The 140,382-nt window shown below is 34.8% G+C and overlaps 16 protein-coding genes, 2 long non-coding RNA genes and 1 other non-coding gene across 49 annotated transcripts in view; 14 read left to right on the top strand and 5 right to left on the bottom strand.

Annotated features, from left to right (window-relative positions):
• LOC112294031 (uncharacterized) overlaps nt 1-1,375 on the bottom strand; it is a 3,248-nt gene extending 1,873 nt beyond the window's left edge. The window contains exons 1-2 of one of the 2 annotated variants that reach the window (XM_024544123.3): nt 599-1,375; nt 1-46 (exon numbers count right to left, since the gene is read on the bottom strand). The exon at nt 1-46 is cut by the window's left edge and continues 1,082 nt beyond it. Coding sequence is in view for 1 of the 2 variants with exons in the window: in XM_024544122.3 (XP_024399890.1) it covers nt 1-46; nt 258-405 (194 nt within the window). In the remaining variant the exon portion in view is untranslated. Of the gene's footprint in view, nt 47-257; nt 542-598 lie in introns of those variants that run through there. The other variant, XM_024544122.3, reaches the window with a different exon arrangement.
• Nucleotides 1,376-7,721: 6,346 nt separating this feature from the next.
• Nucleotides 7,722-12,569, top strand: LOC112294370 (uncharacterized). Of its 2 annotated transcripts, none has more exons than XM_024544703.3 (7): nt 7,722-7,822; nt 9,040-9,275; nt 10,479-10,518; nt 10,881-10,976; nt 11,218-11,420; nt 11,624-11,734; nt 11,923-12,569. In XM_024544703.3, exons 2-7 carry the CDS (start codon nt 9,073-9,075, stop codon nt 12,308-12,310), a joined length of 1,041 nt encoding a protein of 346 aa, XP_024400471.1. In that variant the 5' UTR covers nt 7,722-7,822; nt 9,040-9,072; the 3' UTR covers nt 12,311-12,569. The 2 variants fall into 2 exon arrangements, with proteins under 2 accessions (XP_024400471.1, XP_024400468.1); XM_024544700.3 differs by having other exon boundaries at nt 11,203-11,420.
• Nucleotides 12,570-13,717: 1,148 nt separating this feature from the next.
• Nucleotides 13,718-16,873, top strand: LOC112294369 (uncharacterized). 3 transcript variants are annotated; one of them, XM_024544699.3, is made up of 4 exons: nt 13,718-14,575; nt 14,673-15,383; nt 15,622-15,919; nt 16,141-16,873. In XM_024544699.3, exons 2-4 carry the CDS (start codon nt 14,730-14,732, stop codon nt 16,353-16,355), a joined length of 1,167 nt encoding a protein of 388 aa, XP_024400467.1. In that variant the 5' UTR covers nt 13,718-14,575; nt 14,673-14,729; the 3' UTR covers nt 16,356-16,873. The 3 variants fall into 3 exon arrangements, with proteins under 3 accessions (XP_024400467.1, XP_024400466.1, XP_073396077.1); XM_024544698.3 differs by having other exon boundaries at nt 15,574-15,919; XM_073539976.2 differs by lacking the exon at nt 13,718-14,575 and having other exon boundaries at nt 14,648-15,383; nt 15,574-15,919.
• Nucleotides 16,874-17,456: 583 nt separating this feature from the next.
• LOC112294372 (embryogenesis-like protein) lies at nt 17,457-18,880 on the top strand. The gene is made up of 2 exons (XM_024544706.3): nt 17,457-17,592; nt 17,849-18,880. Exon 2 carries the CDS (start codon nt 17,924-17,926, stop codon nt 18,437-18,439), a length of 516 nt encoding a protein of 171 aa, XP_024400474.1. The 5' UTR covers nt 17,457-17,592; nt 17,849-17,923; the 3' UTR covers nt 18,440-18,880.
• A 2,435-nt stretch (nt 18,881-21,315) lies between these two features.
• On the top strand, nt 21,316-23,971 carry LOC112294371 (acireductone dioxygenase 3). Of its 7 annotated transcripts, none has more exons than XM_024544704.3 (6): nt 21,316-21,653; nt 22,357-22,465; nt 22,709-22,918; nt 23,114-23,238; nt 23,380-23,450; nt 23,637-23,971. In XM_024544704.3, exons 1-6 carry the CDS (start codon nt 21,642-21,644, stop codon nt 23,719-23,721), a joined length of 612 nt encoding a protein of 203 aa, XP_024400472.1. In that variant the 5' UTR covers nt 21,316-21,641; the 3' UTR covers nt 23,722-23,971. The 7 variants fall into 7 exon arrangements, with proteins under 7 accessions (XP_024400472.1, XP_024400473.1, XP_090099984.1 ...); XM_024544705.3 differs by having other exon boundaries at nt 21,329-21,653; nt 22,363-22,465; XM_090243858.1 differs by lacking the exon at nt 21,316-21,653 and adding an exon at nt 21,751-21,771 and having other exon boundaries at nt 22,363-22,465.
• A 153-nt stretch (nt 23,972-24,124) lies between these two features.
• On the top strand, nt 24,125-26,598 carry LOC149987570 (uncharacterized). The gene is made up of 2 exons (XM_090243857.1): nt 24,125-25,926; nt 26,064-26,598. The coding sequence occupies exon 1, from the start codon at nt 24,643-24,645 to the stop codon at nt 25,855-25,857; it is 1,215 nt and encodes a 404-aa protein (XP_090099983.1). The 5' UTR covers nt 24,125-24,642; the 3' UTR covers nt 25,858-25,926; nt 26,064-26,598.
• Nucleotides 26,599-26,896: 298 nt separating this feature from the next.
• On the bottom strand, nt 26,897-32,498 carry LOC112294367 (protein root UVB sensitive 3). 8 transcript variants are annotated; one of them, XR_016498006.1, is made up of 16 exons: nt 32,166-32,470; nt 31,725-31,896; nt 31,449-31,506; nt 30,712-30,771; nt 30,511-30,549; nt 30,223-30,285; nt 30,010-30,066; nt 29,782-29,845; nt 29,519-29,602; nt 29,285-29,367; nt 28,859-28,988; nt 28,511-28,603; nt 28,108-28,255; nt 27,899-27,969; nt 27,544-27,737; nt 26,897-27,163 (listed from the first exon to the last, which is right to left on the bottom strand). XR_016498006.1 is itself a non-coding variant. In XM_024544693.3 (16 exons), exons 2-16 carry the CDS (start codon nt 31,832-31,834, stop codon nt 27,074-27,076), a joined length of 1,314 nt encoding a protein of 437 aa, XP_024400461.1. In that variant the 5' UTR covers nt 31,835-31,893; nt 32,166-32,498; the 3' UTR covers nt 26,897-27,073. The 8 variants fall into 8 exon arrangements, 6 of the variants coding, with proteins under 6 accessions (XP_024400461.1, XP_024400460.1, XP_024400462.1 ...); XM_024544693.3 differs by having other exon boundaries at nt 27,929-27,969; nt 31,725-31,893; nt 32,166-32,498; XM_024544692.3 differs by having other exon boundaries at nt 27,929-27,969.
• Nucleotides 32,499-32,537: 39 nt separating this feature from the next.
• On the top strand, nt 32,538-32,678 carry LOC112294914 (U4 spliceosomal RNA). The gene has a single exon (XR_002973484.1). It is a non-coding gene; the product is annotated as a U4 spliceosomal RNA (small nuclear RNA).
• Nucleotides 32,679-33,806: 1,128 nt separating this feature from the next.
• LOC112294087 (uncharacterized) lies at nt 33,807-36,933 on the top strand. Of its 3 annotated transcripts, none has more exons than XM_024544236.3 (5): nt 33,807-34,153; nt 34,617-34,703; nt 35,136-35,660; nt 35,995-36,177; nt 36,307-36,933. In XM_024544236.3, the coding sequence occupies exons 1-5, from the start codon at nt 34,037-34,039 to the stop codon at nt 36,622-36,624; spliced, it is 1,230 nt and encodes a 409-aa protein (XP_024400004.1). In that variant the 5' UTR covers nt 33,807-34,036; the 3' UTR covers nt 36,625-36,933. The 3 variants fall into 3 exon arrangements, with proteins under 3 accessions (XP_024400004.1, XP_073396074.1, XP_073396076.1); XM_073539973.1 differs by having other exon boundaries at nt 33,824-34,153; nt 36,310-36,933; XM_073539975.2 differs by having other exon boundaries at nt 33,824-34,153; nt 36,284-36,933.
• Nucleotides 36,934-38,465: 1,532 nt separating this feature from the next.
• Nucleotides 38,466-40,857, bottom strand: LOC112294130 (ADP-glucose phosphorylase). Its single transcript, XM_024544321.3, has 4 exons — nt 40,139-40,857; nt 39,736-39,801; nt 39,234-39,542; nt 38,466-39,101 (listed from the first exon to the last, which is right to left on the bottom strand). Exons 1-4 carry the CDS (start codon nt 40,535-40,537, stop codon nt 38,838-38,840), a joined length of 1,038 nt encoding a protein of 345 aa, XP_024400089.1. The 5' UTR covers nt 40,538-40,857; the 3' UTR covers nt 38,466-38,837.
• A 2,932-nt stretch (nt 40,858-43,789) lies between these two features.
• Nucleotides 43,790-44,701, top strand: LOC112294244 (uncharacterized). Of its 2 annotated transcripts, none has more exons than XR_002973277.3 (2): nt 43,790-44,029; nt 44,418-44,701. It is a non-coding gene; the product is annotated as an uncharacterized LOC112294244 (long non-coding RNA). The 2 variants fall into 2 exon arrangements; XR_016498004.1 differs by having other exon boundaries at nt 43,790-44,246.
• A 33,367-nt stretch (nt 44,702-78,068) lies between these two features.
• LOC112294880 (mitotic spindle checkpoint protein MAD1) lies at nt 78,069-86,709 on the top strand. 7 transcript variants are annotated; one of them, XM_024545842.3, is made up of 19 exons: nt 78,069-78,420; nt 79,368-79,468; nt 79,796-80,112; nt 80,446-80,545; nt 80,707-80,867; nt 81,184-81,381; nt 81,582-81,674; nt 81,829-81,957; nt 82,201-82,448; nt 82,689-82,860; nt 83,170-83,319; nt 83,537-83,740; nt 84,218-84,284; nt 84,448-84,559; nt 84,787-84,856; nt 85,006-85,137; nt 85,316-85,354; nt 85,754-85,864; nt 86,450-86,709. In XM_024545842.3, the coding sequence occupies exons 2-18, from the start codon at nt 79,420-79,422 to the stop codon at nt 85,841-85,843; spliced, it is 2,331 nt and encodes a 776-aa protein (XP_024401610.1). In that variant the 5' UTR covers nt 78,069-78,420; nt 79,368-79,419; the 3' UTR covers nt 85,844-85,864; nt 86,450-86,709. The 7 variants fall into 7 exon arrangements, with proteins under 7 accessions (XP_024401610.1, XP_024401608.1, XP_090099982.1 ...); XM_090243856.1 differs by having other exon boundaries at nt 78,073-78,420; nt 80,434-80,545; XM_024545840.3 differs by lacking the exon at nt 86,450-86,709 and having other exon boundaries at nt 85,754-86,118.
• LOC149987569 (uncharacterized) lies at nt 85,978-87,924 on the bottom strand. The gene is made up of 4 exons (XR_016498003.1): nt 87,784-87,924; nt 87,458-87,547; nt 86,806-87,264; nt 85,978-86,423 (listed from the first exon to the last, which is right to left on the bottom strand). It is a non-coding gene; the product is annotated as an uncharacterized LOC149987569 (long non-coding RNA).
• LOC112294511 (uncharacterized) lies at nt 87,911-89,697 on the top strand. Of its 3 annotated transcripts, none has more exons than XM_024545014.3 (2): nt 87,911-88,072; nt 88,864-89,697. In XM_024545014.3, the coding sequence occupies exon 2, from the start codon at nt 88,962-88,964 to the stop codon at nt 89,535-89,537; it is 576 nt and encodes a 191-aa protein (XP_024400782.1). In that variant the 5' UTR covers nt 87,911-88,072; nt 88,864-88,961; the 3' UTR covers nt 89,538-89,697. The 3 variants fall into 3 exon arrangements, with proteins under 3 accessions (XP_024400782.1, XP_024400783.1, XP_073396373.1); XM_024545015.3 differs by having other exon boundaries at nt 87,911-88,077; XM_073540272.2 differs by lacking the exon at nt 87,911-88,072 and adding an exon at nt 88,445-88,749.
• A 10,558-nt stretch (nt 89,698-100,255) lies between these two features.
• Nucleotides 100,256-107,432, top strand: LOC112294509 (putative inactive ATP-dependent zinc metalloprotease FTSHI 2, chloroplastic). The gene is made up of 15 exons (XM_024545011.3): nt 100,256-100,794; nt 100,966-101,075; nt 101,448-102,641; nt 102,767-102,884; nt 103,078-103,251; nt 103,406-103,578; nt 104,007-104,108; nt 104,357-104,521; nt 104,731-104,871; nt 105,041-105,199; nt 105,540-105,625; nt 105,929-106,007; nt 106,239-106,370; nt 106,693-106,749; nt 106,862-107,432. The coding sequence occupies exons 1-15, from the start codon at nt 100,659-100,661 to the stop codon at nt 107,066-107,068; spliced, it is 3,033 nt and encodes a 1,010-aa protein (XP_024400779.1). The 5' UTR covers nt 100,256-100,658; the 3' UTR covers nt 107,069-107,432.
• A 419-nt stretch (nt 107,433-107,851) lies between these two features.
• On the top strand, nt 107,852-109,205 carry LOC112294510 (uncharacterized). 3 transcript variants are annotated; one of them, XM_073539980.2, is made up of 2 exons: nt 107,852-107,961; nt 108,326-109,205. In XM_073539980.2, exon 2 carries the CDS (start codon nt 108,393-108,395, stop codon nt 109,047-109,049), a length of 657 nt encoding a protein of 218 aa, XP_073396081.1. In that variant the 5' UTR covers nt 107,852-107,961; nt 108,326-108,392; the 3' UTR covers nt 109,050-109,205. The 3 variants fall into 3 exon arrangements, with proteins under 3 accessions (XP_073396081.1, XP_024400780.1, XP_024400781.1); XM_024545012.3 differs by lacking the exon at nt 107,852-107,961 and adding an exon at nt 108,057-108,190; XM_024545013.3 differs by lacking the exon at nt 107,852-107,961 and adding an exon at nt 108,057-108,247.
• A 3,078-nt stretch (nt 109,206-112,283) lies between these two features.
• LOC149987568 (uncharacterized) lies at nt 112,284-114,098 on the top strand. The gene has a single exon (XM_090243851.1). The coding sequence runs from the start codon at nt 112,422-112,424 to the stop codon at nt 113,808-113,810; it is 1,389 nt and encodes a 462-aa protein (XP_090099977.1). The 5' UTR covers nt 112,284-112,421; the 3' UTR covers nt 113,811-114,098.
• A 217-nt stretch (nt 114,099-114,315) lies between these two features.
• On the bottom strand, nt 114,316-116,080 carry LOC112294513 (uncharacterized). Its single transcript, XM_024545016.3, has 3 exons — nt 115,680-116,080; nt 115,236-115,393; nt 114,316-114,707 (listed from the first exon to the last, which is right to left on the bottom strand). The coding sequence occupies exons 1-3, from the start codon at nt 115,804-115,806 to the stop codon at nt 114,600-114,602; spliced, it is 393 nt and encodes a 130-aa protein (XP_024400784.1). The 5' UTR covers nt 115,807-116,080; the 3' UTR covers nt 114,316-114,599.
• A 6,729-nt stretch (nt 116,081-122,809) lies between these two features.
• On the top strand, nt 122,810-125,256 carry LOC112294853 (malate dehydrogenase [NADP] 1, chloroplastic). The gene has a single exon (XM_024545778.3). The coding sequence runs from the start codon at nt 123,384-123,386 to the stop codon at nt 124,761-124,763; it is 1,380 nt and encodes a 459-aa protein (XP_024401546.1). The 5' UTR covers nt 122,810-123,383; the 3' UTR covers nt 124,764-125,256.
• Nucleotides 125,257-140,382: the final 15,126 nt, after the last annotated feature.

Here is a 140,382-nt window from a genome sequence, read left to right as displayed (position 1 = left end):
AGGTATAGCGGTCCCTCTTCTCCCGTGGTTGGCCAATCTTCTGCGGCTGCATAGTGCATAACCACACGGTCAGTCGAGAATATCCGCCAGGGGTGACAATTATAATGCTAACAACGAAACCTTACTACTGTAACGAGTCAGTTTTATGACCCTTTTGCTAGCTCTCTCGATGTGGACAAGTTTGCCGACCAACGTTAGAAGACAATCACGGCGTTAGAAAGTACCCCCCCCCCCCCATTGGACAGCTAAAACAGTACCCATGAGTACACAAGTGATCCTCCCCTCTGCTTCGCGATGAGTAGCACGCACAATGGCCGCCTGATCTACACCAGCAAACCATACCCATTCGACGTTGCTACCAAAGTGGAATCTCTGAAGCGGAAGGAAAGTTGGCAGGTATAGCATAATCGGATATCAATCACCGTTCACCGCCAAAACTCTCTGAGGCTATTTCGAACCCACTTCGAAAAGGTGTATATCAGGAGCTCAAAACGTACACCAGTTGCTCCTGCAACATCTCTTCTCAAGCCCTTTACCAACAAACACTTCCCGAGTGCACGATTACACAGACATCGAGTGGGGTCTGTCTTGCCCATACCTGCGAACAACTGCTTCAAGATTCTTCCCTCCGTTGACTATGGCAATGCACCATGGAATGGAAATCCTCGGGCTTATGATCGTTGAGCACCCACATCTTAACCTTGCTACCCTGTCAATACCACCGCCTCATGAAGAGATCGCCATTCCTCGTACATCTAGCAGTGAGATCTTGAACCCTCCTAGTGTAGAATTCAATGAGTATCCTCCCGAAACTCAAATGACCAAAAACTGCAACTATTCATGTGACATCCCTTGCATCCGCTTCAGCTTCAACCCCATGAGAGAATTCTTCGCGTTAATCTCTACCTCTAAACTTCACCCCCAACACCTACATTCACCAACCCAGTACCTCAAAAAGAGAGAAAAGAAGACAATTAATTCCTTAATGAAACGCCGACGAATGCGCGGTGTGCGGTTATGGCCCGAAGTACTGCTACAGTCTCATGCAATCCATTGCTTTTGACAAAGCTGTGCGTACAATCTCAAGAGAAGTGAGAAGCGAGCTAGACTTTCTTGCGACACCTTCTCACACAATCGGCAGTCCTCGCGACTCATGTCCTGGTTAGCAATTGCCTACACTCATGCCGTGTTCGCCGCCCACGCCCCCGTCCCTTGCGTTCCCCACCAGCTGTTTCTCAAAGAGATAATCCCACGTTCTTGTCATTCTGGCACGAAACCGGCCTCGGAATGCTTCACACCAGAGAGCATTGCCTGGTTTAGAAACCGATCACCACACACTTAAAAAAATTCTGCGCATCGTTGCATGGAATTCTTCCCGAACCATTCTCCCCAATCCAGTCCCCCAGGCTTCACCTAACAATTCTTTGGGGACGTTGAAAACCTCGACCAAAGTCATGGAATCGTTCGCCTTTCCACTTTTTGCAACGAGGTCTGTTCGTCGTAAGCGAAGCGAATCATGTTTCCAGTATGCTCGCTGCCAGCTTCGTGTCCTCTCTATGTGCAAGAGCCAGTTGGGTACAATTTCCGTGGAGGAATTCTGGAGCAACTCGGAGGACCCAACAAAGATTCGCCATAATGGTAATTGGGTTTTTTTATGGGGAGACTTCGATCTTTTGGGTTTCCACGCTGGCCGAAGGCGGATCCCGTAAATCTCCGGAGGGCCGAAGGGCTTGGCGGAGTGGGAGGTCGAGGAGGAGGGGCCAAAGGCCATCGAACCTGAGAATAGTGTGTAGAACCTTTTCCCGTGGGGGCGGGTCCAAGGGACAAAGCGAACCAAAATTGGCCCATCTGGGGCAGAGTTTCTAAAGGAGCAGAGTTTCTCAAAGGCCCCAACCTCACATCCAAGCTTCGCTTGGGTTAAGCCAACGCTTTCACGCTTACACGTTTCCTTCCACGTTCCTATCGTGGTTCCAAAGTTCCCATTTGTCCACTTGGCATTCTCTCACTGGCTGAATTTCAATCAACCCCTCCCCCACCCCAGAATAGATGCCATGACAGGTTTTGCAGTTGGTGCGGTTGCGGGACACGTCGAGTCTAGGGGAACGCTGGGCACGCCTATTTCCCAGTCCCGCGCTCTCATCCACACTGAATTGCCAGTAGATGGCGTCATTTACTTACGTAAATATCCACGTCGGCAACCCCGAATATTCCTTTCGAACGTGGGTGAATAGTGCGGAGATTCTCGCGGATATTGTCAGAGGGGAGAAACTTCTTCGTGGTTTCTGATTAGATGCTCTTTGTCCTCTCTCAAACGGGCTCGTATTATTCGTATTTTTGAGATGTATGAAAATTTTAAATGTTGGATGTTAAACTTTGCGTGAAACTAAACGTGATACAAATGTGGATTTTTTTGCATGATTTCGTCAAATAACAAAGGTTGGATTGGTCACAATTACGTAAAGTTGAGGAAGTTACTTACAAAAATAAATAACTATATAATTTTTTTGTAGTGTCAAATTTTAGCTAAACATGTGTGTATTGAACATAAGAATGCTTCATCTAAATTATTTATAATCTCTTGCTTTCTAAACACACCTTACTCCAAAATCATCTCATGCAAATTATATGTTATCAATATTCTAAATTTTATATATATATATATATATATATATATATATAAACATTAATTAATGTGCAGCTTGATAAAGCGGATTTAAACTTTTGACCAATGCAAAGTCCTTTTTACATTGGGTATTTCTTCTCATTCCTTTTTATCAAACAGTTGAAGTATGTTCTTTTGAAGCGTACACAATGAATGAAACGATTTTCACAAAAATGAATGGAATTTTATTTATCAAAAGCAATGTTTATATATATATATATATATATATATAATTATTTATTTTATCCAGTTTAAAAAATCATAGTAATGATTATTATTATTATTATTATTATCATCAGCACTATAAACCTTTAAAAAAATTAATTACTCACCCAATTTTGTGGTTGAATAATAATCAAAAGTCTACATTTGAAACAAGTCCAATATTTTTATATTTGTGTCTAAGGTAGGTTCATGTTAGAACAAAAACATGATTTTTACAAGCATCTTTGATGCCATTAACACTAATATCATCTTTGCAAACTATCATTGATTACCACAATTACAAACTTTGTTGTTGTAGTTATTGCCTACCATTAATTACAATAACTACCCATGCTGCAAATAATATAGCCAAGAATTACACAAACGTATTTGTTATTGAAGTGAGAAGTGTTTATTAGTGTGTTTTGTATCCATCTAATGATCAATAATCCATTCTCTTTGGAAGGATGATTTGTGTTGGATACAAATTATTGATGTACAAGACAACTGAATAAAGTTTCGATGGTATGGGTTGTGTCACAATTTGGCTAATTTCAAATAGTTTTTCTTGTCTCTACTGGAACACTTGGATGTTGAACATCCTTTTGTTTTGATAGCTTAAACTTCTTTTTGGAACTTCCAATTGCAAAAATGTAGCATTTTAGTAACAACGGAGCTAAATGTTGTGGTTTATATATTGTGGAATGCTTTGTTGGTCCTAGTTACATAAAATATTACTAAAATCTTACATGTTTACAAGGATTGTTATCTTAGTTGTGGTATATTGACATCTGAAAGGATTTTCAAATCATAAGTTAAGAAATGTGATATGCATTAACAGAGGGTCAAAAGCTTTTGTTTGTTAGATTAATTGACTACAAAGGAATACAGGAAAAACTTATAAAATTGTAGCTGTCATATTTTATAATTAAAGGTATTTTACAAAGTTTATCATAATTTTCTAAAACAAAAGGCGGCATCTGGAAATAGAAAGAGAATTGATTGTGTTGTTAAATTATATATATATATATATATATATATATTTATATATATTGTTAGTTAGTTAGTTAGTTAGCTGGGTAATTTTTATTGTGATGTTTTATTTTATCCTTTTCAATTATATACAGTTCAAACAATGTAATGCAGTGTGATAAAAGTAAAACTTATTTAATGAACCAGTGAATTCACGTGTGTGGATTGCATAATGATATCTCAGTAATTGACAATTTATACTTAGTTTCATAATTTCTTAATGTAACTCAAAATCATAATTTGATTTCTGCTTGAAAAGTTTTATTTACACATCCTTGTCAAGGAAACACTCGAAACATACTTGCTACGAACCATGAATTAATTCTGTTATTAAAAGTTTTGGTACTAAGGAAATTATGTAAATGCATAACTAAACATATGCCATCATTTTAGACAAATATTTCCACAATCTTGCATACATTGATGTGTGATAAATTGAAGGGTGGTCGTGGAATATCAAATAACCTTGAATGAATGTACAATAGATTTATTTTGTGACAATAACTAGATTACATAGAATATTGGACATCAGGAAATTTAAAAGATTGTTGGTTGTCCACAATCAATTCGGTAAACATGTTTTTATTCTTGTATTTACTTAAATAGAAAACCAGCAACATAAACTAAGATTTGGTCAAAGTTTGTCTAAAGAATCAAAGTGCCCAATATATATATATGTATATATATATTTGTTTGGACAAGTACTTGTGGACAGTGCGTTTTTTATAAGTTGTGTTTTAAGTAAATTTAATAGTCCGAAGTAAGATAATTGTGCAACTAGCAGCATCTTGAAATTAATGCTTTTGGCCAAGTGATGTCAATCTAAACAGATTTATTATGTGTATCAAGTCTTGCTGTTCCTTTTAAATTATTATATGTTATTAGAGTTGTTTGAGTATTCATTTATCAAATAAAAATGATTTGGTAGCTTCTGCATATATAGCTGGCCTAGTTGTTTTAGTTGAGCAGATAATTATTCATTTTTAGTGATTGTTTTATTCTTGAGTATACAATATACAATTATTAAGTTGTTATGAGTTACTTTGATATTTTCAAATAATGCTAAATTAAGTATAGTAATTATAAATTGATGTGACCAATGGTGAGATAAAACATCAAATTATTATTATTGGTTTAAAAGAAATAATATTTTATCACATGAAACACTAAACCTCAACAAAACCCAGTACCAATAATTTTTTTTATTTATGATATAAATCATCCTTAAAATGTATTGGAAGCTGTTTTTTAAAATAATGATACATTCTTTTTAGGGGAAAACATTTATAACATGATTAATAATAGTAGAAGTCTTATTATTGTAAAGCACAAATTATGTCTTTCTTAAATTTATATTCAATAAGCTTTTATTTGGTATAATATTTTTAGAAGAATGTTAAATAGACTCATGTTTTTACTAAATAATCCCACCCTTGATGTAAGATATGTTAATCATAATGAATGTAGTTGGTTTTTATTGGGTGCAGATCCAATAAAGGAGAAATGAATCTAGAGGTCATTTTTTTATTCATATTTAAATTTTATTCATTTTTCTTCTCATGTTGGTTATGATGAGTGGGTTGATCTAGTAAAAACCTGGGTCTATTTAACCATCCCTTATTTTTTGATATATAATCTTAATATCTACAACTTGAATAATTTTGGACTGAGGAAGATCGCATTTGTACATAAAAAATTCAGTGAAACGAGGAACTGTGAGAAAATGTTCTTTTAAAGAGTAAGGCTGGAGCACGGCGACAATCACCGTGCGCTGGGTACGGTGTTAGGCTCGCATACTGGATGAGGAATTCAAGGATGAAGAACGACCATGAAAAATTTAAACGGTAAAGTTCATCCAACGACGGAATCGAAGAATTCAGTGTGTGTGTGGAGGTACCGCTTCGGCGCAGTGACGTCAGCGGCATTGTTGTGCACCAAAATCCCCGCAATCTGGCTCGTCACGGATGCGGCTCAGCCCACCTTCGCCGCTCCTAGGAATCTCTCGAAAATGGTAACATATTTCAGGAATCGTGAAAATGAAGAAGAAAAATCTCGAGCAAGTTCAGCAACCTTCTTCTTCAGGGACGATGCGTCAGCTGATCCCGAATCTGTGCACGTAAGTTTCGCGTGATTCGTAGCAGGGGCGTGTTGTAGCATTGCTACGTGCAGAATTGCTTTTGGTCCAAGTTGAGTTCATCACACAGACGCTGCTGTGAGTGGCCCGATGTTGCATTTCATCGCTGTCCTTGGTCGCCTGGGCTAAAACGCCGATGTGGTCGTCGTCGCCGTGTGATTGCCTTGCTCCTGGCCTTCCGTTGCTTCTGTGAATTTAGTCACAGAGATGGTGGTATGTCTCCATCGAGTTACAACCCGAGTTGAAATCTCGTCGGATTCACAGTTCGTGCATTGTGCATCCACCGCTCAGTCGTCAATGTCGACTCTGCAGCTCTACAAGCAGTCGTGTATGAGGTGACATGAAGGGCTTCCTGTTATTAGGATCAGGGTCGTAAGAAGTATTGTTTTTTTATGTTCGAGGTTGTGACATTCTCAAGCAGTTATATGCTTCTTGATCTGCTGGTGTTGAAACTGCGGCAGCGGTCGTGATAATACTTGGAAGAGGATTGAAGTCAGGGTTTGGGATTGAATGTCGTTTGGAAGACGTATGTTCTCACCGTGCCGATATCAAGAATTTTTTGAGAAGAGAAGTTTTCAGCCGTTGAGGCAGCTCTAGAAATGGAGTCCGATGTTTTTGAGGTGCACTCTTCTGTCAATTGAATGTCATCATTGTGCATGCTGTAAATGCTTCCACGGCGTTGTTCTATGGTATGGTTTGTAGAAGCGTCACTCTTCTTTTGTAAGTAAACATGACAATTGTTGCTCGTTCATGTTTTATTGTACATTGTCAGATCTTACATTCCTGAGATTGATGAGCTGAAGACTCTTTCTCCCACAATCACTATGGCTTCACTTGAAGCTTGGAGGTGCATTGCCCTTTGAGACTGGAACGATCAATGGTAGCTTTCGAACTGGACATTATCATCTGAGTGTATGGGCAGTAATCCTCAGAATAAACCGCGTTTTACCAACATTTTGTGTTGATATTCTAAGTTACTTAGCTTCGGGCAGTAAAGGACAAGCACCTGGGGATTTCTCAAACATACAGCCAGCCCTGAAATGCTCAGATTCAGTCAAGAAGTTCATGTTGCAAGCTTCCTGTTTCAAATCAAACCAAACTAAACCATCATGCAACGTCATTAAACATTCTTCAAAGCTGGCCGAAGAGTGAGGCAAACGTCACAACATCGTTGCATCTGACCCGTTCATGGACATTGGACTCGAGACAAAAAAAATAGCATCACACCAAAAGCATCTTAGATAACAGAACCAAGGTCAAACTCAAAACCGCAAACTCATTCTTATCCAGGTTTTGAATCCACAGGTGTCTGCAACGTGACGCCACGTCCACGGCAAACTGGTATGCAACAATCAACATGAAAAGCATTTCAATTCCGCCCTCGAAAAAAACTGGCTCCTCACATTCTGCAATCACACTCTAGTTGTCTGAAATAGGACAGTTTGAGGGGGAGAAAATACCCAAAAATATTCGGAGAAATTATAAAAAAAAATCTTCTCAAAGCTTTCGAGGTGGGGCCTCACTGTGCACCCTCTGTTCATCCATAGAGACGTTGGAAAAGGATGAAAATTTCCCCACGACTAATTCACCGTCCGATGAGAGGGAGTGAACGGGTGCGATCCGATAGTCGGTTTCTTGGTGTCAAGCTTCAATCCCGTGTTCTAGCTGTGGCATTGCCATAGTTGTTGTTCTCCATGGCTCCGGCGGCTTGAAACGGAGCTCGGATCCCTTCCCAATCCAGCTGGTGCTTCGCCACCGGCACGCCAAGACCGTTGCGTAGCCCCTCTACGGTACGTCTCGAATGGCCTTCCTTGTATGAACAATTACATCGGTTCCAAATTTTGTTGCAAGCCGTGCTCCTGTGACGGATATCATATCTCTTGGTGTGCTTTTCGAGGAGTAGGGTTTCGTATCCTGATTGATTTGCGTGCAGAGAGTGGCTCGTGTTTGGTGTGGTACCCGTTTGTTGAAAATGACGCTTCGGTTTGTCTGATGTTGCGTAAGCTGGCGGATGGTGGAAGGTGGGACATGTGGTTGTTGTGTGAGGGTGAAGGGGTTCGAAAGCTATGGAGCGTCTTTGTTAATTCCACGGGTTTTTCGTGGTTAATAGATCATTAGAGAATTGTGTGGCTGGTTTGAAGTGGTTTGTTGGTCCTTGATGTTCTTGCTTGTTGTTGCTTCAATGCCAATCGCTGTTTTGAGGGTTTCGGTTGACCTAGTTCTTGAGTGGCTTGGATTTTATGCGTGTGGTTGTAGGAACGTCATAGAAGCCGCATCTTTACCACGCCATTACGTATCAATCGCTTGGTAGGGCTTGTTTTGTCTTATAATATATGCTGGTTTCTGTCTGCCCTACGAGTTTGGCATACCACCAGAACTTCTGGCCGGAGGTCTTCGGGTCCTTTTTTCGTTCATGTATTGTTGTATTCCTTCCAAGTTTGTCTGCACTCAAGCAATCTTCAGTCTGGTTGAAGTTGTGTGTATCATGTTACTTACAACCGAGGTTTTTCTACGATTCCTTGGTTTTTGATTTTGGTTAGCTGTTTTAGAATTTCGGAAGGTTTTATGACCAACGAGAAGTGCCAATTAGCCCTTGGTGTATGTCACATTCCTGCAGTTCCGCTTTCAAATCTGATTACTGCTAGACTCTATACAGTTGAAGCTGGTCTAGGATATTTTCCCGTTGCTTAGGGTTCCAAACCATTGTTTTCTGTGTTACTTAAGGAGCAATCTGTGTTACATTTGAGATGCCATATTAATACATTCTTCTAGTATCGTTTCCTTAGGACGTATGGGTCTTTTTCATGCTCAATGAATCTGTCTATCAGGCTTTGTTTTTTTAGGCTTAGAGATCACGATTACATCACTCGTCTATCTAAACTTCAGAAGCTGAGTTAGTTGGAGTATCGAAGTTTGTTTACAAGTCCATGTTGAGAATAGTGCTGGGTTTCGAATGTGTTCTCATGCGCTGTCCTTTGATCTAATCTTTTGGTTTTTGTTTTTGCAGTTTCTGACGCGATATTCCCCTTCTCTGTGAAAAATGTCTCGGTATGATGATCGTTACAGAGGGAGTCACAGGCGTGACGATAGAGGTGGAGGTGGAGGCGGAGGGGGTTATCGTGGCGGTGGTGGGAGGGGTGGGGATGCTGTGCCCGATGCTGGGGCTACTCGTTTATATGTCGGCCGTCTTTCTACTCGTACTAGAGGTCGAGATTTGGAAGACCTTTTCGCGAAGTATGGGAGGTATGACTGTTTTCTTCTGAACCGCTTGTTATCAGGAATAGGCGAATGGGTTGGATTTGCGTCGAAGCACCTGTAGGTGTTTAAAGTGCTGATTGGCAATTAATAGTCCTCAGTTGGATCTAAGGTGATGCATAGAGTGTTTGAACGAAGAATTTTCTTTTTGTCCTTTTCTCCCTTCTTCCTTTCTTTCCCTTTTCTTCTCTCCCCGCTTACTTTATTGCTCCTTAGGCAACATGAGCGATGAGAATTGCGATACGATTTACTGTCATCTGTTGTAGACGCATCCATCACTTGTTTCCATTGGGATTTTTGTCACCACTTTCAATAAGTTTCTTTATTACCTTGTTGTGCAATCGTATTTACGTCGCTACTACGGTCGTTATCATGGAGAATGCTTTCTCTGATAAGTAATTATTAAAAAAATTCCTTAGCTAGTGGTAAGATCCTATGTGTTTGTTAGACTTTTCATTTGATATTCAAGGTTAGAACCCTCTGTGGTTGGTTGAGGGTTTTGAGGCGATTGGTAAATGCGATTGAGTAACTCAGGGAGCAGATAATCCTACTTAACTTTGAGAATTTAGTCTGAAAAGCTAATGCTGCGTCTGATTTTGCTGTACCATGTTTTATACCTCATGGAAGAGTTTTTTCGTGTATTGGTTACCTTGAAATTAGAGGAAAGAAACTGCAGTGGGTAGTGTTGTTTAAGACGTGATTGCAATTGAGGTGATGACTGGAATGACTGAACTTGTATTACATGCATATTGCAAACATTTCAGTGAATTTGAATTAGATAGTCATGGCTTGTAGAGGTGACTAGTTCTGCTTTGCACTTGCACGTTACATGGCACTTTTGATCACTGCAAGAATCAGACAGCCTCGACAATCAAGGAAAGGTATTGAAATGGGCAGGGCTAAGCCATAATCACTTGCATGATGTTGTTGAAGGTTGGTGGGCTCTCTCACGGCCTGGAGGTCTTTGGTGAGGGGGTCTTTGGTGGCACTGGTGGCTTAACCTCGCGAAGGTAGTTGGGGAGACAGACAGGCGCATCGTAGGCGTGCTTCCTTGTATGTATGAGTGGCCGTATTTACACGTACATTCATGGAGTGACCTGGGGTGGAAGTAAAGTGCTGTGTGATTCGTCTGATTTCGTACAATGCTCTTGACGTGGTGCGATGCTCTTTTTTTGGCGGCCCTTTCCACAGAGTTCGCGACGTGGATGTGAAGCACGACTTTGCCTTTGTTGTGAGTGTTCTTCTTGAAACGTATTCTACTTTACATGATTTTATTATTCTCCCTTCAGTTCTTTGCTGATCTAAGATAACTCCTGGATATGAGAATGTCAGTGTATCTTAGTGCCCCCAGCGCACTAATTGCTTTTTACTTCTCATTGCTTTCGGAAATGAATTTTCTGTCGCAGATAGTATGTAGATCGTAATCCACTTGGAATGGTGATTTATGGTATTAGCAGTGTGCTTTTTTCTGTTTTGACTGAATATCACTACTTCAATGTGCCGTGCTAGTTCTGGTCTATGTTGGTTTCAGTTTTGTGTGTAGTGCTGGTTTCTATTTAAGGCTGCTCAATTCTCTGGTGTTCACTTTTTCAGGAATTTGCTGATGCTCGAGATGCGGATGATGCAAGACATTATGTGAACGGAAAAGACTTCGATGGCAACAGGCTCATTGTAGAGTTCGCGAGGAGGGTGAGCACAACCGTAGGAGCTGGAGAAATGGCCTTTTACAGTGACCAGTCCCTGTTCTGCATGGAGTCTAATTTTTTTGTTCGTTTCGTTGTCTCAATGGTTTTTCGCGGAATTTTATTGTCTGATGTTGTCCTGAGATGGTTTGAACTTCGTGAAATCTATCTGAGCCTGTTATATTGTACCTATATTTTCAATGAAACTGAGCATGCCACTCATGTTCATGTAGCGGATGATGGATCAGGGACCCCGTGGTGCCCCAGGTGGTGCTCGAGAATACCTCGGCAGAGGTCCACCTCCTGGCACTGGCCGTTGTTATAATTGTGGCAACGATGGCCATTGGGCAAGAGATTGCAAAGCTGGTGATTGGAGGGACAAGTGTTATCGATGCGGACAGCGGGGGCACATTGAGCGCAACTGCCGCAACAGCCCCAGGCCAACTAGCAGGTTTGAGTGCATTGCTGCGACTGTTGATGTATCTCCACTATGAATCTTCTCTTGTGAGTGTGAATGACTTGCTCGGGAGGTTCATAGTGAGCAGTAGCTTACTTGGCCCAATTCTCATGGATATTCTTGACTTTGGCTTCTTATGAACCTGGTTGGTAATATTTGTCATTTATACAATTTCTGAATTTATGGTTTTGATGCAGTCCTTCTCTTTCCCGCTCTCGCTCTCCTAGAGGACAAAAGAGATCCTCCCGTAAAAGCGTTTCTCGCAGTCGCAGTCGCAGTCACAGCCGCAGCCGCAGCCGCAGCTACAGGTGCACTTCCAAGCTCATATTTTAGCTGAAGTCAATGTGCGAAATAACAATCAACCTGCACCTTCACATTCTCAATGAGTTACTTTTCACAAATGATTTTGAAATCAAGGGAACTGAATTTAGTCGTTTTCACTTACTTTTTATTTTTATTTTTATTTTTATTTTTATTTTATTTTTATTTTTTACAGCCGTTCACCTCCCAGAAGAGGTCGCAGCCCAGTCAAGGGTGATCGGAGTCCTGCAAAGGACGACCGGAGTCCCATGAAGGACGATCGTAGCCCCGCCAAGAGTGACCGTAAGAAATCAGCCCGCAGTAAAAGCAGGAGCCTTACACCTCTGCCGAAGGATGAAAAACGTAGTCTTTCTCCTAGCCCTGTTCCCAATGGCAGAAGTCTGAGCAGAAGCCCGGGTCCTCGTAGCCCAAGTCCAGAGGCTCACCGTGGGGAGCAGAGTCCTCCGCCTCGGGAGAAGAGGCGTAGTATCAGTCCCAGCCCAGATCAGGATATGGACAAGGATAGCCCTGCGAAGGATCTTTCACCCCCACCTCGGAGAAGTCTGACACCCGAGGAAGAGTAATTTCTGTCTCTGTAGTTATTCTAGAGAAACATGATCATGGAGATAGAAGACATGCATGGAAAGAAAGGACAAGGTTTGCACAACGTGGAGTAGTGTGGTAGTAGTTAGTATTTTTTGTACTTACCTGCATTATGGACTTTGGGGTTAAGATGTTCTACTTTACTCGTCACATCCACCGTGGCATGTCAACGAAAGACTATACATTCTGGAACCAAATGTATTGTTTCAGTGATTTATTATATTTGTAGTTATCATCGGATTGCCATCTCCTGTCAAATGAGTGTCTTCTGGCGTCGTCAGTTTTGTTAGCAATGTGTAAAAGCTTTCGTCTCCTTAGTTAGATTGGATTGCTGAGTGTACATTTACTCGGAACAGTCGCTGTACTATTGTAGAATGGAATGGTCAATTTGCAAACTTAAACTCTTTCTTATTGTTACACAAATTATCGGTCCTAGGATTTGTGTACTTGGCTAAACTTAGCGTGTTAGTTAATTATCTGAAGACTCTGCAGAAGTTCTACAAAGTTTATGACTTTAGCTCTAATTTGAGTGGACAGGTGCGTTAAGCCTGTTGTGCTGAGACACGAACCTGGTGTGTTTTCTCTTGAATCACAAATGAAGGAGCTGAAACGGTGAAAAGTGAGGGTGATGAGCCTGGTTGCTCACTTGAAAGTGTGCCTCAAGCCTGAAGCAAATCTCTTTCCTCGGTAAGTTAACGTGAGGAGTGGAACTGTAGAATCTAGTCATTGTTTGTGTGAGAATTTCTGTTTGAAGCAGAAAATTACTTGGAGAGGAGTGAAGACTGGCCCTTCAATATTGTCCCGTACAAGAGATGGGGCAAGACTAGTGTTATCAGACAATGGTAATGTCACGGAAAAACATATCGAAAAACACCTCCTTCTAGTGAATATCTACTGAAATTTTCATTTCAAGAGTACTTTCAAAATAGCTGATGACAAAGAAACATTTGCAGTTATTGTTTCCTCTTTCGTTCAATTATGGAATTTAATCATTTGCTTTGTTATTCCTTGTCCAGAATATACAAACTTAGGATACCTCTTAGCTTCCAGATATTCACATTACTGCATTTTATAAAGACAATGGTGATTCTTCTTCACCTATCTGGCGGAGGACGATGACCCTTAATTAAGTCATGGTATGTGGTGAGTGAAGAGTAAAGATGAACCTAGCACATGTCAAAGAAAAAAAGAATAAAAGGGAGCAAAGATGGGCCCAGTGTGAGGAGAGCTGACTGACGCTTTGCTGCTTAATCAGACAGGATGTCAGATGCTACAGTCTTGTGCTTATCCTAGCTTTGAGGAGCATTGGCGTTTGTAACGAATTGTTCGCCTGAGCTGGAAGTCATTGCCATTGCATCGGTGGCAAATATGTAGCTTATTATCGGTCATGCTGTGAAGGATACAGCGGCTGCACAAGACCTTGACCTGCTACGTCTTCTCTTGCCGGAGTTGAATTGACGCTGAGCTCCCGTGGTTAGGGAGTGCACAATAATGTTGCTGAATAGTGAGACGTCACGAAGCTTTCGACTTGAGAGGGGTATTTGTGTTTTATATTGCACTTCTTACCAGATTTTATTTGTAGTTGGCAATTTGGGGTGCTCTTCCAAGATAGGGTTAGGGTTTGGATGTAGAATTGGAAGGTTGTATGATCCAAGACAATGCTGGAGTAGAATACGCTTGGTTTTAAATCAGACACACACCTGAGAAAGATCATACTTGTGTTAGATAGCTGGGAAAATTATGTGCAAATACAATTACAAGGGTATGTGAACTTTAGCCGACTCAGTGAGGTCAAATCCGCTGAGTTGTGATGGTGCTTTGAGATTGTGATGTGCGAATCTTTTATAATTTTGGTAAGTGCAGGGTAGAGCTACCAGCATTTGGGTTTAGAGGAGAATATATAGGTTTTGCGAGGTTTGGTCGTCGTGATGGGGGACTATGCAGAAGAGCGAGGTGGCGACTACATTGTGGTGGACGAGTTGACCGAGAATTCTCAGCTTTTGAGTGGGGGTTCAAAGTCTGCTGTAGAGGGCTATTTCTCGTCGTTTCCGGGTAGTATCAAGTACCTGGTGTGGAATGAGTTTTGTGAGCGATTCTCTTTCTATGGCATTAAAACGATCCTTGCGCTGTACCTGGTACAGCATCTTCGGCTGAGTGAGAATTAGTCCACAGAGCTTGTGCACCTCTTCATTGTCGCCTGCTACGCCACCCCGCTCCTGGGTGCCTTCGTCAGCGATTGCTACTGGGTACACTCTTCACATTCTCTTTCATTTATGATGAATTTCTTCAGACGAGATCATAGCTCATTCGTATAGCAGCTAAGAGTTCATTCAACCTGTTCAGGGAAAGTATTGCACTGTGATCTACTTATCAATTCTGTACTGCATCGGAAACTGGCTGATGGCAACCTCCGCATTGGCCAAGGCCGACCCCAGCACTGTGAGCGCTATATTTTGGTCCACCGCAGGTGCCTTGGGGTTGATTGCATTTGGTACAGGTGGAATAAAACCCTGCGTGGCGGCCTTTGGTGGCGACCAAATTCAGTATTCTCTACCAGCCGGCCCAACAAAGGAGCGTCTCCATCGCCAATTCTTCTTCATGTATTACTTTGCAGTGAACGCGGGGTCAGTACTCTCCACCATCCTGACCCCAATTCTCCGGTCAGATTTCTCCTACGCTATTGCCTTCGCTGTCCCTGCTGGTCTCATGATGTGTGCCTTGCTTATCTTCTGGTTGGGACGGAAGACATACGTGGACCGTCCTCCCGAAGGCAATGTCTTTGCCGAGGTGGGTGGGGTTGTTGTGGACGCCGTCAAGCTTCGCAGGAGCACGGGAGGAGGCAGCCATTGGCTAGACAGTGCCAAAGCCAAGCATGACCCAGCCGTTGTGGAGGATGTGAAGGGGCTCATGCGTGTGTTGGCATTGCTCCTGCCAACCCCCCTCTTCTGGTCTCTCTTTGATCAACAGTCCTCCAAGTGGGTCTTTCAAGCTAGCGCTATGGACGGCCGCGTTCCATGGCTGTTCAACATCACCATCCAGCCTGATCAGATGCAGGTTCATAAATTCATAAAAATTGAAACCACTTTCCTGTATAAAGTAATTGTCATCAGTCGTGATTGATTTTCTTGCACGAAGTTGGTGCGATAGAATGAAAGGAAAAAAGAAAAAGAAAAAAGTGCTTTCTGTTGGAATGTAGATTGCATTCGCATCTTATTGGTTAGATTGGTTTTGTGTAAACATGCAGGCTCTCAACCCTGTTCTCATCCTGGTGATGATTCCCCTGTTCGACCAGATCATCTACCCATCTCTGGAGTATTACCGCTACTCGCTGCGGGCTGTTCCAAGAATGGTCATTGGCATGGTGTTGAGTGCGATTGCATTCTTGTTCTCTGGGCTGTTGCAGGTTGCAATCGACAATTATGCATCGTTGGGAGAATCCTTGTCAATTTTGTGGCAGATTCCTCAGTATGTGGTGATCACAGCTGGGGAGATTATGTTAAGCATCACTGGCTTGGAATTTGCTTACTCCCAAGCCCCGGATTCCATGAAAGCTGTCGTCCAATCTGCATGGCTCTTCACTGTCTCTGCAGGTAAACTGTCCTAAAGCTCCTATTGAATTCATTGCAAATAAACTTTAGCCAAGGTTGATGTCTCACGTCATACAACTTAGTACTAATTCGGAGCTCAGGGAACTCAGAAGTAACTTAGATTTTTCCTGTCCTGGTAATTTGTACGAGTTCTTCCTAAACCTTCTCATCGTTACTTCATTGTTCAAGTTGAGGACTGTTTTTTTCCTCTGTCGATGGTGCAGGAAACCTTGTGACTGTGGCTCTAGTGGCTATTATTGGCAACAGCCTCTCAAAAGCCAATGAATTCTTCTTCTTCGCGGCTGGCTGTGTAGTAGCCATGCTGCTCCTTCTGTGGGCTGGGTCACAGTTTGTCTACAAGCAGCGAAGGAACTTCCGAGCGCCCGTAGACGAGACACTGCTAGTGCATGCTGCAGATGACCGTGTCTACGTCGGATGAAGCAACTCTATCATGAGGAAAGCATGGTTTAAAAAAAAAAAAAAAAAAAAAAAAAAAAAAACCGTTTCAGCAACTTTTCTTAAAAAATCATTTTGTGTGTTGGCAAATATCATGCTGCAGCTTAAGCTCAATGTTAAGCTGGAGGCAATCCTGCTGAATCCACCTTTGTTTATTATCTTCGGTAAATTGAATGAGAGCCACTATTCTCCAGGTTCAATCTACAAGCTATTAGGTACGCAACGGGGAGTTCCATCTGCTGGCAGGTTACTAGGCCATGGACTGGGTGTGCTCTTCCTACCACCCTTCAATCGTTTGATTGATTTAGAACTTCTGGAAATCTGTAAATTGCCGACTTCTACTGTGAATATAAATATACTAGTTGGGTACTCTAAAAGTGGCAGATACCACGCAGATACCACACAGACTGGTCCAACTTTAGTGTTATCATTCTGGTGTTACTACCATTTTTTTTTATTTTTATCTTATAAAAATTCTTCAATAAAATTGTGTTTCAAGAATTTCGTGACTTAACTGTTTCTGCTTCTTCAAGTTATTGCTGTTATGAAACGTTCGAGCAAGTCAACTAGGGACTAATTCTACTTCAATCAAGAAGTGATTTTAATTAATCATATCCTTCATCTGTGAAAGAGGGAAACGGTCTATCTCACCACTTTGTCCATGGTAAGTGCTTACAGTTAGTGTTTTTCTAAATTTGTTAAACAGCTGTAATCACAACATCAGTCCAATGAAACCTACCCCACAAACATATGCACATGTTTTCTCTACCAAAAACGAAGAGCGTTCGTCATGTTTTTTTCTACTGAAATTGGATCAGAAGGGAGCAACTCATCTTCCACTGCTGGAAATTTGTCGGGTTCACACTAGCAAAGAATTGATTACAAGGAATAAATTGATTCTTCGATTTTAACAACGGGACCTCCCTTGCTACCATGTCAGCGTCCTTTTTACTCGCCAAACGACGCAGTGAAGTTGACACAGACGTAGAGACAGGACCCAATTTCCAGCCAGAACTGTCGTCGTCTAGATTGGGACCATGCGTTTAGGGTATGTGGCACAACGAGTCACTCTCATACAGTTTTCTCTGCAACACGGGTTGTGTACGCAAAGCCTTTGCTAGCTCTTCGAATCATCGTTCTAGAATTTCCTTGCAGCGGTTCGCAGTTGTTTTGGATCGTTCGTAAATTGTAGGCGCTTTTCGTCACATCGGTTTGCACGGGTGAGAACGAAATTTTTCGTCATGAAAGTATCATTTTCTTTATTTTTTTTCCACTTGAAAGGTTGGAGCAATGTTCAATCTAGAGCTTCTGATTTCGGAGAGGGTTGTAAAGATTTCTATAGGTCGTGTTTTGGGTTTAACAAGTGCAAATTCAGATGTTTCTGCTTTCAATACAACGAATTGTCTTACTTCACTCGTTTTTTGGGAAATATAATACCGAAATGGTGACTCTTGAAATTCTTTTTTGAGCTTGCAGGGGAAAGTGACATCAGAATTGGCACTGTAATATCGGTGGGCAGCAAAGTTTTTGCTTAGGGTTTAGGAATCGAGCATGGCTCCGACTCGGCTTCTCCTTTCACTAGCTAGGAGTCAGGGTTTAGGTAGGGTTAGAGAAACTAGACCAATTTTCGTTTCATCATTTTTTTCATGGGCAAATCAGGGGGCATTACGAAAGCATCATGAGTGTAGTAGTGCTGGTTCGAATGGCTGCTCAAAATCTGAAGGTTTGCTGTCGTCATTCTACTTGCGTCACATTCCGCACAGATTGCCATCACGGAGCTTCGCGTCTGCTCCGCTGAAGCAGGAGGAAATTAATGAGATCATTGATGATATCAACTCCAAGTTTGCTGATGCACGGGAAGAGATTGAGCTGGCCTCTGAGTCCAAAGAAACTGTGTACTTCAACGAGGAAGCCGAGACAGCAAAGAAGGCAGTAAACGAGGTGCTTGGTATGTTCAATAGTTTGCTTGCTCGGCTGCCAGAGTCAGAACGCGGAGCTTTGCAGCGGTCCATGGGCATGAAAATGGAGCAGCTCAAGGCTGAAGTTGCCCAGCTCGATGAGCATTAAGTACCCAGTGTTGACATTTTCATCCTGGTGGTTGTAATTTGGAGTCTAAGAGGAATAAACACGACATGGCACTTCATGGCAGGGCATGAGGATTAGATAGATTGAGGGGTTCCTGGGTTTCAGTAACAATAGAGTCCAATTTTAAGTATTCACAGGCTCAAGTTTAGATGCTGACCCACGTGACGTCTCAAGACAAGTGTTGAGGACAATTCGAAGGGGGATCTGGAAATGCAGGCATGGTTTATCATCTATGCTGTGGTCTTCATCAAAATCGAAATTGAAATGTGTGCCTTCAGTTTTTGGGAAAACATTTATATTCCAATTCAGTTTTTTGGGTCAAGTGGCTCTCCGTCACAATTTCAGTTTCTTCCCACTCGCAGGTTCAGTCTTTGTACACCTGTGGGAGGATTCAATATAATTGACATTGCAGCATGTTTGATATATTCTAGTTGCGTTAGCATTGATGGTCCAGGTTGCTTGTAGTGAAGTCCACCTTGGCAACTTGCCTACTAGTCAGCAACGATCTACGGCTGTGGTGGCACAATGCTCTGAAATGGATGCATGAGTTGTTCATTAATTGGTCTGGATGCTATGGTAATAATTCAAGATCACGTGCTTGCTCTCCTGTTTGGTCTCCATCCAGTCTTCTTTCCATCTTTAGAAGTTGTGTGGGGGGCTGGTTAGGGCCACCATGTATCCAACTAGGTGTTCTAGGCGTAAAAGTGTGCAGGATTGCTGGGATGCTATCAATTCTACACCCCGAATTTTTTTGTGGAGTACCAGGGTCGATTTCAGAGTATGGTGTGAGTTTTGCTCTTTCTTTGTTTCACAAGGTCTTACTACGCATCTCGATTCTTTTCATTGATTTTACTGAAGTAATGGATTCATTGATCTACTGATACTGCACTTCTCACATCTTTTAATTAGCCAGCGTCAGTAAAAGCTTTGACTCTGGTGTTACTGTAACTTGTTAAGTTCGTTGTCTCGATTATTGCTCGGACTCGACTATTAGCTGATTTAACTATTAACGTCTATTAGTTGATCTAATCCATCAAATGCAACGCCTGGCCAAGTCCTTTTGCTTGTCATTGGCGAGTTCCCGTAGGACGTGAGGATGCGACTTTTGCTCATACTTTGACAATTGAGTGCTGTTCTTGAATTAAGAATCTTGCTTCTAAAAGAGACGTTTGAGTTGACTTCAGTTTTAAATTTCTTAGCTACAAATTTATGAAAAGCAAATTGTGATGCCCATTGCTGTGGGATACCTTGCTAATAGACCCTGTACATGAGAATCTTGAAAGTAAGAATAGTTGTTTGCAATAAATCCTTGAACATTGATCCAGATTGAGATGGCATGGCAGATCAGTCTGCTATCGAATTTCAGGCTCTGATTCAACGACAGTTTTGTCAAAATTTGGAAACAAAACATTGATCTGTTGAGATTCGATAAGCACAAAGAAGTTTTTAGGCATGATTGATTTTTTTCACGTCAACAGACGTAGCAGACGAAATTCGGATCATCTTCAGCTTTGACTCGATATGCCCTTAACCACCAACAAATATCGTTGTGTGTTGATTGTTGTCTACCTGCCGATCTTCAATGCCACTTTCGAGCATCGGTTGAAGGCGTAGTGTTGTGGGTAGATTTCAGATAGTGCAGCAGGATTGTAGGTGCACTGAAAGTCGGGGCTGCAGGTGCAATCTCACGATTGTACACAACGGAAACAATCGAAACCAATTAGGAATCAGGTTCTAGAAATCACGAACCGACTTGACAAGCGCTCAGTTACAATGATTTTCAATGCCACATTTGAGCATCGGTCGAGCTCCCAGTTGTGTCATCGATTCGGGTGATTCGGAGCTCGAAGTAGACGGATAATACTAGCATCCTCCATCTGATCTCGTCGTAGCTGAGACTTGAATTCTGTTCTATCTAACTAATATCTGCTTTTATTACTCAACTGATTAATCTATCTGTTGTCAATTGCTTGCTGCGTAAACTATCATCGATGATCATAGCCATTGTGAAAGTATCTTCTGGGCGACTTATGAGTCTTCTGAGCATTGTGTAAAAGTGGATCAGAGCTCAGAAAGAACACAGGAGATGCTGCGACAACTCTAGCTGAGGAAACATTAAGCCTTGTGTTCCAAAGTCAAGCTTTTCCATTCTTTGCTTCGCTTTTAACAAAACTGCTACTGCTCAAGTTATGAATCTCTGAAAACGCTGTTAAGTCTGTAGGCTCACCCACTTCATGTTTTGTTAGTATTGCTGCATACATTCCTCATGCGGACAAGCTCCGGTTTTAAGGGAGTTCAACATGGGTCTTCTTTATTATGTGCACATCAATCTGAGGAAAGATCCAACCTTGGAAGGGCTCGCATGGTCCGACTTTCACATTCTCTTCAGTTTTAGTGAGTTCCGTGGGAAAGGTATTGTTTTGACTCCCTTTTTCAGAGTACGTTTGAATGTACTTTATACTTATATATGCAAATATCAACCATGATTTCTTTCAAGATCAATTATTTAAACTATTTTCTGATTAACATGCCAACAAAATAAAACCCAAAAATTTTAAAATACTAAACCTCTACTTTTCCAATGTACACAAAACCATACTATCACAACAACTCCACTTTCCTTTCACATAGTCATGCTACCCCAATTTGGAAAATTCATGCTCATTCAAGCATCATTCAACCCAACAAACAACGTAAAACAAGAAAAGGCACTTTTCATCACCTCGTGAAACAGCGAAATGTACAGAAACAGTGATGAATGCTTCTGTTTTCAGCCACTTATCGAACGTAATATTCGAGGAATCTTCGGGCGAGGATGCCGGCGTGGGATGCGAAGGAGAGGCGGCTGCTCAGGTCGCCGAAATCCATGAATTTGTGGGTCCTTCGGTACACGAAGAGATCTCTCGACACGGATTTACGTTGCACTGCTCGTCTGTCGACAGCTCAAGATCGTAATCGCACCCAGGATCCTCGTTTTCTTCTTTGTTTAAGATTAGAACAAACCACCTGTACCGCCGTCCTGAATCTCATAGTCCGTTGACATCGAGTGGTTGAGTTGTTGGAGTAGGGAGGACAGCGGGAGCCAGGCCGACAGCGTTCAGGTTGTTGAGCTCTCCGGAAGCTCGGGTGCTAAGAGGGCAGTCGATTTCTCACATTGGGGAGGAGCTTTGACGGGGTTCGCGCCATGGGTTTGGAGGTTTGTTTCTCCGCGACAGAGCTGAGGTGTTCGTGCGTGATTGTAGTGTGATTGCGGTTGTGGGTGTTGCAGTGCAGTGGTTTTGGCTCTTGTGGTGGTTCTGTGATGAGATTACTCGGTTGAGATTCCTAGACCTTGGAGTGCTGCAGTTATTGCTAACCCTAAGGCTCTCTGTTGGGAAGAATTTTTTTTGGGCTCGTCAACGTAAAATCTGGCAACTTAGAGTTTTGGTTAGTTGATGACTTAGAGACGTGGGGGAGGAATTTCATGTCATAGTGCTTGTAACAATAGGTGGATGGCTTTTAACATCTTCTGCTGTAATATTTGTGGTACGATGCAGTGCCATATTATCTCTCACTTGTCTACAGAGATTTTATAATTGTCGTTGTAATTTTTCTTCTTTAAGTTTCTATGTTTCTTTTGAATCGTGACGATCAAATCTGACGCCTGCTTATCAATTTTGAGTCTCTCCAAAAGGATCGATTCTGGTGCTTACGATAAGCTATAAACGTTTGGTGTGCGTGTGAGTGCAACTCTTTCGTCTATGAGTCACATTTGTGTACTCGGATATGAGCTAGGGTTTTTCTTTAGCTACCAGTTCCTCTTATTGAGTCTTACAGATTTGACTGATGTTAAAGTCATTAAAGTCAGGATGGCATAGAATGGTATAAGGTGTTCACGAAGAGGAAATTGGTTTCTTTAGGTGCAGAGACCGCTCATGGAGGCTTGGTACATGGATGATTCAGCGGAAGACCAACGAATGCCTCACCATCGCAACCCACCTGAGTATGTTTCTTTGAAAAAGCTTGCAGGTACCTTAACGACAGACTTTACTTCATTGAAGTACACGCCAATTCATAGTGTTGTAATGTCTTTTTTCTATTTGAAGGAAGATGAACATCACAATCAATTGTAAGTGTGTGAATAGTTGTCTTTACTGCCTTTACACCAAGAAATTCGGCCACACCTTATAGAGCTTGGTTGGAATGCTATGTACTCAACTTCTTACTTAACACTCGTCAGAATGTTTTGATTTGTTTTTTTTATTTTTACAGAGCTTGGTATTTTACATTGGGTTCTTGATGCTGATAATTATGAAACGGATCCTGACCTGAAACACATCCGGAAAGAAAGAGGGTATAGTTATGAGGATTTTGTGGATGTGTCTCCTGAAGCGTTACCCAATTATGAGACGAAAATAAAAAACTTCTATGAGGAGCACATTCATACGGATGAAGAGATCCGTTATTGCCTGGATGGCAGTGGTGAGTGCTTTAGGATCGTTACTTTGCTACCTTATTTGCTCGATATGCCCTCCGTTTTAATGTTTCAATAAAACCGGGTTAGTCTTCTCTTGTAATAGAATGAATTTTCGAAGAATCGGGCATTCTGTATTACTCTAATCTGCACCAATGGCTGACGTTGTAAATTGGACACTTATACCTGAAGTTATTTTACAGGCTACTTTGATGTTCGCGACCCAGAAGACCGTTGGATTCGAATATGGGTGCATAAAGGAGACATGATTGTGTTGCCCGCAGGATGTTACCATCGGTTCTCTCTGGACGCGAACAATTATCTCAAGGTTTATGCATTTATCTGTTCGGGGTTTTATTCCTTCTAAATTGTCACGTTAGGCATTACTGAATTCTCATCATTTGATGCTGAACTTGCTCAGCTCGGTCGAGGCTCTGAAACCTCTCTCGAATTGTTGCATTTGTTGCAGGCAATGAGGCTGTTTGTAGGTGAACCAATCTGGACCCCATATAACCGACCTCAAGATGAGCATCCCGTTAGGTGAGTTTTCTAGTCCAAGATGGAGCTCTAATCACACGCCAAATTCGTAATTACTAGCTGAACTACATCCTGACCCTAGCATGCAACTCAATATTAAGCAGAACTTTTGCAGTTTCGTGTAGGTGGTGCAGTTCTCTGCCGCCGTCATTCTATGATTATTGATTTTTTTCTGTGTATCTACCTCAGGAAGGAATATATCAATCTCTTTCTCAAGCCTCATCTCGACAAATCAGACCTGTCATTGGCAACACAAAACGCGGAAACTGTCTAAAGATGAAGTTGTTCAGTACGCTTTCTAACAGAGAATCTCAACGGTGCCTTTTCGCATAAACTTCTATCCTGATACGGGAATCCCACAGAGGCGATTCATTACGTACATGTTATGAAGAGGGTGTTTTCAGTTGAATTGTAGATACTCAATACTTTTGAAACCCAATACTTCGGGTTTTGGCTACATACACATCTCATTGTAATCGAACTTGTGCAAGTGGAGCTTAATAGGAAAGTGGTGCTTTTGATCATACTTTTGAGTATCTGTATGTATTCAACTTATCTTCTTTACGAATGTAGAGGAAACCTGTTGTGTCGTTTAACTTTTCTTTATAGCGTGCATATTCCTTTATCATAGCGCGAGACTAATCGCTTTAACTATGTTGGTTACTAACAATTGTCAGGGATGGACGGCAGTATGTTGGGAGTATAGTTAAAATTAGAATACTGTCGATGAGGCAAGATACAAAACTCACACCTTGCTGGAGAGATGTGGGACGGTGGAACTATTGGATTCTTCCTCTTTTTGTTCCTTTCAAATCTAACGTCACTGGTACTCGCTGAAGAGAGGAAGTGACAAATCCAACGCATGCTATCAAACTTCGCTTCGTGTGGCTCCTACTCATTCTACTCCTGTGAACGACTGGTTAATGCGCATCTGTGTTACTTCTCGATTCGCCTTTCCTTTTGACTCATCTGAAGCGTCACTTTCACCTGCTGTTCAATATTGTTTTAGGGGAATTGTAGATAAAGAACAAGCTTAACATTTCGGACTGCATCCATTGATTACACTTTCAATGGTACGAGGTATATCACGCGTTCAGAACCTGTTCGTAACATTTCATCTGAAGCTATTTCTTCAGAAGGGACACACTATGGAACGAGACATCAGAGTAGAGCATTGCTAACGGCTTTGAGAAGAATGCGGCATTATCTGTCTGCTACACGCATGACAGTGCCGAGGCTAACGACACCGCAATCCCATGGCTTTGTCCTGAATTATGCGCAACAACTTCAGGCCCTTGAGCCTCGCGCTGGAGCTGGGACCGAAATTCCGCGTGCTATCATTCGTACACCCATGTACAAAGCTAACGACTCTTCTGATAACTACCTAATGGAATACATCTCTCCATCCCACATGCTCCAGCGCAAGTTGGCTGAAGGGAGATCAAGGCAAGCGAGCCAGATTTTCATGATGCCGCCGAAAAGCATGAATATCAGACATCGAACACCCAACTTACCCAAATTCAGCAAGCAAGAAGCAGGCTCAAGGGAATTTGACCCATCATCGAGAAATTCTCTCACGGCATCTTCGGCGAACGGTTCAGCTCGACCGAAATCTGCATTGACGTCGAAGCCCTTTGCGAAGGACCATCACCGAGAGGTGCTTGTCACAAGGTCTCCTGAAAAGAGACACAATCCAACGAAGTTCGGCGAGTGTCCGCTAACATCATTCTCTGAAAAATTGCAACCGTTAGCAAAACAGACGCATCACCATTCGCAAGACTCTAAAGATACTAGGATAAATAAGTTTGAAATATCGACACCAGATCAGGACAGGCCCCAAAGCTCTGAAGATCTTTCAGAAAGAGATTCACAGAGAAAGGTTCAGCTGCACAAACTGCCGGCAGACGAGAACCAGAAGGCATCGGATTTGAAGTTCATAAGCAAGCTCTGGCATCAAGAATGCAAATGCTCAGTGACAATTCAACAGAGGATGTCATACCTTTTGAATTCCAAATACAGGGAAGCGTTCGAAGAAGGTCGCATGTACACTGTCGAGGAGTGTAAGCACAATGATTTCAAGGCCGAAGTGGCACGGATTTTGAAGAAACTGGACAGAGCAGGGGCGCCACAGTTGCCGACTTTGCATGTGAAATACGAGCTCGCGGTTGCGTGCGTGGACGAGGTGTTCGGCAAAGGGATGGGAGAAGAGTACATGAGGTTGGAGCATTACTTCATGCAACCAAGCTTTGTAAAACCCCTGCAATCCAGCAATGTGATAACGGATGCAAACAGCGTGAAGGAAATTATTGAGCGTGTACAGCAACAGTACAAAGACGTGCAGACCATCACTGGGTTTATGCTGGATCAGCTCAGCTTGTTTGAGTTGCGTGAGGATTTGGACTCATTTTGATGCCGTCTCCACTCCTCCGGTTGGGTGCTTCACGAACGCAGCAAGCTCTGGCGTAATTCTTACAAATCCGTAAGACCCAATTCACCACCTTTACTTAGACCTTCCTCTAATCTTCTCAACGTGGCTACTTCATGCAAATTATGCCAACATTGCATGCACTTTTCGTGAAATGTGCCTTACTAAGTTTGATCCACCCAAACTGCCAGTTCTTGCGACGTCCTATTAAGACGAAGCTCCTACTTCAACTCCGAAATCTGTTACTATTGGGTAATGAAGACAAGAGAGAGAAAGGCGTCTGTAGTTCTTCTGAAGCAGGATGGCACAGCAATATGAGGAAGACACAATTATGTACCTTGAACCGGAAGCAGAACCCCAGAGCCATGAGGCTCTTCGATAAAAGCCGTACTTAACCCAGAATCGGGAGCGATTGAAACTCAAACCCATGAAGAGAAAGCCAGAGAGAAACATTGGGACATGTTGCCAAACGAACAGGTAATGATACATACATTATAGAAGTACAAGGTTATAAAAGTCGTCTGGAAATATGTGACAGAAATACCAATTTAATGATAAACAAATACTTTTCGAACTAACTCCGGACAGTAGTCCATTGTAAACTTGAATTTCCAACGTATTGACGAACTGTTAGGCAAACCTTTTTTGTTATACGAAACCGTTGGTGTTTCTTTCACACAGTTTATACCCACATATCAAAATGAGCTATGGAAGGTTGACACCCACAGATACAATATTAGAGGGTTCTACTAGTTGGAATGAATGTCATAGTTAGGATAGTTAAGGATTAATCTCAACTCGGCACAAACCGATTAAGAATGCGCTTGACAGTATGTGAGCAAGGGGAGATGGCTAGTACTAAAGTTGAACTGAATGGCATTAATGATCGTGATCATGATTCATGCCCTGCTGGGTTGAACATATAATATGCTTTGAAATTGATAGATTCTCATTCACCTCACGCATCTGTGATTTATCTGTACTTCTTGAGAGAATGGACAACATGCAAATAAGAAACACAATGTGTGTACAACTAGAACTTCATAACTGCTCCACCTCAGAAACTTCACAAATTACTGGAGTGTGGTTGCAATGTCAGAAATGAGAAAACCTGCACGTTTTCTTCTAAATGGAAAAGAGGATGTCTGCTAACTCCATGTCCTGTTAGCGAGGATACCATTAGGTGCAGCTCTGTGGACAGTTACTCCTGCTTCTGCCCGGTGATCCATTCTGCCCGCCATTCACCTGTTTCCACCAGAATACGGTCTGTAGCCCAACCTGACTTTCCAAGCTGCCAAACAAGAGCTTTTTCTAATTAATGTCGCATATAATACAGGAGAGTCAGAGCGAAAATCATGGTTGCTTGAATCCCTGGTGAAGAAGGCAACATCAAGCATTTTAAATACACTTTAAGGGAGCTCTTAAGCTGCTAAAAAGTCTGTTGATGAGGTTAGGTGCTTTCTTAATAGATTTTTTTAGCAGTCTATGGCAATTCGAATTCGCCTTGCGATGCACATTTGGCGCTGCCACATCCTCATTCAGGTTCTATATTGCTTTTCATCTAGAAATTCCATCAAATCCCTGCGCGGCTCTGAACCCAGCCAATGTTGAAATTTAGCAATCGGAGTCCTATGGAAGACACTGGACTCTGAGGAAGATAAATTAGCTTACAGAGTCCAGGAATGCAGTGTAGTTATTCTTCATCCACGAGATAGCTAGTTCCTCCGATTGATCGGCTGGTGATCGCAATTGAAGATCGGCTAGACAAAGGGCGTGCACATAGCCGTGCAGGAAATCCTGTGGAGTTGCCAGTTTGTGCAGAACAACGTGGACAATTGCACCTTTTGGAACCATCAGGTATGGATCTGCTATCACAGGAACATGCACGTCTTCAGATAAGGAAGAGTTTCACTATCCGACCTGCGTGCAACATACATCTCACCACACGACAAAGACGTACAGTCCCTCGATCCATGAGCTAACCAACACAAGGGTTAATATCTTTCGCCATTTCCTTGAAACATACTGTTCTGCAGGTGTCACTCAATAACTTAACCTCTTGAATACCGCTCCACCAATGATAGAAAACTTTTCCAGCTGCAAAAGTCCAACCATTGAACGACTTAGGTCCAAATGACAAAATGAAGAATTGCATGGGACCACGGTTTCAAAACCAGTGTTAACCATACAGACAGAAGGTTAGGAAGCAGTCTTGGGTATGAGTTCGCCACAAACCCATCATCCAACTTCAGAGAGGAGATTTGAACACCAAAACGTATGGATTTTGGCAACCAAGCATCTCCAGCACGTTGTTTCTGCCACGGAAGCCTAGGAATTCGTGGAAGCAGATGTTCTTGGTCTGCAACTTCTCTAGGAGTTGGAACTGCACATTTAGACACCAACCCAATGCATGAATTGGAGGTGGCAAAGGAAGTGCATGCACTTGCAGTTCAAGAGACATTCAAGTAGAATTTCACAAACTTGCGAGTTCCCCCTCTACAACAAGAGAAGACGTGAGCATTAAATTAGTGCATGACTGCTTAAGAGGTCTTATGTTGACTACGATTTGATTCTTGAAAGTTTCTCAAACATAAGAAGAGCAAATATTACGGGGATTGTGTTGGAACATATCAAATACCTTTTCTGCCTTCCTTGAAAGCGCTCAAAACAATAGAAGTTCTTTCAGCGTTTAAGCTGGTCAGACAAAGGGACCGAACTGCCCTGTAATTTGCTGATCATTTCATTACCACCCAAAATTGACTTCAAGGTGTTAAAAAACATCAAGAGATGTAGAAATAAAACCATCGTCATCACACTTTCATATATGTAAGGAACCATATGAAGTAGGGATGCAAGGATTAAAAAAAAAGCTTAGATCATTCGAATGATAAATCACTACAAACAAAAACTCCTAATCTAGTGTTACAAGTTGTAGCACTGGGACTTAGTTGCATGGTTGCAATAAAGCCTTTACAAAGAAACTCACCATACATATGGAAAGCCGTCAGGAGGAGAAAGGAAACCCAAAGGGCAACCACATTTTCTGCTGTCAATCGTGCTAAGACCATGCCTAGTAGCATTCCAACCATGGTTGCAGCAGTTTCCTGGCTACCCTCCTGCAAAAGAATCGAATATTATAACCTGAGCCAGTAGCACAATATCATTAAGATAGCTGGTATTATACTCCTTCCTGACTCTCCCAATCATGCAACGACAATTGGGTATTCTTTAAGTGAATGTCCTAGGTCCTAGCGTTGACTTCATAACAAACACTAGATCGTAACAACTAAAACAGAATATCGCATGTTAATTGATAAAAATTTAGAAAAGCTATCATATGCTAACCTCTAACATGAATAGGTAAACAAGAACGTTTCACACGAATAAAGATTGTAAGTTACTAAAGAAGTACCTTGGCAGAAACATCTGCGGCATTCTTCCGAAGGGCGAAGTGCTGTGTCAAGGCAGCCCGTGTTGCTCCACTTGCAACGCCCGCTGCATTGGCATTTCCAGTTCTGCAATTTCAGAGCTAGGTTTCATGCAACCTACTCATGAATAAAAGCTCGTAACATTCATGAAGAAGCTCAAAAGAATGCCCCTAAAGCGCGCTTAAAATCACATTATGTTAGGGGTTTGGTAATCTTACTAACAGATCTGGCCATACTACCAATGCACAATATCGTCACGAAGGCACCAGGAAAGAGTGGAGAAACAAGGTCCATCAACATCCCTGCACATAAGAGTTGAGTTAGCTGTAAGGTGGAAATGCTAGATGAATCCTCATGGGAGGTTGCCGGTTTCTGTTACGAGCAGGTCCATTCCAGAATATGATAAACCATGGTAGGCCACAACAAGAAAGACACGGCAGTGAATAAAAAAACATATAAACCAAAGAAGGACTAAATTTACCGACATCATTCAGCAAATCTGCTGTTAGGCGCCATTGCTTGGCACTACTGTCCAAGTTCGATCCCTGCACGTGCAAACCATCGTCCAATATTCGATAAAGCTTGGTACTTCGACTACAAGAAAACTATCAGTGCGATAACGACTGTTTACTTGATTAAAATGCCATAAGACATCAATTGTGAAGCATACGCCAATGTTCAGTTCTTAATTTTTCAAGTTGCAGCGTACTTGATGAAGTGTGAACAGAATACTCCCCAACATGCCAGTGAAATCCCGCATAAACCACTGTCAGAGTCACAGAAAAAAAAACAGAAGGGATCATTTTTCACATTTTCTATCATCAATCACTTTAAAAAAATCCAAAGAATAATTTATTACATATTGAAATCACAGAGTATTGAAAACAATGCACTATTAGCACAAGGTAAGATCACAGCTCACCAGGAAAGTGGCACCCACTACCGTGGCAGTTGTTTCACCTACTCCAATACCGCCCAAGAGTGCCTGTTGTGCATATCATAAAATCAAACTCTTGCTCATGTATATGTACTCCAAGTTCATGTAGAACTATCATCACATGTAACTTGCCTAGCATTGAGCCTAAGGTACAGACGCGAGCATTTTAATGAAGATTCCTACTCTAGATTCTGAATGCGGGACTTAGGCTTACATTTCGAAGGAGAAGGGCTAATTTGAAATCTTAATTCATATATGGTATTCATGTCTTACTTGCGTGGAAAGCATGCTGCGGATGTACGTAGACAAGCCCTGTGGTTCAAATACAGAGCAGATTGATGAGGAGGTGCCGGAATCTCGAAAACTGAAATTTCCAAAGCTATCACCGTGTACAAATACCAAATCTTCGAATAAATGCAGTTTGACATGATTTCACTGCACTCTCCGCGTCTGTGTGGGTTTTGTAAAGAGAACCTGCAAGGTGTCCCATGTTTGAAATGGAAGGTAGTCTGGTGTCACACTGTTAGGATATCCCTGCACCCATGCACTCATGAAGTTGAGGAAACTTGCAACACAACGCTAACAGGGCAGAAAACTCAAAGCGATGCAAACCACTGTTCATGAAAGAACTTATCGTAGTTTAGTGTTATTTGCGAGGACATCCTTTCCATATCCGGCAGTAAGACCAAACTGTGACAAATTTGCGATAGGCAGTAGAAAAAGAAGACCTCAAAATGATCCAAATTAAGTGATAAACTAAGTGCCTAAACTTCATGAGCTACAATGACATGTGAATTTCACAAGGTACATGTGATGAAGAGAAGAAGAGCAGGGTGGCATGTGGAATCAATGCAGTATTTGAGAACACGTAGTTCTTAAAATCACCACAGAGAACGACTTAATTTAGTAGCTACTTCTCAAAGCACTCTATCGGTTCTACTCAAATTAAGTCCAATGGACGTTTAGCCCGCTCTACAGTCATGCATGTGAGACTTTTGAGGACCAGGAAACAAGAATAGAAAATCTATAGCCTCATAAAAGAGTCAAGCTCACACCACGCACGAGGTTCTTCCACGGTCTCTGTGATTCCAGCTGATTTCAAAAGAAGTTGCCTTAAAATTTTATTATTTTTGAGCTTGAAAACCCCATAACTTGCATTTATTTTAAAAAATTTGCTCTCGCTACTACTTAAAAAACACTAGTACACTTGCCTCGGGAAGGAATGCAGACAAAATATTATTCCAGACAGCTCGAGAATGACCTCCTTCCCTGCACATCTTAATACAAATGTATCGTCGACATGAAACGCTTAAATTGAAATCGAGCCGTGAAACCAACGACAGGGATTCATCACTGATCAGCAGTGACATAATGCGTGCACAGAAAAGCTCTAAATTTCTGAAACTCCTCCAAAAAAATAACAGAACTAAAAAGTCACATAAAAAAAAAAACGAAAGCTGCTGCAAAGCGTTGAGCAGAGCGCATACCGTCGCAGGGAGAACGTTGTAGGATCACCAGAGTCCTTCAACAGAATCGCCGTGCGCACCGGGATCGCACGGGCTGTGCTAAATTCCTGAAACAAATGTGATTCCGCCATATCGAAAGGGGAGCTTCACTTGCCAATTGCTATTACTACACGTCTCGATTACCGCATTCCTGCTGGAGAGGGATAAACTAGGGTAAGAAAATCCGGAACAAGAACACACCCAACAATGGAGGAATTGCGTAACCTACTCCTACAGCGACAACAACATACTCTCAAACATGGCCCCAAGCTACAACCATTCTTCTATCTCTTCCAGTACGCATCAAAAAGAAATCTCCCCGCACTCAACTCACTCTCGCGCTTCGCTCCATGAGAGACAGACTACAACACCTTGCAGAATCGATCAAAAAAATCCAACACGGAGTGATATCTTATGCCATACCTTTAGAACTAGTACGACTGAACCATGCATGAAGTCAGAACTTGCATTCGCCAATTTACACGCACTACTCGTCGACTAAAACTTGCATCGATAGACGTAACATGCTCCAAACTACACGAGCAGCAAACCAAATGGTGATGTGATAGGGTTCATAACCCTCGAGGAGCTCTGTTCACAGCCCCCTCCATCGTTACTCCATCGGTTGTCTAACTTACAGAACAAGCGAAGAGACAGAGCAAGAGCGCATGGCACAACCAAGAGGATTCCAAATGCCGAAAGAAACTTTAGAAAACTAAACATTTATCCCATAGCGTTTGTGCGCTCGGAGTGAACTCTATGGTATATAGCCCAAACGCCTGGTCTCCTCTGTTCATCTTTGCGCTTGGGGCAATGACGCAGTTAGTGAGGTAAAACCGAGACGCGTCAATTGCTGGTTGAAAACTATTTCCAACCCCCCTGCGGTGCTCGCAAGAGCGCCCCAGAATTTCTGAAAGGTTGGCCCTAGGCTCCAACCTCCAATACTAATTTCAGAACCGGAAGATGTGACACCCATGATCAGGTCCAGGTATTGGCAGGTATTGATGTAGGCAGAATAAATATTTGTATTCCCTTCATGTAGTTCGGATCTCTTGAGATACAATGGTGCGACCCACGTCGTATTGAGAAAATGATGTGTATGTGTATACTTGCAAAAACAACAGACACATGAAAGTAATTGAATAAACCATAGGTTAAATGTATATATATAGATATATATATATATATATATATATGTGTGTGTGTGTGTGTGTGTGTGTATTATCACTTCCTAAAATTAACCTATACAAAGAAAGTTTAAATAAATTTTTATAACATGAACAATCGAATACTTTGATTAGCCTCAATGAATTATTTGTTCTATTCTTGATGTTTCCTTCTTGTTCCTTGTTATGTTTTACATGTATGCTATAATTTTAAAGTACATTTGAAAGTATACATGGTGTGCACTATTATTGTTTTTGTTTCTACTATGTCCTATTTGTAACATTTTTATAAATAAATATTAAATGATTTCTTCATATGCAAATATTCAACATTCAAGGAAAAATCATTCCAATTTGTGCATGTAAAATGATTTATATTTTTTTCTTTTTTCTTATTCTTTAAAACATACTTCAACGTAAGAACAGTATATTTTAGAAATAATTACCACTCGATAGAAAAGAAATCACTGACTAATATTATTGTTTTAAATGACTTGAAATCCATTGGTACATGCTCTGAGTACCAAAGGTATCATTTAAAAAAAAAATGAATCCTAGGTGGCAAAGCAACAAACATCTTTTTTAACTTGCCAATTCTTTTACATACGTTAGATTAATAGAGTAAAAAATATCTATATATATATATATATATACGTACTGTCTCCTAAGCTCATGTTTTGCAGCGTGTGCATCCTTTAAAAAATACCTCAAAATAGTACAAAAGAGAGAAGAAGAAAAGAAAAAGAAAAGAAAAGGTGGGAAACCATGTCTTTCAAACTTTTTGAAGGGGTGGTGAAGGTGTGCAGAGTGGACGAAGGAGAGCGGAGGAGAACGAAGAAGGACGCGGATGAACGAAAGCGGAACCTCGGAGAGCAGGAGCGGAGAAGGAAGAGTGAGAGAACGGGGGAGGGGCAGGGTTTTCGAAGTTTGAAGCTGGGATTTGCACGCAGGAGGCACAGGCATGATCATTCGTGTCGTGCTTGAATGCCAGCCAAAGCAGACAGATGAGCGGAGAAACGCAATGCGGGGGGCAGTTTGCAGCGAGATTGAATACTAGAGTTGGGTGTCTGTAGAGAGGATTGAAGTAAGCGTCGTTTTGGAGCAGGTGGGAGCGCTGACAAGGTCGTCATGGCATCATTTCGTGGACCGGGGGCGATGGCCGGGAGCAGTGGGGTATCGCCCGAGGTCGACCCCGCATTGTACCGCAACTTGGTGGAGATGATTCCTCTGATGGAGACTTTTATGGTGCGCTTCTTGTCTGCACGTTGACGACCTTCGTGTTCCTTGACCGCATTGGGAGGTGAACTTTGTTGGGAGAGCAGAATGTGCAGTTGGGTTTGGATAGGTCTGTTATGGGAAGCAGGCTTTGCAGACCTCCTCTTGGGCGACATTTGGAAACTTCATAGCTTTGGCATTGTGTTGGACTAGATGACTTGGAATGGCTAGTGTGTGTCGAGGGAATGGGCTCGTGTCAATATGTGAGGAACGCATATTGCCAAAAATTCTGTCGCCGTGACAGTTTGAAATTTCCTCACGGAAGGGTTGGGGGAATGTCATGAGAATGGTTCTCATATCTGTATTCTTGAGCGTATTGACTACACTTTTTGTCAATCGAAATTTCAAGTTCTTTGCAGGGTGGGGGGGGGGGTGTTTAATTTCTCTGACCTGTGATCTGCAATTACTTCGAGAATTTTTCATGTGTGCTCAGGAGCAGCAGGGATCTCGGACTAGCATGTTTGGCCGTCAGGCTTCTATGATCTACACACCTGCACCTCTCCCTAAATATCTGTACAAGGTCTTCACCCTTTCATTGCCTTGTTTAATGCAAATTTACGCACGTGGTTGATAAAAGTAGCCACTATTGCCATTGCTTGGCTGCAGTTAGCAGTTGCGTCTTCACTTGGTTTTCGTTGTTATAACTGGATGCTGAATCTCATGTCCAAACATTCGATGAAACGGGCCTCAATGTGACGTAGGGGATTTTCGTTTTTTGAGTAGGAATAATGATCCGAGTTTTTATAGATCAACACTTGGTTTTTATGGAACTTCTGATTATCTGACAGTAAAGATATCTCATATGCTTGAAGGGTTTTCCCGGTGAACAAGATTTGGGATTCACTGATACAGTAGGCTGCATCAAATTATAATTGTATGTTAGTATACTTTAGAGAGTGTGCTTCTTTTACAACCATTGGTTCTGACAACGTTCGTTGTTGTTTTGGCTTAGTCTTATGAGAATCCCTTGAAATCAAAAAGGGTGCCCATGTCCCCAAAGCTTGAACCGAGTCATGAAGATTCTAAAGAGGAGTGTACATGGGAGGAAAGCGAGAACATTCTTCGGCGCATTGATAGGGACCCGGCTCAAGAAGACTTCAACCAGGACTCACGCCATTTACTCGAAGAAATTGAGGAATTGAAGCAGAAGTTATGGGAAAAGGACTGCCTATTGGAGACACTTGGCCAGCTCTCCAATCAGACCCTATGTTCACAGGGTTCTCAGACTGATGCCGTGAACCAGACATCAAGTTCGCAATTTAAGAGTACAGAAGGTAATGGCTTACAGGAAGCACTATTTGAATGTAATAGTAAGCCAGGAAAGCACGCATCTCATGGAAATGGTGCAGTTCAGAGCAAAGATGAGAAGCATGAGGACATGAAGCTCTTGCAAGCCCAAATCGATCAGCTACGTCAGAAGTTGGTTGAAAAAGATAGCTATATCCAATCAGCTCAACTAGAACTACGTGAACATCAGGTGCGTGACTGCTCTCCTCTCCATATTTTTTGGGTAATGTAGTATTCTTCTATAAATAGAGCAAGAGCTTTTTCATGAACCTGACTGTCAGACCTGGGTTTGTAGCAGCTTTTCTTTGTTGCGTATATAGTAGACATATGGAAGGTGGGCTGTATCACCGTATTGCCCTTTCACAATGCCTGTAGATTATAAAAAACATACAGTGGTGCTACTAGTACGCAAGGAAGTAGTGATTTCAGGATCGAAGGCAGTACAAGTCTCGCATGTAACGAATGGATGAGTTACTCTTTTCATCGTGCTCCACTTCATTTAACAAGGGATGACCGATGTGCAGCAAGGGCTTGGAGAGTTGAATTTACTATTGGAGCAAGCAGAGCGTGGTATAGTGAAAAGGAGCCACAAAGCAAGTAGCATGGAAGCAGAATTGACTACCTTGCGTTGCCAGGTTTTGACTTTACGCTATCAACTTGATGCGGTTGAAGCTGCTGGACTCGTTGATGCCAGCCAGTCAGAACAGGTACATTCGTTGTGGTTTAACGCGAACGTTGGCACATTTAATTTTAATAGGGAGTCTTCCTGCATGTTCGTGCATGTGTGAAGTAATATGTGGGTTCTGTTGATAGATTGTGTTCATGTGCCTTCACAGCAGTTAAACACAGCCCGGGAAGGTCCACCGCACCGGGTGGATATGGTTTCCTCTATCTCATCAGAAGCACGTCAAAAGACAACGTTTCTGGTCTCCACGCCAGCCCCGAATGGCGAAGAACAGGTGAGCAGCGGGTCAGAAGGGTCCAAGGAAGAGAAAGAGGAGCTAGAGCTAGCGAGACGTAAATACCTGGCAGCTATCATGGCTGCACGCCAAATGCCTCTTAAAGAGTCTCTTGCAATGGTTGCTGAGTGTCGAAATCAACTGAATACCTTCCTGAAAGACATTCCTACACTTCACTGTTTGGGTGCTGAATAATATGGGATTGTGCACTTAGGATTGCCGTTGGTTACTAGTGTCGATTGTGTCATTCATCTGTCTTATCCACGGATCATCCGTGTACTTAGCTGACCTGCTTGTTCCAGATTATTCAGCACATAGAATTTGAGATTCTAGGCTTTGTGCTATCTATGTTTTCTCATCTCAGTTGATTAGCGGTAACACTCATTATTTCTGATCACAGGTAGTGGTTTGGTAATTTCAAGTCTTGGTCAGTTACCTTTCTGTAAAGTATCAAGTATATAGATGACAAACGATCCAATAAACATTCTGGTGGTATTGGCGTTATGATTGACTATTGAGTAATGAGGATCCATGTATGCGTGTGTTTACTGACACCCTTAATTTCCTTCTTTGAATGTTGGACTTTCTTTGAAATGCAACTGGATGATAGAATTATAAGCCACCCAGAACGAGTCCATTCATGTCATATTTCTGTATGCTAATTTTGACACATAACAAATAACAACAGTGATTATTTTGTTTCATTTCATTTTAATGTAAATATCATTAAAGTGTTAAGTGGTTTAATTTTTTTTTACTATCGTTATTATTATTATTACGATCCTTTCCAGTAGGCCACAAAAATTCAAATTCATAAGATTTGATGCTCTTAGAAGAACTATGTCATCATTTTGGTCAATCTGTAATTTTCCACTTATCTTTTAAAATTTAAGAACTCTATGCTTATAATTTTGTGTTATGAATCTTGAAATATAAATTGATGTAATACAGAAAGTATTCCTACTATCTCTATTATCTTTTGTATGAAACAAGGTAGTTGTTGATAGTCAGTTGTTTTATACTTATAGTTTTTTTCTTTTTCTTAGGTATTGATTAGTGCTTTCATTTGTTTTTGTATATGCATTATGTCATCCTTACTTTTGTTGTTTTACAAATAACAATGATAAACAATTAAAAGTAATAAACAATACAAATTTAGTTTCAATTTTAAATTAGATAATCTAGAATAAATTTAGAGTTATATCTTATTTTTTGGATGTAAAAAATTGGCATATGATACAAAGTCTTCAAAAAGTATAATATTGTAAAATCGCAAACCATACAATTGCATTTTTTTAATTCTTTATATTATTACTATTTTGTAAAATTTCATTTTGGAAACATTGATAACGTAATGAAAAAAATACCTATATTGCAGAAATGTTGCAATATGAACCTTCAGATTAGTGTATCATTTCTCTTTGAAAATTTCTGTTGTAAAAATTTATCATCATTTTAACTTTTTCTGAAATTACTAATAACTTTTTATAAATCAAATTTTAAACGTTTGCTCATAAAATGCTGTTATTTATATTCCATTATTCACAAAATCAAAACAGAAATCTATCATTAAATTACTTAAGCCCAAGTCATCTACCACAAGATATGATATTGAATGTTATTCTAAATGTATCTTAAATGGTTTGCTATGACAATTTTTATGAATTATTATTATTATTGAAATGAGTTAGTTGAATTATATATATATATATATATATATATATATATGTATTCTGGCCAAATGTGAAAACATACCAATCATTTATTACAAAACATCTCAAACCAAGAATATATTAAAATATTGAAAAAACATGTATGTGTTTCACATTCATTAACAAATGCTTTAAATTGAAAAATTAAGTATATAAATATATATATATATATATATATATACATTTGCATGCTAATATATCAACACCAACTCAGAAAAAAAGCACCTCCATCAAATTCGGCAACTGTATCGTATCAAATGGACAAACCTACTTGATAATAATAAACAGCCAAATGAATTTAAAAACCACGATAAATAAAGAAAATATTAAAAAAGAGGAATGGTGTAATGAATCTTGCATGCACAACAATTGTTCGAAGTGAGGTTTGAGAAGTTCGCCATGTCCGTCGAATCAAAAACAAAGACTTCAAAACTAAACCCTAAACCCTAACCCTAAACCCCCAATCCTAAACCCATTGACCATGCAATCGATCCCAGTAATACCCAGTTTCCGGGTGCCATTAAATGTGCCCTCAACGACAATGCAGAAGCGATTATTCGGATCAACATCGCAGTCTGTGCCTCTGTTGCTAGCAATACCCACATAAATATATGCATAAATATACACAAATATACACAAATACACAAACACAGAGGGAGAGATGGAGTTAACAAATGAGCAGGAAGGGAGGGATGTTCACGATGAGCCCACGTTACAGTTGCGGAGGAACTCGGCGGCTTTCTCCGGAGCAACAGGATTGATGTAGCATCCGCTGCCCATCTCGAATCCGCCGAGAGTGGTCAAATGCGGGGCTATGTCCAGGTACCAGTGATAATGTGCCAGGTTGAAATTCCCCTCCCCCAGCGGACTCGTCTGCAGCGTGTAATTGTATGGTGGGTACCTGAATGCCTGGTCTATCTTTTGCAGCGTCAGCTTCAGCATCCTCGCCATGGCTTGAATCTGTGGCATCAACACACCCCACATCTCTCTCTCAACGGCAATCCATACAATGCCCACTTACTTCGAGAAAGGTTGAAAGAATCTGGATCTCATTGAGCTGCAGAGTAATGCGTTGATGACATTGTGGGTTACCTCATCTTCGTTGATGGTTTCGTAGTTTGAGGCGTGGCGTTTGGGCAACAACCAAATCTCGTATGGGTACATGGGCGCGTATGGAGCGATGGTGACGAAGTGCTCGTTCTCGTCAATGAGGCGGCTCCGTTGTAGTTGGGTATCGTGTTTCACAACGTCGCATAAGATGCACCGCTTGTGCTTGTTGTAGTAGTCTTGAGAGCCGTCGAGTTCACACATTCTGTTGTGGGCTATGACTGGCAACGCGATCAATTGGCTGTGGGAATGGGTCATTGATGCTCCAGCTCTGTTGCCCCTGTTCTTAAACACCTGTCAATTTGCATCCCATCGCGATTTTGCCGTGTCAATGGTCGTCCTGCTCTGGGTGATAAGCAAGCATTTGAGCACGACCACAACCCTGTGAAGCGCTACAAGATTGTCCTAGATTGGGCAACAGATGCCGGGGCTTGTAAATCAAGAGGCCAAACAATTAGAAATGAAGAGCGACAACCAGCGTAAATACCTGACAAAATTTGAATCGTGAATCACTTTGAAAGAAGTTTATTCGTGCTTGATACGCTTTTAACACCTGCAACAACACAATTTCACTTCAATATTGCACAGCCACCTTCAACAACAGGGCAGTGTCGACGCTTGAAGAGACCTGGCGATCTGCTACACCATTCGCTTCACTCTAGGTACTCATTGCTGTGAAGCCTTTCTCACACCCGATCATCGTGCACGTCTCATTCAAGCGGGTTCTGCTGCTGGCGTGATCGGTACGCTTGCAATTCCAAGCAATTAAACTGACCTCAACACAATTGAAAAATTGCCCAGTACTGAAATTACGAGCATATCGCTCGAAAAACAGAAGAATCAAGGAGAAGAGGAAGAGTTTGGGAGCATGAAGCTTCTCGACAAAGTACCTCAGCTATGTGAGAAGCTGGAAGCTCTGGAAGAGTCAGTTGATGGTTGGGAGTTTCAATAATAACTTCGTGGCTGCCGAAACCGGGCAGGCGGCACGCGCCATAAACTGTTCCCTCCCCCTCTAATTTCAACTCACCGTCGTCCATGGACACAGCTGGATACTTATTCTTAATGACGCGGACTCGCCAGTCGGGTGCATCGTCTTGGTCACCGTCTCGAATTGCAAATGTCTCGTGCCCATTTACGTGTTCAAATCCATGACAAAAGGCACACGGGCCGACACTAGCTCCGTCTCTGCTCTGGCTGTCCGATCTGCTGAAATCCGTCGGCCGCTTCCCACGTTTGTCAGAGATTGTAATCCAGCTCTGCCGGAGTTGGTCCTTTCGAAGTTCAGCCATCTCCACCAAACAATTCCCCTCTGGAAACAGGAAAAAAAAAAAAAAAAAAAAAAAAAAAGGCTTCGAGAAAAACCCCACCCTAAATTGTCAAAATGTGCTCAAATCTTACGGACTCGAATCTCTGCAACAGTGACTTGGTTATGAAACACCTCATCAAATGCCTCTACGTCCGTGAAGTAAGAGATCCTGGCAAACGCCCTCCTAACCCTCAACGCTTTCCCATTTTGCATGCACCCCCAAACCAGAAGGTCAGGTCATACAATCGCATGACAAATTTGCTGCTACACTTCTCCTGAACACTTCTGCGAAGCGACGGATTCACTGAAATCCCCACTTACAAACTCAGCTACCCAAATTCACCAAGCCCACTTCCCTATACCAAAATCCTAGACCCCCCACAAAATCCATCGCTTGTCGTATCGTATCATGTCGCGAACGGACCTTTTCCATGCCGCACTTTCTCCAGAAATAACTCGAAAATATGTCTATTGTAGACTAGATCCTATGAAGGTGGAGGAATGATGTATTTTAATACAGGTGTTCACCTTTGTCACCACCTGAGTATAGCATGATTGTTATTTGTGATTGATGTTACATTGCTTAATTCATTGTGGTAGTAGAGCTAGGCCGTTTGAGAAACAAAAAATCAAGACTTTGCTAAAATAGTTTGTATTGCATTGTTACACTATCATAAGTGTTGTGTTGTGACTAAATTGATTGAATTTTCTTACAAGTTGAGTGGAATTGTTGTCCTTGTTCATGTAGGGGAAGGTGATGAACATCTATGAAAAAATATGTGTTTGCAAGAAACCATGCTCTATGGACCTATGAGTTACAAACATGAGTCAATGACTATATAGAATATGCTTAAAAAGAAAGATTTCTAAGACTTAGTTGAATAATTACCAAATCAAGTTTCTTCACATGAATTGGCAAGAATAACAAGTAGTTAACAACCAAATTGTTTTCCAAAATCTATAAGTAGATTGGAAAATAGTAAAAAAATGTTAAGATAATAATTTAGCTTTTATTGATTCTTTGACCATGTTTTTTGGTTAAAACATATTAAGATTATTTTTTGATTGAAAACATGATTCACATCTTAGACCCTTGTAAGATTTAGAAGTTCTTGAATGGATTATTATGAGTAAATACTATTTCAATTACAAGAATAAAACTTAATAAATAAAAATATCTTCAAATGACCAAGCAACAAGATGTATCTATCTTTATACAACATGCACATGTCATGACTTCTAATCTACAAAAAAGGCCAAATATTATTAAAGAATTTATACAATTAACTCAAATAGATATATTATATAAAGATTTAAAATTTTGAAAGTTAAAAGATCAAAAAACAAAAGTAGTAAATTCTAAAATTTGAATTATAATCATATTTATGTAAATCTAAGAATTATAGACCGTTTTTTAATATAATATTTAATATGTTTACTAAGTTATATAATCAAATCATATTTAATAGAACAATAATTATTATAATTCTTGGTTCTATAATATATTATTTAATTATAGGTTTATACTTATTAAATAAAAATATAATAATTTTAAAGTTTATAATCTATTTATAGATTTTTCTATCATTATAGTTTATAATATCAAAAGTAATAATAATAATAATAATAATAATTAATATAATTCAATAAAATTGTCAAATAACAAATAATTCCTTCTACAAGTGAGTATTTGTTTTTCTTACTTTTAGATAAGATCAATGTTTAATATAAAAAAGAATATACTTGTTTATTTATAATTATTTATTTATTCTTACTTATCAATACTTAAATAATGTAATTTGACTTATTTTAAATATCACCAAAAATATAATATTTTAAACCATATAAATTTTATGTAATAAATGATTCTTATTTTTAAGATATATATATATATATATATATATATATAGTAAAAATCTAAGATTAATAGATTATGTTATTCATTAGAATTGCACAAATATTTTGATTCTTTCATATTGTGATAAAGAAGTAGGAACCAAAAATAGATTTCTCTCTCTCTCCCTCTCTCTCTCTCTCTCTCCATATATATATATATATATATATATATATAATATTCTTTCATATGATTCATCACTTCAAATAAAATAATTTCTAATGACCAATAAAGATTTTGAAAATTGATTCTATTCCATAGTGCAAAATTAACTGCATATATTTTTCTAATAGTTAATTTATTTTTGTTGACCTTCATTAATTAACTAGGTAAATATTCTACATAAGTTTCAAAAACAAAAATACTCTTAGATAAATAAAAATATTAGTACTAATTTATCATATTCCTAAATATGACTTTACATTACAAAGTTATCATTTCTTGCTATAAATTTTATTTTGATATTAAGTAATTTTATATAGACTATGTTTGAAAAATAACAATCTAATATAGTTTATAGAAAAAAATTATTAGATTTATTATCCATTTATTCTCTCTCTCTCACTTTCTTTCTTGCTTTCTTTCTTTCTTTCTTTCTTTTTCTCTTTCTTTCTCTCTCTCTCTATATATATAATTTAAAATTTTATTTTACACATCTATAAATAGTTGTATAATTATTTTCATATACAACATTGATTTATGGTTATTTGTGATGTAATTTTTATCCACCACATTGTATGGAATATGCGTATTAGAAATTCTAATGAGAAGATATAAAACATATTTTTTATTTTATAAATAAGATTTTTGGCTTATTTTTTAAAAACTTAAAATATATATTTTTTTTAAAATGAAAAAAAAGGTGTAAAAGATGACAATAACAATAAAAATAACACACACACACACACACACACATATATATATATATATATATATATATATATACATGCTTATTCATTAGTTTTTGAAATCATATATCCATATTAAAACTATAAATAAATAAGTAAAATCTATAAATATAAAATGCTCATATCTATATCCCCATGGTGTCCCACTGTCAAGTCCTTAAAAAATTTAAATCTCGTTCTAGAAAATGGTTTATAATTACTAAAAATAACTAGTATTGATGTTATTTGATAAAGTTTATCATATTTGTGATTTTAAGTTTGATTTTCCCCAACAATTGTGTAAAGCCAACAATGTGAGCTGGGACAAAATTGACTTGGCAAACATGAGTTATCCGACGTTTTCCAACGTTCTCGAACAGGATCCCAACGACACAGGACAATGGGACACCATGGGGTTTGAAAGATGGGGTCGGAAATAGGCGCAACCGAATATAGAAGGATGAGGGATAAACTACATCCATCATCCTGTAAACCCATCCACTAAGTCCTCATTCATTGGAGGCATATTCCAGAGTACAGTCCTCCAGAGGCACCAGTCCTGTGATGTGGAGCCCAGTGGAACTTGCAGAGGGCCTTTGAGTCTCGAGGGGATTGAATTAGGGTTCGTCAATGGTGCAGGGGTTTGGGGTGGCCGGAGCAGCTTTGTTGCACTGCGCGGTGTTCATAGGCGGAGGTAAATTTTTCTGTGGGAGCTCTACGTCGGGGGAGAGAGAGATCCACCAATACGGAATTTTGATTCGTTGTACGGTGCACAGTGGTTGCTGCATCAGGGGATGCGTTAGGATATGTATTAGGTTTTGAGGGGCTTGCGTATTGCGTTGGGTGGCTTTCGGTGTTCCCACGCGTATCATTATTGTTGAGATACCTCACTTCTCCTTTCAGTCTTCAATGTGGGATAGCCTTAAACCATTTCTTTTGTGCCGCTCTGTATCGTGTATAAGTTAATTTGCCTTATAGGTGTCTTGTCGGATTGTAGTGTCAAGCCCCCGTGTTTTGATGAGCATGAGCGTTGTGTGGGAGGTGATTACATGTCTGCACAACTGATCCGTTTCCTGTGCCAGAGAGAGGGTCCAGTTTGACTTGAATGGAAGTCGCGAAGTGCTTTTTGGTGGAGAGCACTTGAGCCGCGCGAAGTTTTGTTGAATTCTTCAACGCCTGGTGCATGTGTATTTGGAAAGCGGCGCTGTGCAAGTCGTGGTGGATCATTTGCGGACAATGTGAACGATGAGATGTAATTTTCTTAAAACCTTATTGAGAAATGGCAACCTTACTTGTCATACTTGCCTTGGTGGCAGATTGTTGAACTTCAATTTAAGAGCCTCTTTTGGTATTCTCTACGACAAAAGTTCTCAAAAGTGACTTGTGTACTTTGTTATGCTCACTTTGGTTGGTTTGTGGTAATACCCTTGATATTGTTGTATGATAATTTAGTCCTTGTTCAGAATATTGCTGCGACTAGGCTTAGTGTAGTTCTAGGAACGAGAGTGCTTGAGTGAAGCGTTTGTTTTATCGTGTAAACTTTTAGGGCAGTTCTAGGATTTATTCTCATGAGAATTTTATGCTATATCTTCGTAGTGGTGGTTGCGAGCCTTTCTGCTCTACGTTGGCGGGGTTTGAGAGCGTGCGTTAGTTGGAGGGAATTTTGTTTTGCTGTGATGTTGGCCGTTGTGAGATGTTGTATCTCACTTATTTTCTTGCTGGTATTCCCGAGGTTTCTAATGAGTGCAATCCAATCGTTTGGCTGAGTTGGTGACCAATCACTCTTTGGTGCTAATTTTGCAATTGAGATTTGCTGGAAAGATTGTAATGTGTACAATCACACTATCCCTTGCTTGTGGCACATGTTGCCCTATTGTAACAATGCAATGATTTTATGTCTCCATGAGAAAAGACCATGGGAGATTGGTATTGGTAAGGTGAAAGATTGCCTTGATGGAAGTTTCAAAAAAGAATTTTCTAAAGTTATCTTTATGAGATTTTCAACAAGGATGTTTGTTAATTACATGAAAGATATAGTTTGATTGGATGCTTTTTGGAACTTGAGTGGGTTTTTCTTTTCAATTAAGAAGGTGGGTGCCTTTAATTCACTTTGTGTTAGGATGGCCAATACTATGCATATTATTTGTATATTATTGTTGATAGATTATTTGAGTTGTATATAAAAGTTTGTTAGGTAGATTTTTTTAGATACAAGTCATTTTAGATTAGGGATTTTGATTTGAGATTATTAATTTTTACATTAAAGTTGTAGATTGAAATGAAATTATCATAATATACATAGAAATTAAATGATGGTTTTAGGATTATTTAAGATTGTTGGTTTAGTTTTAGAATTATAAATTCATTTTGTAGGATGGAAATTTGTATAGTTTATGAAAAGATTTGTATAAGTGATGAAATTTATTCATTGATTGTTTTAAAACAAAAGGTGCACTTAGAGTGCCAAAATCTTAATTATTAGGAGAAGATTAATTTAAAGAGATTCAAGACAAAGAAAAAAAAAGTTTTAGAAGAAAAAATATAATTTGGTATAAAAATCTTAGTATAAATTGCAATGTTAGAAAGCATTTTCTTGAACATCATTTTTCCATCCTTTTGGAGGCATCAATTTAGCATCATTAATCAATTAGAGAAATTTGGAATGTATAAGAATCAAATATAATATGTGGATGAAGCATAATATGAAGATTGGATATGTATGAAACTATTACATGTAGCCAATCAAAGTCTATCAACATCATATTTTTTATTTCATGAAATAGCTTTTGTAACATTCTCTAATTTTTTTTTTACATTACTCTAGTAAATCAAATTATGGTTTTGAATTGAAAACTATAGTAATTTATTAATCAATCTAAGTTTTTAAACCCACTTCTTTAGCAAAAAAAATTGTTTAGGAAAAAATACTATATATATATATATATATATATATATAAATAAATTTATGTCAAATAGACATAGGCTTTTATTAAATTCACCCACCAATCAAGAAAAAAAAACTGACTTCTACATTTATTTCTTTATTATTAGATCCAAAACCAATGAAAATCAACCACATTCATCATAATTACCATATTCTTTATCATAAGTAGATTGATTTAATAAAAACCTTGGTCTATTTAACATTCCTACACACACACACACACACACACACATATATATATATATATATATATATATATATATATATATTTCCTAGAGGAAATCCATGCCATTGGATACAAAAAAGTTTGAAAATAAAATGTAGGAACTTATTATCTTATGCCATGCAAATCTACAAAATTAGTTCTAAGATCACTTACAAATTGATCAATCTATAAAGGTACAAACCCTCAAGTGCAACATAGTATCAAGAAGTCTTAAAAGTGAAGATTTCAATTCTTAGAAGATTGTGAATCAATAAAAAATAAAAAAATAAAAAAAATCAAATTCAAATTTTTTAATGGTGTTTTTTATCAAAAAATTAAAAAATGTACATAATTTTTACAAATCTATTGAACCATACTGAAATTTTTCTCTTTAGAAAATTAATGTGGCATTTAGTGTCAATTTTTTTACTTGGGGCTTCAATGTGTTAAGAATCAAAATCCAAATAATTTATTCCATATAGTGTTGTTGATGAAAAAGATTTTTTTTGTACTTTTAATTTTTTTTTATCTATTTATCTATTTTAACTTCTTTTATGTATTTATTTTAAAACTTTAATAAATCAAAAATTTTAAATTTATTCAAAAACTCTATATTTCATTTTTTAATTTATATACCATTTCCTCAAACTAAAAATTTAATTACATTTACACATACATAAACAAACTAGGTTTACTTGTTTTTTTGTTTGTTTTGTTTTTTTTTTGTTTGTTTTTGTTTGTTTTTTTTTTTTCATAACTGAACCAAGATTATTGAATTATAAATTAATTTTTTTAAATCAATTGAATTTTCTAAAATATATTCAATAAAGATATTTCCTTGAGGCATCAAATTTTGAACATATCAACAAAAAATGAGGTCATGTGTAACATCGAATTTCTTAAAAACCATATGTGTAAAATTATACCAATTCATTTATAAATATACATCTATCTATAAAAGAACAATAAATGATACAAAATTATTAATTATTAGAAATTTATTAGATGAATTGTTTTAATATAAATGTGTACTATTGACTACAAAAAAATTGTAAAATCTTAATTTGTGGTTGGTTAGTCAAAAATTGACCACTTTTAAAAATATATAAGAAAAAGAATATATTTATTAGAATAAAACAATTAATGTTTCTTCATTTTAATTTACAAACATATTTTTTATTTGTAAACCATTATTTATAACAACAACTTCATTAGCAGTTGGAAAATTGTAATATCTTTTGTCAACATCTTTACTAAAGTGAAGATGAATGTGTATATCATCACTGCTTTTTCTTCTTTCTCTTGCTTTAGATAATATTTCATGAGCTTGTCAACAAAGTGGAAAAAATACATGATATTTTCTTGAACATTCTTGAAGTTTTCACATTGTTTGAACTGACAAATTTTTATTACATGCCATCCTTGCTTCATGTACAATATTGGAATCATAAATGTAAAGTTACATAAAACTTGTTTCTATATCTTATTCTATAAAAAGAATATCCATTTGATGCCAAAGCTCTCTATGTATGTAAAAGCTATATAGACCATATGCTTATAATATAATATTATCAATTTTTGCACCAAGAAATGTAAATAAATGTGTACAATTATATTGTCAAATAATATTCCAAAACTCCTTGGTTTATTCATCTTGTCCGTCAAGTAGTTGTCTAATTAATAATAGGAGATTTTCAAGAAGTGGAAGCTCAATCTTTCTATGAAAACAACATGTACCATATAACATGTGGATTTAATTTTGTTGATGGTATGGTTTGCTCATCTACCCAATGGAGTACCTTCCAAAATCAAGTTATATCTTCAATGTCTTTACTACTTGATTTCAATCCATTATTAATAATTTACATGCATACTGAAATTTTTTATCAAAAATCCAAATCATGTATATATGTATTCTTTTATAATTTAAATTATCTTAATTATTTATTGAAAAAAATATACGTATTATTAATTATATTTAATTTATGGAATATTAAAATATTTTGAGTAATTAATACTATGATTAACTATTTTACATTTTTTTATTCTTAGAAAAGCCTATTGTGAATTTGATGATTAAAATATCATACTTCATTTTAATTAAAAATATTACTCTTGAAGTACTGTTTTTTAATTAATAATATTGAACTACAAATTACTCATAAAAGAACCAAATTAATAATATAAAATTTGCAACATTTATGTAAAATCAAAATATTATTTGCAATTTCACTATTTATACAATTGAATACATAAATAAATACAATGGTCAATTTTTTTGATCTTTGTTAATCATGTAATTGTAGTACAAAATCAAAAATTATTTTGTATATGTATATGTATATACATAAAATCATAAATTTATATCTTCTTCATTTTTAATAACTTGAAAAATGTGCACAAATGAATTTGTGGTTATGAAAATACACTCACCTATACATTTATATTATAAAAGTAAAATAAAATCAGAATATTATTTAAAATTTTCTTTTAATTATTTTATTTTAAAATTTTTATTCAAAAAAATATGAATGTTTGGATTTTATTAATAGAAGATCCACCTTATATAAATTATTTAAAAATTCTAAATCTAATTATAATTATAAGACAAATCAATCAGATACATCTAAATTACATTAAATACTTGTATTTTGGTTTGTGATTTACATGATATAGGTACGCATAAAAAATAGAAAAAAACATAAATCATAAAATATAAAAAAAAATCCATTATATCTTTAAAACTTGTAGTCATAAAATTATGACTAGATTTTTATTTATTTTTAAAATTATTTAATTTGAAACTATTGATAACATTCAAAAATAATTAAAATGTTCTTGCACTTAAACAAATAATGTATATTGATAATTTACAATACTCAATGATTTGATATGAAAAATTAAATGATGATAATCATTTTAACAACTATAGAATCTACCAAATATAATGTAATATATAGAATTTGATTTTTTTTTATTTAAATAGAAAAAAAATTTATCAAATTTTTGTGACAAAAGTTCTTTGTTTGGTAAATTTTTGTCTAAAAGAATGAATAAGAAACTAACAAATACCAAATGTTGTGTTTTTTTTGAATTTTTTTATTTTATTATTTCTAATTTGTAACTTATGAAATCTACAATCATTGTTGTAGTCCACTGCATTAAAGAATTAATTCAAATCAATTCATGCCACAACCATCCTGATGTTGATGACAAAAGCTCTATCTTGCTTTGCCTTTGCAATGGATCAATGTTGTTCTTGAAAAATTGCATGTAATCTTAATGTCTTTGCCACTTTCTCTTCATTCCTTGTGTCCTCAAAGCTCAAAGGCAAAAGAAAGTTGTTTAATTGGGGTGATGCTTCAATGATGCATGATAGTTGCAATGCCTTTCCTTAGTTGTATAATAATACAATACAACCATTATGTTCTGTCAATTTATCTTGCAGGAGATATTGCCTCCTACGGCATTGATCTAGAATAATTCCATGAATTCTCTCTCATTTAAGGTAGCAGATTATGGATTTTCAGTAGCTCGATATGAAAAAAATAAAATAGTACAAAAATTTTCAAAAAATAAAAATATTTAGCAAAAGTAACTCACTTATGGATGGGAGAAGAAAGAGTAACTGATAATTAATTGATAATCTTGGTTCAATTCAATATTATCATACTTCAAGGTATATCAAGTATTCACAATCCTTCTTCAATTCAATTATGTCTTAAAAAGAAGATAACTTTGAAGTAAATCTAACAACTAAAATTCAAAATAAAAAAAAATAAATTGATATATCAATGAAGATGTCATTAGATACTGCCAAAGTTATTTATATATTTATATCAATGCAACAATCTACAAATGCCACTAAGCTTCATTTATATTCCTCTCTTCTAGATAACTATCATAATAATTATCATATAATTTTATTATAGTATCTTGTTAGAGGTGGAGGCCATTTTATCCCTAATTATATACAAGGTTTTTTCAATTATCATCTTCATATATTCTTCTTTGTTGATTAAGATGATACATCTTGTGTTTTTCATTGTGCCAGTTACTTAATTCTTATTGCTATTGCTATTCGAAGAATTATTCCATATAATACATTAGTTTCTTATATAAAATATTATTGTTATAAATATAAATATATACTCTAATAAATACTTATATGATTAAATAGAAGTAGATAAAAATAGGTTAATTTCATAATACCTTTTAGATAAGCTTCCTAAAAACTTCATAGATGCTACTTTGATTTACATGTGTTTGTAGTTGATTGATAGGTTAATGAAGAAATTCTTCCTTTACATGTAGCAATTAAAGATCATAATAGTATAGTAATAATTAATGTAATAAGATCTTCCTTCAATCTAGTTATTTTAGGATTATCTTGATTAAAAAAATATAATCCTTAGATAGATTGGATTTCTTATAATCTTAATTTTTTTGATAGTTTAATCCAAAATCCCAGTAGTCAAATAAAAATACATAGTTCTAGTATATCCAAATCCTTATTGGTAGGTACAAGAACTTTTATACATGTCGCAAAAAAAGGATTATCTTTTGTTTTATATGCCACACCTATTTCTAATGGCAAGAAGACATCAAGTAGTATTTTTAGCCAATATCAAGACTTTTAGGACGTTTTTGAAAAAAAAAATACAGATATTCTTCTAGAGCATCATCTTTATAATTATTCCATTGATCTTCAAAAAGGAGCTCCACTACCACTTGGACCAATCTATAGCCTATCACTAAATGAGTTGGTTGCACTTAAAGCATATATTGATTAGAACTTAGCTAAGAATTTCATACGTCATTCTAAATCTTTAATCGAGGCTGCAATCTTATTTGTGAAGAAAATAGATAGATCTTTGTAGATATATATAGACTATTAAGGACTCAACAAGATTACCATTAAGAATAGATATCTTCTATCTTTGATTTTAAAACTTTTTGATTAATTTAATCAAACAAAGATCTATATAAAAATAGATCTACGAAGAGTATATAATTTGATATGTATTAAAAAAAGAAATGAATGAAAAATTATATTTTAAACTAGATATGGATATTATCAATATAATATCATGTCTTTTGGACTTACAAATATACTTTCTTTTTTTTAACATTTAATAAAATATTTTTTATGCATTTCTTCATAATTTTGTCATCTATAATTTAGATGACATCTTAATCTGTTCTAAGAACATATAAGAGGATGAAATTCATGTTCATTGTGTCTTACAAAAACTTAGAGATGCAAGATTATATACTAGGTTTAAAAAAAATGTGTATTCTATATTACTTAAGTTGACTTCTTAGAATACATTTTTTCTAATGAAGGATTAAAGATGGATCTGAAAAAAGTCCAGACTATCATAGATTAGAAGATTTCAAAAACAGTATGAGACATGCAATGTTATTTGGACTTTGCCAATTACTATCAAATCTTCATTAAGATTTTTTTTCAAGTTGCAGCTTTACTTACAAGTTTGATTTGTAAAGACAAACTTAAATGGAATAAAGAAGCTAAAACATCATTTCATACTTTAAAGAAAGAATTTACTTTTGCACCAACCTCATATTGTGTTAATTCTTGTAAGACATTTTTATGGAAACATATGTATTAGACTTTGCCTTGGGTGTGGTATTATCACAAATAAGAGTACATGACAAACTATATCTAATAGCTTTTTATTTGAGAATTTTTTTAGCAGCCAAGATTAATTATAAAATACATGACAAAGAGCTCCTTGCAACTGTGGATTCATTTCAAGAATGGCATCATTGTTTAGAAGATGCCTCAAGTTTAGTCAATATATATACAAACCACAAGAACCTTCATTATTTCATGTCGGAACATATTTTGAATCATTGCCAAGTTTATTAAAGCATGTTTTTATCAGATTTAACTTCAAGATTATTTATTGATCTAAAAAAAATAAGGTTTAACAGATGCCTTTTTTAGAAATTCTTATCTTGGACTTAAACAAAGAAATAAATATTTTAATCAACAAAGAACAATTTTCTTGAAGCTAAAATATTTTCACCTTTGAGCAATAAAATCAATAATTACCATTGATTCAAGGTTTGTCTAGCAAATTCAATCAAGTATGTCATTTATTCTTCTCATCCATGATATCAAGAATAATTCTTTTAAGTTTCTTGATACTTCTAAGTTTGAATTTAAGAACAACCTACTCAATTTTAAAGAACGATTATATATTCTAGAAGATGAGGCACAATTACGTGTTCTTCAAACCCATCATGATTTTCTAGTAGTGAGGCATTTTTAATACAACAAGACTTTAGAGCTAATATCAAGAGATTTTTTGTGGCCTCAAATATTAAAGGTAGTCAAAGACTTTGAGCAATCATGTGATATTTGTTCAAGATCCAAAATTCCTTACTATTGACCTTATGAACTTCTTCAGTCATTATGTATTCCAAAACAACCATGGTCTTTTATTTCTATGGATTTTATCATGAATCTTCTTGTCTCAGATTCATATGATTCTAAATTTGTGATAGTAGATCATTTTAATAAGATCGTATATTTTATACCATGTATAAAATTTATTAAATGAGAAGAAATGGCTAAGCTTTTTCTTAACAACATCTATCACTATCATAGATTGCCTAAAGATATTATATTGGGTAGAAAGACTCAATTTATATTAAGATTTTGGAGAATCATTTTTAAGATTTTAAAGATGGATATAATCCTGTCTTTGGCTTTTCATTTTCAAATTGATGGGTAAAAAAAATGAGTGAATTAAGTTTTGGAGTAGTACTTGCGGTGTATCATCAATTATTATGAAGATGATTGGACAAATATTTTAGCATTAGGAGAGTTTGTATACAATAATTTGATACATTCTTCCACTTAACAAACTCCTTTCTTTGCTAGCTATGGTTATCATCCATAACTTGATACTTTTGACTTTTCAAAAGTTAATAATCTTATTGTAGAAGATTTAGCAAATTGTTTATTTGATCTTCATGTAGTAATGAAGGCGCAATTAAAGGGATTTCAAGAACAACAAAAAACTATTACAGATGCCTATTGCAAGGAATAACCAAAATTCAACTTAATTAAGAAGATATAATTAGTTTGTCACAATATTAAGACTACTTGACCTTATGATAAGTTAGATTATTGTAAGCTTAGATATATATATATATATTTGTTAATGAACAAGTCAATCTTGTTGCTTATCAATTATATCTACTAGAGTCTATGAAGATCTACATTGTATTTCACATGTCTTTTCTTGAATCATATAAGATAGTGAATATGTGAGGATGATGACAAAAGTTATATCTTCCCTTAGGAATAGTTAATAATCAAGCATTTGAGATGGAAGAAGTCTTTAATTCAAGGCGGCGTTGAAATAGGTTAGAAAAGCTGGTTCATTGGTATAGATCTGATATTAATAAAAGTCCATAGAAACTTGTATAGAATCTTGCAAATGTAATAAAGAGAGTTGAAGCTTTTCATTGACGACATTCATCAAAATCAAAATAATAAAATGCAAATCTTTGCTATAAAAGAAACAAGTTCAAAGAAAGATAACATTCTATCTTTTTTCATTTTTTTTTAGCTTTTGTGTATTTGTGACGTTTAATAGATGAAGAATCAATAACTTGCAGATTCAACTCAAGAACTTTTATTTGGTTACTTATCAAACAAGACATTGCAATTGATACAACCTTTTAGATAACATAATCAAGTTAAATATCTTCAAGAATGACATCTACTTCCTTGAATAATTGGCAAGATACAATGTATTGGAATCACAACCTTGAAAGTGATTTTTGATGTTTGGTGATTTTATTAGAGGTAGAAACAACTTCTGACGATATTTTAAATGTTTTATTTGAAGATAGTTACAAAAGCCTCAACAATGATCAAATATTATAGGTGGTCTTTTTATCTTAGCATGGATGACTATCAATGGGTGAGAAGACCTATCAACCATCTTTGAAGAGAACAAAGATCAGAGTATATGATAAATATAATTTGTTACATCTTAAATTTCATCAATATATGATAACAGCTCTTTGTAGAACTTATTCTTGGAAAGGAGGATAATATCATAGATTTACATACGCATTTTAATAATATATATATATATTTTAATAATATATATATATTAATAATATATATATATTAATAACATATATATATATATATATATATGATTAAATAGAATTAGGTTAAAGTAGGTTAATTTCATAACATCTTCTAGAAAAGCTTCATAGATGCTGCTCTGTCTTTATATATATTTGTAGTTGATTGATAAATTAGAAATTTAATGAATAAGTTAATTATATATTAATAGCTTATGAAACAAGCTAATTATGTGGTGCACACATAGAAAACTTGTCTTGTAAGTTAAAATACATGTCTTATAAAATCAACATATTTTGGAGGTTTAAAAGGATGTGGCCACATAGTTTTTAGTTAAGAATATGTATAGAGGCAAGAGTGAAGCCTTTTTTATTCTTGTCTATACTTTTTTAGTCCTTATTCTTCTTTCAAGACTTTCTAGTCTTTTTGGTTTTTACAGTAGCCATTCTAGTTTAATATTACATTATCATTCATTGTCTTTTTAGTTCTTTTTAGTAATACAAGAATATATTAAGGATTTTTTTTTTCTTTAAGAATCATGTCATTGATAATTATTTATTAAATATTGACCTTACATTAAGAATTATAATTCTTGGTGTTATTTTTATATACATAATATATTATGTAAAATTGATTTTATTATTAAATAATAATATTTTAAATATGATTTAGACCTATAAAAATATATGATTTAAATAAAATTATAAGTATAGATAAATGTTTTAATTACAAAAAGAATTACTAAAATTAAAAATAAGATTGTAATGATAATAATAAAATAATCTATTATAATAGAAAAGGTTGATAAAGAGCTTGAAGTTCTTCAAACCATAAAAAGTAATTCTAAACTTAAAAATGACAATAATCAAATTATAATTGAAGATAAAATTGAATAAGTAAAGAATATATTTATAAATAATTTTAATTCAACTTTAAATTAAGAATATTGAATATGTGTCAAAGATATATATCTTTCTAAGACCACGGTTGTTTTGGAATAGATAATGACTGAAAAAGTCCATAACGTCAATAGCAAGGAGTTTTGGATCTTGAACAAATATCACATGATTGTTCAAAGTCTTTGACTACCTTTAACATTTGAAGCCACAAAAAATCTCTTGATATTAGCTCTAAAGTCTTATTGTATTAAAAATGCCTCACTACTTGTCACGGACATACTTATGTAAACTAGTAATTACATATATAAATAGGTGGAAGTAAGTAAAAGTAGGCAAAAGTAAATTAATTCTATAGTATTGAATATGGAGGCTTCCTAGAAGCTTCATAGATACTGCTTTGACTTCATAGGTGTCTTTAATTGATTTTTTGGATTAGAAACGTGGTCAACAAATTGGCCATGTGCCACACATGTTGTTAGCTTGAAGACCAAGCTAACTATGTGGCCCACACGTAGTAAAACTTGCCTTGTAAGTCAAGGCATGTGTCTTAAAAAGTCAACACATATTGGAGGTCCTATAGAATGTTGCCATGTAGCCCTTAATTAGATAGTATATATAGAGACAAGAGTGAAGTCTTCTTCACTCTTGTCAACTCCTCTCTTGCTTCCAGTCTAGTTTCAAGGATCTCTAGTTTTCTTGTCTCCTAGTAATAGCCATTCCAGTTTCTCTTTCAATACACATAGTTGTATATTTATATTTTGTTATCTTTTTTTGAATAAAGGCTCACTTGTCTGAATTGCTTTTTCATAGAGTTCTTGTCCTTGACAGATTGACAAGAATACACCTACAATATCAGAGCTTTGTCTAATCTTGATTAAGAGTGGATTACCCTTTTTTCTTGATAAGATATTAGCATATTAGAAGTTATGAATTACCCTCTTCTAAACTGATATTGTCCTTAATATTTTCTTTGTTTTCAAATCCTCTCTTCTATTTGTCTTAAGCAATATTAGACATCTTCTCTTTTCTAAGTGTTATCATGGCAGAACTTATTGAAATGAAGAGTGTAATGGCACAAATGCAAGAACAACTGAGGAAGTTAATGCTTGCGATACATCAACTAAATTTACCACCACTAAGAGCAACAAGATTGGCAGGAAGTGAAGATATAGAAATGGTTGGAGCTACTTCAACGTCTGCACCAAACCATGTCCTTTCTCTTATGGTGGACCATCCTTCCAGTATTAGAGAACCAAGAATTACCCTATCTGAGAAGTATGATGGCATTAGATCCAAGTTTTGAAGATTTATCAATCAAGTGCAAGTTGTGATTGAACTTCAACTCAAAAGCTATCCAACTTCAGAATCGCAAGTTAGATTCATTGGTACGCTTCTTTCAAGTTCAATACTATTGTGGTTTTCATCTTTTCTTGAATGACGAGATCCAATCTCCAATAATCTAGAGACTTTTTTGGTAGAGTTTTGATCCATGTATGGAGAATATGATGCAATTCGTGTTACAACCAATAAGATCTATATTTTACGACAAGGCAATCAATCAGGAACGTTGTACGCTTCATAATTTTGACCACTTGTAACTGATATCAAGTGGGATGATACTGCACTTATTAGCCAATTTCTCTACGGATTACAATATGAGGTAAAAAAATTAATGCTCAACTTACCTGATCCTCAAACATTGAGTCAAGCAATTGATTTTGCTGTAAAGTGTGATAATCACCTTTTTGAATTTCGATCTGAGAACCGTACAAGTGGACCTCAACATTATTATAATTCAATGGCAACACCAACATCTCTTCAACACATACATTTGGAAGTAGAGGATATGCAAATTGATGCAGTACGTTTCAAACCTCTTACTGAGCAAGAAAAGACTCATCGTCATCAAGAAGGATTATGTTTATATTGTAGAGAACCAAAGTACACTGCTCAACATTGTCTAAAGAAACGACAGAATCAAAAAATGAGGAGTATGGCTGTCAAAGAAGATAATATGTCAGAAAACGAGTTTGTCCAGCTATAATAGGGACCGTGCGGTTGAAACCTTGCACAACATCTAGTAAAGGTCTTATTTTTTCCTCAGAGCCATCTCCTTGTTTTATATTAAATATTATTTTAGGACCTAAATATTACAAAGCCTCTACCTTGTTACATTCAAGAGCCTCGGCATGTTTCTTAGATGAAGAATTTACTAAAAGACATAGCATATCTTTAGTAAAGAAAACTAAACCTATTCATGTAGAAGTCATAGATGGTCGTCCATTGTCTTTTGGAGATATTACTCACAAATTCCTTCCTATACAAGTAATAATCAATGATCATAATAGCTTTGTAATATTTAATATCATTAGATCTCCCTCTAATCTAGTCATTTTAGGTTTATCGTTGTTAGAAAAATACAACCCTCAAATAGATTGGATTTCTTGAACTCTTACTTTCTTTAAAAGTATAATTAACAGTATAGTTAATCAAATAGAGAGTCATAAGTCCAGTTCAATTAAACTCGTATTTATAAATGCAAAAGCTTTCTTGCATGCTGCTATGAAAGAATCACCATATATTATTTATGCTACACTTGTTTCTACTGGTAGAAAGACTTCAAGTGGCATTCAAAGCCAATATCAAGAATTTCAAGATGTATTCGAAAAAAAGAATGCGGATACATTTTCGAAACATCGTCCCTATGATTGTTCAATTGACCTTCAAGAAAGAACACAACCACCATTCGGACCAATCTATAGTTTATCACAAAATGAGTTGACTGAACTCAAGGAGTATATTCAAGAAAATCTAGCCAAGAATTTCATACGCCATTCTAAATCTCTGGCAGGAGCTCCAATTCTATTTGTGAAGAAAAAAGATGGATCATTGCGGATGTGTGTTGATTATCGAGGACTCAATAAGATTACTATTAAGAACATATATCCACTATCTTTAATATCTAGAATTATTAATTAGCTGAATCAAGCTAAGATCTATACCAAAATAGATCTCCGGGGAGCATACAATCTAGTACGCATCAAAGAAGGAGATGAATAGAAGACTGCGTTTCGAACTAGGTATGGACATTTTGAATACAACGTCATGCCTTTTAGACTTACAAATGTACAAACAGCTTTTTAACATCTAATGAATGATGTTTTTTGAGAGTTTTTGGACGATTTTGTGAACTGTTATCTAAACGACATCTTGATCTATTCTAAGAATCTAGAAGAACATGAACTTCATGTTCGTCATGTATTATAAAAATTAAGAGATGTAGGACTCTATGCCAAGATAGAAAAGTGTGTATTTTACACTACTCAAGTCGATTTCTTAGATTACATCATTTCAAATGATGGACTTATGATGGATCCTAGGAAAATTCAAACTATTATAGATTAGAAGATTCAAAAATGGTAAGAGATGTCCAATGTTTTTTGGAATTTGCCAAATACTATCGAATCTTCATGAAGGACTTCTCTCAAGTTATAGCTCCACTTACACGTTTGACTTGTAAAGACAAACTCCAATGGAACCAAGAAGCGAAAGTTGCTTTTGAATCTTTGAAGACAGCATTTGTTTTTGCACCAATCTTGTATCGTGTTGATTTTTCCAAAGTATTCTTTATGGAAACAGATGCATCAGACTTTGCTCTAGATGCGGTTTTATCACAAATGGGAACAGATGAAAAACTTCATCTAGTAGCCTTTCATTCAAGAAAATTCTCAGCAATAGAAATCAATTATGAGATCTATGACAAAGAACTTCTTACAATTGTGGATTCTTTTCAAGAATGGCATCATTACCTGGAAGGCGCTTCTAGTCTAATCACCATGTATACGGGTCATAAGAACCTTGAGTATTTTATGTCAACATGCATATTAAATCATTGTCAAGCTCGTTGGAGCATGTCTTTATCAAGATTTAAGTTCATCATCACATTTCGGCCAGGAAAACAACAAAGTTTGTTTGATGCCTTGTCTAAGCGTTCTTATCTTGCACCAAAAGAAGGAGATGCAGCTTTTGAGTAACAAAGAATGGTTCTCTTGAAGCTGGAGCAATTTCATCTTTGAGCAATAAAATCAGCATTGACTGTTGATTTAACTTTTTTTAAGCAAGTCTAATTAAGTATGTCTTCAGACCCTCCATTTCATAATATCAAGAATAATTCTTCTAAATCTTAAGATCCCTTTTAATTTGAATTCAAGAACAACCTACTCTATTTTGAAGGACGCATATATGTTCCAAAAAGAGAAGTACGTTTACGTATTCTTCAAGCTCGTCACGACTTCTGAGCAACAGGACATTTTGGATATAATAAGACTTTGGAGCTGATATCTAGAAATTTTTGGTTGCCTCAAATGTGAAAGGTAGTCAAAGCTTTTGTACAATCATGTGATGTTTGCTCAAGATCAAAAACTCCTCATCATTGACCTTTTGGACTTCATCAGCCAATACCCATTCCAGAACAACCTTGGTCTTTTGTTTCTATGGACTTCATGACGGATCTTCCAATCTCAGGTTCTTATGACTCTATATTCGTGATAGTAGATTGTTTTACCAAGATGGCACATTTTATACTATGTATAAAATCTATCACAGGTGAAGAAACAGCTAAGCTCTTTGTTGACAATATCTATCGCTATCATGGATTACTCAAGGATATTATATCGGATAGGAAAACTCAATTTGTATCAAGATTTTGGTAGACTCTCTTGAAGATTCAAAAAGTAGATATAAAACTATCTTCCACATTCCATCCTCAAACTAATGGACAAACAGAGCGTGTTAATCAAGTTTCGGAGCAATATTTAAGATGTACCATTAACTACCAATAAGATGATTGGACAACTCTTTTGCCATTAGCAGAGTTTGCTTACAATAACACGGTACATTCTTCTACAAAAAAAATACCTTTCTTTACTAATTATGGTTATCATCCATGACTTGATACTTTTAACTTTTCAATAGTTGGTAATCCTGCAGCGAAAGATTTGGCAATTCATTTATAAGAGCTACATGCAACGATGAAGGCGTCGTTAAAAGAGGCTCAAAAATAACAAAATGTTAATGGAGATGTCTATCGAAAGGACAACCACCATTCCTCTTAGGTGATAAGGTATGGCTACTTTGTCTCAATATCAAGACCACTCGTCCTTGTGACAAGTTGGACTATCGAAGGCTTAGACCATTTTCTATTTCTACACACATCAATCTAGTTGCATATTGTTTATATCTACTGGAACCAATGAAAATCCATCCAGTATTCCACGTATCTCTTCTTGAACCATACAAGACAGTGGACATACCAAGACGACAACAAGCTCCACCTATTCCTATAGAAGTGGATAATAATGAAGAGTTTGAAGTAGAAGAAGTCTTAGATTCAAGGTGGCGCCAAAATAAATTAGAATATCTTGTCCATTGGTGCGGATATGATAGTAGTGAATGTACATGGGAGCCAATAAAGAATCTTACAAATGCAGCAAAGGCGGTGGAGGCTTTTCATCGACGACATCCATCAAAATCAAGATGAAAACCTTCTTTATAAAAGAAACAACATCTAGACAAGATAACATTCTATTTTCAATCCTTGTTCGTAGCTTCTTTGTAGTTGTGACGCTCAGAAGACGGAGAACCAACAACCAGCAGATTTCACTCAAGAACCTTCATTTGTTGACTGGTCAGACGAGACATTACAATTGTCACAACCTTCAAGACAATACAATCGAGATGAAGATCTTCAAGAACGACATATTCTTCCTTGAATAGCTGGCGAGATACAACACGTTTGGTATCACGATTTGGGAAGGGACTCCCGATGTTTGGTGATTTTGCTTGAGATAGGAACAACTCATGATGGTGTTCCAAATGTTCTATTTGAAGGAAGTTATGAAGGCCTCAACAATGATCAAATAACTGGGTGGTCTTCTCGCCCTAGTATGGAAGCTTCCAATCATGTTCAAAGAGAATAAAGATTAGAGTATGTGGTGAATATAATTCGTCACATCATAGATTTTTTCAACATATGATGATGGCTCCTCATAGAACTCGTCTCGAGAAGAAGGGATAATGTCATGGACATACTTATGTAAGCTAGTAATTACATATACAAATAGGTGGAAGTAAGTAAAATTAGACAAAAATAAGTTAATTCAATAGTATTTAATATGGAAAATTCTTAGAAGCTTCATAGATACTGCTTTGACTTCATAGGTGTCTTTAATTGACTTTTTGGATTAGAAACGTTGTCAACAAGTTGGCCATGTACCACACATGTTATTAGCTTGAAGATCAAGCTAACTATGTGGCCCACACATAGTAAAACTTACCTTGTAAGTCAAGGCATGTGTCCTACAAAGTCAACACATATTGGAGGTTCTATAGAATGGCGCCACATAGCCTCTAATTAGATAGTATATATAGAGACAAGAGTGAAGCCTTCTTCACTCTTGTCAACTCCTTTTTTGCTTCAAGTCTAGTTTCAAGGATCTTTAGTTTTCTTGTCTTTTGGCAATAGCCATTTCAGTTTCTCTTTCAATATACATTTTTGTATATTTATATTTTGTTACCTTTCTTTGAGTGAAGGCTCACTTTTCGGAATTACTTTTTATCGAGTTCTTGTCATTGACACTACTAGAAAATCATGATGGGTTTGAAGAACACGTAATTATGCCTCATCTTCTAGAATATATAATCGTCTCTTAAAATTGAGTAGGTTGTTCTTAAATTCAAACTTGGAAGTATCAAGAAACTTAAATGAATTATTCTTGATATCATGGATGAGAAGAATAAATGACATACTTGATTGAATTTGCTAGACAAACCTTGAATCAATGGTAAGTATTGATTTTATTGCTCAAAGGTGAAAATATTTTAGCTTCAAGAAAATTGTTCTTTGTTGATTAAAAGATGTATTTTTTTTATTTAGGTCTAAGATAAGAATGTCTAAAAAAAGCATCTGATAAACCTTATTTTTTTTAGATCAATAAATAATCTTGAAGTTAAATCTGATAAAAACATGCTTTAATAAACTTGGCAATGATTCAAAACATGTTCCAACATGAAATAATGAAGTTTCTTGTGGTTTATATATATATTGACTAAACTTGAGGCATCTTCTAAATAATGATGCCATTCTTGAATTGAATCTACAATTATATGGAGTTCTTTATCATGGATGTTATGATTAATATCGGTTGCTAAAAAATTTTTCAAATTAAAAGCTACATAATATAATTTGTCTTTTGCTCTTATTTGTGATAATACTACATATAGGATAAAGTCTAATGCATTTATTTCCATAAAAATTGTCTTAGAGAAGTCAATACAATATTAGATTGGTGCAAAAGTAAATTCCATTTTTAAATTATGAAATGAAGTTTTGACTTCTTTATTCCACTCAAGTTTTTCATTATAAGTTAAAGGTATAAATGAAGCTGCAACTTGAAAAAAAATCTTAATGAAGATTTGATAGTAATTGGTAAAGTCCAAAAAGCATTGCATATCTCTTACTATTTTTAAAATCTTCTAATCTATGATAGTCTAGACCTTCTTCAGATCCATCTTTAGTCCTTCATTGGAAAAGATGTATTCTAAAAAATCAATTTGAATAGTGAGGAATACACATTTTTTTTGTTTTAACTTGGCATATAATCTTGCATCTCTAAGTTTTTGTAATATAGAATGAATATGAACTTCATATTTTTTTGTATTTTTAGAGTAGATTAAGATGTCATTAAAATCATAGATAATAAAATCATCAATAAACTCACATTTTTTAGATGCTGAAAAATAACTTGTATATTTGTGAGTCCAAAAGATATGATATTATATTCAAAATGTCCATATCTGGTTCAAAATTCAGTTTTCTATTCATCTTTTTTTTTTTTTTAATGCCTATCAGATTATATGATCTTTGTGGATCTATTTTTATATAGATCTTTGCTTGATTCAGTTAATCAAAAAGTTTTGAAATCAAAGATAGAAGATATCTATTCTTGATAGTGATCTTATTAAATCCTTGATAATCCACATACATCTATAGAGATCCATCTTTTTTCTTTATAAATAAGATACAAGCCTCGGCTAAAGATTTAGAATGGCATATAAAATTCTTAGCGAGGTTTTTATCAATATACTCCTTGAGTGCAATCAACTCGTTTAGTGGTGAACTATAGATTGGTCCAAGTGGTGGTTGAGCCCCTTTGTAAAGATCAATGGAACAATCATAAGGACGATGCTCTGGAAGAATATCTGCATTTGTTTTTTTCAAAAACATCCTTAAAATCTTGATATTAGCTAAGAATACTACTTGACATTTTTTTACCATTAGAAATGAATGTGACATATAAATCAAAAGATAATCCTTTTTTTGCAGTATACATAAAAGTTCTTGAACCTACCAATAAGGATTTGGATATATTAGACTTATATATTTTTTTCTTTATTAATAAGATTTTAGAGTAAACTATTAAAAAAATTAAGATTTTGAAAAATCCAATCTATCAAAGTATTATACTTTTCTAATCAAGCAAGTCTTTTAGTAATCAAATTAGATGAAAATCTTATTATATTAAATATTACTATGCTATTATGTGCTTTAATTGCTACATCAAAAAGAATAGTCTTATTCATAACATCCCTAAAAGATAGCAAATAACCATCTACGATTTCTACATGTACAAATTTAGTTTTTTTGACTAATGATATCTTTGATTTTTTGAAAAAATCTTTATCTATAAAATAGATTGAGGCTCTTGAATCTAACAAAGCTAAAACTTTGTAGTTTTTTGGTCTTAAATAAACTTCTATTCTAAAACAAGGTGAGTGATCTAATAAAAAAATAGAATCTTTAGTAAAAGTTTTGTAAGATTTTAGCCGCACGATCCTTATTTTAGTTGGAGAAACTTATTTTTTGATAGCTTGTCTTCTTTGGCAACCATGCTTTTTATTTTGTGATTGCATTATTTCTTAAGATAATGTTGAGTAGTGTGTTTAGCTTTTCTTTAATATAAGCATAAGCCTTTTTGATGTCATTGAATCTTTTTCTACTCTGTGAAGGATTTAAATTGTAACATATCAATTTGCATTGGTTTTGGTCTTGATTAATAAGTTTTTGAAAACTTGGAAGCTATCAAAATTATTTGATTTGTTCCTCTTGTGCTAAATCTTTATTCTTGACATCTTTCAAAAAATCAATTGTCATATGCAATGGCTTGAGCAATAATTTTTTTCAAAGATTGTATTTTTGGTATTATGAATAACAAATCTTTGATACTATACTTCAACCCACATCAAAATTGATTGATAAGGGCTTTATCATTCTAATCCACATCATGAACAAGGTTTTGGAATTTAGTAGCATATTTGGTAGCTGACCGTGATTCTTGTCATAAAGATAAGAGTTTGATCTATGCTACTTTTTCTTGATCACTTTCTCCAAATGTGACCATAAACACTTCTAAGAATGAATTCAAATCATAAAAAAGTTGTAAATCTTTTTCTATTAAAGGTGCAAATCAAGAGAGAATACTTCTTGATAGAAGTGCATGTATGAATCCGACTTGAGTAAATCCATTGAGGTATTGAAAAGGATGCAACCTTAGATAGAGCTTGATTTATTGTAAAAATCCTTGAAATTTTAATCTTGTTCCATCAAACTTCTCAAGCATATTAATCCTTATCTCTATCATACTTATAGAAGCAAAACTTTCTAGATTTGGTGGTAAAGTCAATCTACTTGCTTCTTTTAATTACACAACTTCTTGTCGCAGACTGTGAACTTCTTTCATAGGCTTAAGCATAGTACCTCCATGATTTACATTAGAATCACATGAGATTTTTATTCTTACAATGTTGACAAGTTCATGAAGATCTATAAAAGTTATATATTTATTTTTACTTTTACTAAGAGTAGCATCTATAATCTTTCCTTCTATAGACAATTCAAATAAATTCAAAAATTTAAATTAAAGGAGGATAATCTACAACCTCTAATAAATTTTCTATAAAGAAGGATAATCTACTCTTCTTAAAGAAAAGATCAATATTAAAAAATAAGATTTTTTCATTCAAAGGTAGATAGTCCTTAATCTTCAAAATATAACAATAGAAGTGAGATAATCCAATGACTTCTAAAATAAGATAGAAACAATAAGTTAGCACTCTTGTCAAATTATCAAGGATATAAATCTCAAAGAAAGAAAATCCTCAATACACTCTTGTATCATTGAAGAAAACTAGAAAGTCACTGTAAAGGTGATATAATATTAAACTATAATGGCTATTGTCAAAATTAAGAAGATTAGAATGTCTTGAAACAAGACTAATGACTGGAATGGCATTGACAAGAATGAAGAAGGCTTCACTCTTGCCTCCATATATATATTCTTAATTAGGAGTTATGTGGCAATGTCCTATAGAACCTCCAAAATATGTTGACTTTGCAAGACACATATCTTAACTTACAATGGAAGTATTATATATATGCACCACATAATTAGCTTATTCCACAAGCTATAAATACATGGTTAATTTGTTGACCAAGTTTCTAACCTATCTATCAACTACATACATATGTAAAGTCAAAGAAGCATCTATGAAGGTTCTAGGAAGCTTTTCTAGAAGGTCTTATGAAATTAACTTATTTTTATCTTTTTTTACCTACTCCTACCTAATCATATAGGTATTTTTCTAGAGTACCTATATATATTCATGATAATATGACACAAAAAAAGATATTAATCATGTTCTAAAATTTGATAATTTATATTTTAATTTATAGAAATATAGATTAATAATAGTTTACAAGGCTTAAAAATTATGGTTCATAGTAAGTGGTGAAGAATACTTATTAGTAGAACGACTAATAGTTGAAATTGCTATAAAAACTCCAACTTTACCTGCCATAGGAGTAAGAAGTATAAGCACATGGGTAGACAAGGATACCTTGTTTTTTTTACCATAATCAACAATTGATTAAAAAAAAATATTGTTTCACATATACAATCTTGTATATCAATAAATTGAGCACAATAAGAACTAATAAAAAATATTTGAATCATATAATATAATTATTAAGATATATTTTTAAAAAAACTATATACTTTAAAAATAAAAGAAGGTGATAGTGTTATAAAATACACACACACACACATATATATATATATATATATATATATATATATATATATATATATATAATTTAGAACACACATAGAAAAATTATTCATAGCAAGATTAATAATTCTAGATGATGAAGTAATTTTTACTTTAATGAGAAGTTGTCTTTAAGTTATAGATTCTTCATTAACTTCTTAAGAAGGCAGCTTGAGATTACATTAGCATTCTTGATTATAGATTTTATCTAAGAAGAATCATTCATAAAAAATATAAATTTAATATCTAATAATAATTTAGCTCTATATATAGGTAAGAAAATTTAGAATAAAACTAAAAAATCTTATTTTAATAAGAATTTTGAAAGGAATTTTGAAAAAAAAATTACTTATAAGAACAATTTTTTATAAACAAAAAGTATTTTTTTACAAGAAACTTGATCACTTGATTAAAGATTATAGAACAAGAATAGTAACTATAAAGTATGATAATAGATAAAATAAATATTATTATAAAATCAAATAAATTGTATGTGGCAGTACTTATTTTTTTAAAAAAATCAAATTCAATATAATATGTGGACTCAAAAGCAACTCAACATATGTATCATGAATTAGAAGGTTTAATTAAACACATCAAAAGTGAAGATAAACAAGTTATCTACTTAGGAGGTGATACTACAACATATATAATTGAAGGACGTAGTGATGTAAATATCAAACATAAAAATGGTGATGAGAAGAGTATACCTAATATATTACATATGCCAAGACTTGTAAAGAATTTATTTTTTGCCAAATAATTGGATAAGGCAAGAAGAAAAATTTGCATAAGAGCTGAAGTAACTAAACTTATAAATAAATTTAGTCAAACTATTGTAATATGCAAATTAAATCCTGATTTATATGAATTAGGTACAACAATCTTTTCAAATAAGCATTAAATTACTATTCCAGTAATAATACAATTAAACAAAGTTGATTTGTGATACCTAAGATTAAGATACATAAATCCGCAGAGACTCCAATAAATACAAAAAATGATAAAGGAGATTGGTCTTTTTGATAAAGAAAAAAAAAAAAAAAAAAAAAAAACTTATATGAATCTTGCATATTAGGTAAACAACATAAGAAGAAGTTTTCTTTATAAGGTACACAAAGAACTATTCAATTCTTAGAACTTGTATATTTTGATATTTGTGGTCCTATGCAAGTAGGCATATATTCAAAATATACTTATTTCATCATATTTATTGATGATCTAAGAAGATATTCTCATGTATATTTGATAAAATACAAATTTGAAGCATTTGAAAATTCACTTTGTCCAAAACTTATTTAAAAATTCACTTTGTCCAAAACTTGTTTACAAATAAACAAATAAATTTGTTTAGAAATTAAAATCTTAAGATCTTGATTGTAGAGATGAATATAAATAAATTGAATTCAAAGCTTTATGTAAAAAAAAAAAAAGAAAAGAATATACTATAATTTATACACCACAATAAAATGGTATTTTTGAAGAAAAAATAAAACATTAATAGGAGTAGTTCTTGTAATACTAGTCAATTCAAACTTACCTAAAAAGGTTTTAGGGTGAAGCATTCCAAATAGCCAATTACCTCCAAAATAGGAGTCCTATAAAATTTGCATATGATATCAAAATACCATTTGATCTATGATACAAAAGACAACTAAATTTATCATATCTTAAAATATTTAGTTGCAAAGCTCATATTTTTATTTTTAAAGAAATAAGAAAGAAATTAGACTCTCATTCAAAAGAGACTATTTTTTTAGACTATAATAAAGAATCTACAGCCTATAGACTTATGAATATATAAAATTAGTAAATTTTCATTTCAAAGATGTTTTTTTCAATGAAAATCTACATAATCAATAAGTAATATCCTTGCAAAAGAACAATGAAGAGCTTGTAATGGACTTAGATTTATTTAAGCATCCTTCAATAACTATAAGGTCTAATGAGTACACCACACCTCATATTCAAAAAATATCTATATCTTCAATGCCACTACTATAAAAAAATACATGTATTTAATCAAAAATTACATAGTACTTTTCAAAATATAGGAGACCTACTCCCTTCTCATATTGATGTTATTAAAATCTTTTCTCAACAATTATTATTAAAATATCAAGAGATCTTACTTCTTGAATATGATGTAATCCATTTCAAATTGTAAGATCAAAGTCTTCATTTTAGTTCTTGACCAACAAGAATTATTAAACAAAGCACAAGATTGTTAAAATCTATATAAAGAAGAAAAGAATATAAATGCCACTAGAATCAACATGACCAAGTCTAGCTTGTTTCTACTACCATAGAAGTCTCAAACTCCATATAAGAAGCAATAAAAAAGGTTGATGCTGAAGAATAATAATAAAAAAAAACAATTAATATTGAAATTACATCCTTAAATAAGAATAATACATAGAAAATGATAAATTTATCTCCTAATCAAAAACTAATCAATACAAAGTGGATTTTTTAAATCAAAACTAAAGCTGATAGAAGTTGTAGAATAGATATTAATTCATTTTTGAAAGATATTGGTAAAATATATTAATAGTCTATATAATAAGAAATTCACGAGGACAGATGAGTGATTTAGTTATTAAAAGCGATTAATTACAGAATTATGGTTAGAATTTGGAGAATCAGGGGAAAGTATATAGGAGTTGTAGAAGTTAATTAGGGTGACAGACTGTGAGAGTCGTAAGCCGAGGGCCATTGCTGTGATAGTATGAACTGGGGTAAGCTTGATGCTACCTCTTTTCTTTTGTTTGTTATTTTCTTTGAATAAGAGGATTGAAAATTTTTGAATATTGTGAAGTGAATTATGGAATGAAAATGTAATTGGTATTATTTGAGAAGAAGAAAGATTGAATGTTGAAATCTGATTATAGTTCAGCAGAGAGAATGAGTCTGTGTTTGTGTGAAACACTGTAATGTGAATGGCAGTTCTGTGTGAAGAATTCCAGTGATTGAAACGAGGGTAATTGTGTGCTGAAAGCTGTGAGGGCGTAGTATTATAGTTGGAGATTATGATGGTGAATATATTGGTGGAAATAGCAGTTATTGGTATGACTGAATTGCTGTAAAGAAGAGACTGATAAGGTGAAGGAGGAGATTATAGTTTCCTTGTGTATTCAGATATTAGAAATAGAGACGATATATTCAGGAAGTAATTGATTGTGTGACCCTAACGTGAACGCTTAAGCTACTAGTCATTCCCCGTATTCGAATCCCCTCATACGGATTTATGCTGGGAGGTTCCTTCTGAAATAAGTAAAACGAGCAATCACATTTTGGCGCCACTACCGGGGAGTGATAATAGCTTTGAGTGTTAGGAATTAATTACCAAAAGTGTGAGAAAATTGGCAATAGAAGACGATTTCAGTAGTATTTGAAACAAGATTATGGTTAATAAGAACGAGAGCATTGCATCGAGGAAAATAAATCAGTTGAGAGAAAGACAGGAAAGAGCGCAAGGAAGAAACTTGCTTAGAGAGGAACAAGAACGTAATCTTAAAAAGAAGTATCGACTGAATTGGATTAAACCATGGTTGCAAGCTTGTCAGCACATCCGAACATAGCTAGACCTGGACAGACTGTTAATTCTGTAGTCGTATGTACCGTTAGAAAAATTACCAAGAACACTCGCGGAAAATTTTGTTAACATTCCAGTGGAAATCTTGACGCCATTATTTGAAAGAGAAGGAGGCGTAGAAGAATTTGGTACTCCATTGGGTATTTTTTCAGTATGGGGTACTGTTGAAACAAGCAATAGTGGCTCTTCAGATTTGCACAAATTGATCGTCAATAAAGATAACTATATTGTATTTCAAAATCTGACATTTTCACCTACAATTCAACCAATAAAACTAATTACAAAAAATAATAGTAAATCAAGGAGCACTGAGAGCTCGGAAATTAGAATAAAGAAAATTAGAGATTATTTTAAAACAGAGTTTAGCAGAACAAGAAATTCAATGGCGTCAGGAGGACCAGCAGTTTCGATTGCAGTACAAATGGGTGCAATAGGCGATCATACGACCAGTGTCGTGCCACTACCTACTCTTCGCGGATTTTCGGGTGCGGATCTTGATCAACATTTATCTTAGTTTTTTACAGCATGTATAGCTAATAATGGTAGAAATGAAGATATTTGATTGAGATGGTTGCCAGTGACCTTAAAAGACATGGCGTTTGAATGGTACAACTGCCAACCAGTGGGTCAATTTTCGAATTGGAAAGCATTGAAGAATTCATTTTTATCTCATTTTTGGCCAATTGGTTTTCAGGACCGCCTTCGAGAGAGGTTAATGAACAACAAAATGATCCTAGGGGAGGCAGTAGAATCGTACTATGGCCGAATGGCTCATATACTTAGTAAGTGGCCGAATCACCAAATGTCGAAGGTATTTATCTTATCCATATTAATCAATGGTTTGCACCCACCAGAGCTAAAAATGTTTGTAAAGGAAGCTCAACCCGTTACGATGGCTGCATCCCTTAATAGAGCCAAGGTTTGGGAAGAATGCCATTATGATCAGTTTTTAATTGCGGGAGCGACGATGATTCTAGTTCAAGGTAGATATCAAAATCCAACTTGAAACAAATCAGTGGGTAGTTATCCACGGATGTTAGAAATAGGGGCCAATTCCAATACCAATATTTAGGGGCCAATTCCAATACCAATATTTAGGGGCCAGTTAATGTTATCCCATTGCAAGCTATACCATCGAATGTGACAACAGCGTATACTCCATATTTTCCATATAGACAACAAGTGTTAACTACAACAGAGATACCAATAATGCCAGCCCTAAAAGATTCCAACGAAACCTTGTTATTGAATTTGACGAAGAAAATGGAGGAAATAGCCATCAATATGGTCAAAGATAAGGAGAAGAGGTAAAAGTCTACTAATACTATGACCAATATATGGTGCAGTAATTGTAAGGGCCATGGTCATTCTGTAACAGAATGCCCCTCACCGTCACAAATAATGGGTCAATGTACATTTTGCGGAAGAAAGCACTTAACAGCAAATTATTGGAATTGGCAAAGACAACAACAATAATTTAGTAATCAGACCATGATCCCACCAATCCAGTGGGACGTCAATCAAGTGCAAACGGGAAATACGTTTGGATGGAATAGAAATCAATTTAATTGATAAAATCGAGCATTCAATAACTTACAAAGTTCCAATTTTAATCAGGGGTCTGCATCGAACTCCTAGAACTACGGTAAGGAGGAGCAGAGGTATCAACAATATGCTCCATCGATGTCATCAAACCAAGTTCCCTCAGTATCAATGGGACAACCAGGATCATTTTCTAACCCTACATGGAACAAGCCTAGTATGTATATACCGGTGGAGGCACCGAATATGCTTGATGGGGGTTCAAGAATACCACTTCGTTGTTTTCGTTGCAGATAGATTGGTCATTATGCCAATGAATGTCTCAATCCCAGAGCCAATGACGATTATGCGCTAGTTTGTGGGAATTGCAAGCAGTCGAGGCATACGTATCAGCAATGTAATGCTCCATTCAATGTCAATAATCGGGATCAGCAGATCCAAAGCCAAGGAAAATTTGAGGAGATAAATTGAGGTCTTCAAGATTCTCCGATAAATCGGGTGGAATGTGTCCAAGCCGTTCTTACCCGGAGTCAGCAAAAGGGAAAAGGACCAATTCAACATTTGGGTAATCTCGATGCAAAAGACCAATTTGACCTAATTAGGGGACCATCCAATCCAGGTCCTGTTACGGGCTTCGTACCTAGTATGAGACCTGACTCGATGGCACAACCCAATGAGGTCCCAATTACGAAGGCTTCGGTTCCATTCCAAGCAGTTCCAATCTCTACGTAGTTCCAAAAAATATCCTATCCATTGAAAGATCCTCTCGAGGGCAGGAATTTCAAGAAAGCCCCAACTGCTATTTCAATTTCGAGTCCAGGGCAGAAGAATATCTTACCTCACGGAATTAAACTCAAACCAATGAAACGCAAAAGAGCATTGGGAATTACTCTCAATATGGAACTCTACGACATTCTGAAGGATTTGGATGTTATTCAACCTTCAATTACAATGAAGTAACTTTTGGTTGTAGCACTGGAATGTGGATCTACATTGAATTCAGCGTTAATACGACAAAGATCTCACACTAAAGAAATTCATGAAGTTAGCTTAAACTCAAATCCAGGAGCATCAATAATCAATGTATCAATCGATGGCGTTTTAATTCCAGGGGTATAAGTCAATGGTGGCTCCAGTGTAAATTTAATGAATGCGGATACAATAGAGTATTTGAATCTAAAGCAATTGCTACCTACGACATTGGTCTTACGAATGGCAGATCATAGTCGGGTAAAACCAATAGAAATCTTATGCAATATTGCCACTGTAATTGCGAGATTGACATACAAAATTGATTATTTTGTATTCCGATTATAGAGTTCTACGATATTGTATCCCATTTTATTAGACAGACCTTGGCTTTATCAAGCCAAAGCTAAGAACGATTGGGACCGAGGTACATTAACAATTGAAAAAGGCCATGACCAGATTATTTTACAGATGTATCCGATACAATATCATGGAGAATCTCAATTGCCAGAATCAAAATTTACATCAGACAACGAGAGTCAAACAATTGAAGAAGATGCCGATACTATAGGTTCACCGCAATTTAAGGTAGGACAAAACACTTCAACAACAAAGGCAGGAGTCTACCAATGTGGAAGTCCCGATGAATATTTACTACATCAAGAGGATGCGACTAACTCGGATCATGCTATTGCCGAATCGATGAACAATTCTGCAGTTAATAGAATCAGCACATTGGAACCAGATTTGGGTGGTTCTCATATGTCGGATAATACAAGATATTCAGATCAAGATAAGATAATTAAATCAGAGGTTGTTGAAGATCCTATGTGTCAATCTATTAACTTGGGCACCAACGAAATGCCACAGCTAATTAAAATATATGTCGGTATTATCGGTATAGAATTGGATGCTTGAAAACAGTTTTTCGTCCATCACAAATCTGCCTTTGCATAGTTGTATGTGGATTTGAAAGGGATTCCAGTTGACAGGTGTGAGTACCAGATTATTTTGGAAGAGGGTGTTACGCCAGTTCGTCAAAGACAACATCGGCTTAACCCAAAATATTTCTTTTTAGTGAAAGAAGAATTGGATAAATTTCTCGACGTGGATTTTATTTATCCTGTTCCGCATAGTGCATGGATGTCGCTAATCGTGATGGTACCGAAGAAGAATGGGAAAATCAAGACATGTCACGATTTTTGAAAACTTAATGTGGCCACCAAGAAAGATTACTTCTCATTACCTTTCATGGACAGTATGGGTAACATGTTGTCATTATCACTAAATAGTAAAAGAATAGGAGTGGGGCACCAGTTAAAGTCATTCTGTGGTATTGTTTTGGGTTGGTTGGAGTGCCATTTTCTTGTATTTCTTGTGTTTTCGAGAGTAGTAGTTCCAGTTAAGAGTTAACAGTGAGGAGCCGGTCACAAGTATCGATTGAAGATATTCCAAAATGGATGAATCAACAGCAACAACAATTGGAAGCTCAAGTCCGTGAATTGCGCGAGTACGATGAAGACCTTTCAGCTCAGTTGAAGCAAGAGCCGATGGAAGGATTGGAAGAGGACAAAGATTTGCAGTTGGAACCAGAATTGGTGGAACCAGAATTGGTGGAACCAATAACAGATACTGCAGCAATTAATTAATTAGATAGGCCAGAGGGATCACAATTTTTGCAGAGTTTTGTTAGATAATTTTTAGATAGGTATTAATTGAGTGTTTGCGAGGACATTGCACAGATAGAAGTGGAGCTATGTAGAATAGATATTAATTCATTTTTGAAAGATATTAATAAAATATATTAATAGTCCATATAATAGGAAATTCAGAAAGATGGATGAGTGATTTAGTTATTAAAAGTAGTTAATTATAGAATTACAGTTAGAATCTAGAAAATTAGAAGAAAGTATATAGGAGTTATAGAAGTTAATTAGGGTGACAGACTGTGAAAGTCGTAAGCCGAGGGCCATCGCTGTGATAGTGTGAGCCGGGATAAGCTTGGTGCTACCTCTTTTCTTTTGTTTGTTATTTTCTTTGAAAAAGAGGATTGAGAATTTTTGAATATTATGAAGTGAATTATGGAATGGAAATGTAATTGGTATTATTTGAGAAGAAGAAAGATTGAATGCTGAAATCTGATTGTAGTTTAGCAGAGAGAATGAGTCTGTGTTTGAGTGAAACACTGTAATGTAAATGGCAGTTCTGTGTGAAGAATTCCAGTGATTGGAACGAGGGTAATTGTGTGCTGAAAGCTGTGAGGGCGCAGTATTATAGTTGGAGATTATGATGGTGAATATATTGGTGGAAATAGCAATTATTGGTATGACTGAATTGCTGTGAAGAAGAGACTGATAAGGTGAAGGAGGAGATTATAGTTTCCTTGTGTATTCAGATATTGAAAATAGAAATGATACATTCAGGAGGTAATTGATTGTGTGATCCTAACGTGAACGCTTAAGCAACTAGTCATTTCTCGTGTTCAAATCCCCCTATACAGGTTTATGCTGGGAGATTTCTTTCGGAATAAGTAAAACGAGCAATCACAAAAGTATTGAGAAGTATAAAGCAAGGCTAGTTTTAAGAGGTTTCATTGAAATTCAAGGTATTGATTATACAAAGATATATTCTTTTGTAGTCAAACTTAACTCCATCACAGTATTTCTTGCTTTAGTTCCTTAATATTATTTGGAAGTATATCAATTAGATGTTAAAACGGTATTTTTAAATGATTTTATAGAAGAAAACATCTTTATAACTATTCTTAAATGATTATCTCCTATACATACTAATAAGGTATGTAACTTAAATAAATCCCTATATGATCTTAAACAATCCTCTAGAGCATGGTATCAACAATTAGATCAATACTCACTTCTTCACAAATATCAACATCTACAATCAAATACAAATATATACATTAAAAGAAATAATGATCAAGATTTTATCATAATTATTGTCTATATTGATGAATGTATCATTCTCAAAAATAAGATTTTTTTTTATAGCAAATACAAGATATTCTACAACAAGAATTTGACATGTCAAATGAAAGAAAAATCCATTACTTTCTATGCAATGCCATCATAGAGAAGAAAGATGGATAATCCTCCATCAAACAAAATATTTAAGAAATAAATTTAATAAATTCAATATATTAAATTCCAACCCCTTAAGTATTCTAATTTAACTAGGAATTTGATTAAGTAATGAAAACCATATAACTTCATAAGATTATCCATATTCTCAAGTTGTTGGCAATTTAATACATGACATTGTTAATTCTAAATTAGATTAAACTTATATTATTAGTATTTTAGTACAATATCTTTCTAAACTAAGATCTATATACATTCAAACTTTGAAAAGAACTATAAAATATATAAAAGATACATTAAATTTTGGAATAAAATATTAACACTTATTTCAAGGTAATATTCTACATATTTATTCTCATGTTGAATGGGCACGTGATAAGGATATCCATTACTCCACCTCTGAATTTTCCTTCTTACTAGCTAGAGGAGTTATCTCTTGAAGCAATAAAAATCAACAATTTGTTTCTTTATCATCCACAAAATCAAAATATATAGCTTTAACAAAAGCAATACATGAAGCCATATGGTTGAAAATATTATTACATTAATTTGGAATTCTTCAATATGAACCCACCATTATATATTCAAATAGTCAAAGTACCATTACTCTTAGTAAAAATTCCAAATATCAGTCTAGAAGCAAACATGTGGACACACAATACTATTTTACCAAAGAGAAGATCCTTGTTAAAGAAATCAAACTACAATATGTGCCAACCATACATATGATAGCAAATGTATTTATAAAATTTCTTTTTTAAGAAAAATATTTCTAATGCATACCTCAATTAGGCATGTATCAACTTTCTCTAAATATAAAATAAGCCAATTGTTGTACAATCATTCAAGCTTTGTTAGTCTACTCAAAACAAAAAGACCTCATACAACTTCTATATTTTGATAGATCATGGTGTGGAAGTCAATTTAGTAAGATAACTTACTCCAAATCCATGAAATATCAAAATAAAAATCTATCTATCCAATCTGCCAAGGAAAAAGCAAGGACTCTTATTAGTGAATTACAGAGCTTATCATTGAGGCGATTGTATATGCAACTGATTTTGCATGAATACCTACTTAGGAGTCTATTGTTGTGCCTACATTTGCAGTGCCTCCTTCAACAGAAGTAATGTCTTTTTTAACAATAAAACTTCAAAATAATAATATATATATATATATATATATATATATATATGAACATCAAAGAAGAAATAACAAACACAAATCAAGAAATCAAATACCTTCTCAAAATTGAAGAAGCAATAGGAGAACTACTAGAAAGCTCTTCGACATTCCAATATCAAAAAGAGATTGAAATCCTATATTTTTTTACCCATATCCATGTCAAAATGGATGAACTTGTGCTATGAATGAAATTTATTTTGAGGATGAAGATTAATATCTTAATGAGAATATCAAGAGAATTATTTTGTATAGTACATTAGTCTCCTATATAGAATAATATCTACTAAATATTAACCTTATACCAAGAGTTGTGACTCTTGGTATCACTCTTGTACATACAATATATTGTATAATATTGATCATATTAATAGATGATAATATGTTCAATAATTGCTAAATATGACACTTTGTTGGAAGACAAATTAAAAGATTTCGAGTTTGCCATCAAACCATTGGTTTCACGAAGAGTTCTATTGAGGATGCACAACAATAGCGAAAAAAAACACCTTGAGATATTATTTTGATATATTTTGATACATTTTGAAATATAAACAAACATCCAAATCCAAACAACCAACAATTCAAATACTTAAAAATACCAATTTGCATCTCTAACAAAAAATGAGGAGAAAAAAAACAACCTACAAACTTTGAGCTTTGAAAATCATAAATAGGTTTATAGCACAACCACAAGTAAAAACCCATACCAACCACTTCGCATTCCTTGAGTTATGAAGGTTCCATCACACTAACCAATCAAAATTAATTTTTGTCTCTTTACCTATGTTGCCTTATATAATAGATATAAACATAAATTTATAGAAAAATATAATATAGTAAGAGTTGCAAATCATAAGGATTATTGAGGTTTACTAAAGAATATTAGCTATACGAAATCCCAACACTACTTTGTACAAAAAGCAAAAAACAATAATAAGAAAAAGAAGGAGAGAAGGGGTTCGTAGGTGCAGAGGCGGAGATCTCGATGATGGCACATTTTTTTTCCAATTCAAATTTCAAACCCAGCAGCGCCGAACGAGCCTGTTGCGTATGCTGTCTGCTTCTTCATTATCATCGACACTGTGTAGAAGAAAAATTTGCCCCCCATTCTCCCACAAATTACGAATCGGCAGCTTGTTCAATGGCATCATCCGCTCTTGCTCGACCTCAGTCGCAGTGCCTGCAATGCCACCACCCCATTCCAGAATGACTACTTGCTCATTCTGATGTTGCTGCTGCTGGAGTTGTTGTTGATGCTGATGATGCTCAGTTAGGGTGGACTCTTTAGCTTGCTGCTGCTGCTCGGAGCTCAATTTGCGGTCATTCGATCACATTGGCGACAGTCGAGGTTAGTGGATGAATCTCCACACGGCTGGTTGTCGCAAATCTGAGTTGGGTTTTGTTATGGAGGTCATCAAGGCTGAGAATTTGTGTTTATTTATTGATTTTTTTGTTCACGTGAATTGCTCGTGAATTCGAGTATGCTGTTTGATGGGGCATGGTGAATGTGGTGATCTCATTGAATGTGTTAAGTGAGACGTGGAGTGGGTGTGATCTTCTGAAGATGTACAATGCAGTGGGTTTAGCGGCTATGAATTGCCGACTGCGAGGAGTAGTTTTCGCACCCGTAAAGAGTTTTTTTTTTTTTTTTTTTTTTTTTTTTTTTTTTGGATTCGAACTAGTTGAGATCTAGGACTGATTGGAGAGTTTTGATAGGCAGAGATATTAGGGTGGTAGAAGTGGTTCTACGAGAGGTTCTGGCTCTGTTTTTTATGAGCATTCTGGAGGTGAAGAATTTAGGGTTTAGTGTATAGGTTTTAGTGTTTTCCTTTGATACTGGTTAGACAGTAAGCAATCTCCTTTCGAGAACAGTTTAATGCCGTATACCTTGGGAAGTTACTCAGATGTTTTGGATCTGTGTCTATGCCCTAATCGCAACTGCGACAAGATTGATCAATTAATCGGTTGAAGAGGTGTCCTAAAGGGTTTGTGCTTTCATAATCAGCGCCATTTGCAGCGTTAGAATATTTTTTGTTACAGTTCCCTCAATGGCTTGAAATCGTGGATCGATTGGTAAATGTGTCTTCCAAAGGCATCACCACACCGTATTTTCACTGTATGTTAATAATTAGTAGTTTGGATTTCTCTGTTAATTTCGACCGAAGGTATGGTTGTGTAGCCACTTACTGTTGCATTTTGAATTATGATTTCTTCCGTAATCTGAGTCGTTTACTTTCATGACCTTAACAAGATTTAGGGTTCACATCTTATGTAGTCATCGGGTGTTGATGGCAGGGTTGAGAAGAATTGCTACCTCGGGAATCAAAGCCGAAACCGTTAGGACATCATGATTACTCGTTCGCCTGTTCAAAGAAGGCGGTTCCCGTCCAGCTCTGGTATTTAGGGATAGGAATCAGACCAGTTTTTCCGAATTCTGGTGCTTGGTTTTGTATTTATTTGATTCCACCATTGGACCGAAGGGCTTAGTTGCAAGGGATAAATGCTGGAGTAGGCATTTTTCAAATGAGCGGAGTCTGTATGCACTGACACTCTTAACTGAGAAACAGTTGGAATACTGTTGATGCAGCACTGCTTGATTTCGACAGTTTCAGGATTTTTTGTTGGATTTTTTGTGAAGTACTGTGATCATGCTTATAGAGTTCTTTGTATACGTTGGCTAAGTACTTGCTATTGTCATGTCCCTTCCATTGGCCTTCTCGCAGGCCTTCTTGAGCCTGGGTCTCCTGCCATGGATCAATTACAGCGACCATCTCCAACTAAGAGACCAAGAGCACCCCCGGATCATGTCGATGACGATGACTTTCTCTCCCGTAGAGCTCTCGAGGTGTACAATGGCGCTCAGAGATCTGGAAGTCATCGGATGATTGCTTTCACAACTCGACCTGAAACCGATCTTGGGCCGGGGGAGTTCGATGATCTTGTTGAACACTTTGGTCCTGGGTCTAGCTATACTCTTGATTGTGACGATCATGATCATCTGAACGATTCCAGTCGGTGCACCTACAAGTGCCGCAGTATGGTAAGGGCAGATTCCCAGTTCATTCTATATTACTCATTATGGACGGGTCTTATTTTTTTTATTCGGAAGCTTGTTTCGCTCCTTTGTATGTGTTCTGATAGCTGACGAACTAGTGCCTTGCATGAACATGCTATTGTGTAGCTGATAGTAGTCAAATCTTGACTGAAGCTTTACGCAATGATTCTAGAGTTCTGCACAAAGATGGAAATATTAGAGTCAAATAGAATTTTGTTCATGAGATGCACTTATTCTTTGCCCAAGAAAGCATTTTGCTCCCGTGCTAGTGCGGATTGAATCGAACACTGTTGCTGACCCAGCCAGGTGCCTAAATAGGTGAAATCAGAGGTATTAGAGAACCTGGAGAAGAGAGAAAAGCAAGTGTTTGATCTTCAGAGTTCTGTCGATTCTCTCAGAAGCAAGCTTTCGTTAACAGGTATGTGATTGATCTGGCTACTGGAAACGCTGTAAGCTTAGAATGTGAAATATAAAACTTGTGGTTTTACCCGTGAATTATATTTTATACATTTCAATAACGGTATCGTGACTTGACAGGCTCTACCTTATATCATTGATACTTGCCTTTGTGGATGCCAGAGGACAGTGAGAAGCGCTTGGTACAAAGCAAAAAATCATTGGAGCAAGTCGTTGCTGCTTCAAGTGGTCGAGAGGCATCCATGCACGCCCAACGACTGCAAGAAAGTGCTAAATCTGATGAGATGCTTCGCACGCAGCTCAAGCGCTGTCACGAACTTCAGGTATGATAGTTCTTTGTGATTTTATTTTTTTATTTTTATTTTCATTTTCATTTTTATTTTTTTGCTCATATGCGATATGTAATTTTTTTTCATTTACGTTATCTAATTCCCTTTAATATTATCAATCTTGGTTTTTTTCATTCTTGTCATCTCCTATCATTCTTTTTTTTGAAATTTTTTGTCCCTGCAACTGCTTGATAACATGATAAAGATGCATTTAGTAAGATCTTGCAGCTTTATAAATTTTGTGGCTTTTCCCTGGCATGAATTCATGTAGATGCTACTTGTCTTTCTAACTTTTTAGTACGTCATGCAGGCTCGGCTTCAAGAAGAGATGCAGCTCAAGGCTGAGGCAGAGGCCAAAGCTCTGGCTGCAGAAGCACGGGCATTAGAAGCAGAGCAAGAGAAACTCATAAATAAGGAAAACTCAACTAGAGAGATCAACCAGCTCAGTCGCGAACTGGCTAGGTTGAGAAGGGACAGTGACTATTCCTTGAAACGACTCAGAGTAGAGGTGAGTGTCTACATCACTTCTGTTACTTTTTTTCAACGCTCAAGTACCACAGATTGAAAATACTCGTGTATCCTGTAATGTGACCAGTACCCTAAAATATACTCCTATTCATCTCTTGAAGGATTCCTGATGGAGGCTGCAGTTGTCTTGATCTCGGATTCATTTTCTTCTAGTTGAGGTGCATTTCTTGTTCTCCACAGAATGAAACGCAAATGGAGCAGACTCAATTGGTTGCTGAGGAAATTGATACCTTGATGACACAACTCGATGAGGAGAAGAAACTGCTTGCTCAGGTTCGCACCATTTATTTTCTGATGTTTAGTACGAGCACCTGGTGTCGATCGTGTGTTGTTTTCATGCTTATTGTAAAATTTGTTCTGATGTGAGATAATGGATACGCTTCTCTGTGCAATTCTTGGGTAGAGTGGTAACAGCTGTACTTTGCAGACAGTAGAAGAAAAACAGGAGTTGGAACACAAGCTTGCAGATGCCATGAAGCAGCTTGCTACACGGACAACTACGGGATCTGAGGCGGATACGGTTATCAAGCATCTTCAAGACGAACTCAACAAATCCGTAAGTGATCAACAATATTAAATAATTATAACGCATGCTGTGATGAATATATTTAGATATTTTTATTCTTTTATTCTTTTTGATGCAGAACGAGGAAATGTGTTTTTACATAAATTCAGAATCGCCTTGTGACGTGTGTTTTTCATTGTTTCCACATTTGTAGCAAGTGGAGAATATGATTGATCATGGTTGATAAGTAATAGTGAATAAATTGCTAACCTGATTCGTTTCTTGATCACTCAGTCTGCAGACGTGGCTGAGGCAAGGAAGCTGAAGCAGATGCATGTGAATGTTGCCCTGTTAAAGGAGCAGCTACACAGTGAGCAACTGCGCGCAAACAGGGCAGAGGCAGGTCTTACAGATCTAGTTAATCTTCAATCCAGGGTGAATGTATTAGAATCAGAACTTGAGCGTTGGTCTGACATGATAGAAGTTATTCCAGGAGCACAGACTCGTGATGATGTTCCCCGTTGCATTGCGGAACTTCAAAGGTGATTTTATTTTTTATTTTTTTCCTTAATATATTCTAGTCTTCTTAGTAACGCTTCCATCCTACATGTTACTCTCGTCTTGTGCTTTTACATTTTCCACTCTTTCCACTTCATTGCCTTGAACTTGAGAGAACTGATGAAACGAACGTTTATGGCCCATGATTTTCCTGCCTGTTTAATGAAGTACGGGTGCTCTTTAGCGGATAGCTGATGAACTAACAGGAGTATCTACATTCTCAGGGCGGCTGTGGCTGCAACTGCCAAAACAGGAGACGCCACTTCTCAAATATCAGAGCTTAAAATAGCTGTCGAAAGAGCCGAGAGGTCTAAGTTACTTGCTGAAGCGAGGGCATCGACTCTACAGGAAGAGGTTGCAGATGCCATGATGAATGCTGCAAGACTTGAGCGTAAGGTATCAAGCTTTCAATGTTCTGAGAGTTGCAACAGTCCTCTTCAGTACAGATCATCATCTTGTGATTATACTTGAATCATTAAAGGCAACAAGAACCGTCCTTAGCGTCAAGATGTTCGCATTTTCTATACTGGTATAGGGTGTTTGTGTGGGAACTCATTCAATCGTGTATTGTTCAACTCCCATTTATTACCATATGGACTGAAACTAGCTATAAATCATTTTCTTATCATGACCATACATTTTAGGAGAAATCTAGAACATGTAAGATTGACCTCATTTCTTTTTCACGTAATGACTTGTGTGCAGATCGCCATGCTAAGCTCTGAGAGGGACGGGTTGAAGAGAATACTAGAGTCTTATGATAGCGAAGAGGCGGTTATTGCCAGTCACAGGAAGCCTGGTGACAAAATTGCAAATCTTTCAACTCCTGAAAAATCGAAGGACAATCGCATTCAGGTTAAAACGTACCCATGGTTGCTCTTTTGTGTCATACTTCAAGTGTCTGCTGAAGCAATCAAGTCTTAGTCATTTCATGTATACGTTGCTTCGAGTGCGTCTTGTCCTAAATTTATCCTAAATGATGCTTTAAGCTCATGTATGTATTATTTGTAAATAAAAGTAACAGTTCAGATGAACTTGGTCTAATCGGTATACATGGTATGGCCTATTGCAGGAACTTTCGTCAGCATTGAATGATGCTCAACAGAACATAACTCAACTGGATGATGCGCTTTCGCAAAGCAATAACACTGCCGCAGAGCAACGGCAGAAGATTGAGAGCCTCACTGAAGAACTCAATGATGCGATTGAAAAAATTAATTCCTTGAACCGAGAAGGTGAACGCCTTCGAAAAGAAGTGGCAGGCTTAGAACTGAAGGTATGAATGCTTGCGCCTCTAATAGATCCAGATTTCATGTATTATTTGTTGGGCTTTTAAAAGAGCGGCAAATGTGTTTTCATCATCGCCAAAGCTGATCATATCATGGCAAATTATGGCCCTGCCCGCAACCTTGGTCTTATTGCTTCATTCCTTGAGGTTACTCGAGTCTATTTCACTTAAACCTCACGAGTTACAATATAGTGGTCATTTCCTAATTAATGTTGGTCATTTAGCTACCTGTTATATCTGTAAGGAAGCACTTATAGTACTTCACCTAATCATAACGTGTTTGCTCCAGGGATTTTCAGCTTGAATTGTAGGTTTCTTCACACTGTAGATAATGTTTCTAGTGTAGAATCGGAACATTTCTTGATAACAGTAGAATAAGTAGATTCACATTAAGATGGTTAACATTCATTTTCCAAGTTTTCTTGATGATTGACTTATGTCTTAGCATTTACTTTAACCTTACAGTTGGGAAGGGGTGAATTCAACCGAGCAACGACAAAAGTTCTCCACCTTGTCAAGAATCTTGAATCAGGTATAGCTCTTGAAGTTTCAGCTTTGAATTTGCTTACTGTTTGTATGTATTCCTTGTTACGTAGATAAGTTTGTAAGCAACTGGTTATCAAATTGGCAATTATTTCTGCACCTCCCTCCTACGGTCCTGTGTCAATCGTAAATAGCTAGTTTGTTTGATACAGGAGGAAGTAGTACAAAGTCCACTGTGGTTACGAGGGAAACCAACAAGACTCAATCTGAGGAGTTAGCAGCATTAACGAAGCAAATTGCCTCCTTGGAGAAGCGTGAAGCTCGGTTACGTTCTTGAAATCTCCGCTTTTCAATAGTTGTGTTTAATAACTTCGTTTCAGCAACTGCTAATGTTTTCGTGATATTATTTGTTTGATTGACCTGATGGAAACTGTTATCTCTGAGGACCTATTGGCGATAGATTAACAGGATCGGCATACCATACTTAAGCCAGTTGCTTGTCTCATTTAATTGTAGCTGATCTCGTTAATTATACCGTGTGGAGAATGCAGATATCGGCAGATCTTTGCGGACAAGATTTCACTTTTTAGGGAAGCATGCTATTTGCTATTTGGATATAAGGTGATGGCATCACCAACTGCACAAACTGACGCTCTTAACCATTCCCCAATTTCATAAGGACTCGAGACACGAAATCTTTGTCAACTACCGAATGTTAACATTATGAAAAGCTTACAAGGTACATTCGTTGCTGTATGCAATATTCGCAGGTGCAAATGCATGAGGAGAAAGACTCCTTAACACTGATGCCTGTGACAGTGTTCACACTACAATCCATTTATGCCGCAAGTGATGAAGACAAACTTCTTTTTCAGCTCAACCAAGGGCGGATGGATATGCTTGTAATCACCGAAACTCTTCTGTAGCAGTCTTAGCTTATTTTTGTAGTTTAGACAAACTACGCTTTGGTTTTTACGCTCTTGTAAATTACATTATTATATTTGTGATCACTACTTCCAGCGTGAAGTAGATAACGCCTCCCTTTCTCACATGATGAGGGCTCTCATCCTGATATTGCAGGCTACAGATTTCACAACTTCTCCCGAAATATCTCGTCAGGTTCTATTTCTGTTCAACCCAACCATCACAAAGATGCCGCTCTTACCTGTCGTTTATATTCTGTACAGTTTTGTTGAATTGCTTATTTATCAATCATATACAAAGAATCGAATAGTTGTTACTCTGCGCCTCATTCAGTTCAGAGCCTTACCAATTTGTCAATTTTCATACAACCAACTAATCTAAAATCTTTTATCTGGAGCCGTACATTGGTAAAGTTCATGGAGACTGTACCTTGAGTTATGCACCTTCCATAACCCAAACAAATATTCGTGTAGGCAGTTATCTAGCCCCTCAGTTTTTGCTTCTCAGTTTCCATAAAACATATGTACATCTATAAATAATTGTCGAAATTCGTATTAGTTGTATATTCATGTATTTGCACTTGCATCTGAGCAGGTTACTACTTTTCTGAAGAACTTCAAGTCTATCCCTGCGTTTATGGCCAATCTAACCATGGAGCTCTTCAACAGGACAACCTTGAGTTGATGTGCTGACACAATGCTCAATGTAAGGATATATACAAGTCTCTCAGTCATTATCCTTACTAAACCTGAATAGCCAGACTAATTACGTTGTTCTGGAATAGTACATACGTGGTTTGCATCGGATTGGGTAAAAAATTTTGCTGATTGATTTGTCCTATTGCTTCTCGTCTATCTGGCAATAGAACACTGAATATACTGTACTGAAGAACTGTAAGGATGGGTCTACATTTTGTCCCATATTCATTGGATAAGGAACCACAGCCATTTTTAGTAAAATATGGAGAAATGTATCAGTATGTCCGGTTTGAAGTGAAGGTGATTTGTGGGGGATTTCACCCATGGTCAAAGGGAAAAGAATTCAAAGCTGGTCAATGGAATAACGTGGCAATTTGCATGTCCGCATTCTCTGTGTGATGGTATTGTTTTCTAGCTCACTGCATGATAACATAAGAATTTGTGCATTCCTCCACGGAACAGTCTTTGTTCTTGTCTCTTTTCTGTTTGTTTGATCGTTTGTTTGTTTGTGTTTTATTATAATTATTTTTATTTTTACCACTTCGTCTTGTTCCTTCCTCCTTGCCCTGAACAGCCATATGTGTAAACACAGGTGATTAGCCAACTTGAGTTTTCTTCAAGGTGAATAGTAAAAACTAAGGCAATTGGGGATGTTGAAATAGGAGAGCAGGTGATTGGAAGTTTTTTTGAAGAATATAGAAGCCAAGAAGAGACCTCTAGTACAGAGATTTTGTGGGGAATAAATTTTTAGTAGAATAGGAAAAAGATAAAGCAAATGTATGTTTATTTATTTTGACATAAATCGTGGTAAGTCGTGCAATGGTTGTGATTTCACATCTACAACTTAATCAACCTTTCTTTTTGGTGCTATTTTGTATATTTGAATAGTTCTACATCAAATAGAACATTGTTTTTAGAAAATATTGATCGAGGATATGAAGAGTGAACCTAAAAATCATGAACTTTGATTGAAGCCATTTTTCTAAATTGTATTCTCCTGATTTTGATAAGAGAAAATTCCATTATGAATAAAGTATAATATAATAAAGGTAAATTTGAATTGTCATTGAAGGGAATTATTTCTATTTTTATGGAAGGATTAATATGGGATGTAAACAACTTTTTGATTCCTCGTTCATTCAATGGTACACTAGATTTTTCCTCAAATATATTCTCCAATACATTCTCTTCCTCCAAGGTCCTCTCATGTAAGATCCACTTTTTCTCTTCAAAATTTTATGAATTGAATATTTAGCTTTATTAACTGTGATGTGGAATATTGTCATTTGTTCATCTTATTCTATGTTGATGTTTTCAGCGGAGCACAAATTGTGTGGAATATTGTTTGATTTTACCTCCACAATTTACATCTGCAGTATTAGTGTCAATCCATTTTTGGTGATTGACCTGCAATTTATGTTATAAATGTTTAAAACATGCATTTTTATACACGAGTAATTTTACTAATAATTACCAAATAACTATACTAGAAATAATACAAATAAAATATATATTTCATTAGAGATATATTTAGGGGAATGTTATATAGACCCAAGTTTTTATTAAATCAATCAATAATGAAGGAAAAAGAAAAAAGAACCTCTAGATTCATTTCTTCACTATTGGATTTGTAACCAATAAAAACCAACAACATTCATCATAATCACCACATTCTTCATCAAGGATGGATCTATTTAATAAAAGCAATGAATCTATTTAGCATTGATGATTATTTTTCACAATAATGTAGACTCATAAAACCTGTATAAATACACATATACGCATACACACCGTCCATTCCAGATATCGTAGATACTTATCGAATTTAGATCCAGAATACTTAAGCCTCGGATGGAAGCGTCAACTATTTATATCCACTGACATCCTTCGCATGTCGCGCTGGCGCAAACCAGGGGGGTATCTCACCATGACGTTTCTATTTGTGGAATATCAACCCGGGTATCAATCTTCGGCGTGTGGCCCAGGATGTGGTAGACGGATCTGTCAGGCCACATAAGAACTGCGCCTTTCGCTTGCGCCTCTCCTTTCCGCAACGTGCTCTTGCTTCGTCGATACCCTGTCAAGAGTATCTCCGATCGAGTTTCGTAGTTTTACAGTCCTGCGCGAGCTACTGGCGTTGTGCTGTCTTCGGTGGTGAGGCTGCCGGCGTCAAGGGGATGAGATAAAGCAAGTGTATCGAGGCGATGTTTTCCTGGTGAGGTGAACTTCTTGGTGTTGACGCTGGAAAGAAATTTGTCGGATTCTCAAGGGTTTGAGTGCGTCCGCGGATGTGTTTGTACGTGCCTCTGTATGCGGCTCTTAGTTGACTTGAGCTGGACTCGATTGCGCTCTCTGCTGAAACCGCGATGATGGGACGCTGTGGTTTCGTTTGAGTGAAGAAATGTGTTGATAGCGAGAGGTTTGTTTAGGAATTGTAGTCTGCGCGTCGATTGGTGAGTGTCATAGTTTTCTTTACATGCGATTGAATTGCATTGTAGGAGATTTTTGATGCCGCACTGTAAGGTCTACATATACTGTATTTTATGACATTTTTATTGATTTATTTATTTATTTATTTTCCGCTGCCGCTTTTTCGCCTTGTCTTGGAATGTCTCATCTATGTCACCCGTTTTTGTAAGTCACGTGGTCGTAAACGACCACGAGGTCTCTCAATAACGTCCTAGTTCAAGTCTTCTCTGTTTGTTGTGCGCAATGTGATTGGAATCTCCTCATTTCTCGAATGTTCCTGATACGGAAAGTCAATTATGTTTTTGTTTATCCGTAGCTTGTGGTGTCTCTGGTAATTCATTAATAAAAATATAATGTTGAATTGGTCTATCTTTTGTTTCTTTAAGAACATAGTGAATTATGCTTCGCAATGTGCTATTTATTGTCTGTATTTTACACCTTAAGATGTGCTTATGCAATTTTTTTAATGTAAAATTGTGTATTTCGTATTGGATTTCCGAGTCGTAAGTATCGTACTCAAGTATGCTTGCTGTGCAGGAGAACATACGTATGCATCTTGGATCTTATCGTTGGGCACACCGGAGTTTAGGCTTTCTGAAATATTTCTTATTCCTGTTTCTGGGAATTAGGATCTAATGACGTTTGATAAGTTAGAGGATGCGAACGCGGACCCTTGCGTCCTCCATCCTTTTAAACGTAAGGCCGAAGGATATTGGCGTCAAGTGAAAGAGGAAATCAATGATAAAATTGTGGTCAACGTTGGAGGCACTTGTTTCGAAACCTCTCGCCAAACTTTGTGTCTCGATAGCAAATCAATGTTCTCTACCTGGCTATCTCGGCACCACACAAATAATTGCACGCTGTGGATCGATAGAGATGCGGAAAGATTTAGGCATGTTCTCAATTACCTTCGAAATGGAACAGTCTGGCTCAATGATATTCCCTCACTGCATGGCCTGCGTGAAGAGGCTGACTTCTTTGGCTTGGAAGGCTTGAAAAGCTTATGCGATGACTTAGTTCAGGATTTAGAAAAAAAAAAGGAAGAAAAGTCGAAGAAATGGTCTATCCAGCTTCGAGGCGCAATTCGCGACGTGCTAGAAGATTATCAGTTTCCTGCTGCCAATACTTGTAAAGATCAGATGCTTGGTGCACCAACCAGCAGATACAGATGGCGTATTGAACCTGTCTTCCAGACTGATCTCGACTTCTAGGTTGTAGTCCCTAAACAGCCATTTTCAAAGCAACAGCTTCTTAACTGTACACTACAGTCTGACAATGTAATTACCTTGAAAGACTGATCATATTACGTTGTAAATTATAAAATTCGATCAAATTAGAGGCGTCACCCTTGTTATTTGACTTCCTTACGCATTTGACTGGCTCTGTTGTGAGGCCATTTACGAGTGCTCTTGTTGATAATATTACTCACTGGATTATCATTTTACATTTTGCGTATGTCATTGTTCTACTTCCCTTGTTTCATGAAAGTCCTCGGAGTCTGTTAATCAGTTTAATTGATTGCAAGCCTCACGATGGCAAGCAAGACGTAATTCAAGGAAACATTCGAGACTCGTCTCATTGCAGAACTGCAACAATGACCTTCCAATGTCGGTCTGGAAGAAGCTCGGACCACGATAAAGGGCTGTGCGTTAAAGCTGCGGAGCGCTTCACCGAAGACAAGCCCCTTAGATCAGCCAACTCTTGCGAAGTTTCGGCATCACTGGAACTAGTTGGAGCCGGATCAAAAGAGTCTTCGTCTGCGAAACCCTAATTCCGAAACACATGGTCGCTGCACCCCACAAGCACAGGAAGCTCGTCGCTTGGGCGGCCATAGTTGATCCCCATCGCCTCTCTTTTCGTGTGCTAAATCCAGATAAACTTTAAAAATGATAGATCGATGTGGAATCTGACTACTTCGGCGTTGCTTGAGAGGTTACTGCTGCTCCTTGGAAGACTAATTCGATTCGAGGACAACAAGTGTTGAAAACTGCCATCTCCACTTGGCTGCAGATCCGGATCCGGCGACCGATTTCACGACCTCCTCTCAAAAAGTTTAATGGAGCGATGGTTATGTTTATGTAACATCTGCTTTTACAGTTTTAATAAAACTTTGTTACAATTTGTCATGTGGGAAGTTATGAGACTGTCTTTCATTTGTTTGATTTGAGTGACATTTTGATTTGCAACATTTTGACTTGAGTTCCATGCCTACTGATGTCAAAGTGCTACTTTCAGCAATCTACAACATGCAAATTTGATCTCTAATTGATCAAAAATTGAATTATTCCTTCACTTTTAATGAAAACAATGAGAGGTGCAGCCCATTGGAGATGGTTTGTCTTCTCTAGTTTACACAAAGTAAAAATACACACATGCAAAAAGGAATAAAAAACTTAAAGTATATTTGCAAATAAAATAGATATTATATACACATTGATGTAAAATTAACAAAAACATAAAATCAACTGCATAAATTCCATGGATTTAATTCAGGGTATATTTTAAACTTTTGTATGAAAAAAGCTAATTTTTTTATATTTTCTTCATAGGTATCACTGAATTTTTGTTAAATATAATTACGGGACTATATATATATATATATATATATATATATATATATGTATATATAATCATAAATAGGTCTCTTTAAGAAATTGTTGGATTTTTTTCTAATTTAAGTTTAAAAAGAAGTTATAAATATTTGTGATCATTTTTTTAATAATAAAGCATATATATTTTATTGTTTTCATGTTCTAAAATTGCATCATTTACATTCCTAAAGATACATTTTTTTTCATAAATTGAATAAATATAGAAGTTCATCCCCACTTTTAAAAACAACTCATGAAATTATGATTAAGAAAACATTTTGAAACTTAAAAGAACAGATTTGACTGGCCAATATAATATATGCATGGCATTTGGAAATTTGCTTAAGTCTTTATTTTTTAAAGTATATAAAGCATAACATTAAAGTTTTATTTTCATAGAACTTCAAAACAGTTTTAATAAAGTCTTACAAAATCATAAAGTATTAGAACTCCACTCTTGATGATTTTAATATACTTATAAATCTTATTCATTTAGAATTGTCTTATGTCTTGCAATTGATGATGTCCAGAAGATATTAAACATATATATTTATTATTTATAAAAATTAATATCAATACATATATAGATTTTAATAAATAATAAATGAGTTCTTCTACACATTTGCCAATAGATGTTAAGTATGAGTTAAATTTTGCATCTAAATTTTAAGTTTAGTAATAAATGATGTTAAAAATCTTAGATATCTTAAATGGCAATTAATGTAATTGATGTGATATGTATAATATTTAGATTATAAAATTTTTAATAGATTTTTTTAAGGCATTTATAATATTTAAAATTCTTAAATATGCATACTTATAATAAAGAAAATTACAATATTTAACATCAAAGTAAGTTTGTAGATTTTTATTAAACTCGCATAATTAACCAAAATAAAAAATATTTATTATAAACTTAAATTAGGTCTATACAAGAGAAAAAAATATGAAAAATTATATATATTTATTGATTCATTTATAATAAAAGTTAAATAATATATAAATTATATATATTTTTAGAACTAATGCATAATTTTTTATATTTCAATGTATATTATATTAAACAAAAGAATAGTAATACAACTATTTTACCATTAACTATCTAAAATATTACTAAGATATTTCTTAATTATCTTTCTACTATTCTTTGTGTGATGATGACTTTAAAGAAAAAACTTTGTTAAAGTCATTGTTTATTAGTTCAATTGTTATAAAATTTTGTTTAAATCCAACTACTATATTATTTTGTAGATATTATAATAATACAAGAAATAAAAAAATAATTTTAATTAAATATCTTGATAAATTTTTTGATATTTTTATAATGGTATATAAAAATAAAAAAGAAACTATATATATATTCTTTGTAATAGTTTTTGCACTACGTATATGATATTTTTGATATTTTTTAAAATTATGATATTTATTTAATTATTTATTTATTTATTTTACTTCAAATGAATCAATGGACCATTCTTTCTTCATCTATCAAATACATAAAATTAAGTATAATATGTTTTTAGTCTATTTAATTATATTAAGATGAAATTACATCCTTATAATTATTTGTATACATTAAATATAACAATGCTATATTAAAAAATAATAATTTATTTGATCAATAATTTTTAAAATATGTATTTTAATAACTAATCTTTATTTGATATTTTAGATTTTTTTAAATATAAATTATATATTTTTTAATATTTTTATATTTATTATTTGTTTCTTAGTGGTGCAAATGTCAAATGTCTCTTTAAAATGTCAAAGTCATGAATTACAAAGAACCAAAGGGTTAATACATTCTTGTGTCACTATACAAGAGTAAATAATCACTCAAAGATTTTATAATATTAAGACTAGAATGGCTATTGCAAAAGACTACAAAATTAGAGACTCTTGAAATAAGACCAAAAATAAGAAAGTCGTTGATAAGAGTGATGAAGGCTCCACTCTTGTTTTTATATATAATATCTTATTAGGAGTTGTGTAACAACACTCTATAGGGTCTTTGATACATGTTTAACTTGCAAGAAAAGTTTCTTACATGTGCAATATAGGGCTAAGTTGTTGGCTAAGGTTTGAATCCACAAATCACCTATAAACATATATAAAGTTAAATCCACATTTATGAAACTTCTTCTTAAAATATTATCAAATTTACTTACTTTTATTTCTTTCTATTTAGTTCTTTTAATCTTAGTAAATATAAATATTGGTTATATCCATGACATTACCTCCTTTCCTAAGGACAAGTCTTATGAGGTGTGGTGATCACATATTATTTCTTTATTTTGATTTTAATGGATGTTTTTAATGAAAAAGCATCAATTTTATTTATTGCATTTGCAAGGTTTCTTATTGGCTCCCATGCACATTCACTTATATCACATCCATACCAATGTCTAAGATATTTTAAATCCTTTTGGTTTTGTCTTGAGTTTAAAATTTCTTCTATTTTAAACTTTTGATTATTGCTCACTTCTATAGGAGGAATTGATATTTAACTTCTTTTTAATTATATCCATTGTCTTGTATGGCTCAAGAATATATATATATATATATATATATATATATATAGAATAGATCATTATATACTTTGTTAGGTATAATTGATATGCCATTGAATTGATCTATTCATAAATAAAAAATGGTCTTAATTTATTGTAATCTAACTTATTATTACAACAACTAGTCTTAATATTGCAATAAAGTAATCATTTCTTATTTTCAATAAAGAATTGAAATTATTTTTTGCAATAGGCATTTTCATTAATCTTTTGTTGTTTTTAAGCTTTTTTTAATTGTGCCTTCATTATTGCATGTGGCTTTGATGAAATATTTTTTAAAACTTTTGTTATAGGATTATTTATTTTTAAAAAGTAAAAAGTATTAAATTATGGATGATAATTATAATTAATAAAAAAAGATGTTTGTTAAGTAGAATAATGTAGTATTGTTATAGTAGAAAGAATTGCTTTAAGAAAGTAATAGGCCTTTAGCTGCTTTTAATTACTCAAAGAAGTTAGAAGATTATAAAATTCAAATATGATTTATAGCTTGTCTTCAAGAAGACATAGACATCAAATATACAAGTCTAAGATGCACAAGAGTACCTGAGATGTAACTAAATATCCTATTTTACTTATATTTTTGTAGGGATCTCTTTTATATATGTATCATTCAATAACTTCCAATCTAACCATATAGTTGGGTTCAAAATTCTCCACACAAAAATTCGTCCAAAATCTCAAGCTATGGCAAAAATCAAAACCTCCATTAAAAATAATTCCCTTATAAACTCCAATTTTGAACACTAACTTTCAATAGCTCTTTTTCTTTTGATCTAGACTGAAATATATTGATATTTTTAGATAAAATATAGTTTTTTAAGTCAAATTTCAAACCTCACTTCTTAATTCTTCAAAGCTTTCATATAACTCTCTATATGCCCAAAAATGTAGCAATAGATACCCAAATTATACCCTAACTTCAGACAAATATAATTCTCTCCTTATAATTCCAAATCACTGATTTTTTTCACCCAAATTCTAGTCCAAAATACAATTTTTTTGAATCCAACCTCCAAGCTTGAAATTGATCGCCTTGCCTCAAATGGTTTGCCTTGCCTCGAATGAGTCGCCCTAAAGTAGTTTCAAACTCTAGTATGGTCCAAGTTAACATCTCATAGCCCATTGGGCACGACTTCCAACTAATAGAATTGAAATCCTTTGTTACTTAAATTATCTATCCACATAGAATGTTCTAGAAGTCAAAATATTATGCTTTTGAATCTAAAGCCCTTCTAAACTTATTTCTTATAAATCCTAAAATTTTTATCTTTAATTACAAAATTTAAACTAGAAAATTAAATAAATTAGATAAATATTTTATTACAATTATTTTATTATTTTATTATAATATTTATTTATATTTCAAAATTTTATAATAATTCACATTATTTTTATATATTATGCTACTTTTCAATACAAAAACGTATTATTATAAGAAAACTTTCCTAATGGCAAAAACATTATTCAATCATCTTAATGGTAATTGATAGTACATCTCAAATATTACCAAAAAACTTGATTTATTTTTTTTTTTTTTTTGTCCATTGATTTGAAGATAGAAAGTTTAAAATAGTTTCATGTCTACTTTTCATTTTTTAAAAAATTAATCTTAAAAATCTAAATATAAATTGAATTTATTATTTAATATAATATCTCTTTGTAACCTATGATAGTAATAATTATTATTAAAAAAAAATAGATATATTTTTTTACATGTAATAGTTTTAGTACATGATACAAAATGTGCCATCTTGGTATAAAAATCTATTATTATAACTATAAAGTATTATGAACTTGATATGAAAAGATCTATGATAAAATTCATAGAAATAAAAGAACATAGTTGTTTTAATATATGTAATGGCTAAAGAACAAAAAATACTAAAAGTATATATGAATGTTTTTGAAAGATGTTGTTTATTGCCAAGGTTGTATTGAAAAAATTACTATAGATAAAGATAAATTAGATGCAAAAGAAGAGGATAAAATTCTTTGATAGAATGATAATTAAAAAAAAAAAAACAGTAAAAATTTATAATCCAAAAGATAACAAAAAGAATGAGCATGGAAATGCATATATTTTTAAGGCATTAATAAAGGCATACAATGGCAAAGTACATCAATGGTTTAAGCTTCTATCATTTGAATTATGGTCAAAGTACACAATTCATAATACAATGACAAATTATATGTTTTTTGAATTAATATATGGATAAAAGTCAATAATTCTAATAGAAGAAATTGTACCTATATAAAAAATTGTGTCTCTTTTAAAAAATAATGTTAATAGAAAAGAGCTTTTGATAAATTGGATTTAATTTTTTTTTAAATTGAAAATATTTAAATTATAATAGAGAGGTTGAAAGAAGCAAGGAAAAAAAAATGAGAAAAGATTTGATAAAACACATCAATTACGGTCTAAAGCAATTCAAGAAGATGATTGGATCTTAATCTATAATAGTAGTAGGAATAAACAACAAAGTACACTACAAAAGTTTTGAAATGTTGGTTTGGACCATATGTTATGATAAAAGCTTATAACAATTGTATATATTTGTTATGAGAACATAATAGAATGAAATTCAAGACATCTATAGCAAGCAAGAAAATTAAGTTAATTATACGAAGAAGTAGTTGCATTTAATGTCATAAATAATTAAATCTATTAAATAATATTAAAATAAAAATAAAAGAACAAATTAAAAGATGAAGAATTTAATTAAGATATATATTATTTTTACAATAATATATTAAAGAATAATTGATATATGTCAAAGGATGCAAATGTTAAGGGAGAAGTGGATAGATATTGTGTTGTAATATGGCTATTATATGCAAGAAATATAGATAATGGTCAAGGAGGTAGTATAATTAATAAGTACTAACATTGCCTTTTTATACAAAAAAAACTTTTACTTACTTTGTAGAATCATAAACAAGATAAATCAGCAAAAGAAATACTATGTACATATTTAAATAATGATAAAAAATAGATTTTAGCAAAAACTCATTAGAAAACCTTAGAGTGATACTCAAAGAAGATTGGTTGCAAATCAAGATTGAAACTTGATTCCAAGGCACAAAATTGTATGCGTACAAAGTATTAAGGGTTTTTTTTGATTAATTAAAGAATATAGTTTAAAAAAATTAAATTTTTTTTCTTTAGGCATTGATTTTGTATGATTTGAGTTTGTAATGAATTTGTAAGAATTTTAGAAAGTCAATGTTGTTTTAGAATGACTCTAGTTTTTGAAAAATAAAATAGGTTTATACTTTGGAGAATTTGTTTAGATTTGTAGCAAAATTATAAGTGAAATTTTGAAAACTTGTAATTGCAGTTATACTGAATGTATATTAAACATTTGAATTCAATGAAACAATTAATATTAAGGTTATTGATATTGAAGTGGATTTAGGCTCCAAAAATTGGAATTTAGAAGACTAGTAAGAGTTTCTAAGATTTGCAATAATTCTCTAATTTAAATGAGGTAAAATAAGACAAACTAATAAAAGACTTGATTTCTAATAATTGTAAAAATTTTGAGAGTAATTGGATAGTAAGATCAAGAAATATTGGCACTAAGAAATTGGTATTAAGGTTGGAAAGAGAAGCCAACCAATATCAAACACATTATGAGATTTATCTTGTAATTGGTAAGTTTAATTTTTCTCAAAATTTATATGCTTTTTATTAGTTTAAATTTTAAAATGTATATTTTTTTTTAATTAAGATAAATAATATAATTAAAAGTTATTGAGGTTTTAAGACTTTTATATGTTTTTATTAATATTTTATTATTATATGATTAAAATTTTAATAAAATTTGATTAAGATTTATTTAGAATTTTAATAGAATTTGGTTTATAATTAAAGGTTTGATTAGAATTCACTTGAGATTTGGTCAAGAATTGTTTAGAATTTGACTAAGTTTTATTTAGAATTTTAATAGAATTTGGTTTATAATTAAAGGTTTGATTAGAATTCACTTGAGATTTGGTCAAGAATTGTTTAGAATTTGACTAAGATTTCTTTAGAATTTGATTAAGATTTCATTAAAATGTAATAAAGATTATATAAGGTTTATTTGGAATTGATTAGAATATGAAAAGATATATCTAAGATTTATTTAAGATTGATAGGATGTACTTAAGTTAATTGGAAGCTTCCTTAGGTTGTTTAAAAATGTTGAAAGGAGTTCATAGACATCCTATGTATTATTTTGAATTATAAATGAAATTTCAAGGTATATTTTAAGTATTAATAATAATAAGTCTTCAATATTTTTTTAAAATTTATTAATAAAAGCTTTATCATTCTAATCTACATTGCAAATAAGATTTTAAAATTTAATAATATAAATAGTAGCTCATTATGATCTTATGTAAAGACAAGAGTTTGTTCTCTACCATCATTTCTTAATTTTTTTTTTTTTTTTTTTTTTAAATGTGGTCATAAATACTTTTAAGAATGAATTAAGATCATACAAGAGTTGTGAATCCATTTTTTATTAGAGGTGGAAACCAATTGAGAGTATTTCTAGATAGAAATGTGCCAATAAATCCAACTTGATTAAATCTATTTAGATATTAAAAAAGATACAAAATTAGATAGAACTTGTGTTGTAGTTGAAATCATTAAAATTTTTATCTTGTTCCATCAAATTTTTTTTGCATACTAATTCTAAAATTCTTCATACCTGCAGTAAAAAGACTTTTTGGATTCAATTGTAATATTGATCTATTTACTTCTCTCAATTGCACAACTTCTTAGCATAGATATTGGACCTCATTGTTGATTTCTTCTATTATGTATAGAAATAATACATCCATGTTGACATTGGTAATACATGAAATTTTTACTCTAAAAGTATTGACAAGGTCATGTAGATTTGTAATAGTTGTAAATCTATTTTCATATTTGCAAAGTATAGCATCTATAATTTTTTCTTCGATTTCAATAATAAGTAATATAAATAATTCTATAATTCCAATTAAAAGAATATAATCCGAAACTTCTAATATTAAATAAAAAAATTCACAAAGAAGAATAAATTACTTTCTTTAAAGATAAAATCAATGTTAAAAAATAAAAAAAATATTAATTTAAAGGTAAGTATTTTACAACCTTTAAAATACAAAAAAAGAAGTGGATATTATCTATCACATGTCTAACTTACAAGAAAAGTTTCTTAAATGTACATTATATAGCCAATTTATACCACAAGACACTGTAATACTTAACTGACTTCCACAAAGAAGTCAGTCAATTATCCCACAAAAATAAAAATAAAAAATTAATACTTATGTTGAAATATTAAGAATACAAATCATAACAAATTAAATGGTAAATATATTCTTATGTCACTAGAAAAGAGTAGATATTTATTCAAAGATAGTATAATATTAAGACTAGAATGGCTTTTATTAGAGACATGAAGACTAAAGACTCTTAAAACAAAATCAATAAAAACAAAGGCATTGATAAGAGTGAAAAAGACTCCATTCATACTTATATATATAGATATAGATATAGATATATTTAATCTAATTAATATCCATATGACAACATTCTATATCACATCTATTATTTGTCTAATTTGTAAAACATGTGTCCAATTTGCAAGACAAGTTTCTTACATGTGCAACAAATGGCCAACTTGTTGGCCAAATTTTTAACCTATTAATTACCTACAATCATATATAAAATCAAATCTATATCTATAAAGGTTTTAAGAAGCTTATCAAAAAGATATCATAAAATTTAGTAACTTCTACCTACTTCTATCTAATTCTTTTAATCTAGGTAAATACTAATGTTAGTCATATCCGTAACATAAAATTAACTTGGCGTTTTTTTGAAAAATGTGTTTTGTTAAAAGATAAATATAATAATAATAATTATATTTTAAGATGATATTATGTTAGATCATAATCATATTCAAATTAATATCCATCATTAAATTATTAATTTACTTCATAGTATATATATATATATATATATATATATATATTATTATATTTTTAATGTCCCCAAATTTTTTTTATAGAAAATTAAATATTGAAACTTGTAATCAATACGGAATGATTGTGTTTATCTTATTATTTATTTCAATTAAAAAAGTCAGAGTTATACACACAAATTAAAATTCTTGTTACACACATTATTATTATTATTACTATCATCATCATTATTATTAAATAATTAAAAAAGTAAAAACATTAGATTTGTGACTAAATAGGTTACAAATTTAGTCTGTATGATATTTTAAAAGAAAATATCAAGATTTCAGGTTGATGAAATTTTTGTAGTATTTTTTAATTGAACTCAAATAATTTTTGGGTGGACCATTGCATTCCAAGTGAGTAATCTACATCTTAATATGTATGTATGTAATATATATATATATATATATATATACATGCTAATTAATTAAAGAGCTATTATTCATAATGAGAGAACTAGAACCTTAAAAAACATCATATTATGAAGAGTGATAGCTGCATCATGGAAAGAGTTATAATACATTTCAAAATGTCTTGGAAAGAAAATTGGGACATATCGCATAATATTCATTGAGGGGTCATTTATCAAGGAGGTGAGGATGACATCAGCACGGGGAACACCCCACCCAATCGTCAGGGTCCTATCCCCGTGCCCTCGCACACTGAACCCCCGAGGAGAGACCGGGCGGGCTCCGGAGCCCGGGGGGCCTGCTCCGCCAACAAGGAGTCTCTCGCTCTGTTCTGGGGCGCCCTTATCTGTTTCCCGAAGCCCCGCCCTCATTGTCGTCCAATTTTCAATCAGCAGAAAGGGGAACGAAGAGGAGGAGCAGTGCGGGGCGGGTCCCCTTCTCCCTCCTCAGGCCAGGGTTTATCGCCATTCAGTCTCACAGTCCATGGCGGGGGCCCAAAATCAGTCCCCGATTGTTGAGCCTGTGTCCTCGTTATCTGGACTTGTTAGATTGCGCAGAGTAAATTCCTTGTTGTAAATTTCCTTAATCCCAATGCGAGGCGGCAACTGCTCCTTGGAGCTGTAGGGTTTTAGGCTCTCAGCGTCGCCGCGAAAGGGATTGTCCCTTTTCTCTTGTAATTTGTTGGAATCTGCAAAATTTTCTTGTTGAATTGTTTAGTTTAGGTCTTGTTGATTGAGAGGTGGAGGTCAATCAGAATGGCGTCGATGGCGCACGCCCTGACGCTTCCATCCATGGGAGTCTTGGACGCGAAGATTAATGGCGGTGCGAAGAGTAGGAGACGGGTGGCCGCGAGGGCAGCGGGGTGTATCAGAAGGAAGAATTTGCCGCTTGGTATGTTTGGAAGTTCTCTGGTTGTAGACGTAATTTTTTTTTTTTTTTTTTTTTTTTTTTTTTTGGCGTGTGGCAGTGCGCGAGGGTATGGTGGAGGAGTTTCTGGTTATTTCGCAGTTGTGGTGTTGTGTAATTGTCTCTGCCTCTTAAGCGACGAATCTCATTCTGCAGGTGATAATTGCATTGGCATTGGCTGGGATCCTTTGCACATGGGATTGCTACCTGTTGCTGATCGAGCTCGTGTGAATCTTGTTGCTGATTTTACCAACGTCCGTAATCAGGTACAGCAACTGCCTTTCCGATGTAAGGAATTCATTTGTAGGTGGTATTTTGTTACGTTCAAAGGGATGGTCTTTAAGCCTTTTACGCGGGTGAATGGAGATGGTGGGATGGCGAAGGAGGGTTTGTCGAGTTTGTCCAGCAGGGTACAATGTGAGAGGAATTCCGAGATAGCGGCGACGGTGAGGTAGAAGATTGTGGAGTTTAGTGGTGCTGTCTGGTTTAGAGGGGTGGGAGTGGATGAGGTCGTTGAGGGCTTGCTGTTCAGGCAGGATGTGAGCTCATGTATGCCTGCTCCATTTTCTTTGGATGTGCTATTATGTACATAATTTATTTTTAACATACTTGCCATTCTATCACTATCTGGGATGCAGCTGAAGAGTAGCAGGAGAGTGATGGCATTCTTGCAGCGTTCTACCTTGTTATCCGGGCATGTGCGCGGTCACACAACAGGGCAGAGTGGGAGACTTTCTGTTAGATGTAGCGCTGATTTTCCTGATTCTATGGAATTAGATCCATCTCTAAGCAATGAAAGTTCTGAGAGCAAGGAGGAACTTTGCACGACTGCAAGCACTCAATCAATGGCCAAACTAGGGGTCTATACATCTCTGGCTTTGGTCCTCCCAGCAGTTATCACTGCACAAGCTTCAGCCAAGGTAGCCCAAAAAGTCAAGAAGAAAGCGAAAGTTCCCAAGGCAGTTCCGACCATGCAGTTAGAAGAAAGGAAGCAATGGGTTCAAGGCCTTCCAAGGATAGACGAGACAATACCTTACACGGAGGTGCTTGAACTTCGAGAAGCAGATAAAGTGAAACACATCATCAAGCATCCCAATAGTAGGTTGAAAGAGCGGCCGGAAAGAGTTTTAGTTGTCTTGGAGGATGATCGTGTGGTGCGTTGTGTGCTTCCACCTCCTGATAGAGATGAACAGTTTTGGACCAACTGGGAGAGTATGGAACTTAATAGTCTCCTTATCGATGCATTTTCTCCTGCAATTCCCCCTGCAAAGGTTGAAGGCTGGGCTGGTAAGGGGCCATCTTTGACGTTTCTCTATAAAATTCAGGATTTTTTCAGGAAACGAAAGAGCAGTACTAGTAAGGGTGCTAAAGGATCGAAGTCCACTAACTCAAGACTAGAAGAGTTAGCGAAGGCCCGCCGGGAAATGGAGCTAGAGCGTAAGAACCTGGAATCAGAGACAAGGAGATTGGAGGCTCAAAGGATTCAAGACATGAAGAAAGCCAGGGCGCAAGCACAAATGGCAAGAGAGCAAGCGGAAAGGGTGCGGAAAAAAGAGGAAAATTGGGCTCGGGATGCAGAAAAACGGCAGCTTCGAATGCAACAGCAAGCTCAGGATAGTGTTGATTGGAGTAACTTCTTCTACAGTGCGTCCAGAAATGAGGGCTTCCGGTTCTTGATGGGCGTCTTCTTTTTCTGGTTATTTTATCAAACAGTAGTTGTTGGGGTGAAAAAGAGGAAACAAGATTACGAAGATCGATTGAAAATTGAGGCGGCAGAGGAAGAGGAACGTCGCAAAATGCGGGAGTGGGAGAGTGAAATGGAGGCTGCTGAGGTTGGTTCATGGTCTGAATCGTCCCTTTAAATTCAGACAACCTAGTGAAGAACAACATTAATCGTAATGCATGTAACATGATGTTGCTTATTTACTGACAAGGCCTACGATTTTGCTTTGTTCAGGCTGCCACAACAACTGAAGAATGGGGAAAGGAAGGAATGAGTGAGGAAGAAAAGAAGAGATTGGAGGAACTGGAGAAAAACCCTCAATTGCAAATGGGAATGAAGTTCATGAAATCAGGTACTTGATAGCGTATTGCGCTTACTATGATGACCATGCTAATTCTGGGTTTAGACTTATTTGTTGAATGGCATTGCCTTGGTCATTATGACCTGAGATTCCTAAATAGTGTTCTCATGTGATTTTTGATTATTTGTCTGTCTGCTCTGGTGATAGCTACTCAGTGCTGATTCTGTGAGTATGTGATTCTCAGGTGCACGAGTGAGACGTGCTAAAGGACGCCGTCCACCTCAGTATCTGGATTTAGATGCAGATGTGAAGTTTGCAGACGTTGCAGGACTGGGGGACATCCGCAAGGAGCTTGAAGAAATTGTAGATTTCTTCACGTATGGTGAAAAATATAGGCGACGTGGTAGTAAAATTCCTGGTATGTTCTGCAGGAGACATCTGAGCACTACAAAATGCTTTATCTACCGTGTCTGATGAGATTTGTATCAATGAAATGTTTAAAATTATAGTCCTTAAGCGGGTTTCATCTTTACGAATCGATTGTAATAGTGTGTGATTTGTGAATTCTGCAGCTGGTATTCTACTTTGTGGAGAGCCAGGAACAGGAAAGACTCTCTTAGCAAAAGCTGTTGCAGGTGAGGCCGGAGTCAATTTCTTTTCGATTTCAGCATCTCAATTTGTGGAGATCTATGTCGGAGTTGGAGCCTCTCGAGTGCGTGCCTTGTATAATGAGGCTCGAGAGAATGTAAGTTATAGTGACCTTGTTTTTTCTCTCTTTGAAGGATTGATGACGGTTTAGCTTAGCATTTTGATGCTAGTGTTGAATTTGTACCTAATTAGTTACAGGATACACTTTACTTTTAGTCATGTGTTCTACCGTACGAGATTCTGTTTCTGTTTTTTCTATTAGACGTTATGTCACTTTGTTGCTATGAGTTTCAGTTAATTCGAAACTTCTTGCAGGAATCGTTGTCTAGCTGTGTGGTACAATTACTACCTAGTTATTAGATATTCTAACTCAGCAAGGTGATTTTTTTAGCTTCACACCTACGAACCCACTAAAAATGAAAAAAAGTGCAAAATGCTGTTTATTTTTGGTCGTTTCTGAATGGTTTCTACTCAGAGGGTTTACATCGCATAACTACATTATGTTCAATTTATGTTAATGTGCAGGCACCAGCAGTGGTCTTCATTGATGAGTTGGATGCAGTAGGGAGGCAGCGTGGTTTGATAGGAGGGTCTGGTGGGCAAGAGCGTGATTCGACGTTGAATCAGGTTATAGAATTTGGGAAAATTTAAGAACAAGAACTTGAACTCTCTGTAGTGCAGCGTTTGCAAATACACGAAAAAAAATTACTAGAGAAATATAGCACGAAACAATCCATACACCTTCACACATGCAATTTCAATTGCACATAAACCCAATCAAGGATTTTTTTTATCATCGATTGTTTGATTCAGTTTGTTTCTATCCCGATGTAGATTAATTTCTGATTTTAAAAGTTCCGTATGTTGGGTTGCAGCTGCTTACATGCCTGGATGGGTTTGAAGGAAGAGGGGAGGTCATCACTATAGCTGCCACAAATAGGCCTGACATTTTAGATACTGCACTTGTCCGACCTGGTCGGTTTGATAGGAAGATATATATTCCCAAGCCTGGGACCAAAGGACGTGCAGAGATCCTTAGGGTAATATTCTGTGATCTTTTCGAGCCTAACTATCCAGATAATCATCTTCCTTTTTTGCTGGATGTAGAAACTGGCCTCTGCATATTTTAAAATCTTGTTCCAGTATTTTCATGTTTAGGTTACACGTGTGTCCGTCTGTAGTGGTGGTCTATCTGCATACTTTAGCTCAGAAAGTTTTGTCAAGTTGACCGACGCAAAAATATGTGTAGGTCCATGCAAGGAACAAGCCAATGGCAGAAGAGGTGGACTATGATGCAGTTGCGGAGATGACTGATGGAATGGTGGGAGCCCAATTGGCTAATATTTTGGATGTTGCAGCCCTCCAAGTGCTGCGAGAACGTCGATCTGAGGTTGTACACTAAAGTCAGATTGCAGCTTGTTTTTTTGGTTCTCTGAGAACATTATTTATTTATTTATTTATTTATTTTTCTGTTTGGTGTAAAGCTGTCTCTTTAGATTAGATACGAGGACCGAATTTTGTACTGACTTTGTCTTCGAAATCATATACTGGTGTCACAGATCACCACAGATGATCTGCTGGAGGCTGCTCAACTGGAGGAAGGGGGTCACCCCGATCCACGCCCTCGTAGTGACTACTTGTTGTGGATGCTTGCGTTGAATGAGGCTTCGATGGCTGCCTTTGCAGCAAATTGTCCCGACTTGAAGCAAATTCAACTGGTTTGTTTATTTGTTACCTGAAAATTTGTTTTTATCAAGTCATTTCTGTGGAAGTCTATGTCATGCCTATTTCCTCCCTTTTCATGTTCTCTATCTCATGGTTGCACTCTCTCTGCCAAATACGAGTTCCATCCGCACGCATATGTATCAAGGGCATTCTGGTATGTAGGGACTCATTTAGTTGCTTTGTGAGCTACTTTGTGGGATAGAGCCTGTCGATGGGATTCTGGCTGGAGGTTACAAACAAGTGGAATCTTTTAGCGAGAACTGTAATCTATGTTCTACACATACATTCTTTGCAGTCTGCTAGGGTGGCTCAGTTAGGGACTGCTTCTTGTAGGTAACTATCGTGCCGAGAATGGGGGAGGAGAAAGGTGCAGTGCGATTTAGGACTGACCGTACCAAGTTTGAACTGCAATCTGTCAGGTTATTAAACTATCCCAGTCAGGCTCTCTGTAATGGCATCATTTTAAGCAATTTAAGGGTATGTTTTAGAGGCATTCGGCAATAGTGCTGGAGCGTACTCATGAATTTAGACAGAAGTATAGGGCACGTGTGCTTTGTGGTTTGAGAGAGTTTTTATAATACGAATTAAGTCTTAATATTATTACTTTCCTTTAGATACTACTGAACAATGCTGTCTACTGTATTTGTATGGATGAATATTAAGCCCTTCGGATTTAACGTCGAATTGTTTGCTCACTTCTGACGTGTTTGTCCTTGCAATAGCCGTCAAGGGATGTTGGATTACATCGCAGTCCAGCTTGCACCACGAGCAGCCGATGAAATTTGGAATGGTGTTGACAATGTAAGTTTGCCTCGTTCCTGTTATTTGTAGAATTCTGCCAAATAATGTTGCGGCACTGAAAGTGCTGTAATTTTTTTTAAAATGTCCATACGGAGATGCATTTTCTGCTCTGTGGCAAGTTTCTCTTTTCAATGTTGTTCAGGTGTATTTCATATTTGATTGCCTTAAAAATCCCTCGTATGTTGAATTTGAGTTCACCCGTTAGCATACTAACTTGCATGATCTTTGCAGATGAGTACCATATGGGCTGACACAGTTGACCAGGCACGCGCTGCGGCACGAGACTTTGTATTTGCAGGTCTCTCTGATAAGGAAGATCTTTATGGTCTTTATGACTGTGTCTACAATTACGAAAGTGTGCAGGTACTTTACACGTTGAACTATGTGCAGTGTTTGTTGTTGTTGTTTGTATCATTGACATGTAAGTCGTTTGCATAGTTACTTTTGTAGTAGTCCTCTACAGGTTGGCATTGATTGCTATTAACTTAACCATGAAATTTGCGACGCTTTCAAAACGATTCTGTTCAAATATTGTTTGTTTAGAAAATTTTACCTTGAAAGATATGTCAAGGATAGAGATGTACTTCTTTCTCTTCAGCAAGTCTGTTATGCATACTCGATTTGTGTACCTCCATTTAGCAATTAAATGTAGACTAACCCCACTTTAATTTTTGGTGACTCGCAGTCTGTTGACGTTGAAGCGTTGAAGATTGTAAATCAGTGCTATGATCGTGTACTTGAGGTACTTATCTTGCTACTCTTTTGAGTAGATTTGGTGGTGTAACTTTATTACATGGCCATTTTGAGCGGAGTCTTAAGATCATGTGAATAACATTGTTGTTTGTATGTGACAGTATTTGAAGCGAAATCGGACGTTGGTCAATAAAATGGTGGAGGCATTAGTGAAAGACCGAGTAATTAGGCAAGTAGAGTTTTCACAATTAGTATCTACATACGGAAACCTAGATCCGCCGCCATCCACGCCCGTGGAGATACGCGACCGCAGCCTTGCAGCTTTTCAAGAGGCGATGATAACTGAGAAGCGAAGCATAAGAAAGTGAAAGATGCAGTGTAGTGTCGGTAGAAAAATCTGACCCGCTGTGTTTAGATCATTCCGTTTTAATGAGTTTGAGGCCTAAGATGTTTTCCCACGCAGGCATCGATTAGAGATTGAGAGAAGCTATGTATAGGTTGGGCATTACAGTTGGGAAGTGTGACTTGATCACAGGAGTTCCAATGCCCAAGAGAACAACTAGCTAGCTGTAGCTTGTACCATGGGTTAAAATTGGTATCGGTGTCTACCATATGTTGAAATAACATGTTAGGGACACCACTTGGCACACTGGTCGCATTTCTTCTTTCATTTTCTTGCTTTCCGGCAATTCGACCTGCTTCATATCAATGATCGGACTCGAACATTTCCAATTTCTGACTCTTGTAGTAATTCTCTTCTTCTTGATGTGCTTGTTCAACTGTTACGGCTTAGAATAAGACCGTACTTTGGATTGATTTTATGGTGCCACTGACCCTTTTCCGTGGTGTTGAATCAAACCAGCTTCGGATAATTAGAATTCCCAGCTAATAAACTGTCCGAGCTGCTGCTCAGTTTTGCAATCAAGCTTAGGACTACGATCCCGGTTCATTCTTGACTTCCAAGCCTGGTGTTGGAACAGCTCCCTTACGGGAATGATAGAAAGAATCTGCGTGTTCACAGTTTTTTGTCAGATTCCTATTTATTGTCGGACCTTGGAAAAGCGTGGAATGCTTGAACGTTCTACGGCACATCGTACAAAGCTCGAGTCTATTTTCGAACCAGAGGTTAGTTTCCACCTGATCACAGACAGGACGGAATTGGAACTAGTATAAGAAAAGCGACTAAGTCCACCGATGAGAGATTAACTATCCTGTCACCAAATGAGTTACGTGTAGATATTCAAAACGCGAAAAGTGTCGGGTAATTTCATCGTGACCCCTTAGGAAGCATCGACCCTTCTCGATCGTTTCTTTAAAAGCTGTCATCTAAGCTTCCGTTGATCTGTACGCCGGCTTGCAGAATTGCAGATCCCAGCCCCTGCTGCAAGCTCCCTTGAAATTGTGTTCTTAGACTGAGGATAACGTGGTCATAAGGGGAGCTTGCGATTTCGTGCTGGGGTTGTGCTTCGTTCAAGAGGTTCTTTGTTGGGGTTAGAGCTGTCCCACTACTCGTTCCCTCTTTTACACTGATTTTATCTCCACAATCGGTGAGTATGACGGTTTTAAGCTCTAAGGTTTTGTGTAGATCGATGTGTTCTCAATCTCCTTGTTTACTCCTATTGCAGATTTTTATTGCAGCGCAGACAGTGATTCGTGAACTGAAGCACTCGTTTCGAAGCGTATCCATTTCACATGTCGACGACTAACCTTCCCGAAGATGGTCCTCTGCCTCAAGGAGCTCCGGTGCCAGAGCCCTTCTACTGGCCTCTGGGCGAGGCATTGTTCGCCCAGAGACGAGACGCACGGGAAAAGCTGCGAAGATACAACATGACGGGCCTTTCGTCTTTGCCCACAAAGGAGCTGGAGGCTCAGCGAACCGAGATTTTGAAAGAGTTGTTTGGGAAAATCAACATTGAGAAGCCCCCCTTCATAGAGCCGCCTTTCCAGTGCGACTACGGCCACAACATCGAGGTCGGCGCAGACTTGTACATGAACTTTGGATGCTGCATTCTGGATTGTGCCAAAGTTACCATCGGCGACAATGTCCTGTTTGGACCCAACGTCCAGATTTATTGTCCCGGCCATCCCCTCGATCCCGTCTTAAGAAATGGAGTCAATGGACCTGAATACGCGTTGCCTGTCACAATAGGAAACGATGTCTGGATCGGTGGCGGTGCTATAGTACTGCCGGGGGTAACCATTGGCGATGGCGCTGTTGTAGGAGCTGGAGCTGTTGTGACGAAGGACGTGGAGCCCATGGTTGTAGTGGCTGGTAACCCTGCCAAAGTAGTGCGCAGAGATGTCAAGGGCAGTTGGGGTAGCGTTGTATCGCGCCACAAGAATGCGTGAAGTCGAGTAGAACTTGAAGCCGATGTATAAATTTAGACGTAGTCTATCAATTGCAATGTACTTCTCCCCTGCATGTGTTGGCCTCCGAGTGGGCCTGATGCCATGCCCTATCTAATCCACGTCTCACGTGCCTTTGTGGGCATACAATTTCTGTTACACCAGAACTTAATTGTGATCGTCAATTCTCTGCAGAAGATGGTCCCAAGAACTTGCTGAACGAGTTGGAATTCAGCCGAATGTTTTGGCACACTGGTAACGGGCAAGTCCACGGAGAGTAGATGCATATGGCTACTGCTACGGTGTGACCATTTCTATGTCTCACTATTCTCATCTCTGATGCTCGGTGCGATCGTGAAGCTTGGTAGATCAGTTGTGTACGACCTATCCTGTGCTCGATCATGTTGCACGTTGTAGTTCATCAGCGTTTGCGATTGATTCGGTCAAGTCCTAGTTAGGTCAACTTTTAACAAAGTCATAGAAGAATTCTTTGATGCCGGTTTGGTCCAATAACCCCTGCTACAGAGCTTTCGCGTAAAATCTCGAGGCTTAATACCCAGACCAGTGCCAAATTTGAACACTAATAGCGAAACTGTCCTCTAACATTTCGTTGCATGTGCGCAACAGTTCGCTGCCTCTGTCTACTTGATCCAAACTAAGTGCGCGAGAGGATGTAAGCTTCTAGAGCTTCAAGATGATGCATGTACGCGGAGCCGAAATCCTTGTCCTATTGATTCGCCTGCCATTCTTGCTGCTTCAGACGGATGTTTGTGACTTACGAAGAGATTACATATCGACTCAATTTATCCAACCACATTCCTGCTTCAATTATGGTTGCGATGCTTGTAGGGTTTTCAAAGTAAGGTTTTGCAGAGAATGAGGCCTCAACGTATGCAACGGGTTTTCTGGATGTCAAAAGGAAGGGTGTGATGCTCGTTGTACATGTGTTACTCAAGATGCCTTGAAGATTGTCTTTCATTTATAAGCAAACATGTCTGATGCTCGACGCTGATGAGGTTAGGAGAGCTATTGAGCTGCATTCCTTGCCTCTCCCTGTCATTGTAACTTTAGATTGAGTATTAAGTTATGTCATTACTGATGTCAGGTTTAGGAATGAATATTTTGCACATGTTGGGTGCTAACGATACTGGTGGAATTTTTCTTTGTAAGGATTCAAGTTTAGTCGCTTGTCAATTTTAGAGTGTCAGATGAAGTTACCCGGAGCAATTAAGGGAAGGAATCCTTAGTCCGAAGAACTGTTGTTTTTTTTATCACAGGCGAAATTTTCTCGCTCGGCTTGCAACCAGCTGGTTTCACATACACTATTGAACTTGAAAATTACCACAAAAACTTGAGCAATGTCTGTTGAATTAATGACAAGCTCGTCTATTGTAGCAAACTGATAATGGTTCTGGTGAAGTGAACGTTCCGACATAGGAGCAAGAAGCTGGACTGATCAAGGATTCCCAGAAGCGATCCGAGGTGCCAGACATCCAAATACTGTAACCCCTCTCAACCAGTTGAGCTTTGAGATTGCCGTAATACTCTAGGAGCTTACTAATAGGAAAGTTTGCAAATCACTGTGTTCTTTGATGAGCCCGTTTTATTTTAGCTTATTACCTTCCTCACATCGAGAACTTGCGTTTTCTCATCAATACGTCAGAAGTTATGCTTGTGATAGACGTGATTTACACGATGATGTTGTTGAGAGATAGAATTGATGCAATATGGTATGAGTTGGACGTCTTAAATAAATTTCCAACTGGCCAATAGTACGTGTTACATTGTAACGTCTTCTAATTACGTCCTTTAGAACAAAATTTCGATGAAAGACAATCATCATCAGGCATTGTGTCTTCTACATGTTTGTCACAGTCTAAGAAGATTGTGACCCGGATTTGCTTGTGTGTGTGAACTGCTGAAAGGTCGGAAACTCGTGGCCAGATGTGGATACCGACAGTGGTGTATTGCTTCTATATTATGACTTAAAAGGGAAGAAATTTCTGGACATGACGTAATTTTCTTTCCATGGTTCGAGGAGCACTGTCTGTACATCTGCACCCAGTTTCTAAGCATATAGTGGACTGATGTGTAGTAGTGTGCAGAGGTTTGTGGGTTTCTTGAACTACTCTTTACTTTCACAAGTAAACTTCGAATTGTCTACGAACTTTCGATTTTTGTTATATTGTTTTTACAAACTTTGGGCTTTTGGCATCGGATATTGATAGGTTGATCTGCCTCAAGTCTGACAGCTAGGTTTGACGTTTTAACTTTGACATGCATAGCAATCGTCGCAGGCATGCATCTCCTAATTGAAAATTCTGCAGCTCATGTGGGATCGAGTATTGGGTCTGCTGATCGAGAGGCCCAAAATTTTACTCTGGTGGTTGCATTTAAGTCAAATAGTACAAACTCCCTAATCAAAAAAAAAAAAAAAAAACTTCGGTACTGGATTGAACTAGGGAGTAGAACTGCAAGACCTAATCTCTGTAACCAAAGCCTCTTGAGCCAATTATGGAACTCAGGAACTACCTTCATCATCTTCAACTCCGATGATACAAAACGCTGAAAACAGAAAAGGCCAAAGCATGACGAAGCTCAAATGGCCAAATGCACCGCCTCTAGAATAATGCAGCCAGGTTCACCATCACTAGTCTCATGGAGCTATGCCTTTTGAGATTATCGCTTACATGGGAGCCACGGTCGCTGCCTGATATTCAACTCGAGTCCGCGGTCAACACTTGGCTCATATCAATTTTTATTCCTCCGGCGAAGAAACACTCTTCCTGCCATCAGCACGCCAGCGGCGATGACAATTGCAACAACTGGTCAGAAGAAACGAAGCAAAACCCACCTCGTGCTCTCCCCTATACGAAAAATGGTCAGCCCTGGGTCTCCTCGATCCTACTCATCTGCTGAAGTCATCAAGTCCAAACCAAAAATGACCGACGCCGCGCTTTCCACGCCCTCCCATCGCGTCGAGCCTTTCCCGAATCTACTTGGACATCCATGTCATCAACTGACACTAGGGTCAGGCTTGGTACCATCCCTCGTGGGAAGTTCTCTTTTTGACGTGGTCTATGACTTTGGAATCCATGCAGTCCAGCTAGGTTCCACGTAGATGCGTCGCGCCAGGAATAGCAGGCGAGGCACTCTTGTGAGTGTGGCTGCGTCGAGCTGGGGAGACTCTAGTGGCGCGAGACCTATGACGCTTTCGGAGCCGCTTTTGCTTGATTCAAGCATCGCGTCGTTGCATGTGATTCATTGTTAGTATTGAGCGTTGGGGGGTCGTTTTCCGCAGCATTGGGAGAATCAGGACTTGGTGAATTTGATAGAGAGGATTTGCGGTTGAACCCCGTGGGTGGAGTTTTCGCTATGGAGGTCGCGGTGTCGGGGTCGCGGCGTGCTGTGGAACGATTGCAGAGTTTGAGAGGCTTAGGGGTTTCACGGGAGTTTTGTGGAGGTGTGGAGGTGAGAGGGGTTGTGAAGAGGGTGGAGGTTTGTGGAGCTGGCTTTGTCGATCGTGGTCAAGAGAGTTTTTATGCTCTGCGGGTGCGGTGCGGGGATAAGGATAAGCGTGTGGTGGGGAGGCTTGCGAGGGTGCAGGAGCTAGTGGAGGCGCAGCGGGATCTTATTCTGTCGTCGCGGAGGGCGTTGGCTCAGCGGAGCGCTGATGTGGTTAGACGTCTTGAGGTGGATGATTCTCTTGAGATTGGAGTTAGTGATGCAGTGATCGATCGGATAGTGCAGAACGTGGCCGATCTGCAAGTGGAGGTAGAGTTGCTCAATGCGAAGAAGAAGAAGAAGAAGAAGAAGAAGAGTAGATCATCGTCGTCGTCGTCATCGGATTCGAGCGATTATGCTTTGAGTGAAGCAGTGGCAAAATTGAAACTCGGTAATGCGAAGGAAAAGAGGAACAAGAAGGAATTATCCTTGTCTTCGAGTTCTTCTTCTTCTTCTTCTTCTTCTTCCTCATCGTCGGAGTCCAATGACATGGAAATTGGTAAAGCTGTTGACTTGCGAGCTTTGCGCAAGAACAAGAAATGCGCGAAGCAATTCGGTTTTCGGTTTGCGATAAATGCCCCATCCAATGCTTCAGTTAGTGCAATCGATACTGTCTCTTTAGTGCCCGTCGAGTCCACTTCCCAGCTCAATCAGGTGGTGGAAACGATGAGGTCTATCCCATCCATTGCTTCAGCTGAGCGAACAGCCGTTGGGATCGCTAATCTTGGAAGCTTGAGCGGTAATGTTCATGAACAAGAGCCTGCTATTATTTCCCAGTTAAGAGCTCTCTGCAGCACTCCGAGTACTTGTACCTCAACCAATCCTAGCCCAATTCATTCACGAGGACCTATTGAATTGAAGGACACGCCTGGCGGAAGAGTTATCGTGGAGACAGAGTTGTCGTTCTTACCTTCGGTCGTCGATCCTCCTCCGACTACAGCCAACACTGGCGGTAAAATCGAAGTGTGCACAGTAGGGAAATGCAGAAAGGGAGGGTCTCAGCAGATCCTTGCTTCCTTGAAGAGTATTGTTCCCGAATCGTCGAACATATCGGTAACATCATGCAAGTGTATGGGGAAGTGCAAAAGTGCCCCCAACGTGCGTGTGAAGAATAGTGAAAGGCAATCACACCTGCACAGTCATGTTTCTGAGGATGACGCTGACACTCTGTTTGATTACCACTTTGGTTTGCAACCTTCCGGAAACCGGTTACCTGCCCTGGTCGCAAGTATAAATTCTGACTTCTCTGCTGCTGTCTAGACTGCGATGATAGTCAAGATGAGCACGCTGTTTTCTCGAAGCAGTAAGATCGATCTCAGTTTGTCGTATGCATTATGTACATACTAGTTTTGGAAAGGACCCCAGATTGTATTCCCGTTTGCACGTCCTGCATCATCAACAGGTTGCTAGTGACAAGGCTTTGAGTATAGAGGGGTGTCGTATCGTGGTAGTAGAGTAGGGACTTCGTAGACACATGTGCTGAAGAGGACAACATTTTTTGGAAAATTTATACAACCAAACTCATTGATGTGAGTTATTTTCACATGATTATGTTTTTGAGTCGTTTTTAGCTCTCACTTCACTGCAAGAAAGCATTTATTTACAGATTGTTTTTCACCTATAAATTAATGGGTGTGGGTTTTAAGCTTTTTCCATATACAAATGGCACTCACCTAACAATTGCAACACCACAATTAGTTCCAAAGTCGATATGTAATGCTTCCAAGAATAAGAGGAATTCCGCCGTCCTTAACACACAAGCCTATCACTTAAATCAATCCCTTTATTAGTAACGATTCTCTGTGTGACAAAGTTTCTGCAGAGAAGTCCATGAATACTTCACCAACACAGAAAGTATTTTTAATGATATGAAGATTGGAACTGCCAATTTCTGGTGAAATGGGATGTAACCCAATCTCTTAATCACAATATATCCACCACATACGGGCATCTCTTCGCGCACAAAGCTGGATACTTCCTGAAGTAACCTCTCCGTGTACCTAACGATTTGTACAATCTGCAACTTTTGACAGTGGGATCGTTTCTGCCTCATAGGTCGTTGATCATCTTCCTTAAAGATTTTCGCCTACTTGGGTCTTCCTCCGCCAAAGCCCTTTCAGTCAACACCTGCTTGATGCGACACATTGTCTTGCGTACCTACAAGTCAAGCAGACAAAACATAAATCTCATCCATTGTACGTAGATTCGTCGTAGTCGCATCTTTAGACACACAACAAAGACACTAAAAAGGCAGTTATCTGAAGCTTCGTCTTTGAGCATGAGAACGAATCGGCACTATCATAAGAAGGTGATGATCAGACATCCACATAGAAGAAAGATTGTGCAAGCAGATGCACCGGTAAAACCTAGGATATACGTGTGGAGGAGGTCACCCACGTTCCGCAAACTTCCTTAACATAAAGAATACCGAAACCCAGACTAGGATTACTGTACATTTAGGTTACTGGGCCGAACAATGTCGCGAAAACTGTTCAAGAGAGGATGGGTACTGTACATCACCATTGTACAACCTAAGGAGGCATTTGCACGCTATTCGAATTGTGACAAGATAATTATAAAAAACACAAGTAATAAATCATTGAAGAGAAGCCCGGAAATTCTTTGATTAGCAGTGATACAGACGGCCTCTCAATATTCATAATAGTGTGATAGAACAAAGTTTACCTTAGGAAAACGCTCAGGGTTTGGCATCCGCATGTTTTGCGACAGCAACATTTGTTTCTGTGATAGCAACATATTCTTCTCCTTCAAGCAAACGTACCATAGTTGATGCAGGTCTTCCCATGACTTCTGTCTTAGTTCCTCTGCCTTCCAACTACGACCTGCAAGTGCGCGCATTTGTATGTTGAAGACTGTGAGACACTTCCGTGATTTTTCCACCGTTTTAAGCACGAAGCAAGCATAAGCCTCACATCAAAAAGGATTCTACAAATTCTCTACATTTTGAAACCAGAATCCAGGAATTAGAAACCCTTAAGAATCAAAGATATGCTGCTGATTCCTTCAAACTCTACTGTATTGTTAAAACATAGTGCTGCGTCATTAAAACCTAGTGCAACAACGGATGCACGAGCTCCACCGATTTCTAAAGAAAAGCGGCGACCATACCGTAAGTGATATTGGCGTCCTGATTAGGATCACGCCCAGCCTCAAAGAAATCCGCGAGTCCAGTCCTCGTCCTCTGTACCTGTGCAGCGCCAGCCACTAACGGCCTCCTCAAGAATCTGGCCAACATAGTGACGAACAATCTCGAAAACCGGAAAAAACGAGACAAAACTTGCTTCCGTCTCAAGGTCTAACTTCTACATTCCATCAAATTCGATCATTAGCATCTGATCGCCTCACACAGGTTTCGAAATTCGGCAAGCAGATCCAAGAATTCGATGGCGATATACAGGCAACAGGTGCCGCACGGTAACACGCACGGAATGACAAGGGAATGGACGGTGAGACTGAGCCGCGAACCATAAAACCCAGAACCCTAGAAGAGCTCTGCAGAACGATGAGGGCGAGTAAAACATGGGGGAGGTCGAGGGGCCTTGAGACTTATAAAACCCTAAAACTTGAACTTTTAAACATTTGAATATTCCTTGAGAAGTTCGTATTCAAGAAAAAAAACAAAACAAAACAAAACAAAAAAAATGAATAAATGAATAAATACAATTTGTATTGCGAGCATGATTAAAGGTTGATGTATGTATGGGAATTTCGACCATTACCCTTTAAATTACATTTTTAGTTGGGTCAGACACCATGATGGTTATTCTAGTACAATTTGCAAAATCCGTGTAAAAATTCAATTTCGTGTTCTGAGTATAAATTTCTGCCAGTCACTGAAGCATTTAGTCACGGCAATATTGTAAGAAAACAATAAAATAACACATCAATAAGTATTAACAACTGAAATTAAAATCATTTCAAAATCAACTTTAGAAATTACAAAAAAAAATGTTGTTGTAAAAAATGTTGTTTTAATAGTTTCAAACATATACATGTATACACACATTCTCTTATTTTTGTTTCCATGACCACTTAAGATACTGTCAATAGCTTTTAGATAATTAAGTGTTAAAATTACTAAATTTTAATATGTCTGTAAATTATATATATATATATATATATATATAGATATTCACATACATATACATACATACATATATACATAATACATATAAGATTAAATCTTGTAACTTAAAATAACATTTTTTAAATTTAATAATAATTTATTTATATGTATTAATTAAACCTTAATAAAAAAAATATGCATAAATGCATAGTAACTTAGTAAAATTTCAAAATCATAGGAATACACAATTTGTAGTACTAAATATCTTTTGTAACATTTTAGAACCTTCTTCCATTTTTTGCTTATTTGTAATACTTTTTGCACAACTTTAGAAAGTTCCAAAATCTTCTAAACTCTTTCAAGAGATTTTTATTATCCTTATTGTGCTTCTACAACCTTCAATAACTATTCATAATTGTCTTTGACTTTCTAAAAGTTTTTATTGAAGTTTCTTTAAATCTCAAAAAGATTTTATAATTTTTAGGATTATTTCTAAAAACTTAAATAGACTTTAGTTGCAATAGTGTAAATAAGGAGGCAAAATAAGAGATTCCAAGATCTTTGAACACAAGCCTATAAACAATTGATGTATAGTTTTGTATCTTTTTCACTTATTCTAAATGTAGTATAATATAATTTTTTCTTGTACTTCTTAATATCTTAGTTTCTTGTTTTGGAACACAATAAAACATTTAAAACATAAAAAATCAACTTGTATTATTGATTTTTATGTTTTAAGGATACAATAGAAAGTTTATTATTAAATAAATAAAAAAACAAATATTATTGTAGATATTTTTATGTAATTTTAAAGTAGTGCTCATAAATATACAATTTTATGTTTTTCTAATAAAATTTTAATTTTTTAGTTATGAAGATACTTTTAATTGGACATTACATTTTAAAATTTATAATTAAATAACCTTTATTATTTACAATTTAAACATCTAATCATATTTTATAATAAATTATTTTATGTTTATGTTAGACATTTTAGAGGTATTAGAAATATAAAACTAATTATATTCCAAATATTGATATTAATATTATATTTACATGTATATTTATAAATAAATAAATAAATAAATAAAAATATATATACTAGAAATCTACTTGATATTTTTTAAAATAATAAACATTAAATTTATTTTTGTAAACTAATATAAGACATAATTTATAAATATCAAAGAAATGTAAGAATTTAAAATTATGTTGACATCTTAATCTAAACTACATCTAATAGATTTTTTGTCGTATTTTAAAGTAAAGTTATTATTCTTTATTTTTTAATAACTTACAATTTTTAACTATTTAAATTTATTCTAAATTTATTTTAATGCATAATTGTTTAATTCAAGAAATATCAAAATAAATTTTGATCATAAAAATTATCTATAAGCTTTGAAATAAAAACAAGTATATTATGACTTTATTTTTTAAATTGAGGTTAATTATATTAGAATAGTGATAAAAGTACTTATTTTAAAATACAATATTTACAAAAATATTATAACTAATTTTTGATTTTATTTATCAAAAATATTAAAAATAAATATTATTTTAATAATAGAGTTTATAATATGTTTTTTCAAACTAATATTTTAAAAGGCATTATTGTTAATCTATTTGTATAGCATAAATATTTTTATATATAATAGAACATTGTATGTTTGTGATGGAAAAAACTACTATATATATCATAACATAATGCAATCTAATCTATTATAATTATAATGTAATTAGGTATACATAATATCTTTTTACCTAAATTTGTAACATAGATATACCTAGTTAAATATATTATTGATGGAATTAATACATAATATATATTGTATATGTTATAATATAATGTGCAACACTTATATGTAATAGAATATAACTTAATGTAAGATGAATCTAATTGACAAGTCATTCTTGACAAGAATATTATATGTTTGTCTATTTTAGACAAGACAAAATATAGATGGAATTGTGTGCAATATCTAAGATTCCTTTACAGATGGTCTATTAGGACATTTTAGATCTTAAAAAAGCAAAAAAAAAATGTTCTAATTATTTGTACAAATTAGGTGTACCAAAGGTATAAAGGCCATATTAGAATACATATATATATATATATATATAGATATATAGATATATAAAGAGAGAGAGAGAGAGAGAGAGAGAGAGAGAGATTAATTAAAGCCAAAGCCCAATTTTGTTAAAACCACATCCTTCAAACCATGTTTAGTCTAATATCACTCTATTCCATGTAGCGTGCTCATGACTATGGCTTAATGTGGATGAGATGAATCATCATCTTCTATGAGTGCAAAGATTAGCATGTCTTTTGTACTTGAGCATCTCCTCTACTCAAGACTTTATTTATGAGTGTAGAGAGCAGCCTTATCTATCTCTTTTATATCCCACTTCAGCCTCTATGTACACGAACAATGCATTCTAGATTCCAAACCAACAAAAAAAAAAAATTAAAATATCTTATTAATTTTAGGAGGTGAATCTAGTGAAAGGATGTTACTTCTTAGATGGTTGCCTTCAAATTAAAAACGTTTTAACTATAAAGATGCTTTCTTTATTTTCTCTAGCTAAGAAAAATGTTTCTATTAGTTGATCTTCAAAATAGAGTTATTAAACATTTAGTGCTAAATTTTGTTGTTCTCATGCAATACAATTGAAGCATTTCAATGAAAAACCAATGGTGAGGATTCAATAAGGCTTTACAACTACTTATGAGTTAAATAATTTTGTGTGCAAATTCTCCTCACAATTGTTGAGAGATTGAATGAATTATCTACAAATAAATTATGAGTATAAAAATAGAATGATTTACTCTCTGATCAAGAATACATCAAACAATTAGGTCCAAAGTATGAAGGCGGACATTGGGAGGATGTAAGGTGAGCAATTCAACTTTAAAAAAAACAAGCATCAATTGGAGATGATGCTAAGAATTGGTTGAGATGGAGCACACCAACGAAGCATGTTTGTACTATTAGTGATTGGTGGTTCAATATTTACTTAATACTTGTATTAACATAAATCATATTTATTGTCAATATAGATCTATAATCATTTGAATGCTTTCAATTACTAATAGTGGATTCTCATCATCAATATTCTAAGCTATGATAGTATAATTCTAATTGAGCCTATTGATTGACATTGGGAGGATGTAGCATAAATACTTAAGTTGGAGCTTATTAGAATTTTGAATTAGAGCTTGCAACTACATGTGTATTCTTAAAAAATTGCATTCTTTAGTTGTATATATTAATATAATTATATTTTAAATTGATATTGTGATTTTAGCAAATAGAAGTCACATATTTTTTTCACCCATTTCACCGACCTCTCTTTTTGGATATCTTGCCATGGAAAATTGAATTTGTTCATCTTGCAAATATCCAATCCACTCTTCCAAGCCTTAATATCAACATAGGAGAGTCTTTAACAATCTCAATTGAGCTATCTTTTGCATTTATGAGGAAAGTCTTAGGTAGAAGTGATGCTTAGGCACAAAAGAGGAGTTGCCTTTTGTACTCATAGAGGTAATGATCCACCTCATCCACATTGAGCTATAGTCATGAAGATATTGCATGGAATAGAGTAACATTAGACTAAAATAATTATAATATGTTTGAAGGATTGTGACTTTAATCTCTCTCTCTCTCTCTCTCTCTCGCTATATATATATAATATCTTATAATATCTTACAACATCTTATAATAAATATCATGTTAATATTTTTAAGAATATATGTTGTATAATAAATTATTTATATAAATTTATTAAATTTATTTAAAATATGTCACAAACTAAAGCCATAATATTTATAATTTTATAAAATATTCTATTTTTAAATCCTATTTTTAATTTTTTATTCTTTATATTTATATATCTATATATATTTAATATACATATATTTTTAAAAAAATTATATAACTAATTATTATTATTAATTAAATTTATTTATAGATTCTTTGTTTATATTGCTAAATTATAATTAATTTTTGTATTGTGTAATATTATTAAATTATATCTTGTTTTACTAATTTTCTTCTAAATAAAATGTAAGAATCTTAAAATTTTTATTTTCTTAGTACAATATATTGCGATTTTTGATAAAAAAAGATAAAAATTAAATAGTATATTTTTATTAATACAAAAATATTTCTATCTATAAAGGATAGTTATTATGATGTCAGCCAATTCATGTGTTTAATTTTTTTTTCTTGCAATAAATAAATACATATATATATATATATATATATATAAATTTTTTTTTAAAAATTACCATAGATATATGATACTAATTTTTTTTTTAAACAAATAATTTGATTGTGTAAATTTTTATGTATCATGTTTTAAAAAAATTCCATTACATCTATATTAATACTTCTCAAAATTTCAAATATATACCTTAAATTTTTAACTTTTAATCCTGTAGATATAAGATAATGCTTCTATCAAAGTATTTCTTCAAAAATATATTGTCTATGGTATTATAATTTTGATTATTTAAAAAATCTATCATGAAAATATGTTTTTAATTGTTGGTAATATATTAAAAATTCTTTAACAAAATATTAGCATGTACCATGTCTGATGTCAATTATCATGATTGTATAAATGAGTTTGCATGTGACAATACTTAAGCATAGCCTTGCCTTTGTTTGCTACATCTAAATATGTATGTGTACTTAAAATAATTAATAGGAGAAAATATCAAAGACAATACATAATTTTTGTTTATATATTTTAAATATTTATGAAGATCTAATGGATAATAAGTTGTGGTGTTTGTATTTAATGAATGTGAAATAGAATGTTAAGTCTCAAGTTTGATTTGTAGCACCAACATCAATTCTTCTCACTCTTTTTTAATTCAAACTTGGTCTTTTTTTCCAACATAAATCATTTTTACTTATATCTCATCATTTATAGGTCTGCAAACTAACAAGACAAATAGATAAATCAAAATATTTTGAACTTCTTTAAACCTTTACACAAAATGAATTTTTATCTACAAATACATCTAAAGTATAAATCAAGAATCCATTTTTATCTCATCCATAGTAGAATATAATATTGCATAGTATGCAACTAATTATCATGCTTCTAAAGAGTCTTCAACATTACAACTCCATATAAAGGTCTTAGCCATATTTCTATACAAGATCAAGCATCCTTACTACTCATGTAAACAGAACTTTTGTACACCAGATACATGTATATTAAGTACATAACATTCAAGATTTATATATATATATATATATGTATATCTATGAATAAGAAGATACACATACATATTTAATATTTTCTTTTTTAATTCATATTCATTAAAGGTTATTAATCATTGTAGGTGGCACCTTGAAAGCATGATAGAAATCATCCTTACTAGGACCTACAATCTAAGTTGGTTGCTTCTATTGTGGCAACCACATGGCCTTGCTTTGCCCAATTACATATAGCCTCGCCTTGTCAATCATGTATAGCCATGTAACATTCTAGCCACTTAGCCTTTGTTAATCACAAGTGTTAAATAATAAAAGTCAATAAAAATTGATTAATTATTATAAGTAAGGAATCATTAATTATTCACCATAGAACAGAGTTAGTTCCCAAAATTTGTTTAATTAGTGGGAGCTATTAGCTTTATTGGAATTGCTGAACAGAGAAATATTATTTATATTCTTGGAGAATATTAAATCCACCCTGATAAATCTTAAATTGACCTACCTTTGTTCTATCAGTCGTGTATTGTGCCATATATTTCTCACTGATCCAAAGAAAGTCGTCTTCCTTCACTAATCCCTCAACTTTGAGCTCTTTTCCTCATTCACAAATGTTGACAAGCGACCAAAGACTGAATATTTCACCTGATTTTAAAGAAGCGTGGAATAACTACAACGCCACAATGGCTTTAGAATCTATTTGATAAACGCCGAAGGCAAATACATTATGATCCCAAGATGATCTTCACAGCATATGATACACTGTGAAAAATATATGCTGTGATTTGGCACGGCAAGAGTAAAAGTTGATTTAAGATTTACTTGGGTCGATTATGTACTCCCCATATTGCAAGGAAAATGCAGAACAAACGCAACGCATAGGACGCCAAGAACGCCGAAGCATCGCGTCCTCACCTTCTTCACGCTTCGCGATCGCTCGATAATCGAACCTTCCCACCTTTGCGATTTGATTGAAAGCATTGTGCAAAATTATCGAGCGGAGTTGGCGGGGCGGGGGGCTCGTTCAATTGTTGTTGTTCTTTTCCGTTTGAATGCACAAATAGCGACGGAGGCATTGTGATTGAGTGGTTCTGTTGCAGCTCTTTTTGTCAGGAGATTGTCAGTCGTCGCGCCACAACGCAATTAATAGCTGGACCCGGGGCAGCAGCAGCTCGTAGGGGTGGCGTTTAGTTATCCCAGCCATTGCGACTCGTGGAAGTTGTTGCTTGTAGAGTTCAAGCTTTCTGTCTTTAACCGATGAGCCTTATCTTTAAGGACCCAACCTGAATTACACCACCCTTTTGCATTCAGGCACTGTATTCCGCTAATCATTCGGTGGCACCATTGCACACTCTCCCTTCGCTGGACTTGTCGATTTGTCGCCGTTGGTGAATCTAAGTTGGTCAATTCCGTGTGAGAAGAAGATTCAGCTGGTGTTCAGTTTACGTTGCAAAATTTTCAGGTTTTTGGTTGTGTGTTCGAGTTTTTGAGGTTGCTGTGCGGGTGGCTGCTATGGCTGCCGTGGCTGGGAATCTCGGTGCTCTCACAGCAGCAGTCACCAATGGCGATGTACTGGTGAAGCTGGACAAGCGGAATGTGCTGTCCAGTGCATTTTTTAGTCGGAAGCTGGTGGCTGCGGGATCTACCAAGGTGACCGTGAGGCAGCAGCGGGAGGGGGAGATGAGGCGGGGTGTGGTGGCCTATGTCGCCCCGAGCACCACTGAGAAGACTGTGAGCGAACCCGAGAGGACTGCGAATGGGGTTGCAGAGAAACAGACTGGTGGACAATGTTTCGGCGTGTTTTGTGTAACTTATGATTTGAAGGAGGGTGAGAGGCCCAAGACATGGAAGAAGACGGTGCGTATTGCGGTGTCTGGAGCCGCCGGCATGATTGCCAATCATTTGTTGTTCAAGCTCGCGTCTGGAGAGGTCTTCGGCCAAGACCAACCGATTGCTCTGAATTTGTTGGGATCAGTGAGGTCGAGGGATGCTCTGGAGGGAGTAGCTATGGAGCTGGAGGATTCCCTGTTCCCGTTGTTGCGGGAGGTTAACATCGGGATTGAGGCAGAGGAGGTTTTCGCCGATGCCGACTGGGCTCTCCTCATCGGTGCCAAGCCACGGGGTCCCGGCATGGAGAGGGCCGACCTGCTTGACATCAACGGGCAGATCTTCGCCGAACAGGGCAAAGCTCTGAACAAAGTGGCCAGCCCTGACGTGAAGGTTTTGGTAGTGGGCAACCCATGCAACACAAATGCACTCATCGCATTGAAGAACGCGCCTCGTCTCAACCCTCGGAATTTCCATGCTCTCACTAGGTTGGATGAGAACCGAGCCAAATGCCAGTTAGCTCTCAAGGCCGGTGTCTTCTACGACAACGTCTCGAATGTGACTATCTGGGGTAATCACTCCACCACTCAAGTCCCAGATTTCCTGAACGCGAAAATCCATGGCGCTAGGGTGATGGATGTTATTCAAGATGAGAAATGGCTGAAGGAAGAATTCACCCCCAGAGTACAGAAACGTGGAGGTGCCCTCATTCAGAAATGGGGTCGATCTTCCGCCGCTTCCACGGCTGTATCTATCGGCGATGCCATCAAGTCTTTGATCACCCCTACTCCAGAGGGCGATTGGTTCTCATCAGGAGTGTACACGAGCGGAAACCCATATGGAATTGCTGAAGACATTATCTACAGCATGCCCTGCCGATCTGCTGGGGATGGATCCTGGGAGTTGGTTACCGACTGTGAAATCGACGACTACTTGCGCGAGCGCATCAAGAAAAGCGAGGACGAGTTACTTGCGGAAAAGAATTGCGTGGCTCATCTTATTGGTCAGGAGAATGGTTACTGTGACCTTCCTGAGGGAGACACAATGCTGCCAGGGGAGCTTTAAAGCAGGTTCATGAATAATTCACTGGAATTCGACGGAGCTGGTTCTAGTTAGAGCTCCGATCATTTTGTTCAACGAGTTCTCTTCTTTCAGGATGTCGTGTTCATTCCTTTAGATAGAGTTTAGTCAGAAGGTAACGGAATATAATGACGAGATAGGTCTGTTTTATGCTGTAGGCTTGTCTGTCTGCGAAGAGGTGTGTACTGGTAGGTTCATTGGTTTAGCTTCTCTGCTTAAGTATCCTTCAATTTTGAGACTCCACCTTATCCCGGTAGCAGCAAGTTATCCATTGTCACGTAAGGTAGGTATGTGCTTGCGGGGAAGCATTGTGGGTGGTGTCGTAGACGCATAGGTTAGCGATGTAGCATGTGAAAAAACATCGTAGGCAATTCTGTTATGCCCTGAATTGCGCAAGGCAGTTCACATTTGGACGAAACTACGAAGTGACCCCTGCAAGTCTGCCGCTGGAGCTTGCGGATCGTTCTTTGACGTTGAATCTCTTTAAACGATCTATGAATTTCCATAATTTTGGCATAATTCAATTTTAACAACATATCTTGACGTAATAAATTTTCGTAATGAAAACGGAGTATATTTGCAGTGAACAACAGTTCACTGTTTTATAATTTATAATTTTAGGTGAAGACGAATATTAGCACCGTGTCCTATCTGAGTTAGATATAGCGGGCTGTTATGCGAGTCTTCTTCGCTGCTGACACCATCTTCATCTTCCTGGTTGTGGATGAGGGAAATAGAATGAACTCGAGTAGTAGCTGACCACGTTGCGCGACAAGATGGACAGAAATCCTGAGAAAAGTAGTGAAATATTAGCGCGGAACAAGGCTTCGCTTTTGCGGAAGCAAACTGACTCTCATGTGCTGACGACTGATGCTGCGAGACTGATGAGCCCTTTCCACGCAACGAGCATTTTATAGAGAGCACCACACTCATTCCGTACACTTCCAGAGCCTAATGAGAAACACATGTTGTTTCAAGCCGGATTATTATGAACGTGTCCAACTCGAAAATTGCAGTTTCTTGTTGCTGTTTCGTGGCCATGGAATACAGAATATGCGCGTCAGAGTTGAAATTATCTGATGCAGAAAGTACGTCGTTGACGAGTTTTGCTCTTGGCATGAGACGAACTACTGTGACGATAGTCAATCCATCTTAAATGCCCACTCGTTGAGACTCTAATTAAATCTCAACAGCTTAAGACTACACAATTCGATGTAAGGTGCAAAAACGTTTACTGATCCTCAATGTCTACCTGCCCTGTGACCATCTGCAGAACACCGAGGGCTATTGAAAACCAGCCTCGTAGTCGATTGCATTGTTATGCCTCTGAAATTTGCCTTTCAGTCGATTGCATTGTAATACTTCTGAAGTTTGCATCGGCCTGGTTAGAGGTCGCCTCGTCTCTTCAGTCATGGTGAACTCTCTAACGCACTCTTCTACTACGATTTGCTCGTCAAGCTTGAGGCTCACCTCGTCTACACTGTCGACGTGCCGCTCGTCATGCACTGCTCTAGCCATCCATTGTTGCGGTACACAAAGAATCAGTACTTGCCGAATTGTGTTTGAAGTAAAATATTCTAGAATGTGACTCCGGGCCTTCCTTCTTCACTTCTGGTGCCATTTTCTTCTTTGAGCTCTGCAGACACCTAAAATCTTGCATGGTTTGAGAAATTTTAAACGTTCAGCAGAATGTCCATGGCCGGAACTTGGAACCCCAGCTTGAAGAAATTTACAGGCCATAGGTGCAAATATACTTTTCTTATTACCTTCTTTTGTATTCTTCTTGGTATGTGTATCTTCCAAGCATGGGATCCAAATTTAAATCCTAAAGCTATTTGGAAACTAGACACTGCAGAGATACTAAGAGAATTTAAAATTCCCTTGTGGATTACATCTAGAAGGCTATTTGATGATTTTTTAAAAATGTATTTTGCAAGTGGCAAATAATTTAGGGCGAGTTTTAGACATTAATTAGGATAATAAAAATTCAATAGAATCTAGGTTTTGTCTTGCTTTGTTTTTAGGAGATGGAAAGGAAGTTGAGGTGGAAATAACCAACTCTATTACTCAAAAAAAAAAAAAAAAAAAACTATGCTAATTGACTATAATAATACTTCTATTAGGTATAATTTTTTCATTGATGCTAATCACATAATTAAAGACTGCAATAGACTAGAAAAAGCTAAGTAGAGAATACAATATAGAGCAAACAGAGATAGAAAATAGTACAAAAGAAAACAAAAATTATCAATCATGTTGGATAACATCTTTACAAATAAACAATAGTTGCCTTCAACTAGTTCAGGTAAAAAAAGAGTTTCCAACCAATAATCAAGGTGGAAAGAACAATAAATTAATTAATGCAGACAGCTTTGTTTTAGTAGAGTCATACTACATACACAAAAAAGAATAAGACACAAAAATGGATGGGATGTGGTGTGTATCTCTAATAGCAAATTACAAATTGCTTTCAATCCAATACAGTCTCAAAATTGGACATTGCAAGAAACAAGGGCTCCCACCAAGAGAGGCATATTAGTTCTAAACTAATAAGAATGTAACACACAATCTCAAGTACATTGCAATTGAAACAAAAATCAATAAGAGTAAATACATGGAAGTTTTGATAGAACAAAGTAAGCACTATATTTTTTATTAGTATATAATTATAGTAAGATAGAGGGCAGATGGACTAAATCTCAAGCATACAAAGACACCAAAGATGAAATTTGGACTAGAAGGGCAACCACAAGAAGAAAGGTTTGCAAATTCATTGATTAAAAATCAATAATATATAGTCCATCTTAAGATGCAACAAATTCTAAAAAAATTCAAATGTAATAAAATCATAAGACTAAAACAAAATTGTGGCTCATTTTAGTATCATGACACCAAAAATCTATCAAAGTTAGATAGTGCAAAGTGAAAGTAAAATAACAACGGTTTAGAATTCCAAAACACCATGAAAAATGATGATGCTAGAAAAATAGATAAACAACACATTGCCAAATGAGAAAAAAATAACTTAAAATTTTCTTAAGCTTTTACTTAAATCAAACTTTTAATCCATAGATCCCATAGGAGAAAGTAGAAGGCTTTATTTTTGGCAAATTAAAATAGTCCAACGAAGTGTATCAAGAATAATTAATAGTTTATAATTTGTTGTAGCAATTAAAAAAAAAGAGTAGATGATTGCTAAAATCCTATTGCTTACAAACTTATCACATTATTTCTAGTAGTGGAGCAAAGAAATGAATTAAATCAATTTCAAATCTTATATTAACATTGGCAAAATTTAGTGATTTGAGGTGTTGAAAAAAAAATAATAATAATAATAATAAAAAAAATGTACATGAACCTATGTCAAGAATATAAGTTACAAACAACCAAAAGATCAATACACTCTTGTGTTATTAAAAAAGAATACAAAATCACTTAAAGATGGTATAATATTAAGATTAGAATGGCTATTGTCAAAGATAAGAAAATTAGAGGCTCTTGAAACAAGACTAAGAATAAAAAAGGTATTGACAAGAATAAAAAAGGCTTTGTTCTTACCTCTATATATACTATCTAATTAGGAGCTACGTGGTCACATTCTATAGGAGCTCTAATATATGTCCAACTTGCAAGACACATGTCTAACTTGCAAGATAAATTTTTTACATGTATGCCATATAGCTAATTTGTATTACAAGTCACCAACATGTGCAATAAGTGGCCAACTTATTGGCCAAGTTTCCAACCTATCAATCAACTATACACATGTATAAAATCAAATCCGAAATTATACAACTTCTAAGAAGCTTTTTCATAAGGTATTAATAAATCTATCTATATTTATCTTCTACCTAATACTTCTTATTTAGGTAATTATGTATGTCCATGATAGTCCAATAGTATGTAAAAAAGAACTAGGAGAATACAAGAATGAAGAGGCTAATGATGAAGAGGCTAATGCCAATATAATAGGGACCTCTATTTCCTTCACAAGCATAGATTTATCAAAGAATTGAAATCTAATATATTGAAGCATAAGACTTTAAAAAGAAAATACTTTGGCTTGAAGTTGTTTTTAAAATTTTGAAATCAACTTTTGTTTATATTTTGAATTTGGATGGCACTAGAGCAAGAAGAAGAAAATTATGTATACTTATCTTATATAATATAAAAAAATTGTAAATAAAAAAACTCTTTATATCATAATTTTTTTTTTTAGATTTCTTTCATAAGATTGTATGGAATCATCTTTAGCATTGTTAACATCTTTGCATTAAAATAATATAGAGAATTTAGGTAATTATAGAAATTATAATTGATTATTTAAAAGAAAATATGCTTCAATCTTAAGAAGAGATTGGAACATGGAAAAAAAAGAAAAGAAAAAAAGACAAAATTTTTCTATTGCATAAAAAATTTAATAACAAAAGAAATAATAGTATAGGATCTATTTAAGATAAGGATATAATTAGAAGATTACTATATAGAAAGAAACCACTTCAAATATTTATAAAAAATAAAAGAAATGAGATGATAATAATAAAAATATTATATATTTTTTATTTTAGTAATTTTTTTCTTGATATGATCAACTATTATCATATCAAAATATATGTGGCTATTTTAAATAATATTTTAGTAAAAATAAAAGTACAAAAAAACAAAAAAAAACTAAAGAAATCTTTTTTTAGGATAATAATAAGATATCTTAGAGATATTAATAGAAATATTAAGTGTATAAGCTATGGACTTATATTCTAAAAAAATGATAAGATTTTTAAAAGATTTAGAAAATTTATTGAATTCAATAAAAACAAAGATAAAGCCACAATAAAGAATAGGCACCTTAGAGACAAAAATCCAAATAAAACATCTTTAATTCAACCTCTAAAGCAGCCTTCCAAAGCTTAGATTTCAATATTTTTTCAAAGTATTGTAAGAAAATTTATCAATCTATAAAAACTAGAAGATAAAAAGCTAAAAACTGAGAGCTAAAATTTGATAGAAAGCACAAGGATATACATGCTCTAAGACATTTTTAAAAGCAATTAAGGAAGAGATTCAAAAGCTAGAATTACTTTTCTTTATTATCCATATAGCAACCAAATAACTATACAAGATCAACTTAAAAAATCTTATTAGAAATTTTATACTAAGCTATATTCAATCTACAAATCTACTTAAGCAAGATTTAAAATCTTTAATATAGTAATTAGTGAAATTCTTTCTAAATTCACTAAAAATATAAAAATAAGTTTTTTTAAAGTAATAACTTTTACAAAATAATTGAAAGTCATTAAAGAGATAGCAAGTAAAAAAATCCCAAAGCTAAATAGGTTAGATATTAATTTTTAAAAATATACTACAACCACACAATAGAATTTTATTTATTTATTCATTTATTTCTTGACCAAAAATATTTTTATAAGATGCCTTTCTAATATCTATAATAAAAAACAACATTAAGCTATTATACAAAGAATGCAAAAGAATTAGCCTAAGCAATTGGTGGCCTATAATGCTTCTAAAGTCTATATACCAATTTTTTGCTAAAACTTTAGAAAAAAGACTCTAATAGATCTTTATATAAATAATTATTTTATATTATATTTTTATCTTTAAAGTAAATATTAGATAAAATATAAGTAGTCTAAGAAAAAATTAATTGAGCCATAAAATATTATCAATTTCTATTATTCTTTAAGCTATATTTAAAAAAAACTTTAATAGGATTTTTAAAAGTTAATATTTAAGACCATAGAAAAAATAGGATACTTTGAAAACTTTATTAATATGATTACAATCTTATTCTAAAGTACATGAGTATCAACTAATATTAATAGGAATAAAACCAATTACTTTCTTATTTAAAGAAAAACAACACAAGTATGTCTATTAAAGCTTTGTATCTCTTTTTCTTAATACGTAAGGTATCAGACCTTGCTCTTCAATTCTTTTTTTAAAAGCTAAAAGATCAAAGGAAATCACATCACCAAATTATAATGATTAAAAAAGATTTAATCAATATGCTATTATATTGTATGAAGTTTATCTCAACAATGCATTAGCATCTAATTGTATAAGAGTTTTAACTTATCTCAAAGTTCTTCTTATAATAAAAAAGAATGTATGAAGCATTTAAAAATGCATGTCTTAAAAATTGTAAACTTTTAAAAATATTCAAGTTAATCAATTTTTATTAATAAATTAATTAATCAATCAATAAATATTCTTAGATTTTCTTATGTAGATAACTTTCAAGGTCATTTAAATAGCCTTTATTTATCTCAAAGAGTATTTCAAGTTCATAGATATGGGCTGTACTAACACTCTTTAAGCCCCTATTAATTTTAATCAAATATCAAATAATTTCTAAGAAAATTATAAAATGTCTTAAATAATCTTTATAATTTTTAAAAAATAAATCTATAAAAAATTTACAAAATAATAATTAAATCTTCAAAATCTAAGCCAAATCCAAACTAAATTCTTAATTAACTCTATTCAACCTTAAAAAAAATCTTAACCAAATCTTTAAAAGATCCTAAGTAAAATTAATGTCAAATAAAATAAAATAAAATCTTGATTAATTATTAATTTAATATAATACTTTGTCCAAACTTCAATATTCTACTTAAAAACATGCATAAGAATCATAAAAAGAATCATACTTACAAATTGAGAAAAAAGTCAATTTGTTTTTTTAAGAATCAATTCTTCAACATTAATGTTGAACTTTCAATCTCCATATCTTTGTCTTAAATAATTAATTTAATTCTGAAATATTAATAATATTTGATGATTATATTTTCTGATATTTCAAATTTGTTTTTTAATTAAATCAATAGATTGTTTGAAATCTTAGAAATTCTTTTTAAGCATTAAATTTCTAATTTTAGATATCTTAATCCACTTAAATTCTAATAACTCTAAATCTAATTTTTTAATGAAATTAAAATTTTAAAAATATATCTAGCACAGCTATTTTCATAAAGCTATAAAAAATCTTAAAAAATTCTCTAAAATGCAAAATTTATTTATTTTAAAAAAATCCATAGTCATCTAATCCAACCTTGACTTTGTATAGGTCTTTAAAACTTAAAACTCTCAAAATCAACTTGCATAGAAATTCTTTTCAGTTTCTTTTATAACACACTACTTAATTAGAATAAAATTCTAATTAAACACCCTCTATCTGCCTAAAGATTTGGTTTTAATCTTAGTTCATAACTATGATTTTTGAAATATCTATCTAAAGATTTTTTAGGTAATTTTTACTAGAAATTACCCTTTATTGTCACTTAAATTTGCTTATAATATTATTTGTGTTAATTTATCTTGTATTATATTTTTTATAGTCTACAAAGTAAGTAGAAATTCTCTTGAAAAAAAAAAAATATATATAGACTAACATTTTTACTTCCTCTTTGTTTTTTAATTATGATTACTAAAATAATTTTTTACTATATTTTTTATAAATATCATCTAGATTATTAATCTTTTTATATTATTTTATCAAATAGCCATATTATAATACAATAATATGGATGACTTTAACTTAATAATATATGGAGATTAACTATCAATAACAAAGTTTATAAGAATCTTATATAAATTCATTCAAGCATGGGGACTATGAATCAATTGGAAATAATTTGTAATTTATTGATAGAAGAAATAAATTAATAAATAAATAATAAAAATAATTTAGACAAAATATTTCAGAAAGATTTGTAAAATCAACAAAAAATTCAATAGATTACTAAGAATCTCTTTTTAAACAAGTAATAATTAAAAAAATTTAATAAATTATATGGAAAAGAAATTAAATTATTGGTATTTTATAAGATTCAATAATGTATGAAAATTTATCATAGCCAAATATATCATCATTTATTTTCTATACTTCTTTACATATATCTTAGCAAACTTCTTAAAAGTTATTTTTGAAATTGGAGCTATGATCTGGAATTTCATTTGAAATGGCACACAAAGACTAATAGAAGCCAAAATATCTTTAAATATTTTTTAAAAATCTAAGACAGAAAGAAGGTTAGGAATTATAAATCTTAAAGAAGTTATGGTTGTCTCATTAAATAAATATATAATAAAAAGCATTGCACTTAAGTGGATCCAACATCCAATATCTCATTAGAAAAAAAAAAAAAATTGATGCTAGAAATCCTATAGGCTAATATCAAATGGTTTTAAGTAGATTCTTATTCCAATTACAAGAAGACTTCAAGCAAAAAATAATAAGTAAATATAAAAAGAGTATGGAATATAATATTATTCTATTTAAAATTAGAATAAATCATTTTATTTTACAATATATAGAATAGATTCTTATTAAGAATTAAAGATATGTTTACTATTGGCTCAATTATTAAATATCAAAGAATTTAATTTTTTCTAAAAAAGAAATTTAATGATTTTTTAATATTTATTTATTATAATCTAATATATTTTTTTATCAAAGAATAAATAAAATAAAAAACTCTCTAACTCTAAGACTTCACATATTGAAAATATATTATTATCTTTTATATAAATTAGTAGCAAAGACTAATTAAAAGAAGACTATTTTTAAATTCAAAAGATTAGATTGACTTACATAAATCAAAGAAATATATTAATTTAGTTGAATTTTCAACTTAAAGGCTCAAGATAAGATATTAAGGAAGATAAATGACTTATAATGTAATAGATATTTTTATTATTTAAATAAATAGAAGTGATTATAAGTAATTTGAAACATATTTTTAAAGATAATATCTTTTTTAAGAAGCTTCAAAGAATATTTTTAAACAATAATTAGATATTTAGAATTTAATAGATATGCCATGAGGCTATTGAAACTTGTACCATAAGTTATCTATTTTTAAGAAGTTATATTTAAAATAGCTTATAACTTGATACTTTTTCCTCGAGCCTTGCAGTCCCTTGAAAGCTTCTATAAAACCTTCTTTGTAGCAAGTAGTTGCCTACTTAAAGTAATCACATCTACTTGTGATAATATTATCCATCCAAAGAGCCTTTATCCACCCATAGAGGTTACCTACTAAAGTACTTCAATAGCACAGTGTCAAAACAATAATAAGAAAAGAAATAAAATACTATTATAAGGCCCTTAAAATCAATAAAGACGTAATAAGGTAGAGAAATATTTAAAGGTTGAAAAAGAACTTAATAGATAGTTAAGAAGTAGCACAATACTTAGCAGGTCCCAAATAGTAGTACCACAAGTTATGTCGAATTGGGCTAGAGGCCCTATAATTTTGATTGAACAATAAATTAATTTTTGTCATTTTTTTCTCAATCAACATGTGTATCAAGTCTGGCCTTAGAAGGTCTTATCCAGTATTTGTCAACAACCTTAAAAGCTTAAATAACTTTTGACAACCATATTGGAGAGTATCATGTAATAAAACCTTAAAAGATTTTAGTGGATGGTGAATATAAGATCCACAAGTAAAATGAACAAAAAAATTGGAGCAAGTATTATAGACATACATATTTATTTTAATAATTACCTATATAATATGAATAAATAAAAATAAGTAAAAATAGATTAATTTGATAATATCTCATAAAAAAGCTTCATAGATGTAGTTTCACATGTATACGTGTTTATAGATAATTGATAGGTTGAACATTTGGCCAATAATTTAGCCACATATTGTATGTATTAGTAATTTGTAATACAAGCTAAATAAGTGGCTTACATATAGGAAACTTGCCTTGTAATTTAAAATATATATATCTTACAAATTGGACATATATTGAAAGTCCTATAGAACATTTTTAAGTAGCTTGTAGTTAGATAATATATATAGAAGCAAGAATGAAGTTTTTTTCATTATTATCAATTCTTTTCTTCCTTCTAATTTAGTTTCAAGAGTCTCTAGATTTCTAGTCTTTGGCAATAGCTATTCCAATTTCTTATTAAATATACTTACTTTTTTTATTTCTATTTTGTCTTCTCTTTTGATATATATCTTATTTTTTTACATATCTATTTTAAATCTTCTTTCTTTAATAGATTGACAAGAATACATTTAAAATATTAGATTTTTTAAAAAAAAAAAAAAAAAAAAATTAAGAATGAATTACATATATTTTTCATGACATAAATGTATTAAAAGTTGTGGATTATCTTCTTTTGAACTAATATTGCTCTTATCATTTTTTTTGTTTGTTCTAAAGTCCTTTCTTCAACTTGTCTTAAGTAATATTAAAAATCTTCTTTTCTCTAGGATTATCATAGAAAAGCTTGTTGAAATGAAAATTGTAATGGTGCAAATATAAGAAAAATTAAGAGAGTTAATACTTGCAATGCATCAACTTAAATTTACTACCATAAGGAATAATAAAATTGGCAAGAAGTAAAGATATAGAAATGATTGAAATTTCTTTAACATTTGTATCAAATCATGTTTTTTATTTTTATTTTTTTATGATAGAATATTCTTTGAGTATTAGAGAATCAAGAGTTGTCTTATCTAAGAATTTTGATAATACAAGATCAAAACTTTTGAGATTTATCAATCAAATATAACTAATGATTGAATTTGAATTCTAAAGCTATCCAAGTTTAGAATTACAAGTCATGTTTATTAGAACACTACTTTCAGATTTCGTATCATTATAGTTTTCATTTTTTTTTATCAAGAAGATTTGATATTAAATAATTTGGAAGCTTTTTTGGTGGAATTTCAATCCATGTATGAAAAATATGATGCAATTTATGTTGCAACTAACAAGATAAATATATTGCAATAAAGCAATTGATTAATAACATTATTTGCTTTATAATTTTAACAACTTATAATTGATATCATGTAGAATGATCATGCACTTATTAATTAATTTTTCTATGAATTAAAATATGATTTAAATAAATTGATGCTAAACCTATCTAATCCTCAAACGTTGAGTCAAGGAATTGACTTTGCTATGAAGTATAACAATTTTCTTTTTGAATTTCAATTTAAGAGTTGTACAATTGGACCTAAGTATTTTTATAATTCAATAGAAATACCAACATCTTCTCAATATATACATTCAAAAGTAGAAGATATACAAATTGACATAGTACGTTTCAATTTTCTAAGTAAGTAAGAAAAGATTCATCATCAATAAGGAGAATTGTACTTATATTATAGAGAATCTAAGCTTATTGCTCAATATTATCCAAAGAAGTGACACAACTACAAAATAAAGAGTATGGTTGTGAAAAAAGAGAATTAGTTGAAAACCAAGTTTATCTAGCTATATTAAGAGTCATGCAATTGGAACCTTGTATAATACCTAGAAAAGGTCCTATCTTCTTCTCAAAACTCTTTCATTATTTTACAACAGATATTAGTTTAGGACCTAAATATCACAAAGCTTTTGCCTTATTAGATTCAAGAGCCTTAACTTATTTTTGAAATAAAGAATATATTAAATATATAATATTTTTTAATAAAAAAATCTAAACTTAATCATATAGAAATCATAGATGGTTGTTTATTGGCTTTTGAAGATATTATTCATAAAATCTTTCATACAGAAGTAGCAACTAATGGTCATAGTAGCTTTGTGATATTTAATATAAATAGATCTTCTTTTAATTTAATCATTTTAGGTTTATTATGACTAAAAAAATATAACCTTCAAATAGATTAGATTTTCTAAAGTCTTAATTTTTTTTAAAGTATAATTGAGAGTTTTATCAATCAAATAAAAAAATTAAAAGTTTAGTATAATTAAACCTATATTTATAGATACAAGAGCTTTTTTGCATACTAAAAAAAATCACCTTATATTATTTATGCTTCACCTATTTCTAGAGGCCGAAAAAATTCAAGTAGCATTTGAAGCCAATATTAAGATTATCAAGATGTTTTTGAGAAGAAAAATGCATAAATCACCAAAATAACTTATGCATTGTGTTATGACAAAAATAATATAATTAGAATGTCAAAAGTAAGTATTAATATAAGATTAGGTGAGACAAGTTAAATACAAGTAAAATAGAATTAATAGAAAAATTATAGCTAGTACAAAAAATCTATTATAATTTTTTTAAGTATAAAGCATCTTTTTAGTATCTTAAGTACATCGAGAAAGAATCTAAGATATTCAAGATTTTAGTATTAAATGGTAGTATACAATATCAATATACAATATCACATGGTTCCAAAAGACAATAAGAAATATGGTTTATTGTATATAATATGATATATATACAAACAATGGACTAAATATGGTATTCAAATAATATTATATATGGATGATAAATACCTATACTTAAATAGCAGATATTACTTAATATAGAAGTCGGATATATTTTTGGATGTCAGCGTAGGTATTGAACTAGAGGTCGAGGTCTCTAAGAGCAACTGCGAATAGATGTCTAATTTGGACCCCACACATATTCTTTTTTTTCTCTTCTTCTTTTGATCTTTGTATTGATATAAGCACTAAAGATGATAACAATATAGCTTGATTTTTCTAATTCCTTGCCTTGATTAGGTTGCAATGTCAAAAGTGCAAGCCTTCTTAGGAAGATATAAGTTCTTTCATTACAAGCAGATTACAAAAACCAAAATTTTGTCCAAATAAATTTAAATATAAAAAAAGAAGTCTCAAAGACTAAATACGAATTTGAGATTAATTTTCTTCTTATGCTAAGATGCATCCAAATCTAAACCTCTTCTTACTAAAATATCTATAATTCATTCATTGTAAATCCAATCTAGGCAAAATTTAGCTCATTAAGCTTAATTCAAATTACAAACTTCAAATTATCAAAGTCAATAAGAAAAAATTTGAAAAAATAAGAGTCAAACCAAAAAGAAAAAAAATTAACTACTTACTATAATTAATGCCTTCAAAACCACCATCAACAAATTAGCTAGGATTTCTTTTGTCACAAGTCTTCTTTTTATATACTAAGGCTTCTTGAAAAGCTAACAATAAGATCTAGTTTTTTTCAAAATCTTAGAATGAAAAGAAGAAAATATAAGAAATGGCATAGAGAATCCAAAATTGGTCTTCAATCACGCCACCTCAAAAACTCTAATGACCCCCTTCTTACAAACTTACATGGATCTCCCTTGTTACAACTCTTCTTCTTATATATATAAGCTTCTTAGAAAGCTAACAATAAGATCTAATTTTTTTCTAAATTTCAATACAAAAAGATAAAAATTTAATAAGTGGCATCTACAATCCCAAACCATTCTTAAAACTTACTATCTCAAAATTCCAATGACCCTCCTTCTACACACTCTTATCCAAGCAAAAAAAAAAAAAAAAAAAAAAAAAAAAAAAAAAAAGACTCGATATCAAAATTTCTTTTGTGATTTTCTTCCAATATCTATCTTGAATCATTATAGAGTGAGATATCTATCCTAAAATATAATATCTTCAAAGCTTAAATAATTCATCTAAGCCAACAATCTCCTATTATAAATCTTATTTAAATTTATAAATATATTAGCATTATATTCCTCTCCTTCTATAAGTAAAGTTAGTTATCTTTCAAATATCTTTGATGCACTTAAATTAAGTACATCACAACAATAAAAGACCAAAGGTGTTATTAAAGTGCTTTAGTGTAATAATTTTTTTTTTTTTTTTTTTTTTTTTTTTTTTATTTCCGTAATTAGTTGAGGAAACTCCACATAAGATAGAGTTTAAGTATGGTGCTTCTCAACCACATTTTGATAGTGATTTAAACTACATTATACAATTCTAGCACTAATACATCTAAGATTTTGAATTGTATTGGTAGAAGTTTTTAAGTTGTTGGTTTTTATGTTAACATTTATTCTTAGAAGAGAACTACTACAAGATTTGACTGCATTTGCTTCAAGCAAAGTGGACCTCTATCTATAAGTTGACCTTCTATTTTTTTTGGATTTTTTTCAGCTTGAAGATTTCTCTTTTTTTTAGAAGGATTGTGACTTAATGACTTGGAAGAGAGTTGTCGCAATTAAGTAAAGCGTGGTTACGACTTGAGCAATTTAATAGTAATTAGTACTTTCTTACATGGAATGCAAATCAAGTGGTATTGTGCATTGGCTTATATTACTAGTAAGGTAGTGGATACCAAAGATCTTCATCTTTGGCTCTTCATTGATTTTATTTTATTTTTAATTTTTTATATACTTTCAAGCTCTAAATGCTCTAAAATTTTGTCTTTTTTCTATTTATTTATTTATTTATTTATTTATTTATTTTTTGGTTAACAATTATGGTGGTAGAAGTTCAAGGCACTTGTCATCTTTCCTTCCATCTATGATATGAGTCCCAACAATAGATCTTAATTGGTGGATTGATTAAAAATATAGTATTGAGTCATTTAATGAGTTAAATATTAAGGTTAAAAATTCTTTTTGACTATTTATATATTTATTAGAATTTAGAATTATTTATATGTATAAAAGTCTTATTAGAAGAAAAGTTACAAAAATAGAGTCTTAATAAGTCTTGGAGGCAATTATCTTAGTTGATTTAATATTTTCATTCATTATTGAGTATTAATGATTAATAATTGAGAAAAATTTCTATCTTGGCCTCATATCTATATGTATTACTTACAAAAATCCTATCAATGATTAGTTAATAGTTAAAAGAAGCATAAAAAAGAACTTCATGTCTTTTAAGTTATATATATAGAAAATAGAATTTTTAGTGGATTTAAATTTATTTTATCATTATAAAAAATCTCTAAGATAGAAAAATATAGCCTTATATGGATATTAATATCATAGAAATATTATAGAATTTTTTAGAATTTATTTAGAATTTATTTAGGATTTTTTATGAATTTTTAGAGAAAATTTCAAGACCTTGGTAAAATTGAGTTTTACCACCTTGAGAGCCACTATGAAGAAATGAAACAAGATTTGAAGATTATGCAAGGTTTAAAAGCTGATTGGGTATTTTTGAACACCATAGTGAAGTCAAAAATGCAAAAAAATTAGTTTCACTAGTAGAAAATAGGAAGACTAGCAGCTAGTATAATCCTTTTTAGAAGAGAGGTGCACAATTCCCATATGGGTTGTAGCACCTTGGGTATAGGTAGGAAGATAAGACTAAGGCCTCAAGGCCTCTTTAGACAACCAATATACACTACTTGTGAGTCTTGGTGAGGCTCAAACTTCTGATTTCTTAAGCAAGTTATCCTTGAGGTAAAAATTATTCACTTAACTTTTCTATTACTTACATTCTATCTTTAATCTAGCATAACTTACTCAGAGTAACTTGAAATTACATGATTTATATGTCATTGGAAAGATAAAAAATTATATATCTAAAAATATATTTCTTATTTCTTATTTTTACTTTTCTTTGGATGAAATCTAGTGAACAAACTGAGACTTAGTTTTGGATTTTGTGATTACTTGATTTCATTTCTTTCACTTGGATTGTGGTTGTTCTTCTTTGGTCTTTTGCCAATTGCTTACTTCACTTCACACCACCAATTACAAGAAAATCTTAATTGAGGCCATCTTATAATTGGGGTTGAAGGATGAAATTTACACTTACAAATAAAGAAAAAGAACTATGGTGCAATTTGAAGGAAGCAATGTCATCTTATGTGAAGTTT

The sequence above is a fragment of the Physcomitrium patens genome, chromosome 17 (genome assembly GCF_059467195.1).
Source record: "Physcomitrium patens ecotype Gransden chromosome 17, ASM5946719v1, whole genome shotgun sequence".
NCBI classification, from domain to species: Eukaryota; Viridiplantae; Streptophyta; class Bryopsida; order Funariales; family Funariaceae; genus Physcomitrium; species Physcomitrium patens.
This window is presented reverse-complemented; position numbering and strand designations above follow the sequence as displayed.

Excerpts from the sequence above, each read along its gene's own strand:
- LOC112294370 (XM_024544700.3), top strand. The coding sequence starts at position 9,073 with ATGTCTCGGTATGATGATCGTTACAGAGGGAGTCACAGGCGTGACGAT. Across the intron at positions 10,977-11,202 it reads TTGTAGAGTTCGCGAGGAGG|CGGATGATGGATCAGGGACC; the intron begins GTGAGCACAACC and ends ATGTTCATGTAG. Across the intron at positions 11,421-11,623 it reads AGCCCCAGGCCAACTAGCAG|TCCTTCTCTTTCCCGCTCTC; the intron begins GTTTGAGTGCAT and ends GTTTTGATGCAG.
- LOC112294369 (XM_024544698.3), top strand. The coding sequence starts at position 14,730 with ATGGCAACCTCCGCATTGGCCAAGGCCGACCCCAGCACTGTGAGCGCT. Across the intron at positions 15,384-15,573 it reads TCCAGCCTGATCAGATGCAG|GCTCTCAACCCTGTTCTCAT; the intron begins GTTCATAAATTC and ends GTAAACATGCAG. Across the intron at positions 15,920-16,140 it reads GCTCTTCACTGTCTCTGCAG|GAAACCTTGTGACTGTGGCT; the intron begins GTAAACTGTCCT and ends TCGATGGTGCAG.
- LOC112294372 (XM_024544706.3), top strand. The coding sequence starts at position 17,924 with ATGGCTCCGACTCGGCTTCTCCTTTCACTAGCTAGGAGTCAGGGTTTA.
- LOC112294371 (XM_024544704.3), top strand. Across the intron at positions 23,239-23,379 it reads ACGCGAACAATTATCTCAAG|GCAATGAGGCTGTTTGTAGG; the intron begins GTTTATGCATTT and ends CATTTGTTGCAG. Across the intron at positions 23,451-23,636 it reads CAAGATGAGCATCCCGTTAG|GAAGGAATATATCAATCTCT; the intron begins GTGAGTTTTCTA and ends TATCTACCTCAG.
- LOC149987570 (XM_090243857.1), top strand. The coding sequence starts at position 24,643 with ATGCGGCATTATCTGTCTGCTACACGCATGACAGTGCCGAGGCTAACG.
- LOC112294367 (XM_024544693.3), bottom strand. The coding sequence starts at position 31,834 with ATGGCGGAATCACATTTGTTTCAGGAATTTAGCACAGCCCGTGCGATC. Across the intron at positions 31,507-31,724 it reads ACAACGTTCTCCCTGCGACG|GGAAGGAGGTCATTCTCGAG; the intron begins GTATGCGCTCTG and ends TAAGATGTGCAG. Across the intron at positions 27,738-27,928 it reads GGTGGAGCGGTATTCAAGAG|ATCCATACCTGATGGTTCCA; the intron begins GTTAAGTTATTG and ends CTGTGATAGCAG.
- LOC112294087 (XM_024544236.3), top strand. The coding sequence starts at position 34,037 with ATGGCATCATTTCGTGGACCGGGGGCGATGGCCGGGAGCAGTGGGGTA. Across the intron at positions 34,154-34,616 it reads CTCTGATGGAGACTTTTATG|GAGCAGCAGGGATCTCGGAC; the intron begins GTGCGCTTCTTG and ends ATGTGTGCTCAG. Across the intron at positions 36,178-36,306 it reads ATGCCAGCCAGTCAGAACAG|CAGTTAAACACAGCCCGGGA; the intron begins GTACATTCGTTG and ends GTGCCTTCACAG.
- LOC112294130 (XM_024544321.3), bottom strand. The coding sequence starts at position 40,537 with ATGGCTGAACTTCGAAAGGACCAACTCCGGCAGAGCTGGATTACAATC. Across the intron at positions 39,802-40,138 it reads CAGCTTCTCACATAGCTGAG|GTGTTAAAAGCGTATCAAGC; the intron begins GTACTTTGTCGA and ends GTGTTGTTGCAG. Across the intron at positions 39,543-39,735 it reads CACGATTCAAATTTTGTCAG|GTGTTTAAGAACAGGGGCAA; the intron begins GTATTTACGCTG and ends GCAAATTGACAG.
- LOC112294880 (XM_090243853.1), top strand. The coding sequence starts at position 79,654 with ATGCAGCACTGCTTGATTTCGACAGTTTCAGGATTTTTTGTTGGATTT. Across the intron at positions 82,861-83,169 it reads CTGCAAGACTTGAGCGTAAG|ATCGCCATGCTAAGCTCTGA; the intron begins GTATCAAGCTTT and ends ACTTGTGTGCAG. Across the intron at positions 84,560-84,786 it reads TTGGAGAAGCGTGAAGCTCG|ATATCGGCAGATCTTTGCGG; the intron begins GTTACGTTCTTG and ends TGGAGAATGCAG.
- LOC112294511 (XM_024545014.3), top strand. The coding sequence starts at position 88,962 with ATGACGTTTGATAAGTTAGAGGATGCGAACGCGGACCCTTGCGTCCTC.
- LOC112294509 (XM_024545011.3), top strand. The coding sequence starts at position 100,659 with ATGGCGTCGATGGCGCACGCCCTGACGCTTCCATCCATGGGAGTCTTG. Across the intron at positions 105,200-105,539 it reads ACTTGAAGCAAATTCAACTG|GTAACTATCGTGCCGAGAAT; the intron begins GTTTGTTTATTT and ends TGCTTCTTGTAG. Across the intron at positions 105,626-105,928 it reads TTTGAACTGCAATCTGTCAG|CCGTCAAGGGATGTTGGATT; the intron begins GTTATTAAACTA and ends TCCTTGCAATAG.
- LOC112294510 (XM_073539980.2), top strand. The coding sequence starts at position 108,393 with ATGTCGACGACTAACCTTCCCGAAGATGGTCCTCTGCCTCAAGGAGCT.
- LOC149987568 (XM_090243851.1), top strand. The coding sequence starts at position 112,422 with ATGGAGGTCGCGGTGTCGGGGTCGCGGCGTGCTGTGGAACGATTGCAG.
- LOC112294513 (XM_024545016.3), bottom strand. The coding sequence starts at position 115,806 with ATGTTGGCCAGATTCTTGAGGAGGCCGTTAGTGGCTGGCGCTGCACAG. Across the intron at positions 115,394-115,679 it reads GGACGCCAATATCACTTACG|GTCGTAGTTGGAAGGCAGAG; the intron begins GTATGGTCGCCG and ends GCGCACTTGCAG. Across the intron at positions 114,708-115,235 it reads ACCCTGAGCGTTTTCCTAAG|GTACGCAAGACAATGTGTCG; the intron begins GTAAACTTTGTT and ends CTTGACTTGTAG.
- LOC112294853 (XM_024545778.3), top strand. The coding sequence starts at position 123,384 with ATGGCTGCCGTGGCTGGGAATCTCGGTGCTCTCACAGCAGCAGTCACC.